Genomic DNA, 144,179 nt, shown 5'->3' on the forward strand with positions numbered 1-144,179 from the left:
GTTCTCTTGTATAACATGATCAAAATGACTGGGAGTATCATTTGTCTCAGCTATTCCTGCTTTGGTAATAAAAGGGCATCAGAGAGGCCAAACAGGATTTTAGCCATGGTTCACCTGCCTCAACATCTTATTTTCAGTAGAGAGTAACAAGGGATGCCTTGGGAAGAACATCAGAACAGAAGAATAGGTATTTGTTGGTGTAATTCTCCAGTTTCCTCTGATTTGGGCTTGTGGACTTCAAAACCAGAGGTAGTACCTTTCTATTTTAATCCAATTCTTCTTTACCCCTCTGGCATTATGGAGTCCTGGGATTTTATTGTTATTACTGCTATCTTTAATCAAATCACAGCACTACAAAGGCTTATATAGATTTTCAAAGTAGTGTTTTTCAGAGCATCTGTCATCACCATGGAAACAGGCAAGATATATTCTGTGCCACTGCTTCACCACCATCACAGTAAAGAACTTGTTCCTTACACTTAACCTGAACTTTCCCTGTTTCAGTTTGAACCCATCACCCCTTGTCCTACCACTACAGTCCCTATTGAAGAGTCCCTCTCCAGCATCCTTGTAAGCCCCCTTCAGATATTGGAAGGTTGCTCTGAGGTCTCCTCACAGCTTTGCCAGGCTGAACAGCCCCAATGTTCTGAGCCTGTCTTCATGTAGGAGTTGCTTTAGCCCCTGATCATCCTCATGGCCTCCTCTGGACTTGTTCCAACAGCTCCATGTCCTTCTTATGTTGTTGCTCCCAGAACTGCACACAGTGCTGCAAGTGAGGTCCCACAAAAGCAGAGTAGAGGAGCAGGATCACCTCCTTCAACCTGCTGGTCGTGCTCCTTTTGATGAAGTCCAGGATACGGTTGGTTTCTGGGCTGCCAGCACATACTCCTGGGTCATGTTCAGTTTCATATTGACCATCACCCCCAAGTCCTTTTCTGCAGGGCTGCTCTGAATAAACTTGCTGAGAACTGAAAACCCATCCACACAGTCAATGGGAATTCATCCTTGACTGAAGTGTGTGAGAACTGAAAACCTTTCTGAAAGACATTAATGGCCAGTTCTTCAGAGATGTGTAGGTACCAGCTGCCACAGGGATGTGAAGTGCAGAAATGAAGTTTTGGAAGTTTTTGGTTTTATCCTTGATGGGAACTGGGTCCATTTCTCATCAAAGCCATCATTCATGTTTACATGCATTAGTTTGCTACCAGAACCTCATCCTTAGCTTTTCAAGACCTAAGAGAGCTCAAAGAAGATGCGCCATTATATGTTATTACAACAAGTGATTTGGAGTCCCCTCCTGCTTAAGGGTCTTATCTAGAAAGATGCCTTGAGCTTATCTTCAGAGAGAGACCCCATTAAATAGAGGCTTATATAACTTCAGCTGAGTCGCACCTGACTGCTCACATATAAACACATGAGCTCATGCAGATGCTTGTAAATCAGTTGATATGGAAGTTGATATGGAAATGCAAAATCAGTAAAATGAAGTTACGGCAAAAAAACATTAGCATTTGAAGCATGAATCACCTTGTTGTTGGAGGCTTTTAAGTTCACTCAGATGAATCACTCTCCTATTGCACTTCAGCATGATGTTGGTACTCCACATCTCAGCCCAAGACAAGGGAGTTGGGTGCCTGGGCCAGAGCTGACAACATTGTTTGTTTGAAATTGCATTTATTAGAATGCATTCTAATGTGGTGCTAATCCAAGGCTGGTCACAGAAGGAAGTAAATGACATTCCAATATGACACTCCTAACACTGTTGTGATGATGTCTGCCACCACAAAACAGTCTTTTGAGATGCTGCGTATCTCCCATCCAAGCCTTCTGCTCCTGCAGCATATTGGAAAGGTTCCACAAATAGCAATGCTCTTTTTCCATTTTGTTTCTCAAATAAAATTATTCAATAAAAATAGATATCATATGGGAGCAAAACAAGAAAAAAGGAAAGTTTACTGCTGCCACTGCGCTGTATTATCTCCTTGGGAAGCTAATAGCATTTATTCATGCTGTGCAACCATCTTCCTTATTCAAAAGAATTATATCAGTCAGCCTTGTAAATCAATAGAAAAACAGTTATATTAAATTAGCTGAAAATTGGCTATAGGGAGAAAACCACCTTTTGTTACTGTAGGTGATATGCACCATCCCTCTCTTTTGAAAAGCAGATAGAAACCAGAGATATTAGGGTAGATAATAAAATGCAATATTAAAGCAGTACAAATAGAACAGTTATAAAAAGTGCAGTAACTTCCACAGATGTGTCACAGAGTGCTTTTGCTCAGTAGGAGTTGTTGTCTGCCCAAACAGTAACAGTTCTTCCCATGCAGCATGCTTCTCAAAGCAGGGAGCTTTGCTGGTAAGAGTCATTCTGAATAGAAAAGTTCTTTTCTGGGTATTAAAGCCCTTTGTATTCTGATTAATGACTTGGGAGTAGGATGAAGAAGACGACGCATGAATCACAAAGCTGGAAGAAATGGTATCATTAAATAACTTTAATAATAAAGCACTCCTTCATATGATTTTTTAGGCACATCCAGAGATTTCAGATACCTGAAATTCCAGTTATTCTATTTTCATAATATTCTCATAATTTCTTGAAAACCAGGCTCTTTCTGTGTGGTTCAAGCAGCATAATAAATCCTTGAGCCACCTAGAAGCATATTCAGACTCTGGTGCCTACTTTGGGGTCTGCAATCAAAAAAAAAGATTATATCAATTTCAAACATTAAGAGAGAGAAAAAGGGCATTTGCTCATCTGAATGCGGTTCTTGAAGTCTCTGGACACAGCTGAATATCTTGGTAAATCTGTGAGGTGGTTTTGGGTCAGCAGGAGCAAGTTCTAATAAATGGATTTGGGTAGCAGGAAAAAATAACCATGAGCATCGAAACCCAGTGAAAGGAAGGGAACGGCTCCATTCCATTGTGCTGGACTTTGGATGAACGTTGCAGAGAACACACCAGGACCATGTGTTGTGTGAAGGGGAAGACGCACCGAATCCAGCTGTATCCAGGTATAGCCAGGGTTAGCAGAGAAATGCAGCAGGGTGAGCAAGGTTCAATCCTGAAAAGGATCTTACACTTACTAGGTGTAGGAGATTTGCATGTTGTAAGTCTGAAAGGGGTCTTCAGATTGTATGATCTGACTTGCTATGCAGGAAAAGGGCCCATGTTTTGACTCAGAAAACCTGGAAAATTATAATGGTGATGAGCCGGGCAAAGAAACATCAGGTGGGGTCTGAGCTGTGGGACAGAATCAGACTCAAGCAGCATTCTGCATCTGTGCGTGGCCCTCCCACTTCATCTAAGGAAGAGTGTGAGGCATGGGGGGGATGCAGATGAACAATAGTGTTGGAAAGGATGAGTGCCTCTTAAATGGAAAGGGGAACTCAGTTGTCTTTGGGGACATAGATATAGGGACACTGTTCTGGAAATGTTAGGTTGTAGTAATAAGGGATTTCCTGTGTGTGAATATGAAAGTTTAAATAACTGGCCATAATAAGAAGTGGAATCCTGAACTAAAGGCTAGTTGGTCTGATATATGTCAAAAGCTTCAATATTATTTGTATTCCGTTAGTGTGTTGAACTTTCAGGGTTGGGACACCTTCGCTTCTTTATAGTCTCCCACAACCACAGTTAAAGACAAAAGTCACCATAAAAATACTGCAAGTTCCCTCCTTGGAGCTGGGTAGCCCTTGGCTGCAATCAGCATCTCCAAACAGAGCTGTTTAGACCCCAGCCCTATGCAATTTATGGTTACACTGGTCTACAGTTGTGCAAAAACGTACAGCTCAGGATGAGCATTTTCTGCAGTGAATTTTCCGAGCTGCTTGGCTTCTCACAAGCTTTACTCACTGAAAAGAAGCAAGATCTTCATAAATGTGTTGGATGGAATCTTTCTCAGCTCCCCACACCAATTCTAAGGCAAGCATCACTGTTATGTAGACTGCTTTCTTGGCAAGTGATTCAGTCTAGCTTAAAATAGTTAAGTGGGGTGAATGAGTTTGGTAATGCTTATGTTCCCAGCCTATGTTATAGAAACAGACAATTTGCTTGGTCTGGATATCTTTCAGATAGCTGAAGGCAGAGAAGTGACTGGGCATGCTTGTGATTTATGACCCTCATTAGCAGGCAGAGGGCTGGAGATTGATCACTGTTGTTCATGTGAAAAATCACACCCACCTTTTATATCACTCTTTCAAGGATAGCAGCCACCAAATAAGCATAACACACCATGTCTGTGAGTGAAACTATACAAGGCCATCATCAAGCAGAGATGATCCAGGGATTGAGAGCTATCTTACTTTGGTGCATCCAGGAGGAGTGGTAACGGTGGGATAAGAAAATCGAGGCATCACTGCATCACAACAGCTGTGACTGCCAGGGCATGATCACCTCTGGAAAAACTGGCTATTCATTTACATAAGCCAGATAAGATGTAGAAGTGACAGGAGAATGAAAAAGCAAAATCAATATAATCAGGCTTGAGTGACAGTTCCTCTTTGTCCTTACGAACAAAACTGTCTGGAAAAATACTGTACCTGACAGCATTTTCACTAGAACAGTTACCCTGAAAAAGCACAAAGCTTTTATCAAAGCTGGATTTCTTATCCACAAGAAGGATTTGTTCACCATGGATCCTGTTTTGTTTGCTCTCCATTGAATTAAATTGGGTGTTTCTGTCTTGAATTCCAATCACAGCATCCCCATTGATATTCATATCATTTCTACTTCATCTTCTCTTGAATTAATGTAACCCAGGAATCTTAGCAATGTCAGTCTCAATTTATGCAAACTGATAAATTTTATCTTGTCTGTTCTTGAATCCCACCTCCACAGTTTCCTTTATGTCTTTCTTTGATGCCTTTGTGCAAATCTCTTAGTACTTTCATAGGCATACAAACACAGCAGGTTTTACTGTTGGAAAAACAGGTTTTTCACCCTACACAGGAGAGTTGGACACTGAGATGCCCAAATGACAATCAAAAGAAACCATCAACGTGAACCACTGTAGCAAATAGCAAGGGGTTTTCTAGCAATACTACTTCTCCATACTTTTTCCTTAGATTTTTCCATGCCGGAGGCATGGCAGCCTACACTTGGATTTCTAGCTTATTTGGGCAAAGCAGAAAGAATGCCACAAGGCAAACATTAGCCATGCCTTCAAAGATGGGTACCTATACAAGAACTTGACAACTCACAAATAGCCAAAGAGTCATGGGGTCTATAGTTTAACAAGTCAGCAGCCAATACCATGCAAAGCAATTCAAAGTCGTGCTAAACTCAGCAAACCTGACTTGCGGTTTCACTCTTTTTCCTTCTTTTAAGCTATGTGGATTCATGTCCCCTACATTTCGCTCTCAGTTTCATGTATGAATGAATTCAAAATCTTTAGATGAAATTCAGCTAGAAGAAACTACCTACTTTGGGCTAGTTTCAGTCCAAACCTAAGCAAAACCACAGAATTGCTCACGGTTTCCAGACCAAACCATACATTTCCCCCTGTTTTTTGGGGTTTCATTATGAAAGTTTCATGGAGTCTGAAAAAAAGGTAAGCATGAAGTTTAAGCACTGTGAATTGCTATCATCTATGCACTTTTATCTACTGGGAATATAATGGTTGACAACACCAGCCTTGGCTATTAGGTACTTGGTTGCACTGAGACAGTTCTCTGCACTGTGTGAATCCCCAATTTAAGTGAAAATAGATTAGTTTATTGCCCTTGAGCTTTGGGCTTGGTTTTGGCCTTTATATTGGTTGTGTTAGTATAGTTTCAGCCTTGAACATATACCCAGAAGATGAAAAACAAGGATTTTCTTTGTCATGAGGGGAAATCGTGGTGCAGGCACAGCATACACAAGTATACATCTTTTATTTCTCAGGGTTTAAAGAGACTGGGAAAATACTGATACTCTAGTCTTGTTCTCATTGATTAAAGGTGGCTTATTCCCTAGAGAATAAAGTTTGGATCTTTTCTAAGTCAGGACAGGGAGCTCATCAAGCACTTGGTAGCTGAGGCTGTGCAAGGGCTGTGCACATAAAAGATAGCTTCAGCCTTGAATTCATGACAGTCAAACAGTAGATAAATTAAAATAGGAGTGAGATGAAGAATGGGTAGCACTGCAGACATATTATACTGTGGACAGTTTGTCTTGAATCTTAATGCATTTTTAGTGATATATAAGTAAATATGTGTATTTATGCTGGATACATTACCAAAGGCTGTGTCTCACCTACTGAGCCAATTCTGTCACCCAGGATACATCAGTACTCATTCTCTTGCTGAATTCCTTAGAAATTACCTTACTGAGCACTACTGAACCAAGAAATTCAAATAGACTGAAAGATTTAATTTTAAAAGACAGCTAGCTTGCATTTCAAAGACTTCAAGTCAAGATGGACCTGCCATTTCCTTCAAGGTGTCATGGTAATGTTTAACTAACTTCAGTCTCACGGATTCGCTTTTCTTTTCTATTGGACTGCCAGAGAATCAGACAGAAAGATAGAAAAGTGGAAAGCCTTGTGCTGTTTTTTTTTCTTTCACCTCATCTGTCATTAACTCATTTCCACTAGTCAGAACTCTTTCCTTAAATCCATATGGACACAGGTTCGAATTTTCTTTCCTCAGTTTGAATGAATAAAGTTAATAAATACAATAATATATAATTATAATAATATATATAATACAATAATAAAAATAAAATAATAATAAAGTTAATTAATAAAATAAACAAAATAGCTCAGATTTCTCATGTTAAAGTTATTTTCTAGAGCCCAAATCATTTCATTACTCTGCCACTGCTACGGTTTAACAGGGAAAATGTTCAACAAAGGATGTTTCTCAGAACATGCAGGATGGGAAACTGCAAAGTGCAGCCTCAAACAGTGCTCTGAATGAATAGAAACATAGAAAACAATAGAAAGTTAGAGGCACTCACTCAGATAGAATAATGTCTTATTGCTCTGTGGCCTCTGTCAAAGGTACTGAGGCAGTTTCAGGATGTGTCTCGACAGGCTGGTTTGTTTTATTTTCTTTGTGTGTTTTCTAGATGATGTTGGCCTGTGGGTAAAACTCAGACTGAAAGGAAATCAGGTCTCAGGTCTGGTCTCTGCCACAGCCATCCTGCCTGACCAGTGCCATGGCACCTGCTGTGTCCCACTTTCCCAGCAGCTCTGTGAGGGAAGCAGCGCAGTCACCCGGGTGGGAGCTGTGTGAACGCACGGCCTCACCATCTGTCAGCATCCCTTGGAAGTGGAGGGTAATTTTAGATGAGACAATGATGGCTTTGTCTGGAGTTCCTTAGGCCGAAGCTCAAGAGAAGAGGGTGGGAGGGGAGCGCTTGACTGCTCTGCAAGGGAAGCCACCAACCCTTGCTCTGCACTTGTTTGCTGCTTCTGTAAATGCTTTGGGAAGAGAAATGTTTGAAGCCAGCACTGAGCAAAAGGACCTGCTAATGCCTTTGGATCTATTGCAAAATACTTGAACCTCAGAGCTCAATATACTTCTCCCACCCCAGAGCTCAAAACCTTTTACAAGAAAGGTCTACCTGATTTCTACCATTTTACAGGCACACAACATGGGGCAGAGGATGGAGAAAGCAAAGAGACCCTGCTTCTTTCCAAAACCTTTGCCAGATGCACTGGACAAGTGAGATCCATGCAGCTGCAGTGAGTTTCTACCATGAATTTAAACACTTTGCAGAAGCATCATGGGCCAATGAAAAGCTCCACGAGCCTTTGTGTGTGTGGGTTTTTGCTGTCATGGTGGCTGAGCCTGAACAGTCCTTTAGCATGTAGCCAGGCAAGGTAAGGAATGAGGGAAGAAGTGAGGTGAAGATAATGAGAAAGAGGAGGTGGTGGTGTAGGTTGTGAGTGAACATGAAACAGCTTTTGACACAAGCAAAGGAAACTTCACATTTGGAATTTCAAAAAAAACCAACTCAACATTTCTGACGTAGCAGATAAACATCTGCCTGTTTTACTACTAGGAATCATGCTTTTTTCTGTTTATAAATAGAAAAAGCCTGTTAGTTCTTGTTATTTCCTCTGGGGCTTTCTAGGGGGGATAGATACATGTGGGTGGTAAGCAGCTCGCAAAGTAGTTTTTGTTATTATTAGTCAATATGAAGTGCAGGAGGGCAGGCGCTGGGCTGTGACGTACCAGGTATAGGTTAGCCGCAACCCAAATATAGGTCTTCCACTCATCTAGGGGGAAGGAGGGACAGCACAACCAAGCCACTATTCTGTGGCTGTGTTTATCATTGCTTTGCTATACTATCAACACTCCTATAAGTGGTTTTGTTGCCAAAAAGCAGATTAGGCAAAGACACGAAGACCTTAAAGTCTAAAAACTAGCAACAAGGCATAAAATCAGCAGTAAGCTGTTAGTTAGACAGGCTTATCAGTGCACTTATTTAAGGAAGCCTTTTAGCTTTGACAGAGCCTTGCTTGTGTCGTGGTAACAGCTAGCAATGGAAACACACAGTATTGGTTGGTCTACATATTACAAAGCTGTCTTGTGCAGCCTGAACAGGAGATGCAAAGTCTGATAGGAAGCAAAAGCTCGGAGCACTGGTTTTCTCATCTCTAAGGCTCTGCCTTCCAGCCTAAAAGTGCATGAACTGCCCTTGTGTCGTGGTTTAAACCCAGCCAGACAGGTTGTTCACTCACTTACCCCTTTCTTTCCCTCCCCCTACTCCCAGAGGGACGGAGAGGAGAATTGAAAAGAATGCAACTCCCACGGGTTGAGATAAGAACAGTTTAGTAACTAAGGTATAACACAAATCACTACTGCTACCACCAATAATAACAATGATAAAGGGAATAACAAGGGAAGAGAATACAACACCTCACCACCAGCTGACCGATAACTTGCCCCCCCCAGCCCCGACCAAGCACCGACCCATACCTCCTCCAACCCTGCAGTCTCCCAGCCCTTCCGGCTAACTCCCAGTTACATCCTGGGCATGACGTGCTGTGGTATGGAATACCTCTTTGGTCAGTTTGGGTCAGGTGTCCTGTCTCTGCTTCCTCCCAGCTTCCCCTCCTCCCTGGCAGAGCATGGGCCTCACAAAGTCCTTGGCCAAACCAAAACATCCTTGTTATCAGCTCTGTTCCCAGGCCGAAAGTCAAAACACTGCACTGCACCAGCTACCAAGAAGGAGAAACATGACTGCTACTGCTGAACCCAGGACACCTTGCTTGCCTGGAGCAGCCCAGAGATGGGCAGCAATGCTCTGAAGTGCTGGTGCATCAAGGATGGTGCTTCAGGGAGCAGGTCTGGCTTTGGGGAGATGGAAAGGGAGGACCAGCAGGAGCAGAGACTCTCAGATGGGGCTCCTGGGGGACCCACAGCATTTCTGCATCCCCAGGTGTGCTCCAGGTATAGGGGAGAGTCTCAGCAAGTGATTGCTAGTAGATAGATTGATCCTGCCCCTCTACTCTACTCTCGTGAGACCTCACCTGGAGTATTGTGTGCAGTTCTGGTGTCCTCAACGTAAAAAGGACATGGAATTGTTGGAACAAGTCCAGAGGAGGCCACAAGGATGATCAGGGGACTGGAGCACCTCCTGTATGAAGACAGGCTGAGGAAGTTGGGGCTGTTCAGCCTGGAGAAGAGAAGGCTGCGTGGAGACCTCATAGCAGCCTTCCAGTATCTGAAGGGGGCCTATAGGGATGCTGGGGAGAGACTCTTCATTAGGCACTGTAGTGATAGGACAAGGGGTAACGGGTTAAAACTTAAACAGGGGAAGTTTAGATTGGATAAGAGGACGAAGTTCTTTACTGTGAGGGTGGTGAGGCACTGGAATGGGTTGCCCAAGGAGGTTGTGAATGCTCCATCCCTGTTGGTGTTCAAGGCCAGGTTGGACAGAGCCTTGGGTGCCATGGTTTAGTGTGAGGTGTCCCTGCCCATGGCAGGGGGGTTGGAACTGGATGATCTTAAGGCCCTTTCCAACCCTAACTATTCTATGATTCCGTATGTGCCAGTATGTTCACCAAACACAAGGTAACATTAATGCTATGGGTGCCGTGGCATATTTGGTGTTTACTGTGAATATTCTTCAAGGCCAGGTTAGACAGAGCCTTGGGTGACATGGTCTAGTGTGAGTTGTCCCTGCCCATGGCAGGGGGCTGGAACTGGATGATCTTAAGGTCCTTTCCAACCCAAACCATTCTATGATTCTATGAGTCTGTGATATGTGGCCAGTGCAGGCTTAAGAGTCACCTTCAGAGCAACCTGAACTGCCATACTGCAGGTCATACTGTAACAGTCATACTGCAGGTCTGTGTCAGTTCCCACCTCGGGGCTCTAGTCTTTTGAGTCCAAAACAGCATGCAGATAGATGGAAATATCCCAGTGGATTCCCCTCCTCTCAAAACTACTGTTTCTTTAAAAGCAACACCATTTTTCAGAAAGATGGCCATTCTGATACAACTTCCCAGAAAATGAAAACAATCCTTGCACTTCAGTAACATTGAAAGCCACAAGCTCAGCAATTTGGTACTATTTTTCTATTAAAATGATATTTTGTTTTGGAACACTCTACTCGGTATGATTTTATTTATTCAATGAATTTATTCAACTTGAAACTATGGGGAAAAATAGCCTTTTGATCTCCATTTGCTACACTTTGGGGTGGAGAAAGGGACTTTCTAGGATTACTCTTGTTTCTGACTAGAAGTTAGTCTTAAATGGCACCATTACAACCCAGACACAGAAGCTAGTTCCTGACGTAATAGTTGCACGACCAGTGGTTCTCCAGTGATAGCAAACTGTCAGCAGTTTCATCCAGTAATTCAGGAAGGTTTCCCTTGCTGCCAATCTGATGAATTTCATAATGCTTTGAAAAATGATTGATTTATTTTGCTTCCCAAAGAGACACCTCTGCAATAAGGATTGGTTGGTGGTGCATAAAGACATGGGAAGAGGGGTCAGGGCCTCACAGGCAGGTAAAGTAGGTAGAATATACGAAAAGTTGGAGAAGTAAGGAGCTGTAGATAGGTGAGGGATTAGGTGGTTGAAAGACTGTGTGTCCATGGGGATGGACAGGATGCTCTTCATGAAGTCAAGTCTGCCATGCCATGGCTTAGAGCAGGGCTCCCTACTTTTGTCATGACAACATCTCACTTGGGAACACTGTCAAATGCCCTGGAAAAGCAGTACAGGGCCACGTAAAAGTCATGAATATTCACAATGCAGGCACACACATGAGCTGGTGCAATGTCAGTGACTGTATTAAAGCAACAAGAGACTGGGCTGCCTCGCTAGCAAGGGAGAAGCTTTCAGTCCTTCTTGATGAAGCACTTGAGGGTGACAGAGGGCTGGGGGAGGTTGCTGGGGAAGATAGGATAGCCATGAGGTGCCGTGATGAATGCCAAAGTAAGGGAGTGGGGGGCTGGAGTCGATGGCCTTTGTAGGTCCCTTGCAACCCAAACTATTCTATGATTCTATGAATAGACTGTGTGGATATGGTCCAGAACTGGGCAGGATATTCACACATATGACTGCAGGACTGAAGAGGAACTGAGAATAAGAGATGAATGGGGTAAAGGCAGCGCAGTGGGGACAGCAGAGCCTGTGCCAGGGTGATGCACAGGCATTGGACAGTACAACCTGTGGTGAGTCACTATGTGGGCAGAGGATGTGGTACATGGCTCGGAGGAGCGGGGAAGACCCAGCCCCAGTGCTGCTGCTCACCCCCCCTCTGGAGAGGAGTAAGCAGCAGTGTGGGGAGATGGCTGAGGGCACATCTTGGGCAGGCTTCATGAGATACGGGCACGAGGAGCAGCTACCCATCTCTGCAGGCAACTGGGGATGGAAGCAGGCAGAGGTCAGGCAGCTCCTCCAGTGAGCACTCCAACAGAGCAGCAGACTGACACAGGTGACTGTGCTTTATTTCATGGGGAAATTTGGGGTTTGGGAACTATTTTTCTTATTAAAACAAGATGTTTGGAAAACTTATTACCTTTTTTATAATGTTAAAATCTAAATGTTTACCCTGACAGCTGTGTAACAGAAGGGAAGTAAGTCATGTGGAGAGCAAAATGACAAAGCACACGATGGACCCACAAATCAAAGCGCATCCTAATCATAAGGCGACTGCAACATCTGGTAAACTTAACCTTGGGAAATAGTTTGCTGAATGCAGTCTTTGAATGGTAATAAATCTGCTGAATTAATTGAAAGGGAATAGAGGAGGAGGTACCACAAGTGCTTAAGTTACCACAGAAGCTACTCCTAGACAGTTGCACAGCCCACAGCCTGCACTTTCAACACTCCTATGGCGGAGTCGGATGCGATAGCCATCTCTCTGAGCAAAGAACCCACGTCCATGAAATGGTGTGACTCTAAAGGTGGGAGAAAATTGTTCAATGAGTCATCAGTTCATTGGAAAAGGCACTTTGGGGTTGGCTAAGCTGGTTCATGAATTTGAGATGAATTGTACTCCAAAACCACAAATGCTGAAAATTTTTGGAGTGCTGAAACCCTGCAATTAGACAAGGGTAAACAGCGGTTTAGACAACTCTGGAATAGTTGCAGTTCTGACAGCTTCTGTTCATGCCAAAACCTGAGCTAGGTGATGAAGATGTTCCTCATCCATTAACTGGATGGTTAAGGTAACAATGCGCACCATAATGAGTGTAGATATGATCTCCCTCTCTGAGTAATTCAGACCACAGATTTGAACAACCTTCTCCCGTACTCAAGAAATCATTATTATTAAATAGTATCCACAAACCAGAATCCATAAAACAAATGAAAGGGTAGGAAAATACCTGATAACCATTTCCTGAAAACTGCAAGTCAAGATTCCCTCCCTGGGTCTCACTTTTACAGGATGAGTACCCACCAGATATTCAATCACTTATGATCTGGTCTTCTTAGGAGCTCAACAGCCCTTTCCATATTAGTTGGAGAAAGAGAGAGCTGTAGTTCCATTTATATGCTGGAAACAGCAAGAATTAGGCACTAGAAAGGTGTAAAAACCCTTCTGGAGCTGGTGGATGCAGATTGTCAAGAGCTGCTGGATGAAGAAACAGGTACGTCACCACCCACTGCCTTTGGTCACTGCAGTGAGTCAGAGCACCGTACTGAGTTAGAGCAAGTCCCATCCAGCCCAACCACCTGCAAGCACAGTAATTAAGTCAAAGATGCTTTGGGAGAAAGTATAAGCAACAGGCAAGATATAGTGGGCATTACCTAAGTTATCATTTAATTCCTATCTGAGCACACTCGGGCACTGTGACAATGAAATCCATAATTTCATCACACTATGTATAAAGCAAATGTTCTTTTCATTTATCTTTTAAATGCTTTGAAGGGTTTGTTTTCCTGGGGTGCCCCTTATAGCTGTTAGATAAAGAATTAGATCCATCTCTGGCTTGCTGCCTCCAAGCATTCAGTATTTCATAGTGCTCTTTCCAACCTCTTTTCAATCAAGAGGGAGAAATGGACACTTTTCTGCCTTATTGTATGTATCTCTTCCAGGAGTTCCTAGGAGGAAGTAGCATAGGACTCCCTGCCTGTCCCAATGGGGGACCAGAGCACAGAGAGCTGGGAAGGATGCAGCCCTTCACACCCTGCGGGAGCCATCGAGCATCCCCTCTTTGCTTTAAGAGGCTTATCCAAAACAGGAAATCCCGAAGTGTTTTGAATGCAGTCTTTGAATGGCAGTAAATCTGCTGAATTAATTGAAATTTCAGCAAATTATGAAGCAAAATTAAAATGAAACAATATTTATTCATTAAAAGAGCCGAGGCATGGGTTTTGGTGTCATTTCAGCTCATGCCAGGTCAGTTTTTCTTTTGATTTGTGTCAGTGCCCCAATCCCTATAGGGGCAGGTGCAGTGAGAACACACTTGAGACTGGCTGACAGACTCCTGGTGTGGTTTTCTGTGGTTTTCTATGTTTTTCTGAGAACCGAGGGACAGTTCTTGTTTTGCACTGTTACAGAAACCCACAAGGGCTTTAAAGAGTTAACAAACAGGTAGGTGTTATGAAAGGTTAGCAAGGGGCAGTTGTAGCACTGCCATGGTCAGCTTGCCTGTGTGTAGCAGCAGTGATCATGCTACACTGAGGGGCTTGACACACTGATAAGGTGGATGGTTATGGAACTGCATGATAAATGTGGCTAGTTTCACCTGCAGCAAATTCCTCTCAGAGGTCCTCCCACCAGGCAGCGTGTGCTGTACAAGATGATGCAGAAAGAACAGGAGGAGGGAGATGCTTGTGTCATGTGTTCCCCTGGGGCCCGCTATTTTATATTTTTTGGGGGAAAAGAAAGCAAGTTTTAGAGTCCTTGTTCTTCGTTTTTCGCAGTGGAAAATATTACAGCAGCATGATAGGAAGGATCCAGGCAGCCCGCTGTCTGCGTGCTGAGCTCATTCCAGCCCCTATGCTTCAAGGAGGAGAGAGCTGAAGACAAGAGCAGATGCTTGCATGGCTGAAGCAATGAGGATGGCGGTGGAAGGTGATGATGCTATTGGCTCTGGCAGTGATTTGCTGTATGTATTGAACTGAGTGTTTCATGCCTCTGTGATGGGGTTTTGACACAGATAAAGTGGAAATCCCCAGGAGCGAGAAGATCTGTTGTGGGGCTGCTGTCTCAGTGCGTTTGAAAGGTTCCAATAGGAAGTGTTTAATAGCAGATTTCTTGATAAGAAGAAATATTTAATAGAAGAAGAAGTAAGATTAGGAAAGCATGTAAAGCACAGAATGACAGTAAGTAGCTCTTATTTTGCCCTCTCCCCAGTCCTCCCATGTCCATGGAGAACATCTATATCTGGCTATGCTTTCTTCCAATTATAGAAACAAAGGAAATTATGGAAGCAAAAGAAAGTCTTCTCCCATAAGTGTTCACCTAAGAAAGCAAGGAAGTCATAGAATCAGTGATACTTCATGGTTAATGAAACAGAACGTCTCTCTTCCCCAATCACAATGGGGTTTTACTTTCTCCTAGTGGTCTTGAAAACCTCCTCATCCTGAGGAGCAGGCTGTTTTGATGTTTATGTACTTCAATCAATAGAAAACCACTTGGTGCTCTCAAAAAGGGAAGGCACTTCTGTATAATTTCTGGTATGTTTATTTCTTTATGAGAATCAGTGAAGCACTACAATATCTCTTACACTACAACAGATGAAGCATCTCTTGAAAGGATAGTGACATGCAAAATAATCTTGTAACTCTTACGAGGACTGTGTAGCCTTCAACTTAGTAAATTAGAAATAACACCATTTATTATTGTACACACAGCTAAAACCAATGCAAGCAGTGAAACAAGTGCTGCCAGATGCGAGAACTGGTCCCAAATGATCAGATTTGGGCAACAGCTCTGGGTTTCCTGCTTTCTGATGTCCAGACTTTACAAACTTCCTAATAATTTGCTGAGCACCTTCAGCCCCACTGGAAGGCAAAGGGAAGGCCCCTGCAAGTAAGCCTGATCAAAGAAAGAAGCCTTGAAGCATCTCACACTGGCCAAGGAGAAACAAAAGCTCCTAAAGTCATGGGTGGCTTCAAGAGGGTAGGCACCCTGGCTGATATAAGAGGCCTTTCTGCCCCACTTGGACCTACCCACGCAGGTTGTAGGCTTAAGGCTTAAATGGTAAAGAAAAAAGAGAATACGGTGCCAAGGCAGCACTCCAGACCACTTGTACATGTGGTTCAAAGGGATGTGTGTTTGCAGAAACTCCATTAAAATAAGCTGTGGTAACTTGAGGGAAGGGATTTTCCTTTCTCATGAAGTTCCTCTGGCAGTTTAGCCACAAGTGGGCAAGCACAGCAATGTCTTTGGGTTCACGGTGCCAACTCACACCACTGCTGAGGTGCAAAGCTTTTATTAGAAATGGAGGGGGGGTGGATTAATGCTTTTTGAAGAGTGTTTGTTTTCTGTGCTTTATTTCTTTCCAGGAAGAGATAACTGAATCTCAGAACTGATGCACTCCAAACTCTTAATTGCTGGCACTGCTTACTAGCTGCTTGCTCAGTGGAGAATATTCTTCCTTATATAGGCCTTTCAGAAACTAGGTCAGAGTATTAACACACGTACTGGTTGCTAAAAATCCTCTTTGACAGCCTGCCTGCCCTTATTATTTTCTCTCTTTGCCCATTGCAGATGCCAATGTCTGCCAGCTTCTCTATTGATTTCTCCTGGGGTAAGCTGTGAGGACCACAAAAGGGAGCACTCCTGCCACCCTCAGCTGGTTGACCTATCCGACTGTGTGAGCCCCAACATCAGTTGTCTTCCCAGGAAGGAGAGGTTGTTTTTCACAGAAACGTGTCAGCTTGGATGTTCAGTTGATTTGTCAGTGGAAAAACATCTGCAGGCAGATGTTCTCCTATGCTAAGGGCTGGTGTGCCCTGGGTACGCTGCCTTCATTGTCCCAAGGTCCTATTCCAACAAGTGGGATGCTCACACGATGGTCCCCCCTAAAAAGCTTCGTCTTCTCAACTGGAGGTTCTAGGAAGTACTGCATGGAAAAAGATTAATGGGTTCAAACTTAAACAGGGGAAGTTCAGGTTAGATATAAGGCAGAAGCTCTTCCCTGTGAGGGTGCTGAGGCGCTGGCACAGGGTGCCCAGAGAAGCTGTGGCTGCCCCATCCCTGGCAGTGTTCAAGGCCAGGTTGGACACAGGGGCTTGGAGCAAGCTGCTCTAGTGGAAGGTGTCCCTGCCCGTGGCAGGGGTTGGAGCTGGAGGAGTTTTAAGGTCCCTTCCAACCCAAACCAGGCTGGGATTCTATGAAATAACAGCAATAGTAACTGAGTCTCCTGTGAAAAGTTAGCACTGAAACATCAAACTCCACAGACTGTTCTTGCTTTTAGACGCTGTTGTTAGCTCTGAAAGATCACACACACGATACATTTGTGCTGATGGGACATTTCTCGCCGTGCTGTTTACAGGAGATAGGTAACATCTTTCTGTGATACATATATACATTAAAAAAAAGATACACCCACACACATTCACATATACAGATCATCAATAAAAGACTTCAAAACTATCACTATACACCAAGTTATCTGAAAAAGAAGTGATTTCCTAGCAGAAATAGCACACACTGTTGTCACATATTCACTTTCACACTAGTATCGTATATTCACTTTACATACACTCTTCATCTGATTCCTAATCTGTATACACGTAGACACTTAGTTCAGGACTAAACTGCCATAAACGGGATTCTCAGTGAGGGTTTTAACATCTCTAGATGGCCAGGGCAAGGTGATCTTTCTTCCAGAACACTAAAGGCAGCTCAGGCCCCCCAAAACCTGCTGTACCTGCAGCCCTTTGGAAAACGTGACCCTCACAAGAGCTGGTTTGCAGCTGATCATGCAGCCTTTAACTGGAAAATACAGCAGCTGATGTTTCTTTGGCCAATAACATATGCAAAGCTCAGAGGTTTCTTCGACACAGCAACCTTAAACTCTCATCACGTTGTTTGCTTTGCAGTTGGAATAAAAGGCTCTTGGTGGCCGAGTGTACCCTTTCTGCTATTTCTCCTCCAGATCCATGGTCTGATGAAATATACACACAAGTTACCACTTCTCACTTGGGCACTAACTGTGCAGATAGCTGAGCATGCCAACTCTTGCCATGTTCTAACTCCAGAGAGCCCATCAGTTGCAGGTGCCTTTGGGTTTGTTGCCTTTGTGATGGAGTTGAGGGGATAGACTCATTTTTACTGCCTCCCATTTAGATGCAAAGTTGGTCTCTCATCTCAGAGGGGCCACGTGTCTCCATTTTTGCTGTTCCCTGGGTACCCACATAGGTAACGTGATCAGGTGGTGTTTGTTCAGTGTCCAACTAAGACAAAGCAAAGAGACTTCTCCAGAACCCACTGTGTGGCAAAGCCTCCCAGAGCAACGCTTTGTTGAGCTGGGAAGTTTGATGAGAACTGCCAAACTGCAGCAAGGAGAGAAGCTATAAAGGAACAGATTGTCAAAATCCTTCCCTGGGAGAGGTGAAACTTCCCTGCTAGGAGCATTAAACAAAGCTGCAAGTACGCAGTCACTGTTCCTTTGCTTTGATTACCTCCCCACCTGCTCGTGCCTGAGGCACACGAAGCAAGCTCCCATTAAGGATGAATCCCTCCCAGACATCCCTTTGGTTCTTTCTCTGGTTCTTTCTCTGTAACGCACTTTGAAGCATGAATGTAAGTGAATGAACCAATTGCTACAGGAATCAGGGCACTCCTACTCATAAACATGCTGTAACAAGAGCAACAAATGTGCTTGCATCACACCCTAACAGAGCAGTGGAAAGGGAAATCCATCAAAATGTTCTGGAGCATTGGAGCTTGCCTGCAGTGTGGGGCTGGTGGAACCTGGCTGCAACAGGCAGTTGCTGTCAGCTCACCAGGGCTGATGCTGAGGTCCTGGTACCTGCAGCCACCTGAAAACTCGGTGGTTTCTGTTCCCTTTGTAAACTGCAAGTACTGACAATTATGCTGAGCTGGTAGCACTTCAGGGGCTCTGGACCAGTGGTGCTCCCAGCCTTTAAACAACTGTAATCTGTATCTGTACCTATATATCTATATTTATCTAGTCTGTTTCTATATATCTCTATCTATATATCTATATCTATACCTATATCTATATTTATCTAATCTATATCTATATATATATCTCTCTAAACCTATGTATCTAGATCTATATCTGTATCTAGATCTATATCTGTATCTAGATCAATATCTGTATCTAGATCTATATATCTGCCTAATCTGTGCATTTGCGTGTGTGTGCATGCTGTTCATGTGTACACATATGCTCTCTTGCACTCTCTTTAATATGCAATGAATAGATCTTAGTACAAATGAATATTTGTGGGGAAATGCATATACAGACATGGATATTTTCTACGCATGCATAGGTATACCCATAAATGCATATGTATCATAGAATCCTAGAATGGTTTGTGTTAGAAGGGTCCTTAAAGCTCCTCCAGCTCCAACCCCTGCCACGGGCAGGGACACCTTCCACTAGAGCAGCTTGCTCCAAGCCCCTGTGTCCAACCTGGCCTTGAACACTGCCAGGGATGGGGCAGCCACAGCTTCTCTGGGCACCCTGTGCCAGCACCTCAGCACCCTCACAGGGAAGCATTTCTTCTGCATATCTCATCTCAATCTACCTACTTTCTATAGGAGCACAGCTGACTCACTGAAGGATGAAACTATCTGGAAGCTCCCATGCTGGCAGGGTGCAGGATGTTAACCCAGCACCAGAAGTGGTGGGGAGAGCCTTCTCCCCTGCAGAGACATAGCCCAAGGGCCTCTACAAACCCACAGCAACCCACATGAGCCTGTGCAAGGCAAACAGGAAGAAAACAAGCTAAAGGGACTGCACCCTGTAGCACCGCAGTGTGGGAGGTGCAGAAGTGACCAGGGATGTGTCACCTAAATTGACTTATTACATTCTCCAGCACATGGAATTTTACAAGGGGAATTTCTTGTCTGAATTCTTCCCTTGGTCTGATGGCAGTTGTAAGGCAGCACAGCTAAAGGGCGCTTGCACTTACAAAACCACACAGACACGAACACAGACACACCTCTGTCTGCACTGGTACGTGTGAGTGATGCTCTCCATATGCAGAGCAATCCTGTTTCATCTTGCAGCAAAGACAGGGTCACCTGCTACCACGTGGAAGCAGATCCTCATCAAAGAGCTGTTTTTCAGCTCCATAGCCAAGTGAGATGACAAAGATTTGCAACAGGGGAGATGGTTTGGAGTGAAGCAGGGCTTAGAACTGAAGTTTTGCCCAGGGGCACTGACACTTTTGTAGCAGAGACCTTAATCCATTATTTCAGTGAGAAGATTTCAAAGCAGCAACTGGAGCTGCAAGTGTTTGAAAAGCCTTTTGGAAAGCAAAGATCAGGCTGGTCAGATGCAATCACAAATGTGAAAGCCATTCCCTCCTCTAAGACACCCCAGGTATCCATGTATAACCATGGCTGGAAGAAACTCACACACAAGGCTCCAGAGGAGACTCCTTTGGTTTAGTAGGAGACTGTCAAAACACAGAGCTGCTGCCTGTATCTTTAGTCTGACGAACTGATTAAAAAGGCATCTGCAATTAATTAGGCTGATGTGCCAGCCCTGCAGTGGGGTGTGCTATTTCCAGGTAGTCTGGTTACTATAAGGTAGAGAATGCACAGAGCTTGCACTTAAAATACATAAAAATTGGCATGGGGGGGGAGCTATCTCATTTTTACTCGTTCAGTGTGTACATATACTCAGAATATGATCGATTGTGTTGTTCTGTGGGGGGGTTTACTTCAGTTTATTTCAGCTAGTTGCACTCCTTTGGTCTCTCACACTTGAAACATCTCCATGGAAGCTGCTTTAAAATTCCCCATCAAACCCCTTTTCTAGGGAAAATGGCTTCTTTTTTGGCTAAGCACCTTCTTTACAAGCAGCATCCTATTGGCATGGAAACCTAGAACATCTTGTTCATAAAAGAGTCCCAACTCTTCCTAAAGCTGAGACTTTTACAATTGATTTGATGAAAGAGTGGAAATTATCTTTGAGAACAAATCTGAGCAGTTGTGCTCTCTGGTGATATAGCCAGGATATTTTTGTGTTCCATTTGGACAAAGGACAAACAGACAAACAGTCTTTTCCACGTTATTTCTTCTCTCTCTCAGTTACAGAAATAGAAGGACAAGGCACTAAGTAAAGTAAAAGTAAAGAGGCAGGGGGAGGGTGGGGAGGAAATGGGCACTTTGGGTACTTGAAGTAGTTTCAGTTTAAGCAGTAGACAAACTTTCAGCTGTTAGGTTTAACCTTTTCTGTAGGTTAAAATGGGGGTGCAAAGGGTGCCACAAAAGTGGCAGTGAAAGGGGTTATCTGTACTGAAACCATCGTCTCTTGTATTTTTTTCCCTCCTAATCTGTCTTTCCTCTTTGCAGCGCATAATTTACAGTAAAAACACAGGAAGCTGAATGATTTCCTCTGAGGAAAGTACCTGACAAAGAGGTGAAGGAGTGAAATCATCAGGTCCTTTGACTTCATCGCCATGCGTGCATCCTCAGCTGTGTCAGGCAGAGACAGGATCATGCAATGAGACACCTTTGAAATGGCTTTGCCAGTGCTGGAGGGACACAAGGCTTGAATCTTTCCCTCTGGCAATCCAAACACAGGAAGTCCTGAAGTCCTTTAACTATGAGTTATGCTGCATGTTGTACACCGAAAAACCTCTAAACCATCAACACACTGTGATTAGTGTTCATTCTGCACACAGCACCTGGGCTTTGGAGGCTCCTCTCTATCTCCAGAGATGGAAAAGTGTGAGGTTGAGTCTTGAGAGCTGCAATGAGGAGAGCAGGAGCAGAGAGGCAGTTTGCAAGGTCTTGCTGTATGGCATAGCCATAGCTGCTGTTCCAAATCTGCTCTGCTCCTCTTCTGAAGCCAAGCTGGGGAAGCAAAGTATCAGCACTAAGGAATGTGACTTGGGCCTCCTACATTGCAAAACCCCTTTTTTAAGCTCAGGTCAAACACTTGCAGTTTCAGAGGTCCTGAAGAGGGACTTCTACCCTAAGGAAAACTTATCCTCAATGTCAGCTAAAAGGGCACGAGTGAGTAACTCATCGGATATCATCAGATATCTCAATGAGACCATGAGTTCCCCATACTTTAAAGGTGACTAAAATGGCAGTGGGTTTTTCAGTGTGCATGTGTGTCAACGTAGGAGTAGAAGGGATAAAAAACAGACAGAGATCATGTACTTGGGTAGAACATCAGCCTCATTTTTAACTATAATGCAATAACTTCCTCTGCCTTTCTTTTCCAACTCCTACTACTATTAGAAAACCTTCCTTTAATTGCAGGGGTGTTGAAATGCTTGCATGTGGTTGTATTACAGCTCCATCCTCCACTTGGGATGTCATTTCCACTGCAAAATGAAATAGGACTGATTCATTTTGCTGAAGGAACATGATTGATATGAGCCCGGATGGAGACTCATTCTCGACCAAGTGGAAATTCCTCACCAAGGTTGCCAGTCAAGTGAAAACCATACAATCATCATCCTAAACTTCTTGGGCTGGAGCCAGGAACAGTTTGTGAGCAGCTGAGGATGACCCAGAAAACCAGAGGTGTTCTTACATCATCGTACCATTCAACTGTCTTTCCCTCTCACCTAAACCAGTTTCTTCACCGCAGAGAGATCACGTTATTCTCTAGATTGGAGCTCTGATTAAGATCTGCTTTTTCACAGTGAGGCTGTCAGCCTTCCATGAACAGAAGTCATATGTGAAGCTTTTGCTGATATTTGCTTGCAGTTTCTTGGGGACAAGCCACACCTTGTTTATCAAGGTAAACAGATGTTGTACCCACACAAAGTTGCTAAGATACTCCAGGTTGAGATTTCTTTACATGGTGCTGGGGAAATACTCAGGAAAAAAAGGCATAAAACAAAGGCTATAGTCAGGAGGATTTCTAAGGAGACTTTTTTCCAAAGAAAATGCTAAGGCAATAGAGGGGAATAGGGGATAACCCCAGCTGGAGCATTACAGCTGCTGAAGGGCTCATGTCTTCTGTATTTTTAAGAAGAAAAGAGGAAGGAGAACAAAGAAGGAAGGAAGGAAGAAATAAAAAGGAAAAAGAAAGAAGGCAGCTGTGAGGTTTTTCAAGGCTGCAATTTTGGATTCAGGTATCGAAGATTGAGTCCAAATGGGTATGGGGCCAGCCACTGGATCGCTTTATGCAGGATTCCTAGTTTTAAATGCTCTTTAACCCCAGTTATGCCAACTCCTTTTAAAGCAAAGCAAGTGAAACTTGTGATTTTGAATGAAGTGACATCCTTGTGCAGGAAAGATGGGAAATAGAAAGAGTCTTCTGTCACTTCAATCACTGCAGCAGTTTGGGCTACATTTTCCACTAATACTCCGGCACGATGCCCTGGTATTGTGGTTCCATTTAGACTCTTGATTAACAATTAAACTGAGCCCACATCAAGGTCTTACTCTGGTTCAGGCAGAAGGAAGAATTTCAAGCATCTCTCGTCTCCTACATCACACTAGAGTGATCCACTTGGTCAGGGTGGCTGCACACTCAAAACTGAATTCAGAAATAAACATCATTTAGTACTCCAAATACCACAAAAAGCCAGAGGATTTAATAACCTAAAAGCCATCAACTTAAGCCTCGGTGCTCCAAAACTATCTATTCAGCTGTCTTCTGCCCAACCGGCTCATAGCACTCACCTCACTCAAACTTAAGTAAGAAATCCAAGTCTGAGATCTTGCTAGGACTGCAGTATGAATAAGGGTCTGCAGGGCTTGGCTTGTGCACTGACAAAAGGAAGGAGAAGTGGTTCTGTGGCACTGGAGAAGATGCTTTCCATGTACTTGTCTCAAAAATACCCCTTATGGATACAGTCCTAACCCCATAAATCCCACTCACTTCCCCAGATACCTTCTTCAGTGCTTTTGAGATCTTAAATCTTGCTGCTTGAACAGTTTGGAAACCCTTCCTTTCCTAAACTGCTTCATCATGTTAAGTATTAACACCAGCAGTAAGGTGGCTTCTGGGTTTTTAAGTTGAATAACCAACTAGTCAGCAATTTCATTCACCCTTGGCAGGCTTATAAACAGATTTCAAAACTGGGAGTGCTTTCAAGCTATTCTCACAAGTTATAGTCAGGAAAGGAAGGAGAGAAAAACCAGAAAGTGAATATCCCTTACAATGGCCAACGGTGGAGCTGCTTGGTAGTGAACCAAGCTTGTGTCAGCTCCCAAGGGTTGGCATGTGTTACCTCAAGGAGTTGCCAGTTTCTCTTCCACAGTAGTAATCATGAAAGATATCCATCAGGGCATCTGTCAGTGAGTAATTACAGGAAACAACATCTTCTGTGCAGTGTGCTTGCATCCTTTCTGGAGCGAGGTACCAAGCTGAGCCCTTCTCCAGCAGCCCTCTTTGGTTCTGCCAAGCTAAATGGCATCACAGCCAGATACATTCAGCCTAGTGAAGTTACTGGAATGGGGAAATGATTTCATAAATGTCAATTCTTCCTCTGAATGTCTGCAAACAGAGTCTAAGAGCTTTCAAGCTCCCAGTTATACAGATTGAGTGCCACTTCCTAATAACTTTGAAAGCATCTTGAGAGTGGAGCATATTTCTTCATTACTGGATTTTCTCTTCTTTATACTGCCAAACACCAAAGAAGGGCTATTAATTACAGAGAATGAATTTTAATATAGTGCTCCATCTCAGCCCCTTGCCAGTGCTCTGGAAGGTCAAAGGACATTTGTGTTCCTTGTGCAAAACAAACAGTATTCACTATTCACTAGTACAACTTCCATTTGGAAGGGTGGCAAAGGAGAAGGAAATTCAGAGTACATGCAATAATACTAATGAAGTAAGTTCCCCTTTGACATGTGCTATTGCTGTGACTTATTCCTGCCCTTGCAAGCCAGAAGTAAGCTTCTTCTCACAGTGTCCCTGCAAAGTTCCTGCTGTGAGACCACAGGGATATGCTTTACTACCTGCAGTCAGTTTTCCTAACAAAGACCACTGCTGCAGGGACACCAACAGCAGCTGGGAAGCTCAGAGTGCTGGATGTCAGTGCACAAGAAGACCATCGTGAAGCAGATGCTGGATATCCACAGGACTTCCCTAGTGCTGCCGAGCAGAGCAGGCACTGACCAAGGCAGACAGACTCCTTGTGCCATCTGCCGGCAGTCTGGCTTGTGATGGATGAGGAGAGCGAGCAGGGCTGCCAAGGGATGCTGGAATAGGAACTGCATGAACAGAAGACCTCCAATGTTTTACTCATGCTGAAGAGGAACTTCTCCCACTTCCCCAGCATGGCCTTCTCTGCTCTCAAACAGTAAATCCTCTGCACCATCCCTGAGCATTCACTCTGTGGTCCTAAAGTCTGCCTAGTGATGAAAGCTGCGCACTGTGTGAGATGGATGTGTTCCTGGAGATGCTTTATAAATACCTACAGAAATGAGACATTTATGAAATGTATCTGCTGAGACTGATTATTAATAAAGCAGAGCAGGTGTGGGGCTTCTGCCTCAGCAGCTTCCCTCTCTCCATACGGCAACTCCTGTTGCCCTGAGGCTCTCTCACAGTAAAGCTGGTCCCAGTGAGCACCTGAGTCAAGACCATGAACAAGGTAGCCCTGGGACATTGCCATTCCCAAGGGCTATTGCTCAGCTAAAGCTCAGAATTGCATTAATGGAAGGATGACAATTAAAAATAATAACAAGAAGAAATAATTAGGAAGCCAGGAGCTAAGGGTGAAGGGAAGTGATTCCCTCCCTCTTTCCTTTCCTCCTTCATGATTTTGATGGTTTTTAGTGATGTTTCCCAGGCACACACACCTTTTACTCCTGTGTCGAATCAACACTGTCTGACCTTACCTCATTGCTGCCACTTCACAGTAAGTCTTATTCACAGAGCTGATCACATCTGCTCTCGCTGACAGCATCTTCTTTCCCAGCCACCTCCCAGGGATTGCCAAGGAGGAGGTGGAAACATTTGTTCTGTTTGAAAAGTGCAAGCTTGAAGTAGGGCAGAGAGACTGGATTAAAACAACAGATCTTTTATTGTCTCCAACACGTATGATACAGAGGAACTACACATAGATTTCATTCATATAAAAAAAAGAGCCCTTTATTTACATGTGTTCAAAGCTGCCGATGGTACCTAACAACATCTGTATTTTCTTTGTATTCTTGTTAGTTATTCCCACCTAGATGGAGCAAGCACTGGTCAGTAATGCTTAAAAAAACATGTAAGAAGCTTTTGGGCAGGAAAAATCAGAAATATATTCTCTAAGAAACCAACTCCTTACAGGCATTTCACTGTAACAAACCCAGCAGAATACTTACAACCAATCAGTCACAAACGGGACAGATTTCAGGAGGGGCACAGCAGCCTCATCACTCTCAGCCTTCCTTTTATTTCCCCATCTAAACAAATATACCCTGGCCATGCACAAACTCAACATGTATGACAAAAAGGTAGAAATTTATTTAGAAGTAATTGTGCTTTTATTTATAAAAACAAAAAAATTTACAATCAGACACTGTCCTGCTGTGTTTCCCAAGCATGGTTCTCTTCAAAATGACCAAAACTTAGCTTATTATTATCATTATTATTATTATTACTTTGTCATTATATTAATAATATTAATCTTACGCTTAAGTTTAAAACCATACTGCTTTCCCCTTCCCACCCCCTCCTTCTCTCTAGTACTTGATATATATGTAAAACCAGGCTTTCCAATGACCAACAAATTTCAATTCTAGCTAATAATAATAATAATGATAATTAATCGTACACGTTTCTGTGTGTAAAGTATGCCTGGTTCTAAAACAAACTACCAATGTACAAAGCTGTTCTCCCTCCCCTCCCCTGGGCCACCCAAGAGACAGTCAGACTGTGGAAGAACCTTATCCCACAGGCTTTCTGAGAAGATAAGAATTAGCAACCCGACAACCCTTGAGGTCGTTGTCTTTGGTGTGGAGGACGTTACTGGTGGGCAACTGGAGCGGCTCTGCTGGAAAAGCTGGGATGCTTAAGGCTTATTGTTTGGAATGCTGCCGAAGCCTCTGTTGGGCCAAGGGGCACTGATGCTTTGGTGCAAGTACCAGCTCCTCACACCCCACCACCCAGTGATGCTAGAGGATCTCCCCACACCTCTGCCCACACCCACACTCAATATCCCTCCCCCCACCACCATGCCCATAGCCCCATTGCCACCTCCAGGGTTTTACGCTCTCTTTCTCCTTCCTTCCAGGTTCCGGAAGCTGGAAGGTCTCAGCTTCATCTCTGCAAACTGGATGGAATATTCGTGGCCCTTCCAGTGGAACCAGTTAACACCCTGCAAAGGAAAAGATGGAGTATGGGAGATTATACATCCACTTCTTCTCCTGTTGTCAGCCTTTACTGCTCTCGTTTCAGACTGCAGGCTGTTTTGTAACGGGAACAGAAGCACAACAAACTGGGGGGGCTTAGGGAAGCACAGGGCTCTGGCCACCAGCATGCACAACCTGGATAAACAAACCACGTGCTGTCTCTTGGAACTGTAACTCTTTGCCTGACTTTCATGGCAGGAAGAACATTCTGTTTCACATGTTGAAAACTACAGTTGCTCCCTCCACACTTGGGATATTCCCTTGGAAAATCATACAAAAACATCCCATTTCACCAGCTGACTTTAAATTCCTTTTTTGGGAGCAACTGCCCGTATCTTTCCCTATGGGTCTAGAAGGTAGGCTTGGTTGGTGCTCTGATGTCCTGCTAGCTGAACAGCAAGACATATCCGTAACTGCAGTTCCCCTTCTTCTAATGCATTACGGAAGACTTTAAACGCCAAACTCACCTGACTGTGGCTGTTGTCACCATATCTGCCCATCAGATTGACTCGGTGACAATTCTTGTACCAGAATGCCCCCTTGTATGACAAAGCACAGTTGGTGATGGCAGAATCATTGTCTTTGTCAAAAGTGGAGAAGGACCTCCCATTATGGTACGTCATGGAGTCACCTGAATGGGGAAGACAAAAGAAAGCAAGGTCAATGTTTTGCCTACTTTAGATAATATGGGAGTGACAATTCTGCAGCAAATTTTCCTCAACTTATTAGGAGTATTTTTATGCAGCTCAGTTTCTGCAGTTCTTGCTGAGAGGTGGATTTTGGCTCTGTACAGAAGGCAGTGCAGACCAAAGAGACCTCCAAAAGGACTGAATCTGCAAGACCAAAGAAGTCTCCTCACTTAGCTGGTCCATGCAGTAAAGCTGCCCATCTTCTTCAGCTGGAAACACAGCCAGAGAGCTCTCTGCCTGCCACTGACTTCCCACTCCCAGGGTCTGGGTGCTCATTTACAGGTGGGTGCCCATTTACAGGTGGGTGCCATAGGAGTGGCTTTCAGTGTATGCCTGAAGCAGAACTCTCATTCATGTCTTAGTATCTGTGTTGCTCTATCCACAAATCTTAGACCTGAATGCTCAGGAAAAGGAAGTAGTAAGCCTGAATCTTACTAGATGTAGCAGCTACTACTGCTCTGCATCAATGTGTTTGCCTCAAATAGACGTTAATTCTACTACTGCTGCATATACTTTGTCTGTATCCCTATAGGCTGTGCATAAAGTCTGTGTGATGGTCACAGGGCAGAGTCCATACACACATATCTCTGTGGTGTTTTATGCCCCTAGCAGCATGAAATTATCTCCTACTAAGACATCCTGTGAAGCTGAATTTATCTCTTAATCCTTTGAAGCCCTGATAAGGGCTGCAGGGTTTGCCCCAGCATGATGACGAAAGGCATACAATTTGATTACAAATCATGTTATAGCAGGACATTGCTGCACATTCCACTGACAAGACAGGAGGCTGTGCCAAGCTATTATTAGCTGTATAAATGACAGTCAAGTGTTGAACAAATGAGATAGATGGCTGTTTAATATACTAGTTTATACTCCGCCATAAGCATGCCATAAAATGTGGCACCTAAATGACTGGAGGATTTAGAATGGAAACATAAAATATACTGGTATGTTCCTATTTTCAAGCACCTAACATACATAAAGTACCCTCTGTGATGTTCATCTGCAATATTCAGTTATCTCGAGGCAAGTGGGAGGAAATTGCAAATCAGAAGGCAAAAATACACCCCTCACCTGCTGTGCCGCTGTAGCCATCCACTCTTAGGCGGTATCTGGTCTTGGAATCTCCAACGCTGAACCTGTCGTAGACAGCATAAGCTGTCTCACCTTTGTCCTGCAGATCCACACGCAGCTCATACTGGCCCTGAGAAGTGATTTTGTGGAGGTTCTCCAGACCTGTGAGCATAAAAGAACAATTGATTTGTCTCCCTGTGTTTACTTCTGCACCATCGTGCTGTCCCATTAAAGAGTTACAGTGGTCTGTTACACCCGAGCATAAACACTAATGAGGGAAAAGCTATTTTTGCCGTAGGGTAATGTCAGCACGAAACCAAATAGGTAAGAACAGGCTGACTGATCGCAGTAGCCAGTAGCCCTTTGGGAAAAGCAAAGCTGCACTGTGTGATCATTACTGTCATTCACTTACAACCTAATGCAATGTAGTACAAGCTTTGAAAAATTGATTTTTACTGCTATTTTCCCCACTTCGCTGCTTTGAGTTGTATGCTTTTGCTGCTGGGGTGTACTAGGAGAGCAGGAAGAAGAAGGTTTGCAGTTGCTTCTCAGCTTAGCTTCTGACTTCTTAGAGAGAGCACCAGTGAGCACTGATTTGGTATGTACGGTGAGCCAAGAACCGTGACATCTATGAGCTGTGACTAGAGGGACTGGCATGGACCTGGCAATTTCAATCTCTCTCAGAGCATGCTCTCCCTAACCTCCTTTGCCCAGACTTTTGACAGCTAAACAGAGGGTTCAAAGGGGCTTCTGGTCTTTTGGGCTGTGTTCATGTTTTCTTTTAAAAAAGACAAATTCTTGCCACTTACCTATCCAGAATTCATCCTTAGGATCTCCAAAGCCAGCCACGTAAGTCTTCCAGTTTCTGTAGAAATCTTCCTTCCCATTTTGACGCCTCAGGAACACCTACAACCACCACGTGCAAGAAGTGTTATGGACACACTGCCTTTGGCAGAAAGGGACTAGTAATGTGGCTTTTAGAAATGCACAGCTTGGCATTGCAGCTCCCCTGCCTTTACCAGCCAAAGCAACAGTCTCACTGCAACTACTGAATGGTACCAAGACTGCTTTCCTTTTTGAAAGCCTCTAGTTTCTCTGTTGGGTTCCCAGGCTTCATGATACGGCCTTTCTGCCTTTTTAACAGCCCATTGCAACTCTGTATTTCTCAGCCAAGACTTTCTACATGCCCTAGTCCTCTAGCCATGTATTTCTCCAGCTCCAACTTCCCTTCTGTTCCTCAGGTCCCTCTGGCATGTTCAGATTGGAGGATGTCAGTGCAGAGTCAGTACAGACATTATTATTTCCATTCATTTGTTGTCTGGGTGGGTTGTGTTCCTTGTATAATGGCCTGGGAAGCCTGGCTGGCCATCACACCACATGGATGCTGAAGCAATATTTCTCTGGCCTGTGCTTTAACCTCCTCCATTGCTTCCCTCATTCAAATAGAGTTAGTCTATTCTCCTGTCACCTAATTAGCTCTTTAGAAGGCATGTATCTGATCTAAGCTGGTCATTTCAGCACCCCTTATAGCCAGGGGAGAGAGATCTGTGCTTTGTATAGTACTGAAACCACTGATGTGACCCATCCTGTGGAGACACCTCTCTTTCCTCCAGCTACAGGAACATCCGGCAACCTTGTTCTAGGCACTCACGTGTGCTACCCAAGATTGAATTCCCCAAATTTATAGACAAGTCAGCCCTACTCTGACAGTAGAGCACTATGAGGGATCCCATAGATGAGCAGGTGCTCTTAGCACAGGCAGATGCATGTAAAGGTGGTGTGGGCCCTCTCCCTGTTACTCACAATCCATCCACCGCCGTCCTCGCCCATGTCACAGAAGACCTGCAGAGGCTGAGCCTTGTCCCCATTCAGGTAAATCGTGTAGAGCCCAGAGGTGGTTTCTCCATTCAGGAGAGCCTGGGAGCAGTCTTTAGGGTAAGGATAGAGAAGACCAGCTGCACGCACACAGAAAGAGAGAAAGCAGTCCTTAGGAAATCGGCAGTTACAAGAAACTTGTTGAATACAGATGACTCATGAAAATCTGTTGTAGGTCAATGGCACAGCCAGGTATAGAGCCCAGGAATGGGCTTGTAATTCACCTCCTACATAGAAAAGATTCACAGTCAACAGCAGATGATGCAAATTTTTCTTTTGAATATGCTTTTGCACATCTGCCTCCACTTCTGGAAGTGCTGTGAATGCAGGTAACTACTGCTATGATGGGAGTGCATCCTCCAGCTAAGTATCTAAATGGCATGAGCAACTTCTGGATAAAACCAAATCTACCAACATCTCATGATATGACAGAAATGGGAAGGGAAAACACAAACACAGGACTACAACCTAAAAGAAACTGGGAATATTTTGCTAGCAAGTATAATATTAAATGTTATAAATAGAGGCTTTTAAAAATGAAAGCAAACAATAACAGTTGAAAGTACAGGGAAATATTGTTAATCATTTCTTTCTGACAACATCACAGTAGGATCATTGCAGTCAGAACAATTTCAACCCCAAAAAAAAGCTTTTCTTTTCTTTCCAAGTTCTCTTAGGCCATTAACTATTTCAGCCAATGGTCTAATGAAGTGATGTTCTAGGTGTATCCACAGTAGAGTGTTTGACTCTGGCTGTCCACAGAGTGGCTGTTGCTCCCTTTGCAGCGTGATGCACATCCCTGCCTGTGCCTCAGTGTGGATAGGCCAAGGAACCGTGGACATTTCGTGACCAACCCAGATGTCTTAGCCTTAGGAGATGGTGGCTATGAAGAATACAGTTGAACAATGGACATGTGAGCCATTCCAGCTGTGTGGTCTTAGCCAAACTCAACTTAGTTAAGTTGTAAAGCCTGAACTCAAGTTACCCAGGCTGCAAGGCCTAACCTTAGGTTACTAAAGAACAGCTACGTGCAGTAGAACAGGGAACTTGGCGTTTGCTCAAGGTTAACAAGATGTAGAAGTGGGATGGGATGTCAGATGTGTGCAATGAGTAACGAACAAATTTTCAGCTAGCCTGTTATCTGCTTCATTGTTTCGAAAATGTGTGAACAGCACTTTTGGGCCAATCAGAATCTATATTGGTTACATCAGCTAATCCTAGAAACTATAAAAGTTGTGATGTGTATGAATAAATTTGGCAATCACTTGACCACATTGATCGTCTCTGAGTTGTCCGTGACTCCCGCGTCAGCACCTCAGCTACAGAGAATTTCATCAGCTTTGGGATTTGGAGAAAAGCATCACTTTGCAGGGAGCTATTTCAGTGTTTCCTCTCACTAAATAGCACACAAATGTATGTTTAGAATTAAGGCCAGGCTTAAATATCTACCTGACTGAGGCTGCCTTCGTGTTCATATGGGTGAAGCCACCCCATTCAGTCCTGCTTATAGTCAATCTGTTAAAAATCGCTTAAATAAACCCAGATTTAATTCTTCTCTCATGTCTGGATGTGGATTGTCACCTATTGGTGGAGTTCATCCTGTTCCACCAAAGGAGTGATTGTGAGCAGCCTCGGAGCTGTGTGATCTTTATTAGCACTTCTGCGCGTCCTTGGGCTGAAGTTGATACAAGCAGCAGAAAGGAGAATGGAAACGGCTGAAGGTCCTTCCTGAAAGGCTGCAAACTGTGAAGAGTGTGACTAATGACAGGCAAGGTTTCACAGTTAATACTGAACAACCTCTCTTTGAATGTCAGCTGTAAAGTGACCTTCAGAGAACCCAATCTATTCTTACATTCAGCTCACTGCAGAACTGTCCTGCCAGAGCTGAAACAGACATGCCACGTGGCTTTGTGAACACTGATCTTGGAAGAAGGAGAAAAAAAACTGCCCTAAAATTCATCTCCTTGGACTGAACTGATTCGTGTGTGTGTCTGTGTGTGTGGCTTGCTTCATTTCAGCTCAAAACACTGATTTTTTTTAACAGCTTGCTATGCATCAATACAGAGGCAAATCAGAGCATCAGTTTGGATTTTAGAGTAATGTTCCTTTTGATGTTTTACACAGGATGTTTCCTCAGAGAAAGGGCAATAGAGGCAATGTGGATGGATGCAAAGAAAAGAATTTCATCCTGCCAGTCTGGGGAAAGCAGATGACAGCTTGGGGAGGGGGACGGGGACTTTGGCACTGACACTACAAGCAAATGAAGTGCATACTGACAATTGGATTGAAAATCTTCTATGAGGTCTATGTCTGCCTATTGCAGAGCTCAGCTCATGGATTATTTCCACTGTGCACGTGCTTTAATGTCCTTACTTGTGGTGAAAATCGTCTGGATTGTTTTGCTCTTCAGGGATCCATTCAGCGCCTGGAGTCTCACTGTGTACTGGGTAGATGGGCTCAGCTCTGTCAGGCTGTAGGAAGTAGTCTCAGGGTTTAGGATGACTTCCTATGGGGAGAAGAAACAATGCAGGAAAACCTCAGAGAGAAAACCAGAATGACTGGTAACTGCTACATATTTTAGTCTGTCACATTATTTTTGTGGTAATTATTTAGGGCCATTTTAACCATCTAAATTATTTAATACAAAAGCTCTATTTCGCTAAGATTTGTATCAAGCTACACTTTCTTCAGTAGTTGACTTGAAATAAATGTTTATGACCATCATGACCATCAGAATGTGTAAGCTGTGTGATTTAAAAGCAAGTTAGCATAAATGTGTGCATGCTGTGAACTATACATTATATAGATGTCTATGAAACTCATAAAAAATAGAGAAGAATCACTCTTTACAACAAAGAAATATTATACTCCAGTCTTTGAAAGGCTGTTTTTCTGTAGCTTTAAAAGACTTTAAGTCTGCTTAAGGAATTTTCCTTCTTGAAAATCAGAACCTTTCTTGATGTACCAGGCTGGGCATCCGGAATTGTCTGTCAATTTTGCTGGGGTTCACTTCATTTCTATTTAAGCATCTACTGTAATCTAGTTATGGATGAACATAATACAATTATTGGAGAGCACAAGGCACTTTCAAAGGTGATTCATCCTGCCTTAGAGATCTCACTTTCACAGGGATGGATTCTCCTGAGATTAGAAAGAGGAATCACATTCTTTGGGGGGTATGAGTTTATTCCATGATACTGGTTTGGAACGAGGCAAAATGGTTGCTTGTGCTTTTATCTGTATTGTGGAGAGATAACTGTCAAAACTCAGGCTGCAATTGAGCTTCTGTTTCAGGATAAAATACAGGAAAGTACTTAAGCAGGATTTAAATGCATTTGTGTTCAAGCTAGCACTGAAACAGGTACTTAGCATTTTAGCATGTTTAACTTAAGGCACATGACCATGTTCTATTGCTGTTTTGAGGCACAGTTCTTCTGCTTTGGTTACAAATGCTATACCTTGACTCTGCCATCAATGGACTCGTAGATCAGGAGATAACCAGTGACAGGAGCACGTGGAGGCCTCCAAGTTATCACAGCTGTTTCTGACTGGACCTCAGCAGTACTTAAATCTCTTGGAGCATCCAGTCCTGAAGGAGACAACAGATCACTCACAATCATGTCTATGTGGAGTTTAGTACACAGGCTATATTATGGGCAGTATATTAAAACAGGCCAGGAAAGCAAACTTTTTCCCCACAGAAATTTGAAGTTGAAAAATGCTTCGACCTAAATTTTGTGACAAAAAAAAAAATTCCCCATTGAAGGTTTTAAAATAAAGATATTCATTTTATCCAAGTTAAAATATTGGCTTGTCCCAGGCACTTCAGTTTGCAAGCAGCTGCATTGAAATGTCTTTTGAAACAATATTGTGCCTTTTATTATTTCCTACAAGACAGATCAATATTTACATATTCCCAGGAAAAAACTCTGGTTCTGATATGCCTCTTTTGAATAGGAAAACTTTTCAGACTTGATCTGGCTATAGCTTCTCTTCTCCACTGGAATTATAACACTGAATTTGTGTGGCTTAGTTCTTGGCTCTCTAGTTAACCCCCTGGGACCAGTCAAGAAAATGAGAAATCTCCATGATTTCATTGATGCTCATGGGAAGCCACAGTATGAAACCAACTGGATATCTTCAGCATTGGTACCCCAACATATGGACCCCAAAGAAGTCCTGCTTTGAGACTCTGTAGAACTAACAACAGAAAACCTCCATCTGGATCACACCAGCCTTCCACCAGAGAAAAGCTGGTGAAAATGCTATGAAAATCCAGGTTTCTAACAAAAAAGTCACAATGTGCTGGTTGACTTTCAAGTATCCGAGAAATGAAAGCCCAGAGGGACTAAAAGAGATGGCAGGTCTCCCCGCACTGAGGTGGGACACAGCACCTGTAGTAAACTGGGTGGAGAGGGTCTCACTCTTCTGTGTGTCCTTCAGCGCATGGACACTCAGCGTATACTCAGTTGCAGGTTGAAGGCCCTTCAGGTCGTACTCCACCGTGTTTCCTGATACCATCTGAGTAACTTCTGGCTCTAAGAAGAGACCACAAAAGAGAAGAGGTCTCAGCATTGTTCACTCATGTCAGGATGGACTCAGCCCCCTGCTCCACTCTGATGGTTTTTGTGCTAGCTGCAAGCAAGGTGAAAACTGTAAAAGCCCAGAGCGCTTCTCTCTGGTCATATCTATACTGAACATGAATTAACACCGGAGTCCTTTATCTAAAAGTATTAGCACTCTCTAGTGTTCGTATGAATAATAACACCAGCTTTTCTTTCCAAGATTCACTTATCTCTGTTCGTGCCTCAATTGGGGATGTTTAACTAAGAGCATCATTATTAAACTGCTTCCAGCAAGGAAGCATCTCCTTCAAGTAACACCCCCTGCCATCTTCCTGGTGTCACACTGCTGCACCCATTTCTGAGACGGTCTCAAGACTGTAATGCTGTCAGCTCCCTGACTCATCACTTCTTACCATCCTCAGAAGCATAGGACACAACGTAATTATCCACAGCAGCAATTGCTGGCTGCCAGGTTGCCAGGGCCTCAGAGTCTGTGATGTTCACCACTATTAGGCCTGATGGGCTGTCCAAAGCTGCAAGAAAGAGAGTAACAGATTCAGGAAATTTGACAAACACTCTGCGGCTCTGTGCAATGCTCTGTTGAAAATATACGGTACAAAATGTGCAGACAGTGCTGCTTGATGCAGCTTTTATAACCCCCTTCAGAATAGTGGAGCTCCACAGAAAAGACTTCAGTGCCTATAAAGAGACATCAAATGCCTCCACTGGAAAGGGAGGTCAATGTGTGAAAAGATTCAGCACTGGGAACAGACATCACTATGTTCTCAGATCAGTCTTGATATCACCAATCTTAATGGCTCTGTCAGAGGTGACATATTTCTCCCAGCACCCTCCAATCTGACTGCTTTTTGAAGCAAAGTCAGGAGACAGAGCTGGGAAAAACAACTAATGTGATCACTGATAGGCGCTGTGACCTTCCACCAGCTTGCCCTTCATGTTTAAAAATAAACCAATCAAACAGCTAGCAACCATCCAAAATCCCCACACATCCTGCCTTGCTTCCTCATGGGACTCTATTTTGCACACAGGTTTATGCCTTCCCTCAATTGGTATAGATATCTGCCTCCAGAACAGCTGTAATGGGCTACAAATTTCATTATATCAAGGGATATAATAGGGGGTGATCGGTTTAAATAGAGGAAGTTCAGGGTAGATATAAGGAAGAAGTTCTTTACTGTGAGGGTGATGAGGCACTGGAATAGATTGCCCAAAAGAAGTGATAAATGCTCCATCCCTGGCAGTGTTGAAGGCCAGTGTGAATGGAGTCTTGGGTGACATTAACTAGTGTGAGATGTCCCTGCCCATAGCAGGGAGTTGAAACTTAAGGATCTTAAGGTTCTTTCCAACCTAAACCATTCTATGATTCTATATTATCCAATACTCAGCATCTTCTTCCTTGCCTTAGTTCTCTGAATATCTATTATCCCCCACAAAAAAAGAATGAATGAATGAGACAGTGGGAGGTGGTCAGCAGGAGTGTGGTGGACCCTCATTTCCTGCAGGGATATTTAAGGCTGTATTGAAGAAAAACTATGAGAAAGACTGCTTTTATGCTTAGAACAGTCTGGAACCTGGGAGATGTGGAGTTTGAGTACACAACAAAATCGGTCTGAACTGCTCAGCTGAGCTGGCCCTTCACTACCTCATCTGTAAAATGGTGTTAATTAAACTGTTTCTTTCTTTCTGATGTATTAGGACTGTAAATACGCGAATGGTCTCTGTCTCACTGCAAGTTGGTTCAGCCGTTAGCGAATGAGAGCCTGACGAAACTTAGAGGTTCTGGACTCAAAGAAAGACTGGCCACAAATCTTCCTACAGTTTGTGCGGACAGCAAAAATGGGATCTCAGTGGGTCTACAGCTCCAGTTTCTGAGTCTTTCCTACAGCACAGACAATGCATTTGAAAACCTCCCGTTTCCTCTTTATATATTACCTGTTTTCAGAATGCCAGAGATGGGTTCACTCTCTTCAAAGCCTTTCACAGAGATGATACTAACATTGTAGTCTACACCTGGGACTAACTTCACCAACTTGGTCCTTGTCTTGCTTCCATCGACCGTAACAACATTTGGAGTACCTAGGAGGAAGCCAGATGCCAAGGGATTAGTGACACAATACTTCAGTAAATGCTAGAAGGATGTGTTCCAAGTTGAAGACTTTATGACCAACATGGATGCACTTGTGCAGGAGGAGGTGAATTTTCTCCATTTGGCTACAACCACCAATATCAAAGGGCAGCCTCACGAAAAAATATTGCTGCCGTAACACCTACCTCTAAGCCATTGGTTTGATTCATTCCTAGTATATGCCAACAGTAAGGAAAAATCATCATTTCTGCTCAGAAAAATCTCATTTTACAAATGAGATGTAAGGTGAAAACACAGCGCTTTGTACATGGAAGTTCCTACACCTGTGAGGACACAAGCTGCAGTTTAGATCTGCTTTGTTTCTGGCAAGGGCTGGAGGTTTCTTCTTCACCCACCTCATTTCAAACCAAGATATAGTATATGTTATTTTAAGAGGTGCTGCGTATGTGGGTGAGAACACAATATGTGTTTGTTTCATATTCTCAATTTATTCCAGGAAGGCACTTAGACAGGTGCCTAACATTATGCTTGTGGATGGCTCCTTTTCCTTTGTGGTGGTATCACTGTATATTTAGTTACGTGTGTGCTTACATACTGCATTGTCTAAAGGCCTATGTGTTTTCTTGTCTGAGTCAACAGCAAGTCTTTTATGGTCCTGATGTCTGCAGTGTTTGCTCCTTAGCTATTTCCTTTCAGAGATGTCCCTAAGTTATGCTAAAAATCTGTGTAAGTATAGGAAGTTTTTTAAGCTGAACACTAAAACAGTGATATAATGGCTGGAATGAAACAACATTGGGGAGTACTAAGAAAAATCACTGCCTTGGAAAACTATTATAATCATAGACCACGATTATTATTTCCAAGGGCCATCTTTTCAGATATGTTTAGCTCATAAGTGAGAGCAAAATAATGAGACAATTTGGAAATAAAGCCTTACTTAGGAGGCTCAGCAGCAGTAGAGAGTTTTGTGAACAGGGCCCTATTAGGGGTACAATCACCCAACATCTATCTCCGAGCAGACTTAAAAGGCTTGCCCATGGGACGTGGGACTATGTTCAGACAGAGGTTGACTATTGGGACCGTGCATGCACACCCATGGTCCTGGTCAGCAGGTTGAAGAAAAAGGGGATTTAAGATCGTCTGGAGCTGCTCTGAGAGATGGATATCAACAGAAGAAACCCGTTCTGCTCTCCCTTTATCATTTCCCTCTCTGTCCCTCCTCCAAGTTCTCACCTCCTGTGACAGGGACATAGGAGATGCGGTAGCTCTCCACGCGGGTGCGAGGGGGTGTCCAGCTGACTGTAGCAGAGTTTTCCGTGATGTCAGAGAAAGAAATTCCCTTGGGAGATCCAACAACTGTCAATGGAGAAGAGAGAACAAACACACCACATAGAAAGAAAAGTTAAATCATTTGCTTATCTGTCCTTAGTGCTGGAACACTGATTTGTCTTAGCCTTCTATCCCAAGAGCTGATGCTACCAACATTCAATCCTGAACAACAATAATGCAGGGAGTACCAAACAGCTAATGGTTTTAGCACACATTGACAGCAACTATCCATGTGGTCTAAGTTCTCCTTTTTCAGTAACATTACAGTAGTGCGTAGCTTAAAAATACCCCAGACATATGCCAACATAACATGTACCTAGAAGTAACAGAGATTTCAGTGTGATAGAAGAGTGTGTGGAAGAACACTTACAGGAATACACTTCTATTACTCAGGAGTCATTGTACTTATATTTTTTCCACCCCAGTTTCCTTGAATGATTTTTAGACATTCCGTTGGGTCTCAGAACCCTGTCTGTGACGCACAGCAATGGCAGCCCTTAGCAGCAGAGAGATCTCTGCTTGAGCATAAGGTTTCTACTATATGATGCCTAGAAAAGACCAGGACTCAGGTGCAGGTGTTCATCAAGGGTCCATTCTCTCCAGTACTGACTGGCTGTAGCTTCTGCTGGCTTCAAACTAGAAGTGATAAGATTGTCTTCTTGGAATCTCTATCTGAGACCGTGATTTTCTTAGGTGCATTCAAGCACATCCATCCAGAGGACATCCAAGTACAACCATCATGAGGAAGGCACTTTGTGGATCCACTGCAGCTCTTTGTCATACAACACAGCCTCTCCTTTTATAAACCTGAGCACTACATTGCCCCTCCAAATTAGATCAGCCAGCTGGGTAAACAAAGCCCAAGTTTTGCCAAAATGACCCAACCTTAATATGCAAACCAACGCTTAAGGTGAAACATTCCAGTTTAAAGCATAATTCAGCTACTATAAAACAAGCATGGAAAGGACTTCTGGAAGGACATGCTAAAGAGCCCTGCCACTTCAAAGTTCACCTTGGGCATCTCACTTCCAATCCACTCTTTTGACTGTAACCAAAACAACCCTGACTAGTTATGAAAAAAACTCAACAGCCCACACACAGTAGGCCATTAAGCACAGTGGGGACATCGAGCCACATTAAGAGCAGTGAAGACAGGTTGAGGGCAGGGGCAGGGGATAAGAGGAGAAAAAAAGTGACTGGGCTTGAAATAGCTTGGAAAGAATGTGCCTGTGGGCAAGAAGTCAAAAGGTTGTTTGTTCCATGTGTCCCCAAAGCTGTAGCAGCAAGGCACTAAATCAAGTGAAAGGCAAGGAAGAAAAAACAATGAAGCTCTCAAGAGAAATGTAAATTATTCATCTGGAGCTCATGAGACAAGTTGAGTTTGAAGGGTTTGCTCTTATGGAAAAGCCAAAAAAAAGGAAAGAATTAAAGATAACTAAGAAAGTAGGGTGGGGTTGGTAAAAGTACACAGCACATGAAATTGCTACTGATTTAGGTACAGTCTGAAGGAAACAGAGGAGCATAAAGAGAAACTGGGAAGGAGAGAGAAGTAAATATCGCATGGATTTTGCTTCACATCATAAGTGCACTTTGTGACTAGTGAAAAGTGCTAGTGTTGACTCTGGAAACCAAAGAGATGAGCCAGGACTCAATTTTCATAGACATGAAGAATTCCATCCTTTCCCAGCAAATAAAGCACCCAACCCATCCCACTTGGATTCTGCTGTGCACACTTCTTTGTGCTTAACACTTGTTTTCTGCAGCAGGTAAACTGTATAACAGTAGTAAGAAAAGCCTTGACTATTTGAGTTCCACATCCCCAGGTGCCACAACTGCAGGTACTTTCCAGGAAGCAAGCCTAGCAAAGGAAGTACAGCGGACAATGACAACAAGCATCAGTCCTGGAATGAGTCCCCGAGATGCATGAGTGGTACCTTTGAGCACAGGGAAATTAAAAAGCAGCAAATGAAACCATCTTCTGGAGGTACCTGAAAGCCAAAATTAAGCAGGCATAAAGATGTCCAGCATGTCTTGTCACTCACAAAACCCCAGTTCATCTGTTGGGCAGATACAGGTAATGGGCATTACCCTCCAGCATCATTCCCCATGAGCTGTATGAGAGACAGAGAACTTCCTTGTGAGGTTGCTGAAGCCCCCATGAAATCTGAGTAGCTGCTATTCTTTGGGGATTTTTTTCCAGGAGCTTGTTCTCCCATTCCTAACAGGCTATAGGAGTGTGTTCTTCTCCTAGGCAACAGGAAGCATCAGGTGACTTTTATCATGTATAAAGAGCATGTGAAGTATTTGGTGATCCTCTCAGCTGGAAAATACTTCATGGTGTGGCAGAACATCATTAGGAGAAAGGAAAGCAGCAGAATAAGACCAACATTTCCTACCAAGGACACGAAGTGGCACATAGCCAGGTTGGTGTCCCCAGTGGGGGCTGAACTGCATCTTAACAAACATTATACAGATGAATTTCCAAAAGACACTGACTGTCCCTCTGAAAGCAGCAGTGGACAAACTCCCTTGAGCCAGCTTGATTGGACACTGCAGATCTGCATGGTGCTGCCTTGCACTACAGTGTTTTTATAACTGATGATTTCGACCACAGCAGAAGAGATGAGGGTAAAATAACAGATAAATGCGGAGTAGGGTACCGTCATCAGCCCAAAGAAGTTAACCTTTTAACAATGCCATTACCAGGACCTGGGGGGAAACTGCTCTTCACTTGTATGTGTATTCACATATAAGTAAACAATGGAGGAAGAACTACTTGTGATGGTGTGGGAAGATTGCTTGGACCTGATCCCTGAAGACAACATCTGTGTGTACAAGGGCACATCCCCAGGTGGGGAAAAAGGGAGAAGCTGGAGTGGTAAGTACAGAGAAGGATTTTCAATCTACATTCTTCTGCCTTCATTTCCAGGTAGTGTCTGGTTTAGGTTTGCTGCTCCATTTGCTAGCTTTGTTCCAACTGTTGTTTTACTATCTCCTCTACTAAACCTAAAGACTTTCTAACTAATATATTCCTTGTAACTTGTGCACAGGCCAGAATAAAGCAAGGCTGAATATAAGCCTGGGTGAGCTACACCTTTCAGGAGCAGAAATATTTCTTTGCCACCAGACTGGACATGCTATAAATACACATATGTTTGTGTAATAATCCACTCCTAAGAACAGAAATTAGTTAGATGTCTCAGTGGCCCAGCTTCCCAACTGGTGTAACCTGCAGTTCGAATTACTTAGCTGGATTTTTGTGGCGCCAGCTCTATTAACAATTATCCACAGGCTATTTGTATCTGACAAACACCTTCTGGGCTATTGGTTTCAGTAGGTGACATGTGCTAAATCTCCCTGAAAGAAGTGAAGAATGTTGTCATGAGGAAAATGGGAACTCTTAGTGGTTTACCATAAATATTCTGGAAGTCAGTGAAAATGGGGACATGTTGCTAACAAGTGCAGCTGACTTTAAACATCCCTCTCCATTACAAGACAACCCACATGAGCCTGGAGAATAGGGGCTTGTGATGGATGCATGTTCTGCTTCATGTAAATGTCCGGGTTAGGGTAAACATGCCCTTGTTGTTTATTCAAGGGATGTGATGGCAATCAGTAGAGATGGTCAGAAATGCACTTTTCCATGCTAACAACTGGCACCACAGACATTAGAGTGAATCATGAGTCCATAGTGTTTCAGGAAAAGCTGTTCAGCGCTGAGTTACTGTTGTCTGGAGTACACTGCTGCAACTGGGCAAATGTCTCTTTTATGCATTTCTCTTGGCTTCCTCACACACTGAACTCACCTGGTCCCTTCTCATTCCCCGCATGAAACTAGGTTGACTTGAAATTACTGTGTTTTTACAGCAGATGAGCATTTTTAAGAGAGTGAACGTGGGTCATTGCTTCATTTGCTTTGGATTTAAAGGTTTCCAAATGAAACCATGTTTTGGTGGGCAAAAAAAAAAGAAGAAAAGCTTCATTCAAAAGTACTAAAATGAAATGCTTCAAAGTATGAAACTTTTCTTTGTATAATTAAGCTAAAGAATTCAACCTAAGCCTCGAGAACTTTTTACTTGCCTAATATCCGCATATATTCATAGAAAAATAGAGGAAGAAGAAAATACTCTCATTACAAAAGCAAAAATGTCCTTCTCCGTGACACTGAGAATATGAAGCTCTGTTCTGGTGGAGGTTTTTCAGGAGTACAAATAGGCTTAGGCTAACTTCAAACAGAAGCCATTTACAATTATGTTTACAATGTTTCTTCATTCCCACTGGGGTTTCTGACAGATGAGAAGGAGAATACATAGCAACTTCTGCTGAGGGAGTTCAAAGCTTTGATTCTGCAAGAAACTCAAGTTGATTTTGGATTATCAAGCACATGTTGCTGCTGTTAAGATCTAAGTTAATGGTGCTTAGTCCTTTGCTGATCAAGCCATAAATAAACGTCTCAATAGCTCTGGTATATTCGTTTTGTCATGCCTCTTTTCTAAGGAGGTAAAGCGTCGTGCAGTGCTGATATGTAACCAGTGTCAGGAATCACAGAAAAAGGCTGATACAGAGACAATATTTCTGTCCCTCAGAGCCTGTGCTTTAATTGCTATAATCTGCTACCTAATTCCAGATCGTAAAAGTCATTAAATCAAACCGTATTAAAAAGTAATTAAATCAAACCACATTAAATAGACAGTGATGAAGCTAAGGAATCGGAGATGACTGATTACAGGTAACTACACCACACGGAACCGGTAACTTGGATAAGGGACATGCAGGAGACAATTTGTAACAGCTCAAGCAGGCATGAAAAGGAGATGCTGAAAGAAACAGGCATGAGCATGTTATATTTTTCCTACTGCAAAGACAATACCTGTGGTTGCTACTGCATTTATGGGTTGGGAACGTCGTCCACTGCTAAATCCATAGAGCTCAATCTCATATTCAGTACCCTCTTTCAGCCCTGTTATATCCTGGGTGCGCTCATGGCCTGGTACTATTAGTTCCAGTGGATCAGATTTCCTTTTGGTATCCCTGATTTTGAGAACAAAACTGGTGAAAACCCCATCGTCTGCAGTCCAGGACAGACGGAAGCCATCTGGAGTAGCATCTGAAACCAGAAGGTTGTCGACCTCGGGTTCTGCTTCTAAAAAAGGAGAAGATAACAGTAGGGAAAAGAAATGACTTTTTAATCAGTTCATGAGAGACCTCTTTAAGGTCTGGCTGTAGCACACTGCAAGAATCCAACCACAGTTCAAAGAAAGGGAAACAATCTGCCAGCTATTGAAAAAAAAACCAAGTAAAAAGACTGTTAGAGTTACACACATACTGAAGAAGATACATGTGAGTGTGTGCAGGCTCATTCAAACTTCCACTCTAATAGCAAACCCACTGCATGGACATACACCATTTGCCTCTGACATGCAAAGTTACACATGCTAATAGTAAGTTTCAGGTGCGTTTCTCCCTTGCTACCTCTGTGAAACCTTCATGTATAATAAACCCAAGCTCTTGTTATAGAAGGCATGCCTGAATGTTGTCAGATCTCTCTCTGTTAGGAGGACAATACAGAAGCAACTTCAAAGAGTCTTTTACTTCATGCAAACCCCTTGTTTCATGCACTTCTGGCATCTGTGATGTTTCATAGCAGATGGACCCTTTACGTCAATATTAAACAAATGCCGAAGCAGCAAGGAGAATCATAAAACTCATATCCCTTAAACCACACGCTTAAATCCAAATGCAAGACTGTCTTTAATGAAAGAACCCATTCAAGAGGATCCCAGGAGCTGTAAGTTATTCATTACCTGCAAAATATCTATAGCGCGGTATGGTCAAGCATCATTACCTAGAGAAATGCTACTGGAGTCGTTACTGTCTTACAGCATCTCCAAAGCACTTTTTTCTTCTACAGAAGAACCTCCAATGAGGTAAACCCCAGCTTTACTACTGCATAGACAGTGTCATGCAGATGAAACTGGATGGTTATGGGGCTAGAGAATAGGTCTGCTATGATTGTTCAAGAAAGCTCAAATGCTACTGGAAAACAGCAGCTGTGATGAAGGTGAACACATGAGCTTCTGGAGAGAGATGCCAGCCAACCTTAAAGGTGGCACTGATCACACATTGATGGTCTTTGGGTGGAACCCACGCAGAGAGTGGTAGAAAGGAGGCCGTGGGCAAGAAATCCATGACTCTTTCTGAAGGTCCTGATGGTTGTAAGTTGGAGAATGCTGACGTGCCCAACAGCTATTAACAAGACGAGCTCCCACATGCAGCCCTTTATCTTTAAAGACTTCAGTTAGAAGAACCTGCATGACCACAGCAGCAACTTTCACCCCTCAACCCACTTCATGCGCCTCTACAGGATCCCTTGTAAAGGGAAAAGGGAAACATTGAGTTAAAAGGAATGGAATTTCATTGGTGAACCTATCAATCACAAGGAGTTATGTGTAGCCATGATGCAGAAAAGGATGCAAAAGCCAAGGTTTGCTTTGCAAATGGATTGCATGAGACATCTTCCGTGTGAGAAGAAAAGCAAGAAAAAAAGGGTGGAAGAGAACAATTTGTTCGCATTAAAATACCTGTAACAGCCACAGTGCTTAAGGGCTTTGTTTGGTGCCCCTTGGCAAAACCATAAAGCACAACCTCATAGCCAATGCCAGTTATAAGGCCTTTAAGCTTCAGTTGCCGCTGGGCTCCTGTAAGGAGGAACTCCTGTGGGTCCAGCAGCTTGCCAGAATCCACCACGACTACTAGAAAGTTGTCAAAGGCATTCTCCGATGCCATCCACGACACTGTGAACCCATAAGGGTTAATATCAGAGACAGTGAGGTTTTCCACTTGGGGCATGGCCTCTGAAAGAAGGGAAGGTGCAAAAACACACACAAAAAAGAAGCGAAAAACATTGCAAATTATAAAGTGTCACAGATTTCACCAAACATAAATCACATTTTCCCCCAAAGTATGGATTTAATAGAAGTGCATAGCCAGGACCACAAGACCAGGGTTTTCAATGGAGCCTCCAGAAGTTAGATGCTAAATTTTCATCAAGGGTGACTAGGCACCATTAATTCACAAGCTCTATTGAAATTGCTTCCAAGCTCACTGTATTAGCCCATTTTTCCTGTTACACATGCACTGCAAGACAGTTATAACCAAAACTAGCTTAGAAATGCTATGCATAAAGCTGTCATTTCCTTCCACTTGTCTCTACCATTGGTGTTTTAGGGACAAAGCCTCAACTTTGGCATTTGTGGTTCCTGTATTTTGCTTCTTTATCTCTCTACTTCACATGAATATCTCCAGCTTTTCATTTCAGTGGTGGAGGGGTCAGAGTTGCCAGAAGCAGGACATTAATCAGTCAGGGTCATAGCCAGTGCAAGCACTAAATGTTTTGGGGTTTGCTGGGGATGGGACAGAAGCCAGTTTGCACTGGCTAAGGGCAGGGGCTAACGATGGCAGAACAGAGCTAACGTGTCCAAAGAGCTTCACAGGCAGCTGCTAGTGTGGTCTGTTGACAACTTCAAGAAATTCCAGTGAGCTGTGTTCTTGTGTTTCCCATCAGCATGACGTTTGTCAAAGCTGGGGATCAGCTCCTCAAAACTTTCCCATAAAGTTAAATAAAGAGACCAAATTCTCACAAGATGCATTTTGCTCACTCAAAATCTGACAAGTCAGATAGATAGGAAGATCAACTGGTTCTGCTAAGCTCTGGTCATGATCCTGAATCCAAGGCATTACTAGTATTTCTCTACATTATTAATCAAACCTTGATGCATTGGCGCAGGAGCTAAACTCATCCCATCTTCCAATCATTCACGTCTCACTCACTTAAGAAAATACCAGTTGGTTAAACACTGAACTTTCTCTGGGAAAGGGTTTTGGGTTTGGTTTTGACATTTCATAACAGCTGAAATCGATGCTCTGTTAGAACTTGGTATGAAAATTCCCTCCTGAAGCTTTATAATTTGGAAGTCCTTATGTTTTGATGTTTACACATTTGGGTGCCAGAGATTCAGCTCAAATTTACTCAATTTGGAGTCATTTGTGCAGCTTACTTACTTCTAATCAAGCAGTCCCAAAGATTCACATTTTGGTTAGGTCTTTGGGAGGGTGGGTAAACAAACAGTGAGCTGAAATTACTTTCCTGGGATAGGTGTTGAGTGACACCAACACACTAAGCCCTGCAGATTTATGTGAACTGCTGGCACATCCTTCTGCTGTTTACCTAGCTGTGGGAAGCTTTCTCTCCAAATACCAGTGTCCATGGTTTATTTTCAGCAAGGAAGCATTTGGGCTCTGGTAGAGCAAAAGAGCAGGGGGTTGAAAGTAGTTGCTCACTTCTGGCTATGAGACTGACTGCCAGGAGGGAGCAGATTGGAGCTGGTGTAAAACAACCATTTGCCTTAAGGAAAATGACCATGGATATTGCCTTTCACAGGAAGCCATGAAAAGCTGCTGTAACTGGTGTTTCCACTGCATGTTAGTGAAGAGAGGTGAATAAGGCCTCAGTTTCTCCATTAATCCTATTTAGGGCGTCCCATCCATATGTCTGTGGCAAGCCTTAGTAGCACATACTGGCCACATAATATATATAGGAGATGAATTCTGTGGCATTTATTTGGTCATCTAGGAGGCATGTAATGTACAGACGATCCCACTCAAACCTGACCAAAATATTCAGACATAAAGGGTGTATTGAGGTGACAAGGATGCTGGGGAGAGACTCTTCATCAGGGACTGTAGTGATAGGACTGGGGGTGATGGGTTCAAACTGAAACAGGGGAAGTTCAGGTTGGAGATAAGGAAGAAGTTCTTTACTGTGAGGTTGGTGAGGCCCTGGCGCAGGCTGCTCAAGGAAGCTGTGAATGCTCCATCCCTGGCAGTGTTCAAGGCCAGGTTGAACAGAGCCTTGGGCAACACAGCCTAGCGTGAGGCATCCCTGCCTGTGGCAGGGGGTTGGAACTGGATGACCTGAAGGTCCTTTCCAACTCAAAGCATTCTGTGATTCTATAACATCACAGGGCAGGAGCTGTTCTAAAATCCAGTCCCCTCTGGATCCTTTAGATGCAAATGCTGCATTATTAGGTAAACTGCCCCCTCAAACTTCAGGCGTTCAAGATTATTAGACATGGGAATAGGTTATTAGAAATGTCAGGGGGTTGGAACTAGATGATCTTAAGGTCCTTTCCAGCCCAAACCATTCCATGATTCTATGGTTCTATGACTCCAGAAGGCTCTTAAACCTCTTTAAACTTGTATTCCTACTGGATATCTCTTTTAAGGTCAACATGACTGGTCTGACCCATCCTTGCATAAGTTTGCAAACAAAACCATTGTTGCTGGACAAGATATTCAGTGCTGTAGAGAGCCTTTCTTTTTATCCATGCTGGAATATCTATTTTTATGAGCCAATGAATAGACTCCAAACCTTTAAGCAGGTACCTGTCATAACAAAAGCAGTGAGGGGCTCTGTGTGAACACCTGCACTGGTGGTCCCCTTAATGTTAATGTCATAGCCAGTGTAATCTAGCAGGCCTGAGATGTGAGCGCTGCGAGCACCTCCTGACACCGTGAGCTCCTGGGGTTCATGTGCTGCATAGGAATCTCTAATGTGTATAACAAACTTGGCAAAAGGCCCATCTCTCGTGGTCCATGAGAGGTTGAAGCTGTCGGGGGTAACGTTTGTGAGGGTGAGTGTGCCCAGCTGTGGCTCAGCCTCTGAAGGAGAAAGGAACATAGGTGAAGACACAGCGTTACTCCGCGGGGCTGGGGGATAGCACTGGGGATCTATAGAAGCTTAAAGCTAAGGCTGAATGTATCAGCTCTGTTTTGCAGTGGTTGAAGAATAAAAAAAAAAAGGAACATTGCAAGAGCTGTTTTGTAAGGTTTTGGAAAGAAGCCACTGAAATTAGTGCTGACTTTGATTTTTTCATTGCATTTTCTTAAATAAACTCCATTTTCCTAATGAAATGTGGGCCTGATTTACAGAAGCACCAGCAGTATATGGTCCTATGGTAAAATGGTAAAACCATAGGAATTGCAGGAACTCCACATTGGGAATTTGATGGGAATACAAACCCACAACAATTCCAAAGTAGATAAAGCAGGATTCAGGCAGGAATTGGGTGAGTCCAAACCAGACATCTTGAAATCCCAGTTCAGCTTCTGTTTAGCATTTCTGTTGCCTGGAGCTGTAGATGCATTTTCTATTTGGACCCTGAAGTTTATGAGGAGTTTTAATCCTAACTTATTATCTCAGCACTAATCTCAGGCCAAAACCTCCCTGGACTCCACAGATAAGGTGTTCCTCATCCTCTGATTAGGCACAATCAGAGAATATCTAACAGACTGACCAAAAATAACTCCACCACACTGCTGTTGCTCTCCTTCCTGACTGTTCAGTGGTCAGAGTACTTCCTTAAGAAGCAAAGACTCTCTTTGTCTGCTATAGGAGGTTCAGAATCACATATTCCCCCTGCCAGGAGACAAACTTGGCCTTCAGGCTATAGTAGGGGGAGAGCTCCTTGCCCATCCTGTTTTAAAGCTATTCCATTCAGCATAAAATCATTAAAGATTCATTAAAGCCCAGAGAGAGCACAAACACAACCCAGCAGTCAGGGGTCAGAGAATCCCATGTCTGCTCTCTGGGCCGATTTTCTCTTTTTCCTGTTGCCAATCGAGTATGAACCAAGAACACCTTGGGAAATGCAGTGAGATACAGGGAAATAATGATGCAAGTGATTCATGCTGGGAGAAAAGTAAGAAAGCTGTATCCCACTGACAGAGAGAACAGTGACAGAATGAAATCCTTTTCTTAACTAAAACAGGAACTGCTGCGAGATGTTCCAACTTTTACTCCCATCCCTTATTGCAAGACTTTCAAATAGTCCACCTTCTTCTCTGGGATTGACTAGGAACAGGTGAATCCAAGTGGCCCCAGTTAAGGACACATGCTGTCATCATGCTATCAACCAGTGACCATCAATGCCTTCATGGCTGACAGTGAGGATGTCACCATGTAAGCATGGTACTTCTGAAGACAGGGGAGGAGATGAGAAAATATCCCCAAAGCAAACAGGCTTGGGTGTAAAACCCAGTGAAACCAAGCATGGAGCCATCAGCCCTGCATGCAGGTCAGAGAGGGTAAACCAGTCCTTTCCAATCTCATCTTGAAATGGCCACATTCCTTCACATGCTGCTTACATCCCGTCAGGCACGTTTACATCAAGACACCCAGACTCCAGAGAACACTACATGCAAAAGGCAAGTCCTAGTGATCTGCCATCCTGGAATCACCGCCACCACAGGAAAAGCTCTGACATCCAGCGAAACAGGTCATAGAGACTCAAAGGCAGCAATGCAAGTGACAGTGGTGGACTGACCATCAAAAGGGTGAAGCTGCTTCTTGAGCTCTGCTCTCTGCTGGGAACACATGAAAATACCAGGCAGAGAGGAACATCAGAACATCAGACCACTCCATGCAGTTCTGGTTGGTCATTTAGCATGCTGCATGAAACTCCAACAAGAGACGCAAATGTCATGGAAGACATTTGGGTTTAAGAATGAAGAACAAAAATGGCATGCAGGTGCCTCTCCAGGCCGATAAAGACACGAAGGCTTCCCATCCACAACGAAGAATGTGAGGATGGGATGAGCAAGAACTTTTTTCAGATCAAGTGCAAAGATACCCTGTGAAAAACATTGACTTTCTGGAGCAAGTCAATTATATATACACAAAACTTGCAGGTAAGTGTATATATAAAGAAACCAATCATGGTTTACTACTGGCTCCCTTAATGCTGGGGGCACTTCTTCAGCCTTTTCCATTGTCTCAGATCTTTTTCCAAGCACCCTCAAGCCCAGCATTTTCAGCTTCCCCTCATAGTGATCTCCTTATAATTTACCAAAGGCAGGATGATGAGTTGGAGCCATGTTTTCGAGCAGTTCGGTGGACAGCAAAAGAAAGAAGAGCAAAAAGCAAACCTGGAAGGTGAAATACCTGTGGTTGCCAGTGCTGTCAAGGTCTGACCACCTTGCCCATCAATTACACCATGGAGTTGGACAGTGTAATTAGTGGCAGCTTTGAGGTTGGTGACTACATAGCGCCGGGAGGCCCCTGGCACTGTGTGCACCAGGGAGTCCAAAGGGAAGTCAGAGTTTCTGACTTCTAGAATAAAATGGTCAAAGGCATTGTCCTGCGCTTCCCACGTCAGTGACATGCTGTCTGAGGTAGCATTTGATACACTGAGTTTGCTAAGGAGAAGTTCCTCTACTATGGAAAGAAAAACAAATGGAAATGTATTGCAATCATTAAAACCCAAAGCAACAAAATAAAGTAATATAGAAGTCTGAATACACATGAGCCATGGGTCACAAAGATCATCTAGCTTTGTGTTTCTCAACGTTGCTCATACCATTACCCCGGCAGCCCTGCCCATGTAAACCCATCGCTGATGCTGAAAACTGGAACTCTGTATTATCTGATCACTGAAATTTGCTATTCTGCTAAATGTCACGGGCCACATTCATCCATTGTTATGATAAATTGACATGATCTTAGGAAAAACTGTCATAGGAGCAGGCAAAACTTAAATGATCACAACATGAACTATCATCTGCCTACTATGAGAATGCACCTTCTGTTTCTGTAGTCTACTCCTCTCCTTCCACTTTCATACTCTTACTACCTAGAGCACATTGAACATTTGACTTCCCCGTCTTTTCTATAAAAACTGCCAACTGTAAAACCTGAAGATGTGCAATGTGCCAAGAGCTAAATGCCTTCCTGTTTCTTTCACCAACATCAAGACAAATGAGCTCTTTCAATCTCTCACCCAATGCAACCTGAATTCTGAGGCTGAATTCAGACAATGCATCTACCTTATAGGATTCTGCCGCCACAGACTGAAATGTGCCTGAAGTCTATTTAAAGAATCAGGATAAAAGCTGTATCTAGAAATCAGCTTATCTGAGAGGAATAGTGTCTCCTGTATGCGGGTGACAGACGCAAACACATGATACAAGGCTAACACAATGCATCATCTCCCACTTGGCTCTTGGGAAATGTATTTTGCTGTGGCAGAGGTTGCCCTAACCTGAACGTTTGAACAAGAGCAAACCTATTGTGTTGATGAAATTGCATCATAATGTGATAGACTGACTTCGCTGGATGGGGTAGTGGATTAACATTCACAGTTCAAAATGTCTCCGGCAGGTCTTCCTTAGAAGGTTTCAAACAGTGAGGTAGAGGATTTGATAATGGGTAGACTGATGGGGTAGCTGAGGGCAGGGAAAGGGGCACAACCTGTAAGGAAGAGTTAGAAGAAAGGAGAGTTAGCATTGAGGTAGTTTTGTATACCTGTTGTAGCTGCAGCACTTATTGCCTGTGTGCGGAAATCATGAGAGATCCCATAGAGGTAGACAATAAAATCAGTGCTGGGGGAAAGCCCTGAGATATGAGCAGTCCTTGAGTTGCCTGAGATGTTGAGCTCCATGGGCTCCAGCAACCTGTTAGAATCAATAATTTCAATAGTAAAGACGTCGAAGTCCCCATGGGCGGTTGTCCAGGAAAGGTTGAAGCTTTCAGGAGTAATGTCGGAAACTGTTAGCTCACCAACTTCTGGGTGCGCTCCTGAGAAGGGAAACAACACAGGTCAGAAAGGAACAGCCCTGGACCTCCTCCTGCTCAGAAACACTGTACTCTCTGCTCATGCTGGCAGCACTCCCAGCTGCTGCTGGAGAATAGGGTTTGGGTAAAAGCTTGCTACAAGCAGACAGTTACTAAGGGGAAGAAATCAAAAAGCATCTCAACATGTTAAATAAGGAAATAGCTATGGCTATTTCCCTTTTCCTCCAGGAGCAGTCATGTGTCTTCGAGGTCTGAGCATGAAAGCAGATGCAGAACTTTTGTGAATGCCCCCAGGGCATTTGGAAAAGTCAGCTTCCAGTTTTAGAAGCTAAACCTAGAGCTCTTTCTTTATCCAAAGGGAAAGGTTGTGTTTTGTTTGCTTTCTTATTTTCCCTCTTAGCTTAAGCCTATGAAAGCTGGCATGAAGTTTTGGAGCTGGGGCCAAAATGCAGAACAGTGATTGCTGCCTTGGGGTTCCTTCCTTTCTGCAGACATCCCTCGGATGTTACAGGAAGACTCCAAAATTTCTGACAATTAGAAGTCCCCAGAAGGGACAGTTTTGAAAAGCCGGGTGCTGAGCATGACCCAGAAAGGGAAGGGAAAACATCAGCAGGGCATCTTCTGCTGCTTTTATGAAGTTAATAAGAGCAGAGCACATTGCATAGCTAGGCAGGACACCCATGATGTCTGTTTTCTTGTTTGTCCCTGTACAGCCTCCTTTGTCTAGCCACATTTGTCAGTTTTCAATGGGCAGTCTGCTACCAGCTCACACTCAGGACTCTCGAAGCACAGGACTTCTGCAGCAGGACACAGCCCAGGGGAAGTGCCTTGTGCCAGACATGTTTCTACCTAAGCCAGGCTGCTTAAAGCATTATTGAAACAAGCAAGCTCTACTGTTTTAACTCTGTTTAGTTCTTATTGTGTACTTTTATCCCCTTCTGTGCTGGGGGAAATCAATTATGAGCCAGCTCAGGCTATCTCAGAATCACAGGAGGCTGCACAGGTCTCTAAGGAAGCCCAAAGGCATCAGATATTGTCCAACAAAAATTATTTGAAGGAAGAGCCACTGAGCCATACAGGATAGACAGAGGTACGTATTTACCCCTCACAAAGCTCAAGATAAGCTCTCATTTCAAACTGACATCTTTCACAGTATCAGCCAGAAAACAATTTTTGTGGCTTACGATTAGTTCCATGCAACCTTAGGTGGGGCAACCATAACGTGGGACTTACCTTCCTTCCTTCAGGTCAGTTTTATGCCAAGGCACTTCTGCTGAAGTTGGTCTTCTTGCATGGTATCTTTTTCAGACCAACCAGGTTGTTTAACAACCTTATACAGCTTATTATGTGCCGCTACTCTCAGTAGGACTTAATTTGTGTTCTTTTCTATATAAGAACATACAGAAGGTGTCTGGCCTTGCATTGAGTTAGATGCACAAACTATGCACCAAAGTTTGTCTTTACATGGAAACTAGTGCATCATTTCACAGGTAGCTTCCAAAGGGTAAAAACTAGACCTGATCTTCGGTTTTAATTCTCTAGGCTATAATGAATGGATTTTTGTGATTTTAAAAAGGCAACCTGGGCTTTTGCAAGCATGTACAACAGTGAGTTGGGGTTTGCTGTTAGTGTCAACCAGCAAAAAGCAAGTAAGGGGAACAAAACAAGGCATTCAGAGGTGTGTGGGGGGGAAGCAGTCCTAAAAGTGAAAGGCTCCATGGGGGCACTGAGACTCTTATTGGAAAGTCTGACCAAGAGACATTTCCATGCCAGAGATGTTCAGCCAAGCTTTAATGAGTTCAGTGCTCCCCATGAAAAGCGAGCAAGCTTTGCCAAGCAGTTGCAATAGCTCTGGCTCCCATTCCTGTCTGCAAAGAAAGGGAGCCACCAGGCTGGGTGAGTGACTTGAAAAGATACCTGTCATGGTTTCAACAGAAAGGGGTTTGGTCCTGTAGCCTCGAATCACACCGTGAAGCGTGATGTTATAAGGTGTGTTAGCCTTGAGGCCCGTGACATTCATAAAGCGCAGTCCGCCTGGGACTGTGATATTCTGGGTTTCTTCGGGATTCTCAGACTCCTGCACCTGAATGATAAAGTTCTCATATGCCCCGTCATCTGCTGTCCAGGTGAGCTGGAAACCATCCCAGCCAGTCTCTGATACTGACAATTTTCCAAGCTCAGGTTCCTCCTCTGAATAAGGACAGAGAGTCAATCAGTTACTCACATTACAGACTGCTGGTGATGACATTATTTAATGCTGTTCCACGTTAAAGAATGTCACTTATAATCAGTGACACAAAGATGCACCCGCACACACACATTTACATTCTCAGCTGCCTCAGATAACTTGTAAAATCTCTTCAGAGGCATGGCACAACAGAACTGTAAGAAAAGAACTGTAATAATAAATAATAACCACATTAATGCTGAAGGACTGCTTACAGAAAGCAGCTTTTAGACCATCTTACAGCTGCAAGTGGCTTGCCAACATTAATTACAACTCACTATGAGATCAGTAAGTATTACTGTAACTACTGTACTGCACTAGTAACAACACAGTGTTTGTCATTATGAAGTGAATACTGCACCCAGTTGTAAGGGTAGGAAGACACCAAGTTTAGCAGTTGGAATTCAGGTGTTTATGATTTTAGTTGTGTCCGCATGAAGGACGTTATCTACTCTTCCAAACTATTTCCAATCCAAAAATATAAAGAAGGGGAAAATTCTTCCAAGTCTGCATATCTTTTGTTTAATGGATTTGTCTTCCTTTTATTACAGTATTCTGTCCACAAAACCTTCCTGGGGCAGGGTGCTTTGGATTTTCAGTGTTACTGATATTAACCTAAAACTGAAATCTGCATTCATAGAAATGACCATTCTCATAAGCCACCACAAGGGTGGCAGAGGAAGCTGGCAACCATCAGAACTAACTCTGATGTTGTTAAAGCTGAAAGTTGAGGTCATTTTCTCAGCAAGAATAGAAAGTCCTCTGTTTGAAAATACAACTGATTCCTTCAAATTAGTGGTCATACAGGAAAACGACAGAGTAACACCTGGATTTTTCAGCATGGAAAAACTTCCTATACGATCTAGCATTGGCCTTTGTTTTTACTGATATTTTAGCACTTATTTATTTGCACTTTTGACACATCAGCATTATAACAAGAACAAAATCCATCTGAATCATCCCAATCTGAATGCCTAACAATTTATAAGATGATGCATGAAGGGAAATGGATCTGGTTTGTCAGTTGTAAACTGCAGCGTTAAGCTTCATGCCTATTCTAAGGCAGAAGATAAAGTGGCCCTGGAATAAGTGAAATTTAGACTCAGCAACATCACTACCCCCCTGTAAAAAAAGAGTGCTTATTGTATGACTGCTACGTAGCCTTATATATGTAGCTGGGGTTGTATTTTCAGAGGTGTAGCACTCACAGATCACAATCAGTTATCTGCAGTGAGTTTTGCTAATGTATAGTAAATTGCTATTGTAAATAGCTACTCAGGAACACTAAAGTTTTTATGAGCTTTTCCCATCCTGTTGGAAAGAATAATTTTTTTATGAAATAACAGTGATATTCTACCAAAAAAATAAAAGCATGAATTCAGAGCTGGTTTGCTTTATCAGGAACAGAAATTAGACTCATTGGGGTAAAAGATGAATCCTGTTGAAATAGCACCCTTGAGCTGAAAAAGAGAAAGCAGGACAGAAAAGAATTGTGTCAGAAATAATGATCTTTTGGTGGCAACAGAAACAAATCAAGCAAACACATTGCCTTCAAATGAAAAGTAAAAGCTTGATAATAATAAGTAATGCAGTAATCATCACAGCATAAAAGCAATTCAGATTACTCTGACGAGTGCTCAGCTTCATTCATCTCCAAGATGCAGAGTCCCGTTCCTTTCTCATGCATGTCTGCAATGGAAGTGCACACAACCCCATCATGCTTTTTAGGGAACAAGAGATTCTCATACAAGATCATGCACCAACTTGGACTGTTGGAAAACTCCAAATGCCTCATACATAAAGCATCCAATATAGATGATGAAACAATGACTGTTTCATGGTAAATAATATCAAGGGATGATGTTTCTTGCTTAAACAAGAAAAAAAGAGAGAACCAACCATTGAGAAATTAGGTGCTCTAGCCTTGCAGTATGTGTGAAATAATCTGTGCGTTTCTATGTACATATTTTATCTCATGCTGTGAATTTGGGTTTGATGATGGGCAGGTAAAGTCATTAAGCTCCAGCTAGGTTCTCCAAATATGACCTTACTCACTGGCACTTTGATTATTATCGAAGTGAGCCTTGCTGCTATAGGCCTGTTTCCTCACAAGATTTATGTAACAGGGATAAAACGTAAAAGGAATACTCCCAATGTGTTACAGTCTTTTTTCTTCTCTGACATCACCACTTCCATGCCAATGCTGCAATCCACAACATCCTTGCAATCTTTCTTGTGCTTGAACCACAATGCAGATAACCTGCAGCCCCTTGCTATTTTCATATGCCTTGAAAATAGCAGATGCATCAACATCTCTTTACATGCAATTTGAAAGAGAGAATTGATGCTACATTGCCTTAAAAGCATAAAAGGCATTTTCCATGCTGCACCACTCAAGGTTCTCATTCCACAGCAATAAGACATTTATCCCATGCAAAAGGAAGAAAGAAAAGAACAACTAAGGAAGGATGCATCACTCACAAAGCCCAGCATTTCTGCAGCGGGACAGCAGTACAAAATGAAGTTCTGCATTTCAAAGCAGAAAAGAAACATATGGCTAACAAATCCATAGAAAATACCTGTAGTAGCTAGGGCTTCCAGGGACCAAGAGAGCTGACTCTGAGTGCTTCCATGGAGGATAATCTGGTTTTGTGTGCTTGTGCTGAGATTGGTAAATTCTGTTTCACAATGGTTTTTCAGCAAAAAGATTTCCTGTGTTCTATTTAAACTGGGCAGGTCTTTCAGAGTGATAAAGAACTGATCCAGACCTCATCCTGTGCTGCCCAAGACAGGGCGAGACTACTGAAAGCCTTGTGTGTTATGTTAAGGTCATGAAGAGCACCAGCGGCTTCTGAGATGGGAAAGCCAGTGGGCACCAGAAGCAGAGCATGAGAATCAGTGCTGGGGTTTGTTAAATAGCTTATCTCTTTAGGTGCAGGACTGGTGGGATTAAATGGTGCTTCACTGATTGATCCTCCAGGTGTTGTGACTAGAAGTGCTAAACACAGGTAAATTACAAGTTAGAACTTCCTGATAATAAACTCCCAAATACACTAAAAGCCAGCTAATATCCACTACAAACAGTTTGTGTGCTTTGCATTAAAGAGCTCTAAGAACACAGATGGGTTTGTCTTTTTTGGAGACTGAATCCAAGCCACAAGGAAAGGTAGCAGCACCAAGCACAGTGTGATCCTCATGCGACAACACTAACTAGGAGATCCAGAGCAACAACCATTTAACAGTGAGCTGAAAGGGTCCCAGCAGAGAAACAGGCACACCCTCACTTGATGTAAATCAGTACACTCTGGTTACCTCCAAAGAACTTTGCTAATTCACACTGGTGAGGATTTGAACCCTAAATCTCTCGAACATGCCTTTTATCTTTACTACAGCACATAAGTTACTACTTCTGATATAAAACATAAGTGGAATGCATGCCAAATACTGCAAACAGATCCAAGCCCAGACTGAGAAATCGGCCACAGCAGAAGCATGCTAAATCTTATCCTACCCAAGCAAAAACAGGCTTGGAGGAGTGATTCATATGGATATATATAGGATTTTCATAAAACGGAGGGGGACACACATCCTTACCTAAAAACTAGGACAGAAAGAGCTTGAGCAATCTTTCTTTAAGGAGATAAAAAAGAATGGAAGGGAAAAAGACTTGGCCTTCAACATACTGAATGATCTGTGAACGCATCCTGGAGCACAGTCAATTCTGAGAATCTGAGTAGTGTGGAGGTGACAGAGAATGTGCTCCTGATCACAGCTGCAAGGCAAGAGGCAGGTGATTTCTCTGACATGCGGAATTATCTCCTCATTAGTGGCAAACCACATCATCTCACACCTCAGTGACTTCCTTGCTTACCTGCTCCACTTGCATTCAATTAAGAGAGAGCAAGTCATCTTCCATCATCAATCAAATCAGCACAAATACATACTCAGGATTCAATATCTGCCTCCAAATTCACACATGTATCAGAAAAAAAAGAAGTTTTCAGAGGAGAAAAATCAATTAAAATTGTATGTCAATGTAAATGCAGAAATGTTACCTTGAAAACACACTCTCAGGTCAAATGCAGATGTAAAAACGTTGTTTTCTGCTCACCTCCAGGAAGGTGAGCAGAAGCAGGTGAGGCAAACAGTGATTTATGTTTACATATGTCAATGATATTCTTGACTTAGGTGAGGGCCTGCTTTAAATTACCTCAGCACATAGTCTGAAACAGGCCCTATCTATGCTGTAACTTGAAAAACCATCGCCCCAGCTTACCTGCAATATAACCACTAGCATAATTCCTTCTTCCTCAGTAAAACAGCTGTCAGAACTGACTGCACCAGGGTTACTGTGCTTATGTAGTGAAGTAGGAAGACATGCAGTGAGGAACCATTAGCCACCTGGGACTCTCAGCTGCTTGTGCACAATTAGATGTCAACCAGCTCTTTTCTATTCTGGGAACAGGCTAAAAACCATCAAGCATCAAGCAATTGGTACTTGTTCAACCTTGAGGCTGTCTACTTGACATGCACAGTGGTAGCTGGGCTTTACTGTGGAGTGTTTCTGCAGAAGACATGCATAGGTAGAGTGAACAGACCAGTGGGGAGGCCAGGGCAGCAGTACTTGGTACAGGTACAGCTTCATGCTCTGGATGGTCCCACTAGGAAACTGGCATGCACCCTGATTTGGAAACAAAAGGAAAACATCAAAGAACACAAGAGAAATAGAAAAGAAAAATAAAAGGCTGACATTACACTCCTGATATACTGAGGATCTATCAGAAAACTCTGTGTAATGAGAGTCAAAACTGGCTCCCCATTTTCCCTCATTTTACTAGACCATCCTCCTGACATTCTCCCAGATCCACTTGCAGTATAACCACACAAGAACTTGGTTACTCTAATGTGAATGGAAAATACAGCAGCTGTTCAACTGTATTATACAAAAACTGAGGTACCAACTACCTAAATGACACTTTAATTCTGAAGTTCGCTGTCACAAGTGGATTAATTTTATTCTGCCAACTTTGCCAACTACATGGCAGGTTGCCATGCACAGCCTGTCTCATGGAGCATATCAAATTATATGTAACTACATTACCTCTGATTATTTTTCAGACCTAATTCTGAATATTACCTTGGGTTTAATGACTCCACAAATGAATTTGTGGATGAGAGTGGTCTACCCTCTACACGCATGTATTAACACTCATATAAGCCACATAAAGTTCATGTGTAATAGAGGAATATGTGGCTTTTTGTCCAAACAACAGATAGGAAAATGAAAATTACAGGAATACATAGGAAATTCTCTGATACCACAGGCAGTATCAGTGTTCATTGTTTAGCACATGGAATACTATAACAGATAACAGAAAATCTGGAAAACCATTGAACTGTAGGATAAGACCAATGAAGTTCAAACACTTGACTTGGCAACCAGGGGAATATATGGAGAGAAGAGAAAGAGAGCTCTAGGAGCCCTAGGTGGGTGGATGACAACCAGATAGAGTGATTCGTGGTGGCAAGATGAATGAAAGTTGATGCCAAAGAGCTGAAAGCGATGTAGAGGGGAAACTGAATGGACAACAAACATATGCTCTTTCTCAGACTGCAATACTTCTTAGTTTAATTCTCTTTGTAAAATCTCCAAGCCGAACATGGCCTAAATACATCTATACTGCTGTTGATAGCCTTTTGAGGGATTCCACCGCAATGCTTCACTGGCAATTTTACTAAAAAGAATGCTAATGTCCTGCCAGGACATTTCCCCAGTTCCTTGGGATTCAGTATTCATAATACAGTATTCTGTATTATTTCTTGCTCTTTGGATTTTATATTATTTGCCAAGAGGAGCTGTGAACCGGTTTCATTGCAGAGTCTCTCATAAGCTCAAGCACACTGTAAGATATGATGGTTTATCAAGGTTTTTTGGTTCTTTTCAGATCTCTCTGGCTAAATAGCTTCCCCCTCTGCCAAGCAGCTGATTAAACTGGGCTTAGAGTGCCTCTGCCCCTCTGAACTTCATAAAGAAAGCATTGCAGTAAGTAATAAGCCAGAAACGCTACAGCAGCTCCTACTAAAGTCAGGTTCCAGGTATTTTCAGCAGAGGAATCAGCTGAATAAATGGACAATCTTTACTGGCAAACTTAGTTTGCCAGTCACCAGCACGGCAGTTTCCCATTGAACTGCCTCACCTAATCATTCTTCCTAATGTTTGAGTTTGCATAAAAATGCGTGGAGCAATATAAGATAAGTAGAAGCCAGGAGAGGAAGAGGGAACTGAAGCACAGCGCAGACAACAGTCTTTGGTAAACGCATAAATTATCTTAAAAACATTCAACAGAATGGAAAAGATACTTCTCTGAGCCATGCTCCTATTGCAACTCACTTCCAGATGCAAGACAGTACCACAACCACGATTCATCAGCAGTTGCTGCACAATCTGGGTCCTTCAGCAGAGGAATTCGAGGTTGGCGCTTGGTTTCTCTAATGTCCACTCATTTATTTCCACAGGCCTCTCATGGCTGATGTGTTACCACCCATCCTCCTCCAGGACTATTGTGCTATGCAGGCAGGGTTCCAAACCAGAGCAAGAACAAAGCTGGACTCTGGCTGCTCAGCTTCCTCAGAGCAGGATTACATGCTCACCCTACAAATTAGTTATTAATCTGATGAAACATCCTCAAGACATGCTGCCAGAAAGGTCCCTCCAACCAGTAAAATGGCTCATGTTCTTTGATTTCAGAAATAGTTCTAAACCAAAACCTTAGTGCGATGCTGGGTGGGACCTCTAACAAACAGGTAGTACCCTAGTTTGTGACACCTTTGTTAATAACAGAAAGGAGGTATCTGTTGTAGCCACAGCTTCCAGAGAAGAGCGCTGTTCTCCAACCAGTCCATACACCTTGATTTTATAGGAAGTTTTAGCTTGGAGGCCATCAATCACAGCACTTAGGGACTCTCTGGGCAGGGAGGTTTCTGCAGGGGGCTCAGCTGCCAATGGCACATCCTTGTATTCCACCACAGAACTACTGTGACTCCTGTATTTGCATACCAGGAGACACTAAAGCTGTGGTCAGTCATCCTTGAGACCACAAGGTCCCTCAGAGCATCCTCTTGCATCCCTGAGGCCTCTGGAGCATGAAAGCTCCCAGAGCCAGGAAGCTCCTCTGGGTAAGGAGTCATTGACTGCATTTGGGTTTGCCTATATAAAGCCATGAAGAAACAGACAAGCAAATGGCAGTGTGAAATATTCAGTCTTCCCTTTTCAGTACAATAAAATGACCCTTAGCAAACTGTTCACTTTATAATCCTTATCATCCCTTGAATACAGAATTGTTGACATCAGTTGCAAAAACCTTTGTCACTTGAGCTGCATTTCATCTATAAGAAGAGACAGAAACATCAGAAAGCTGTCATCCTATACTATGGAAGGTTTTGGGACATGTTCCTTGTTCATGAGCTCTGAACATTTCAGCTCTGTGTGGAGAGCTGATATACAAAAAAAGATAGCAAGAAGAATGCAAGAAGGGAGAGAAGGTACTGACAGAAGATCTTCAGCCCTGGGGCTGAAAAAAGCTTTACCCTCAGCAATAGAAAATCCACTCTACAAATAAATAATACCATGTGAGAGGCTCCTGAACAGCAGCTGGCAGGGATGCCTGACTCTGATCAAGAGGTTGGGAAGAAAGTAAGATGAAAAACTGCAATGTGGAGAAGCAAAGGAAACTTTGAGAAGAAAAGCTCTCACCCATTCTGCAGTCCCTGGCCCCCTTGTTCAGCAGGGGTGGCACATGCCCCTCCAAACAGCAGGACTGTCTCCCCCACCCTCTGAGAAGAGCTAGTCCAGTTCTAGCTGTGCTACTGGCATTTTCCACTTCAATCATTCCTCTCTCTCCCTTGTTGCTCCAAGTATTTACCCCAGCAGTGCAATGGACGTGAGAGCCCCCATAGCTCTGCAAGAGAGGGCAAACCAAGTTTGTTTGGCTTAGCCTGAAGACTTCAGGACCTCCCAGGTACTGGGAACACAGATTAAGAATATGGTATTGAGGGTGGATAAAAAAGTAAACTGAAGGAAAGACCTCATCTCTTACACCCCACAGGCTTATAGAGCGTTTCTGCCTCCCCATGCCCATGTGTTTGGATTTGTCCATTCCTACACAGGAGGAAGGTCATAGAGACAGGCTCTGTTAACTACTGCTGATGCTTCTAAGGAGCCCACTACAAAGAATTCTACTGGCTGCTCTGAGTAAAGGTGTAAAACAGATACCCTGGCCCGATGAATGGATTTATAAGAGCTCCAAATCAGGAAAAAGAAGCTACCTTGTGAGACTTGGGAAGCTGGTGCTGAAAAGGCCAGACTGAAATTCCACAATGTGTTGTTTCTGCCGTTTCAGCATCTATACATACTCCTTTTGAGACCAGTCTTCAGACAGATAGGGAAACATCTGGTAACTTGGGAAGAATCAAAGTCAGCTCACTCTTGCCACATAAACCTTCAGCTTCCTTTTGTATGTGCGTACCTCAAGGCTTCCTGTTATTTCCCAACACTGGACACAGGCCTTGCATCAAACTAGTAATTCAGTACTGATGGTTTTCTGTAGTTTGCATCATAGCATAAACATCTCTGCAGTACTGGATAAGTGAAATCTGTAAAGCACTCAGAGGTTGTGCTTGGATGGACACCACCACTGAATATGAAACCAGTTTTGATTTGTTAAGCTGTTATTAATTTGTAAAATCCATAACTTCTGTCACATGTTTACCTCATAGATGGTCTTTGGGGAGAAAAAGAGAAACACTTTGATCAGTGCAAAGGACAGTAATTGTCAGCTGATTCTGATTTCACTGTCTCTGCTCACTTACAGCACTTCAGGCTTTGCCTCACAGAATTTAGCCTGAATGCCTGTAAAAATTCAAGACTTATTTATGCTCTGTACCAAGATACAATTCTGTGTGCAACAAACTTTGGGTTAAAACGGCTCACAAAGAATAAAACCTTGTTTGGCAAGTAATCCACCGATATTGGTTATTCAGAGTGGTTTGTACAAATGGAGATGACAGAAATGCCCCCTTTCTCTGTAGACAAACGTAACAGTCGTGGTCTCCATGGAAGTGGTGACTGCGACCAGATTTGGAGGCCCTTCTAGCTTTTGGATTACAAAACTGAAAAAAAAAGGCAGCATCAGAGCCCTGTTGACCCTGCTGAAGCATGATGAGTGGAGGCATGCTGTGAAGAGAATTCATTAGGCAGAAACAAGTAATGTTAAATACATTCTGGTTGCTCTTCCTTTTTGGTTTTGGCTGTAGAAAACAAAACAAGTTACAAGACATAATACACAAAGAACAGCCTCATTTAAAACAAAGGATGAGATCTGCATTTCATGCAGGACAAAGAGCTGTGCTCTTTGCAAGTCTTCTCAAAGGTTAAGCAAGAAATCATTGAGAATATGGAGCTAGACATGGTAGGCAGGGAAATGCACAGCTATCCCTCAGTTAAGCCTATCATGTCAGACAGAGCTAAGTCTGCTCTGTAGGCAGTTGATGTTTCTAAGCAGTTGTCCAGGCATGGCTTACAAAATGAGGTGAAGACTTGGGCTAGTCATTGCCCAATGACCCGGTGCACGGCACTCATCAAAAGCTGTCACTCACCAGTAGAACCCTTGACAGTTGTGGGTTTGCTTTTGTGTCTGCCTTTCTCCGCCACCAGACTGATGGTGTATTCTGTCCCTGCATCCAACCCTCGCAGGATAAAAGAGGTGCTGTCCACGGGGATCTCCACTTCACTCTTCTTTCCAGAGGGGTTAACAGAAATGAGGCGATAGTGATCAAACTTGGCCACTGGTCTTCTCCAGCGAAGGGATAAGGTGGTTTCAGTGGGGTCACTGACTTCCAAGTCCTTGGGGTTATCAAGATCTACAGGTTAAAAAAGCAGAGTTGACAGATTAGCATCTATACTGGCTGTCTAGCAACAGCTCAGAGGCTTATCCACTTGATTTGCTGCTTCCTCCAGAGCAAAAGGGGATCAAGTTACTCACCAGTGCCAGCATTAATAGTAGCAGGAGCGCTTTCCCTGTCCTGTCTCACTGCTGTCACACCAATGCCATATTCAGTTCCAGGCCTCAACCCTAAGTGAAGAGAAATAGGAGTATGAGTTTCTGTCCACAGAATATGCTTACAGGCATTTGTTTAAACAAAGAAGCCTGAATGTATGCAAGTTAAGATATATGCTTTCCTGTGCATGCAGAGAATTGAGGTTCCAGTTGACCCTCCAGCTGACCTGATGCTAATAAATCTTTTTCCATGTACATGCTTAAATATAAAGATTTAATGTGATGACTGAGATCACATTTTGGACACTGTGCAAATGCATAATCAGACATAGCTTCTATTTTCAAGAGCTTGCAGTACAGGTACTTTTGCCAAAGAAAAGCACATAGACATCCATGTGATATTTGCCTATACTCATAATGCAAAACCTCTGCTTGTACCTCTTCTGTATAGTGACCAAAAGGGTACTTTTGCGCTACATTACTGTGCCCTCGGTGATGGCAGTGGCATGACATCGATGACCAGCTCACCATTCTCCTACCTGTGAGTGTAGCTCTGGTTGTTGCTTGGTTGCCCTTTGGCACTGTGATCTCAGCATGGTCCCCACCAGAGATGGGAGCAAACTTAATGCGGTAGTTATCAATATTTGCATGGCTGTTCTTCCACTCCAAAGTAATGCTACTGTCTGTCTGCGACACTCTCTTCAGGTTTTTTGGAGCATCCAAGTCTGTAATCAATAAACTGATAAATAAATACATAGGAATGTTTTGACAGAAGTCTCTTATAACAGTACTTTTTAGAGGGTGGAGTGATCCACCAAGCTGAAGTTAAGTGCCCTCTCACATGATAAATCTATGTTCTTAACTACATCAAGCAATTTCTTTTACCGCGAAGTGGAGAGTTCACTGGCTGTGGAGAAAAGATCAGTGGAAGAAATTAAACTTTTATCTCCTAAGACAAAAATAACAATTTCAACTTTAGCAATTATTTTCTTTACAGAATAGGCTTGTGGAAAAACACATTTGGATGAAAATACTACTCTTCCTCTATAAATACATCAGCTTTCAAAAGGATCAAGGCTGCTGATCATGTCTAGATTTCTGTTCAGTAATTATCTTGCATTCATAGCTGAAAGGAGCTCTAAGGCTTAAAAGAAAAGGTGAATATTATACAGAATTTCAGTGGGCTTTTGCTGTTCACACCTATAGTAGGCTCAAATCCTGCTCTGGATGAACAATTACATTTCAGGATGAAAAGGGAAGTTATTTCCTATGTACCATTTACTCAGCTCCCTTAATGCATCAGACCTTGATGACATGCTAAAGGACTCACACTTTCATAAAGCATTCTCAGGATCACTAAAGAGCAAAGTAAATTTATAAAAAACATGACAGAAAACATTTGAAGAACTGCAGTATGAAAACAAAGCAGTTTTCCGCTAGTCTGTTATGCTTTAGACAAACAGAAATAAGGTCTTACATGGAATAGAAACCATAGAAGATAAGTAACCTAGAGGATATTTGTTTCCTGAAGTGGAGATTCAGCATATGATGAGCAAAAGCTTTTAAGAGACTTAATAGCATAATTCTCATTTTCAAAATACATTTAGATACTTGAGTATATTTCGTTGAGCCAGTAGGGTATGTAAGGCACAGAAAAACATTCTCTACTTTCATGTACCTCTATAATAGTACTGCTGATTCTGTGTTGATGAAGTAACTCATCAACTCAAGCAACACAACACAAACAGCACAGGAAGATTGATGGTGATTGCATTACCTTCCCAGAGGTTGGAATTGGCATCCAAGCCTCTTACCTGTGACAAAGACTTCTTTCACGGGATCGCTTTCCATGTCCCCTCGACGAGAGATGAGCGTCACTTCGTACTCTGTGTGTGGCCTCAGGTTTCCAATAGAATATTGGTTTTCATCTTCAGAGAGGTCAATGGTAGTCCTGTCCCCTGGAATATCTTTGGGGCCATAAGTGAGCTCTATGCCTTCAATTTCAGCCAAAGGTTTGGACCATGTGATAAGAGCTGTGGTGTCTGTGACATCTTTTGCCTCGATCTGGCTAGGGGCATCAAGCTCTGTTACAAAAAGAGAGAAAAGTGGTTTTTAAAGAAATCTTGCCATAAAAATCATACACATTCTTGTGCTTTCAATTTATGATTCAAAATTAAAATGAGTGGCTTCTACCAACTGAAGCTTATCTTCATCTACTTTCTCACTTTGCTTTCCATAGCTGCAGAAGAAAATGCAAAATGGAGTCAATTCATCAGAAGCAGATTCATCAAAATTCATTAACATCAGAAGCTGCCAAGCAAAGACAAGCAGGAACCCTAAGAGGTTCTCCCCCTGCACAATACAAATTCTCCTTTAACCAATTTCTTCATGCAAATAATACTAGGATGAAAGAAATTCTATTTGCTGTTGATGTACAATGGGAAATAGAATAAAAATGCTCCTTGCTATCTTCTAGCTAAAAAATAATTCATTTTCTCTTCAAACAGGTAATTTGGAAAGGAATTAATTTCTTTTCATGTATCCTTCATTAGCAGCTCCACTACTACTTCTTTTCCCCCTATTGATTTACAGTATAGAGAACTTGGCATTCTCTTTGTTTAAAAACTCCCTACACCAAACAGCAGCTGTTTTATTGGTGACCCTACACCAAGTACAGGTTGTGCTTACTTGTGGTTATCACTTTGGATAGTCCTGGTCCCCTGGTATTGTTTTTCACTATATGAAGGGACACATTATACTGTTGTCCTGGTGCCAAACCTGGCTGCATATAAGATGTCTCTGGCCTTTTCAAGCTGCTGGTTATATCTCCATTATCATCCTTTTTCTGTAACACATGGAACACTCAGTTAGTATTAACATAAAAAATCCAGGCTCTTCCACTTGCATATGGCCTCTTACCATATGCTCCCTTACCATATTACGGAAGACCAGCTCCCAGCCGTCAAAGGAGAAGTTTAGAGGATCCCACTCCACCTGGACGGATGTTTCTCTAACAGACTTGAATTTGAGACCCTCTGGAGCAGGCAGATCTGTGACAGAACAGAAGGATATCATTACCTGGTGACAAGGTCTCTTAAAGAGGACCCTGGGAGGGGGACATCTTTCCACCACTATAAATATCTGCCTCCTATTTATCTGCATCTGAGATGTTTAAACCCTCTTCACAGCCAGTTGTTCTGTCTTTGGAGAGACACTCCTCTGACCTGGTTTAGATGTCAGAGTAAAATGAATTTTGCCCTAAAAAATCTCTTTTTCTGCCCTCCTGAAGGAAGCCTAGTATGGACATTAAAAGACAGGTGACATGAATCCTGTCCCAGGTCTCTAGGAATGAGCATAGTGACAGAAGTCAAAGAGCACCTTTTGAGGCTGGGGTGTTTAGCTATGACTGTGATGTGCACAATACAAAAAGGAAGATGAACAACAAATGAATGGACAGGCAGATAGAAAGTAAGTTGTGGTAAACCACACAGAAGATACAAAACAAATAAAATCTCAATTTCAGCCAAAACAGTTTGAATCAAGTGATTTCACATTCCTCTTACACACTGTTACATTTTCCTGTTTTTAAAGGAAGCATTACCAGATTTTTAAATGGACCTAATTATGAAGGAGCCAAAGGTCTTAATTTACAAAGACCCCCTGATATTCACTGGGAGGAGCCGCAGAGAGTGGAAGAGTGAGAGAGCTGTAACTTTGAATGCAGTCATTGGTACTGGAAAATAATAGAAAATGAAAGTGCAGAAAGCTGGCTTTGTCCAGAGCAGAAGATGAATTGAAAATGGAAAATACAAAAGAAATAATACCCCCCCCCCCCCCCAAAGGGATGCAAATAAATACATACTACATTATAGACAAAAGAAAGAATACAGGGAGTGTAAAACTCACATGTTGCTACCCTGGCACTGACTGGAATGCTCTTCTTGTTTTTAAGGATTGCAAAGACACGGATAAAGTATTCCACACCCGGCTCCAGTTCGTGAATAGTGGCAGCTGTCTGGTTTCCTGGCACAGTGAACTGCATGTCTAAGCCACCACTGCCAGTAGGGACATAGGTGATGAGGTACTCATTGACAACATTCTCATGCTTCCATTCCAGATTGACGGTTTTATCTGTTACGTCTGTCACAGTCAGCTCAGTTGGAGGAGACACTAAGGAGGGGAAAACCCAAAACAAACGTATAAGAAGTTTTCAAGGCTCAGAAAATAATGACTTACCCAGTTCCCCATTTTCCCAGGAGCAGTTTGTAAGAACCATCTAACAAACAGGGAATGAGGAAGCCATGTCTCACAAATTAGCTGCTTGAAGAAAGGAATGTTCGGCTGATGAAGACTACAGACATTTCCAAAAGGGCAATTTCTACGTTCACACTTGCACACAGCCTATGGCTGACTGTGTTCCAGCTCCTCCTCTCATAGCTACTGCACAAGACTATAGCTGGGTCCCTAGGGATTCAGACATTCAATTCAACTGCCAGCAGCACATGGTTTTATAGCTGTAAGTCCTGGGGTTTGCATGGATTTTCCAAAGTAAAATTAAACATTATTATTTTTGTAAATACTTTCAATAGAATGCTCCACGTTTGCAAGTGCAAGAGCACAAAATGTGGCTTAGGAGTCTTCCAGAAGGAGGAGATGAAAAATGAGGATTTCTTTTCAAGGGTATTCATTGTCTTTTATAATGTTCCCAACCCCAAAGTACTCTTTGATTACTCTACAAAGATCTTAGTTCTAAAATTTCTCCCCTGGGCTCTACTAAAGAAAACGATCTCATTTATAGCATAATGCCTGTCATTATCTAGCTGCCAAAATTTTCTATCAATTTCCATAAAGTCAGTGGTATTGGGAAACTAAGCATGTGGCTTCATAGCTAGGTTTCCACTCCAGCTGATTCCATGATTTTACTCTAAGCTTTTATCAGGTCTAACATTCACACACACACACATATATATATATAAAATCAAGATTTACTTTAGTTATAAAGATCTATCTGGCCAAAATGAGAGGTAGCCAAGGCCCCTGTGATAATCCTGAAAGCCTGAACTGCAATATTTGCACCATCTGGCAGTTCCATTATGATAGTTGTCTCACTCGGATGGGACAACATTATTTCCCATGTGTGCCCAGTCTCCACTAACTACACCCTCTGCCTCCACCAGGGCTCCAGCTCAGAGATCTGACTTCAGAACAAGGCCACTGAGCCCCTGGAGTGGGTCTGTTAGTGTTGTCAGGGCTGTGTGTTTCATTTTCAGCTGCCTACAGTAGTGATGGCATTATAAATCCAAACCCCTTTCTTATCCATCCAGCATGAGACTGGGAACCAGAACCTGGCTACAAGAAATGTTTGATATCCAGGCTCCTTTTTCACTGGCATCCATTGTCTGTATTATCTCTTTCCTGCAAAGCCTTATTCTTTAGTCAAAATTAGGCCCATATCCTTTTGACTAATCCTGCTGAATTCCTAGTAAGATGACCCTGGAGACATCTTCCTTTTCTCCACATCTAGAACAATTTCTTTCAGATGCATTTTGGTTTTTAAGCATCGAGAGGTGCTATGAGGAACTGAAAGGTCATGGTGACAAATCCCAATCAGTGCTGGCTCCAGTGGCATTGTGAGGGAGCAAACTGCATCACGGTTATCAGCCTGCTGGCTTGCTGACCACTAAAAATCACCAGTAAGCTCTAGACTATATAGCCCTGAAAGGTTAGGGAGGTCAAAATCTTGCTACTGTTGTTTTTACTTCTCCAATTCAGCTGTCTGGGTGATGATAAATAAGAGTGGCAACAGTGCTGGGCTACATGTAAAAGGTTCACAGAGCTTCCAAAGCTGCTGGAAGGGCACAGGGAATTACCGTGGGGAAGCAGTTCAAAAGAGACATTGCAACCTACCATCGGAGCAGTCATCCCCCATGTAACCATCTTCACAGACACACCGTCCGTCGACGCAGCGGCCCACATTGTTGCAGTCCTTGGGGCAGGACTGTTCTCGGCAGTCCTCCCCCCTGAAGCCCTCGTGGCACACGCAGCGCCCATTGATGCAGCGCCCGCGCTGATGGCAGTCATTGGGGCAGGACAGCTCGCCGCAGTCCTCCCCTGTGAAGCCATTGTCACACTCACAGCGCCCCTCCACGCAGCGTCCACGGTTGTGGCAGTCCTCCGGGCACCGCAGCTCCCCGCAGTCCTCCCCTGTGTACCCTTCATCACACACACACTGCCCATTGACACAGAGACCTCGTTTGTGGCAGTCGTTGGGGCACCTCAGCTGGCCACAGTCCTCCCCAATGAACCCTTCATGGCACACACACTGCCCGTTGATGCAGCGCCCACGGTTGTTGCAGTCATTGGGACACCGCAGCTCGCCGCAGTCTTCCCCAATGAACCCTTCGTTGCACACGCACTGCCCGTTGACGCAGCGCCCGCGGTTGTGACAGTCGCTGGGACACCGCAGCTCACCGCAGTCCTCACCCAGGTACCCCTCATGGCACACACAGCGCCCGTTGACGCAGCGCCCGCGGTTGTGGCAGTCGTTGGGACACCTCTTCTCGCTGCAGTCATCCCCCACGAAGCCCTCATAGCAGACACACAGCCCGTTCTCGCAGCGCCCGTTGCCGTTGCAGTTGTTGGGGCAGGTCAGCTCGCCGCAGTCCTCCCCGGTGAAGCCCTCCTCGCAGAAGCAGGTCCCATTGACACAGCGCCCGCGGTCGAAGCAGTCGTTGGGGCAGATGAGCTCACTGCAGTCCTCACCGGTGTAACCCTCATCGCAGACGCATTCGTTATCCACACAGCGCCCGCGGTTGTGGCAGTTGTTGGGGCAGAGGGGCTCACTGCAGTCATCGCCTGCGAAGCCCTCGTGGCACACGCATCGCCCGTTCACGCACCTCCCATGCACACTGCACCCCTGGGAGCAGAGCTCTTCGCTGCAGTCTGTGCCTGTGTACCCCTCAAAGCACACACAAACGCCATCGATGCACTTGCCTTGGTCGTTACAGTCGGCTGGGCAGGAGACCTGGCTGCAGTCCTCACCCGTGAAGCCTTCGTTGCAGATGCATCTGCCCTGGACGCAGAGGCCCTGGTTGAAGCAGTTGTGTGGACAGGCTGGTTCAGAGCAGTTGGGACCTTTCCAGCCAGGCTCACAAACGCAGCCGCAGATCTCAATGCTGTAGTTGCCGTGTCCACTGCAATAGGGTGTTGTGTCCAGGCGACCTGTACCAATGATCCAGAAAATCAATTACTCCCCTTCTCTCTGGGATGCACTACGCCAGTGTGGCACAGACCACCTAAAAGTGGCCTAATGCTCCTAGCTCTGTACAGGATATAATTTCCAGTATCACCAAAGCTTCTAAATGACAATAAATCCTTCTTTTTCCAGTGAGATTCACTTTACATGGGGTGCTTTAATTCACACTGATGCCAGGGAAGTGCCCCTGCCAACTGCTTGGTTAAATGAGGATGCTGGATTCCTCTGCCCTTCTCCAAATCCCTCTTCCACTGGCTGAGCAGCTTTCCTGACTGCTTCATTAGGGCTTGCACCATGAATCATTATTCCCCAACTCACTCCCAAACATAACAAGCCAGGCAGCAATTGTATCATCAGCTGTGAGACCAGCTCTGTGCTCGGAGGGACAAATTAATACTGAGAAGACCCACTTTTCTCTCTTGTATGACCAAGCCCTTACCTTTTTTTCCCCCTTCCCTGACTACTTGTGCTTGTCTATTGCCTTATGTCCAGCTGTATTTTTATCAGTCTCTCTTAAAGAAAACTTGGAAACGAGAACAGTTACCTTGGCAGCTTACTCAAGGGGACAAAATGTGGAGCCAAGAGCTTGAACTGCATGAGTTTTAATCTCAACTCCAACACATTGTCACCATGCCCAAGTACTGTACATGCTCAATGCCACAGCTACAAAGCAGCCCAGGCAGACTTCTGACCCACAGATTCATAAACCAGCAAAACTGTGAATGAATGGATCTTGCAAGCTGGCCAAATACATTCCTAATTTTGATTACGTTTCAAATTCAACAGGTTGACTTTTGCTCATTCTTGAAACAGATTTGGGTATCTACTCTAAACAAGACCCACAGCCAGCACAAGAATTTCCCCAAGAGCAGCTCCCCCCAGTCTGCCTTACCTTCTACTGCCTGGGAATTGGGACAGCATCCAGCCCCGCTGGCACACTGCTCTCGTAAGGAGGATACCAGCCCCTCCAGCTCCTCGAGTCTGCTCAGCAGATCCTTAATGTCTGGGGCAGCTGCACAGCCGCAGGCTCGGCGGGGAATGTTAATCCGGTGTGTGAAGACAATCTGGTTCTCCTCATTCACCGTGTGCTCCTCGTAATTCTTGACGGGCTCAATTTCCGCCTTCAGGTCTGCATCACCACTCGCTCCATCCAGGTCCACAGAGCAAAGGGAGCCAACAGGCAACTTAATGTTGTAGACATGGTTAAAAACCACAGGCTGATTATCCTCTGGCAAGGTCACATTTAGCCCAGTCTCCCGTTTCTGCCGGATAATTCTCTTGATGAGCCCACCACTGACATGCTGATAGAGCAAAGCCAAAATCGCACAGGCTAAAACCTGGGTGGGGAGTCCCATTGCGGTGTTTAGGTCCTTTTCAAAGCTGATGGAGTGTTATATACGTTTGGCCTTTGTATTCAGGAGCAGCAATTGGAGAGCCAGTTCAAACCAAGTTGGATATCCTTTCCTTTCCTGGCAGACTTATTCCCTAGAAGAAGAAGGAGCAGTATAAGGGATGAACCACAGTTACACCCTGCACTGAAAGGCCTATGACACTGAATGTGTGTTGGTGTCCTGACTGGGGTGCTACTCGATGTACCATCTCACCTCACCTGAGCTGCTGAGCTTGCTCTCATATATAACAACAGACATTACCCTGTTTTCCAGGATCTCAGTGTGCTTGTGAACTAAACGCCACAAGACATGAATCTGAAAGGAAGCTACTGTTATTTCCAATTTAGAGCAAGTATAGTGTAAAATGGAAGGTTTAACTTCCTCAAGCAGAAGGCTAGGGCATGGAAGCTTGCTGAGTCTCATCTCGACTGAAAATAACTATTTTCAGACTGAGGTAGGTAAAATAAATGTGTTCTGTCATAATTCAGGTATATTACATTAAAAGTCTGTATTTCCTTCACTCCTTAGTTCACTGCTTGAAGGTTATTGAAAGCTGGATCGCAAAAGAAGTTCAAGACATTGTCAAAAGTTATATCAACCCTAAAAGCTCACTGCAGCCCTTTTCCATATGCTTTAAATTACTCCAGTTTCGTGGGAATCTGAGCTCCAGGGCTTGTAGCCCAGTAGCAAGTTTCACTATACTGATGATTTGTCTACAGCATGTTGATAAATGGAGTTCTCTGGAGAACACTGCTGTTTGAAGGGTCTACAGTCAGTGCTTGTATCATAGCTACCAGTATTTTAGCATAGAAGTAGTGAGACACAACAGGAGACTCCAGCACAGGAGATAGACTATAAGAACCAGCAGTGTGTACACATACATAAAAAAGGGAGAGGAGGAGGACAAGAAATCTTTTGATTATCTAAGTCCTTCAAGAGAGGAAGCTTTACAACAATACAGGTGTAAAAACACCTTTTAGCAACCTTTTCACTAGGCAGTATTTCCCACTGTCTGATATTTCATCAGCTATTAGCTATAGTTATTTATATTAGCTATTTATTTGTTAGTTATTAGCTATTAGCTATAGTTTGCTTAAGGTTACAAGCACCTGGCTGCACTGTAGTAGCTCTTCCTGAAACTCATTCTTTCCACTCAACTACAATACTTCCTCTTCCTCCTCAGTCTGTATCTGTTCCTTTCAAATACGAACCAGGGGAGCTGAAGGACAGCTATTGACTTGTGTTCAGGGTCAACCCTTCAGCAGGTAGAGAACCAGAAATAGCAAATGGACTGACTAAACAAGCACACCTTATAAATGTCACCTTAGCATTTGTTTCCCCTTACACTCCCAGAACAGCTTAGTTAAGCTGTTAGCTCACTGACTGTGCTTTCACTAGTTGTAAGTTAGTGATATGCCAGTAACATAGAAAACTTTTGTTCTCCAAACAACACTCTTTTGATGATAATTAATTTTTCAGATGAGAAACCAGCTTCTTCCACCCTTCTGCTTCCCCCAAAGCACAGAGGTAATATTTTCCCATGCTACCCCAGCTGCCTTCGTGGAAGGATGACAATAATACATCAGACACTTTACTGAAGTTAATGCTTTTTTAGACAATGCTGAGCTCATAAAAAGTGGACTTCACCCCTTTTTATTGGGGAATAAATCAGAAGTAAACAAGCAGCAGTGGAGGTTTTTTCTTGCCATGGAAAAACATTCAGCTTTTAGCCATTTCTAACACCATATTTGATCAAATAGTCTGCAAGAACCCCGTCTTCACCAGAAGAAATCACAAGGTCACTGATGAAGAATAACAGAGACAGACACAGTCCAGATCTTATCTGTGACTCAGGCTAACCCCTAGATTGGGTTGCAAGTTCATGAAATACATTCAGGACAGTATCTGAATTGGGATTTTACTCTAGAGAACTCCCACATGAGGTTTGCCCACTGCTGTCCATGCAATGAGATCCCATGTGCTATCCACTTCTTGCTCTGAGACGAGGTCACATAGCTAAAATCAGTGCCTAATCCTCAAGTAGTTATTTAGGGTACAGGCTGCTTGACAGATGCACCACCAAGGGAAAATGGAACAAACTGGAAGCAGGTCTGCATCTAATTCTCACTGAATTTTAGTGGAAGTCGAGCATCGATTTCCTTATGGCTTTTTTAAATATCCCAACCTACAAGAACTTGGACCTTGACCAAACCAAGAAAATTGATTGTAGTTTTTCTGCTGACTGGTGGGAGTTTACACATCATTTCATGACAGTACAAACTGTCGTTTTGTTAGTATGCCAGGAAAACGAAAAGCCTGCTTCTGACAAGAGCTGCTGTCACTGTTGCCTTCGCTATTGGTGAAAGGAATATGAACACCATTACTTCTACTGGAAACTCATTGTGTTAGAGTCAGCCAAACCTCTCAGCCTACAGATGATACTAGAAGACTTAATGTACCGTGGCTGAAATTTATGAAGAAGCATTCCCCAGTATTTGATCTGACCTCTGTGTTTTGACCTAGTGTGATACCTGAGCTAAATCAGATCAGATTCTCATCTGATCTGCCAAGGACCCGTCTGATTAGCTGAGCTCCATTCCTAGATCTGAGATCTACAACATGAGACACCTTCATTCAATTATTTTATACATTAGCCATATTTTTGGCTGGAAGAGCAAAGGTGACATCCTTCTCTCCAACTCCATTCCTCAAAAGTATCTAAACAACAGTTCAGACCACAAGGGACCACCCAGGAGAGGCTGTTAGAGAGAAAAATGGAAGCCACAGCAACTGTTCCCTCATCTACTTTCCTTCAGAATGGTTCATGGAGGTTGTATTTTAAACATGCTAATCGGAGACATCCTCTCAATATCTGCTTTGCAGAATCAGCTCTGGGACTCTTCACAAGCACCTAAAAGTCTTGCAGCAGGAGTTTGCAAAAGATGACCCTTATCATGAGTTTGACCTTGCTGTAATGCATACAAAAGGAGAGGGGTGATGTTTGTACCATACCTCTCAGGTACATTGGGAACCTTGTGTGACTCAGAATGTGTCCAGTTTTGACAAGCAGTTTGTATAATACAGAATATTACTCATCTTAATGGACTGTGCCTCCCTGCTGTCCTGACTGCAACATGACTGCTCCAAAAATCTTGCAGTGATTGGGTGGTTGATCTGCAAAATATTCTTCTTGTCATGCAAAACAATAAAGTCTAGAGCTCATGTTCTCCCAGTCTGATCGCTGGCATCTTCCCACAACCATCACCCTCCCTGGGCAAGAGTTATCTTTACTTCTCTCTTGCTCCTATATGATCCCTGTTACTATATAAATGATAACAGAAGGTGCTATGGTCTCTCACATGTCTTTAATTTCCTTGACCAGCAGTGATTGAATTTTGCAGTCCTCTCACTTACTGACTTGCATGCCGGCACCAGACAAAAAACAGATCCAAGAGTATATCACCTGGAGTCACCTGAGGTCTGCTGTGCATTATCTTTGTTTCCAAGAACACTTAGGTAGCCTTACCCATCTGAGTAGAACCTGAGTACAGCTTGTGCAAGTACAGGCTGAGTAATGAAACCTTGGACCACTAACACTGGATGCACCAGCTATCATCCTAAGAACACTTTTGTTTGTTTAATTGTGGAAGATCTTCCTTACAGCACCTTAACTTCATGAGTAATGTATCTGAAACAACTGGTCTAGGTGCCCAGGATAGAGATGTCAGTCCCTCTCTCTGACACATGTGCTTTCTGTATCACTGTGACAGGGGAAGAGGGCATCTGGCAATGATTCAGCCACCGTGGCAGCAGTGATGTTGAAAGTTTGGGATCTTTGCAAGGAGAGTTCAGTTCAAGTCAGAAGAGTCTGAAGATAATCCATATTTTTTCATCCTAGCCACAGCCTGAACTGTTGTATCCTCACTACTCCTGCACCTTGACTGGCTCACAGCGCGTAACTATTCACTTTAGAGTCTTCTGGCCTACTACAAGAATGAGAGACTATCACTTGAGAAGCTAATTCTAATTCTATGCAGCACCAGCTGATGCAGAATCAGGAAAACAAACATTTTCCTTCTTTTGTAGAAACACTTCTCCAAAGAGAAAAAAAAGAGACTGTTTCTAGAAAAACCCTGTTAAATCCCTGATCACTAGCTACTTATGCTCTTGGTGCTATATGATGGAAATAAGCTAGCCTGTCAATAGCACAAAGGAAAGGAATCATTTTCACTTCTGTTGCAGCCCTTTCATCCAAGGACCTGAATGCTCATCACGGTCTGGCTGTCAAAAGCTGAAAAAGTATTACAGTTATTTTTTTTTTGTTTAGACATCACCTCCCACCCCAAGACATCAGAACTTTTTCAGGACATTTCCATTAAATTAGAAATGTGTTTCTTAATAGGAAATTTTCAATCCATCTTGAAAACCCCCAGGAATCCTGACTCCTGGGGAATACTGAGCAAAGGTAATATAGGAATATTCCCCCCCCCTCCCCCAAGACACATTTGTTGTAAAGCAGCAGGTGTGAGAAACTAAATTAATACTTGCACAGTTCAATTTCCTAGTGAATCGCTCGAGTCTCTGTTGCAAATTCAGGAGTGGCAGAGCTGTGAGATGATTTGTGGGTATGTGGAGTGATAAATATGCAGATAAGAACCCTGCGATTTTAATCAAAGCAGATTGCAGCAATGGAGCAATGGAGGTGCTAAAAAGTATCTCAGCTGTCCTTAAAGCAGGCAGAAGGCTGATGGGAGCTGCTCAGACACCCCATACATGTCATGACTTGGAAATTAGACTTTAAAAAGGCAGAGAAAGAAAAACAGGAAATAAAAAAAGGAAACAATTCCTCTCTAAACAGGTACTTCCAATGTTACAGGAGGGGATCAACTACTGTCAGCATCTATTGGATTCAAGCACCTCTAGTTCAAATCTGCATTAAAGCAGCAGGTACTGCCAGAGAGAGGGCTGAGAGCCACAGCCCTCTACAGGAACCACAGAAAGGTGCATTTTAGGGTTGGTGAATTGCTAATCCCAGGAGTTTTGTGTGATCTATTAAGTGAAGAAACTTCACGGTTCAAGAATTCACTCCAAGGCATGACCTGGTCATCTGCTCCCTCAAGACCATGGTACCCAGCAACACACTTGTGTGGGCACTGGCATCATGGTGCTCTTCTCTTTATCTATTGCTATACAGACAAAAGATGTCAGGAATGTGCTCTGTCCTGGAGCAGACATGGAGAACATGTGCATTTTCCACAGGGAATACAAGCGGTGCTTTTACAGAGGATTACTAAAATGAAACTGTCTGTCAGAGTGCATTTTTACAAGGCTTTTCAAAAGATGCAGCCTTTTAAAGGAGAAGTGCTAATGTAGCTTTGCCAAGAGCATGCGACTCTCGAGGCTCCAGGCATCTTCTCAAACACAAACGGATTAAGACTGAAGTAAATTGAAATGCTCTCAATGAGAGTGAGGGAGTGTGAAAGTTTTGACATGGCAAGCAAAAACACAAACAGTTCTGACCTCTTCATCTTTTGCTGCTGTTTCCATACAATTGTAACTGCAGAAAATCATTTTCTTTCCATTCCCAATTCCAACAGGGAAAAGGAAACAGCAGGGATGCTCAGTGTAGGTCAAACTAGATTAAATCACAGTGGAGAGCAAAAATTCATAACACTCCTAAACCATCAGCACTGAATCTTTCCAGCAGAAATAATCAAAGCCAACTTGTTGCTATTTTTTGGTTTCTTCTTCTCTGTTTACATTGTATTCATCCTAAGGAGAAGAATTTTAAGGCAGCCAAATCTAGAGTAATTCCAAAAACTCCATTGTGTTCCCCAAGGTTCATAGAGAACATGTGCACAGTGTGATTCTTTCAACACCACTTAGACATCACAGATGCAAACAGGACCTTGGGATGTGAAGCTCCAAAGGGAAATACTCATAATTCAGAATTTTTCTTCATAGTCTTTAATGGACCTCATGAAGAGAAGAAAAGAGGGTTGTAACTGTCAAAGAAGAAAGAAAGAACCCGATTCCCTCTTTCTAACAGCTAAAATGCAGTGTGATAAGCTGTACTACATCCAGCTTCCAAGTTACACTGTGAAGTCTTACCTCTAATCTATATTCAAACAACTTTGTTTCTAACTCTATGGTCAGTTGACGAAGAAAAAGCATCCCGCATGTACTCTGCAGTTTTCTATGTAAGAAATCCCACATCTGGAAAACCCATAAAGAGCAACGAATCCGGACTCAGTGACACCCCCACTTAATAAACATCAAAATGCACAGGCACTTATTTGAAGGCCTTTGCCACCCCGCCCTGCTCCAGATTTGCCGACTGAACTTCTTGCTGAAAGCTAAAAGGAAAGAAAAGCGTTGACCAAAAAAGATCTTGCTGTCTGTGGATACCCAACAGCAGCGAAAAAGAGGGAGAAAGTACCCTCTGGAATAAATGCATGGAGAAAGAGGCAGGGAGGAACCAACTGGGAATGAAGTTCTAAGCAATGTTTGCTTAACTAGAGTAGTGTGATGTCTAAAGATACAAGTTGGTACAGGTAATAAAATCCCTTCTTGTTACAGAAGTGATTTGGTGATGTCCACAGCCCCAGAGCAAGGGCCCCATGACACCCACGTGTGGTGTAGGTGTGGCAGAAAGCCTTTTCTCCAAAAGGATTTTGGCATTATAATGGACAAATGCCATTCCTCCACTTTAAATATGGAAAACTGAGACACAGAGAGCTGGCATGGAGACACCCAAGCTCCTAGAAGCCTCTGCATTTGGACCTAAGTTTTCTACCCACTGCAAGACTGATTAAGCTGATCATCTCTGTTGAGTCCCATCACAGTGTTTGAACGCAGAGGTGTTCAAACACAAACACCTCTCAGAGGCGTTTTAGCACCTTACAGCACCAGACCCTGATACCATACTGTCCTTTTCATGAGTCTGCCTTCAACACTTAAACTCTTCTTATTTAAGGGCAAACTGCCACTGTATGCTTGATGTGGATAAGCGCTCACAACTCAGAGCTCTGTATACACCCTGAAGCCACCTGTGTTTCATCTAGTGCTGGCCCTGCATGTTTGAGATCAGCCCCCTTCACGGGAGGGAGAGCACTTACAACTAAGGGCACCCAAATGCAGAGACAGGCACTGATTTGCACAGTTAATTTCTGAGCTCTCATAAATCAGGTTTTTCATGTGCAGAATGTATCCATCACACATTCTGAGGGCCTTGCCCACACTGCTGGAATTACCAATAAACACAAAACAACTTTCGGATTACCATAGATTACCATACTACAGCATCCTGGTGATCACTAGAATTGCAATGACATTTATACCTCAGATTGATTCAAAGAACAGCAATTGAAACAAACACATAGATACTTTTTACCCCATCTAGCCCCTGAGTTCCTGCATTAAACATCCCTCAGCTAAGGGTGAACTCTTCACTCCAGCTAATTTATCACTTTTGGCTTCAGCTCTTAGATGATGTTTTTGTTTCAAGGAAGATGTCTGGTTACTGGTTCACAAGATTCTACTGCACATCATCTTTAAATAAAACCTTCTGGTTTCATATTACCCTCTGCCCATTCTACCTTGGCTGAAAAACTGAATATAGCAAAGCTTTACCAAGGCTGTTTGGAAAGAATTTTAATTAATTGCTTTGTGTACAATTTAGAATTTAGCAAAGGCTCATATTTCAAAGCCATCAGCATGACAGTGCCACAAAAGGAGAAGGAAAAATAACCCACTGAAGCCAACATCCATAAAAATGTGAAAGGGCTATGGTAAATTCTGAATGATAAGCATAAAAAGGAGCCCCATGAGAGACAAAACCTTCTGTAGTACAGTGACTATTTTGAGTTAAATTAGCATAATTATTCCATTATAAACGACTTTGTCTCTAAAGTTTTGTACTCTTACCCATGGCAAATCTCTCTAGGTCTATCCTTGTTCAGGATCTCAGAGCGAGAACAGACCTCTCCCAATGAAACAGTAAGTTTGGGTGTTTCATGAATCTCATGAATTAAGGGAAAAATTAAGTCAGCTAGGAGAAAACGGCTGCTGAACACATGCAATAGTCAACCAGAAGTGCCAAACGGATTATGTTTGAGGTGGCTGCAATGACAGGATATTGAACTCAACAACCAAGAGGTGCCTTTCAGTTTCACAGTCCTAAAGACATTTTTGATTTATGTTTCTTAGTAGTTACCTGGCTGCAAGGAGAAAAGTAAAGAAATTCTGCCTGAACACACTGCTGCTGCTATTGTGAGTCCATCAAGAGCAAAGGAGAATGACCTCAGAGAAGAGCCAGGTGTGTGGAAATGACACTGTGCTGGGACCTGGGAGAGCTGGGATCATTCCTAATCTCTGGCATGACTTTAGCCAAGACAATTACCACCCTGATTTCTAACAGGGAGATTTGCACCCTAAACAAAATGCAAGTAACTGAACTTAATTACTTCATTCTTTTCATGTTTCCAACTGATCCTCAAGAGAGATTCTTTAGTTTCCCCCTATAAAGACCTTCCCTGCCATCAATTTTTCTGCCTAACTTCGTGCTAGAGCTTGTCTCTTAATGCTTCTATATACTACCTACATTAGAGGAAGCCCTAATTGTGTTAAATAATAGTGGCCAAGTGGCTACAGTTCTTAACAAGGTTTAATCACAGCCATCTTCTAAATGGGCCACAGATAGACAGGAGACAAGATTGATGGTGGAAAGGACAAGTGAGATGACTTTGGAAATTATACAATCATCTGACTAGAGCAGAGCTGCTCTGAAACAACTACCATACTGTTTAGGGCTGCTAGGTATAAGATACTTTTGTTAAGACCTTGCCTACACAATTATTTATAGAATAAACTCAATGCTTCCTTTGGAGCTGTTCCAGAGCCCAGCCACCATCAGAGGAAATTAAAAACCAAGCCCCTCCATGTGTCTTCCTGCAGCAAACTTCGCAAGCTTGTACATTCAGGTCGTCACGCTATAAGCAGCCTTCTGTCCCTTGAAGAAATGTAAAGGCACAGTATGTATTGTTACATGATACACTCAAAATGCTTGAACCCTCAAAAGCAATACAAATATCAACTGGAAAACCTCAAAAAAAAAATAGGGTTTGCAACATCAGTTTTCCCACCAACAGGTATCACAAGTGTCACGCAGAATTCACATGTACAGGATCAGACCTGAAGGAAATGGCATCTGCTGGATCCTAGAACATCTCAGCTTCCCTTGGCCTGTGTCAGAGTTTAAAGGCTGTTTAAACCCAGTTGTTTATAGGAAAAGTGTCCAATGCGGCACTACGTTAAGTTACATAGAGCCAACCAGGCTCAGGAAGAGACCCCTACCAAACACAGGAATCAAAAGCTCTTAACAACCCATATTTGGTACCACCAGAATTAATAAAATGAGTTCAAAATGAATTAAGATAATTGCTGAGAGCATTGATGTGCAATGCAGAATTAATCAGGCGATGCTCATAACTGGGTGTTTAATCTCTCATGTAATATACTGTTAAATGTGCATAATTAGAAGCAAATGATACATCTCAGCCTGAGTTGCAGATGTGTTGCCCTCCAGCATGCTTGTGGGCTCCCGCCTATGGATAATGTGGCTGATACCAAATATGCCTCCAGCTTGCGACTTGGCAGGATCTTGCCTTTGTAGTTTATTTTACTTCAAAGAGCTTCATCAGCCTTTCCTGTCTTTTCTGCCTTTTCTTGGACACCCTACAGTTTTTGTTGCTATACCTCACCCAACAAAAGCATGCCAGGGTGGGAAGCTGCTCTGCTCTCCACGCCTTCCTCTTCATTCAAGCTGTTATTACACCCAGACTGAGATTTCAAAGCACCTGGCTTAGAAATCCACACACTCCCTGAAAAGTGCCTACAAAAAGGATATCTTAAGGATGTTGATGCTGCCCATTATTAGGTGCTAGAGACCCTGACAGCACAGAGGCAATATATTAGTGTCACTTCATACGTATTAGAGGGCTGCATGCCACCTTCTGGCAAAGGGTTACTTTGGGGAGTGCTGTGTGTGAGCCCACAAGCATTCCCAGAGGCAGCTCCTGGCTGCCAAGGCTCTCAGCACCCAACAAAACCAACAGACAATAGGAGCTGTGAGTGAAAACCAGACTTGCTCCACGACTGCAAACCTGTGCCAGAGCTCGCTGGTTCCAGGAGGGCAATGGCCCAAAGGCACCGTCCAGCCAGCAGCTTTTGAGTGCACAGCAGGCTATTTGTGACCAGGAAAATCTGCCTCTTGTGCTGTATTTCCATACACGTTTAATCCCAGTGACTGAAGAAGACATTGGCAAAGCATATGCCCTGCGAATGGAGGTGAATGAAGCACTTCACTGCAAATGGAGCTTAACATTTATTTTGGGTGTGCGGTGGAGTCTGAATTCATGTGATAGAGTAATCCTGGGTGAGGTCATGTGTTCCTCTGAAGGGGCTTTTTGTACCCCGGGTTAGTTAGCAACGCTTTTTCTGTTATCAAGCATCTGATTAAACTCACAAAAGAAGGGGTTTTAAGAAACAGTCTGAGGCAGACTTAAGAAGTGAATAAATAAATTGGTGGGTTTGGGGTTGGGTTTTTTCTTTTCATTTTCTCCAACAGGAAAAGGAGATTGGAATAAGATGGGAAAGGGGCACAAGAATGGGGTTCATTGTTCTCGCATTGCGGGACAAAGTTTCTTGATCTATTTCTAAATTTTCTAGAGAGCCCAGCACCATGGCAGATACTGGTTAGACACATCCACGGGGCAAATTGCACCTTGAGGTATCACAGTGCATTGTCCCAGTGGCACAAGCCATCTAGAAGGCATCCTCTGCCTCTCACCACACAGCACCTACCCTCTGCAGGAGTGAAATCCACTACCAAAAACACTGGGCTTTTGTGCCATTACAGGGGAGGTAAACTGTGCCCCCTGTTTTTATTTGACTTAGCCCTAGGCTGAGAATATTTATCACCCTGCAGGTCAAGCAACTTCAGTAGTGCTTTGCAGTACCCCTTATGATGTGGCAGGAACACCAGCAGGGAAAGAGTGAGTTATAACTACATCATTACTAATTTCCCCTGCAGGACACACACCCAAGGTCAGCTTATACTGGGAAGTCTAAGAACAGCAAAGCCTGAGTTAGTTTGGACTGATTTGTCTGTAAGCACTCAGAGATGTTTATAAACAATAAGATATGTGTTGTTAAATACCCGTACTCATCAGAATTACATTGTTCCACATTAGTTACTTGGTGGTGTCAGTGATGTCCTATATTAGAAAAAACAATTAACTCAGTTCCTCTCATTCTGCATTGTTTCGTTCAGTGTTTCTCTGTCCTCTCCACTGGATGTCCAAGCAACCAGACAGACATATAAAGGCTGACTCTATAAAAAGAACACAAAAGAACTGTGACTGAGTGATAATAACTTAACAGGTAACAACCAGTTGAAAGTTTTTTTCCTAACACATTTTGCCATTGAAAGGTGCCATTCTTTGCTCAAGTCTGAAAACTCAGCAAGAAGAAAACTAAAATATGGTCAGCAGCATTTCAGGAGTTCTTTTGCTCAAGAAACAAATCCAGCCTGCCCTGAAAGACCTTCTGAGAAAAACCTCTTTGAAGCCAGAGATTTCTCTGCTAGGGCTTGCTGTGAGCAAAATGGCCTTTCTGAAAATACACCCCACACAACCATTTCTTCAACCTCCTTTTTGATAAAACACAGACCAGGCTGGACTTCCATTTATGAAAGTGAAACAACAGTACTTATGCTCTCCTTCATCCCAGGACAGGAGGAGGAAGAGAATGACTCATGATCATTTACACCTTTAAGAGTGTAGAGATGTATCCATGGGGAAGACATGCCAATGCATTTTAAACAAAAGTTTCAGGCAGCAAAATACTTCAAAACAGCAGCCCAAGAGGCAAAGAGGGTTTTACTGAGGTCTGACTCCGTGCCCAATTACCTTCCTGTTTCTTACCAGTTTCTTTGCGGACACTGATTCTTCTGTTTGCAAGGCAAGTTCTGCCTATAATACAAAAATATAATACTGCTTTATAGTACAAAAATATAGTACTGCTTTATAATATAAAAATCGTAACTACAGATAAGTAACACTCCCCCTACACCCCGCAAGCATCTTTGGCTAGAAATCATCTTGGCAAGGAAACAAACAGCTTGAAAGACTGGGAAAAGAGAGAGAAAAGCTGAAGAGGGACCTGGAGGGGGAGCAGAGACGACAGATACTGAGTACTGCTGATTGTAGTGCTCTTCTGGTGCATTAGCCAACTCCACATTCTCTTTGCCTACAAAGCATGTTAGACCAGCTGGTGAATTTGACCTGGGGCACTCCAGTGATTCACAGCAGCTAAAAATGTGTCTCTGTATTACTTTTTCAAAAATACAGTTTTGGGGTGAGGCAGAATAAGGATAAGAGCATGTAAGAAGGATGCTGCTGAATGAGTTCAAGGGAATGATGCAAGCAGTAGTAGGCTAGCTGAAGTAATGTCTCACATGGGTTATGCTGCTGCTTCTTAAGAGGTGCAAAGCCTGGGAAATTAAAATCCTGCATAAAATGCACAGGGTTTCTTACATATTAGGTTTATTCCCTTTCTTCTGTGAATGTTGAGTTGAAAAAGCCAAATAAATGTTCGAGTGAGGTTTTTAATATATATATGAGGTGACATTTACAAGAGTGCCTTGTATGTTGGTTTGATTTGGATCCTCCTACTCACACAGTATAAGAGAAGGAGCAATATCCTCCAGATTTGTCCTGCAAGGACACGTGGAAGATGATGGCAGGCAAAGGAACAATGCGGCTCACTTCTGCTCTACCAGAGCCTTGTGTTGTGGCACTGTGAGGATGGATCTTTCTAGACAGTAGACTCCTTTCTAAAGACTGGGAACATAAACTGCCAGATGGAGTTAGTAGGGAGTCAGTCTGCTGCTGACTGATGGGAAAATCAAAATGAAGTTTGATATATAGGATAGACAAAGAATATGTTTACCTGTTCAATGGAATGGGTGAGGCGTAGCCCATAAGATACCTTATAGGAAGTGAGAAATGAAGAGGTCTCCCTATGAATGGATTCCCCAGGCCCAGAACAACCACATCTCAGCAGTAATTGAGACAAAAGCTTCCCAACCAAGAGTCTGTCACCTCTGAGTCTTCTGAACCATAATGACAGAAATGAAACTAAATAGAGCTGTGTTGTTAGGGCTGGAGTTGTGGAGTTCCCACAGAAACTCTCAACAGGGACTCCAGAAAGTGCTTACAACTTCAGGATTAATCGTGTGGTCTTGTGGTTAGAAATGAAGCCTGAAAGTCAGACATCCTGCACTGAAATGATTTTATAAATCGTTTGGTGTGTCTCAGTTTATCCACTGGTAAAACCTCACAGGGAGAATGTACATCTCAGGGAATTCAGTATTCCAAGGAGCTCACAGGGAAAGTATTGTCAAACCCTCATTTCCATAACTAAAAGTCTTCCTGAAGAGTGCTAGAAAAATGCTAGAAAATACATAAGTATAAAGCAAAAAACTGAATCGGTATCTCCTGCAATGTAAGGGAGCAAGAATCACCAACAGGGAAATGCCTTTTGCACTGCAGAAGAAAGTCTGACCAGAGATGTGCAGCAAATATGCAGATAGCTACAGGACTGCCTGAAATGCTAGGGTAACACTAGAAAATTGAAGACTTATTCTGAAGCCAAAGCACAGCCAAGCCAATCACCAGAATATGGGGACGAATCCATGGAAATAAATGATAAGGTTAACAAAACCCACACAGAAACTCAGCAGAAAACTGGAGAAAAATGTGCAACTGAAACAGAATTCCTAGGTGCAGCTAATGGTCCTCTATCTACAGAATGCCCTTTCATCTCTAACAGTCTCCAGACATTTTATGAACTCAGACGGATCATTCATACAATCTTCCTCCACGATGAGCTGTATGCATCGTTGTGTAGCAACGTCTTCTGCTGTTATACAATTGAAATGATTCATGCTTTCAGACAGGATGTAAAGAAGAATACTACGTCCAGCTCAAACCACAGATAGAGTTTCATAGGAGCCACAAGAAACAAGCTAGTTATTTTATGGGGCACGTTTTTCAAATGTGTTGCATATAAACTAGAAAAGAGAAACAGAATTAGAAGAGGTAACTATGGAAGATCTAGCACCAGCCCTATCTGCTCCAGCTCCCAGTGACTGAGATGAGGTACAAGTGAACAGGGGATTCAATCTGTCCTTGGAGCTTGTTTTTTCTTAAGAGCTGTGACACTTGAGCACCGGTTTCTGGAAATGGGAACTCAGAAAAAAGGAATGAAACAAGCAGGTCAGCGGGGTGCTTTTGAGCTGCATTCAGACTAATGGCAGGGTGCACAGCAACTAGCCAAGTAGAGCAATTTGCTACAAACTTGAGAGAAAAAAAGAGGACTACGCATCTCCTAAGTGCTTTTTTTCCTCCTGTCTGCAAAGCAACCTCTGTTCTTACTGTAGTTTTCAGAGCTGTAAGAAAAAAGCCACTAGCAGATACAGCCTAGACTGGATTAGAAACAGCAGGACACAAGTGGTGTGAGCAGCAACAAAGACAATGGGTTCAGAAAAACCATCATGTTCTAAATCCAGAAGCAGGACTATAGAAATGGATCGTCTCAAAAGGACTCCATGGAAAGCAGAAGGGTTCCCACTTTCCTTTTGCACAGTTTCCCACCAAACCCCCTGTTCACATGTACAGCTCAGAAGTGAGTTTTACCCATTAGTCTCTGAAGACACATGCAGAACTTTGGACTGTTAAATGCAGAATTGAATCAGGTCCATAGCAGAGCTACCACAGACGCTGAAACCTAGATCAGTGCCTTCTCCAATATAAAAATCCCCTTTCACAGCAAAAGCTACTTTTGCACATAATCTCTCATCAGAAATCATTCTTGCCTCCTATGTACATACTGTCCCTTTTAATGAAGCCTTTCCTAATAGCAAAAGCATTCGCCTGGTCTCTTGGCTTTTTCCTCCTCATAGCAAAGACTGGAAAACTTCTACAGAGCTTCTATAGCTGGAAAGGAGCTACAGTTTTCTAAACTTGTCTTTGGAAAGTTTCTTTGCCAAGTTACACTTTGTCAGGAGCTCATTATTTTCTGGGTAGACACTGGAGACTTCACTTTGAATTAGTCTGAGGGATTTGCTGATGCAGTTTCAAACTATGAGGTTTGGGTGCTTTTTTGCATGAATCACAGCAGCTTACGTTCAAACCACAAAGCAAGCTCTGCTTTATTTCCAGACCCTTCACCACAGTGCTTCTTCCAAAACCATCTATAGGTTTTCCAAAGCCTATTTCATAAAGTCCTAGATGGGTTTGTGCTGAGATGGGAAGAGCAGAAATTCAGGAGCCCTGAGCTTACTTCCTACTCCTTTCATATTGAACAAGAGTTTCTGAGAACAAAGCAGCAGCCAGTTCTGGAAATAGGAGCTTAGTCTCACTTGTCTCTAAAATTCACAGCTGATTCACAAACACCAGCTATTCTACAGATAATGAGATGTAAGGAAAGAGTCACCAACACTCTTAATAAATACAATATGGGTAGGTGAATAGGTGCCAAATCAATAAGTTTAACAAAAATATTGGTGAATACTATGCAATAGAAAATAAGACCTTTGCAATTAAAGAACCACGAAACACTGACGTATTAAACAAATACATAGTGCACAAGTGAATAAGCTAAACACACTGAGGCCACATTGCTTTGTACTGCATCTCTCATGAAGCTGTTTTTCACATTTCCTCCTGAAGGTCAGGAGGAAGAGGTGAGCCAAAACCCTGCTCCATACATCCAGCATCACATTTTTCCATATTTAAAGTGATTTTAGTTAAATGAAAGTCACATACAGAGAAAAGTGATGTGGGATTCTTCTGTTTTAATGACTTTGCTGCAACTAAGAGCACAAATAATTTACATGTATATTCATCTGGAATAACAGTGTTTAAGTAGCATGAATTGCTACAGATTATGTTGGTCAGCAGGATGCTTTCAGAACTCACTGTGACTATTTACATACGGTCTGCAATTTTAATTTCAGTTAACTATGTACCTATTCAAGCACTAAAAATGACATCTCTAAAACCATCTCAGAACTCAGGCATAAAAGCCTGCGCTGTTCTTGACAACCAGAAATGTTATTACTTGCCTCCTGTCATTAGCAGCCTTGGTCATCATCTGAAAAGAAGCTGGGGAAGCACAGGGGTAACCCTTCACCAGGCAATTCTCTGTTTTTAAAACAACTATTAGTTTACTTGGGTGGCTTTTCCTCCCCTCCAGAGCTCCTCTGTCCTTGGTACTAGCATTGGGAATGTGCTGGAATGTGCACATTCTTCCAACTCCCCACACCGCAGAAGGAGTTCCTTGAAACCCGACTTCCAGTAATAGCCCCCCGGCTAGATATGTACTTGGCCTGGTTCTGTCAGATGTGGTAGCATCAGTGTGCATCTTTGGCAACCTAGGGTAGGGTAGCAAACTCATGCTATAACAATATACCTAATGAAGAGTGAAGATGGAGTGAAATCAACCACGGCTTGGCAAGACAAAGGAAAAGATAAATTAGATTCACAAAATATGAAACAAACTGAGTGCAAGGCATGTGGAAAAAGAGAGAAGAGTGCTCCTAAAAAGTGTTTCTCAGTGCTCTGATGTAAAGCAGAAGCACTTATGTAATGGAATGGAAAATACAGGCATATACACAGCCCTGAGCAAGTGATTAGTTGTGATGGTGACTGAACTCGGACAAAAATCTGCACTGCTGCTTCAAATGTCAACAAATTGGGCACTGTTACACTAATGGGAGACTTGAGAGACCTCCACCAACAGCGTTCTGACCTCCTTCTCTTAACCCACAGTGACTTGAGACCTGTCTGAGTTAAAGTCTTAGCTGGCAGCAATTTGAGCTGTGGAATACAAGAAGGGATGTGGAGCTCAATTATCCAGCAACAGATCTCCAGTGAAATCAATGCAATTGTGTCACATGAGAATTTGGCTGGCAGCCTTTGCAGTCTGTATGGGAGAATCCATCCCCTAAGAAATGCAAGCTGGAGTGAAGCGGACAGGGAATAATGCAGACAATGAAGTGCTGCTCCATGCATGAGAAGTGCTTGGTGGGTTCTAATTTCCTCTCTGCCAGTCTGGTTTTATCCTCATGTTACTCCATGAGCAATACTCCTGACCTATATGAGCACAAACCAAATTGGAGCTGGACAAGGCATCCTCTACAAAAAAGGATTTCTCTGCTATATAATTAAGCCAACATCAAGCAGCTGTACTATATGCATGTTCAACACTTTGTATCAAAGTGAAATAATTGCTCATGTTAGCAGAAAAAGCTCTTTGCCCATGTGAAACCACTGGTTAGACTACATAGACTCAATTTTTATTTACACTAAGGCCCCCTTTAACGAATGTCGTAGGGCAAATTCATAGGATTATAGGGTTTATAGGGCATATTTCTGTTGATAGAAATTGCACTTTTCTTACATCAAATGTGAAGTTTCTGTATACACACAGAAACAAACATCATTTAAGGATTCCTGCACATGTTCTGAGCAACAGAAACAGTACAAGATAGAGTCAGGCCACAGCCTGGAAAGCACTGTATTAATTCAGGATAGATTCCCTGTTATTGCAGAGGAGATTTACACCCATTTGAATAGTGCCAGAGGGACGATTAGTAATGTGAAAATGTAATCCCCTACAAATCTAGAGGGATCCAAACCAAAGCAAATGAACTCTGTCCAAAGTCACCTTTCTCAGTGCTGACATGGCATGGGGCTTCTGCTGGCACAGATGGGGCAGTGGCTCTGAGCACCTTGAGATGCAAGAGCCTACAGACCAGTGCTGGAGAAAGCATGAAAAAGGGGACACATGGCTGGCTGGTAGTAAACTGTATGTCCTTACTTCTACCAGCAATCCTGACAAATCCCAGTGTAGTACTGCTAAGGCAGATACACAGTGTATGAAATAACCACCTGAGAATGACAAAGTACAAATCATGTTAATGCATTCGAGAATAGTGCTCTCTTTAGGTCCTGTACTCTTTCCATCAAACATGGAACTGCAGCACTGGTAGTGCTGGATCCCTGTGACTGACTTGCTAACCCATAAAGTGTATAAGTCTACATCATAATTAACACTTGTCAGTGGAAATATAAATCCCCTGGCTTGTAGATGGCATATCCTCCTATAAACATTGCACTTGGCCACCAAACTGGAAAAATAGATAGGACATTTATAAGGAGTGCTCACCATGGGAAATGCCAGCATTTTTCCCTGGAAGCTATTTATATTGCCAAAATAATTCAGGAAGAAAAATTATCTGAGACCTTTCCTTTGATATGCATCCTGTTCTCTTTTGACTTGTAGGGTACAACGCGCAGCATTCATTCTGAGCCAGATGTGAATTACTGTAGTGCAAGCAATGCAGAAGGGAAGTGCAAGCCACAAGTAAAGGAAAAATATGCATTACACTGTGTCTCACTAAGAGGAATGGATAGCCTACGCATCATAAGTTACCTTTATATCTTTCTTGGCATAGACCTTTGTCACACAGCACAGGGAAACTATTTAGGAGGATTCAGCATATCCAAAAGAAGCTGGCTTTCCAAAAGGACCAGTAAAAACAAAGAACCAGTGCAAAGTGGACACTGAGCTCCTTTTGAAAGCCTAACAAAGTGACTTCTGACTAAATGAGATCATGCCAGGCCAAGAATGAGGATAACCACTAAGGACTTGTACTGAACTGTACAACACATACTGAAAGTGAAACCTTCCTGTCTGACTAAAGGCTTTTCATCAAACCAAAGAGGCAGAAAACCACAGTCACAAGAGCATTTGAGCTTGCAATTGGCACTTACCTGCTTGCTCAGCGTCCTGTCTTTGAGGCAAGCCCGAAACTGATGGACAAAATCTGTTTCCAGTTCTTTTGATTTCTTGGGAATGAAAAGTGAAAACTCCTTTCCTGGAAATAAATATCTTTTCTTTTTTTTTCTTTTTTTTTAATCTCTTTCTAGCAGGAGTTCCTTAATGATGGAAATAACTGTTTAGCCTGTTCTGATGGGCCAGCAGGGAAACGATCTCAATTTAACTTTTATGTATGCTCTGAAGAAGATATTTATGTCCCTTTTTAGCTTTGTGCTGACTGAATGGTATGAAAGAGCATAAAATTAAAGAAGAATCAAGACAGTTTACATTAAATTATGGTTAATATCCTAATCCCATAAGAAAATTAGCTTTTGTAATTTTAGATTTCTGAGCTTATTATGTTCTAGTGCATCTGAGGATAAGGCACAGGCAAATGCTCAAGTAGGCAGTTGAAGCAAAATCATTACAGTGGAATTTCCCCAGGCACCAATTTCAGCCAACATCTATACACATATAGTCAATGCCACAGCCTGGCATGGGGATGAGGCAGACTACTACAACAACCCTTTGTTGTGCCTATGATTCAAGCAATTGTTTTTAAAATCTGTATTAAAGATTTCTGTTCCACCATCCTGCACTTTCAACTCAATTACTAAAAAGAATATGTTTTCTAGGCATGAAACAATATCATTTTTGTGGAGAGTTTGGAAACCAAGCACTTCTGTGAACTGAAGAAAGCTTCCTTTCTCTTCCCTGTGCGGTTCTGCTTACGGGGAAAGAGCTTTCTGTGTGAGTAATCTTTCTAAGTAGGAAGCAGAGCTCCCCTATTGCTAGGGAAGAATGGACCTCCAGTAGGCTAATGTGTGATGGATGACTGAATGCAAACTTGGCAACGTTGTTCTCCGCTACCCAAAGAATACAAAATGCCAGAGGCTATTCGCATACAGGCACTCTCTAGTTGGAGGTTTTGAAAACTTGGCACCATCCCACCTTAGTTTAATTGAAACTACAGTGGCAAGACAATTAAGGATGTGAATTTGGAGACATTTCTTGCAACAAGAGCTACTCAGGATGAATTTATCTTTGATGTCTGACTCATGCATAAGCCAAACAAAAACAGAAATGGAAAGTTATTCTCATTGACCCTTGAGTAGCAAAGCCTGACCTTTGTTTGCGAAGGGCAATTTATGGGATATCATGTATATTAACTAGTATTTCTTAAAGTTTGTATCCAGATATACTCACTGAAGCTATAGGGTTGGTTTTTTTTCTGTTGACGATGTTTTGTCAGTAACAGGATGTGCAGTATATAGGAGACAGACAAATGATGCCTATAGAAATCCAGTAAAATATTACATTAAGGCCATGCCTAGTTATAAAGGCATGTATCTCATTCCGGTCAATGTTAAAAGGAGACACTAAGTTATTCAAACTTTTCCCTTTTGGCAGAAAAAGAAGAAGACTCCGTATTATATTCCTCCTTTCAATGCCCAAACACTTTCTGCTGGATCAAGAAGCATCTCTTGTCAGGCAGTTCTCCCTCCAGGCTGACTCCTCCTCCCCACCCTGCCCATTCCACACAGTAAGTTACATCATACAGAGAAAGATTTCACTACCTGGAAGAATGCCCAGGTTTTAACTTTTCCCACATGTGGAAGGCATTTAACTTCAGCTCAGCTTGGACAAAGGGTCAAACGCATGAGTGGACAGTAAGTGCCGAGTTAGGGAAAGTTTCACACTTGTATAAACCCCCCAGCTCAGTGAAAATGGAGATGACTCAAGATTGTCTCTCGGGGTTGTTCATTGTCCTTATCTCCAGTAGTCCTGCTCCTCAGAGTTGCCTTCCTCCTCCTTTTTTCTTTTTACTACACAAAGAACTGTTTTGAACAGCTAATAATAGCAACTGTAAGTTGTTTGTGGCAGAGAGCATTGCTTATTATGTCTATTCACCGTTTCTAATACAATGAAGGCCTAAAATACTGCTGCAATAGTAACAGCATCATCGGCTTCTAATAAACTCCTACAGAAATCCAATAGAAGCCATGGCCAGCAAGTCCACTTTGATATCAAACAGTTTAATGCATTAAATTACATCTTATGTAAATTCATCATAAGTTCCTTAATAACATCCCTCATTTCTCAGCTCTTGACTTCAGGTTATAATGTTTCCTGTCCAGAACTTACTAGCCCTACAACTGCTTGCACCAGTTTTGCATATCTCTGAGCCTGGGTGATGACAATATCTACTAAACTTAATTCACTGTGACTGCTACCTTCCATAGTTTCCTTCTTCAATAACAAGGATCCCTCCACAACATTACATCAGCAACTTCCTTAGAACTACTAAGGGTAGCTATTACCTTCTACAGTAGTTTCAGGCTTCTATAGCGGGGGTTGATAACAGAGAGCAGTCTTTGAGAAGGGTGTGCTAAGTTCACGCCAGAAATTAAGCCTGAGAAAGTGCACATTGGTAAAGCAGAGCACAGTTTTAAAGCTCAATATCTCAAACTGCCACAATTCAAAACAAATACCTTGTTATTACTGGAAAGCTGAGATTTCTTACATTCCAGTGATGTAAATCATCCACTCCTAAGGCTAGAGCTTTATGAGAAACTGGACCCTAAAACTGTCAATGGCCCTTCAGCTTAGCAGACTGTGATGGCATATGTCCAAGGATGAATATATCAAGTCATAAGCTTCAAACTAGGGTAATTTTTAACCACTCTCATTTCTCATGTTTCAGTAAATAGGGTAGGACAGATGCGTGTGTCACTGCTGATAAAGCAGACACCACCCTCTGCATTTACACTTACTTCCAAATGCTAAATTCAGGCTAGATTCCAAATTCAAGGTAGAAGGTATGTGGGTTCAATAATGGAAGTGGCCAACTGAATAAACGCTGTTTCTTCCTTATAGATTTGCTAATATGGGACATAATTTAAAGCAGACAAGCATTATACACCCCAGTACACTTCACTGCCAGTTAGCACCACCCAAACCTCTGAACACAGCCTACAAAGCTGGATGAACAGATGTACTGCTGTGTTGTACCAGGAAAGGGGCAGAGAACTGCACAAGCAAGTCCAGTATTTCAAACAGTATCACCAGAAAGGATGAAAGGGTTAAAACCCAGGCTCCAAAGCAGCATCACTTCTCAAGTGTTTCAAATGCACACTCCTCAGTTCTACTTCTATCTTAAAAAGGATAGAAAAGTCCTAAGAAGCAGACTCAGCCATTAGTCTCATTTTCTTATCAAAAAGGGAAACAATAGTCAAGAGCAGATTTTGACAGTCCCTTTAGAGTGGAACATGTCAGAACATCTTCATAGTTGAGTAGGTTTGGGATTTTTTTAGATATTTTATAATAAGTAGTAATATGAAAAATAAGCCACCTGACCTGAACTTCAAACACCTTCAGAAATGCTGTTCTAGCAACATAATAATTAAGTTTAAGTGAACACTGAGGAGAAATAATCCAGTCTTAAAGAGCTGGGATTAAATATATATGTATAATTTGCATTAACAAAAGTCTCCAGCTAACACAGTTACTCATAATTTTTGTGGACTTTTAATCTGAGTTTAGGGATATTCCTAGTAAATTCTAAGCATCATTAAACATCATTATTTCAAAAGGCGGTTTGGATCTGGCTGGTTCTCTTTTCACATGCCTATCACTACCAATGTACCTCGATGAGGTTTCTTTAGCAGAAAATCAGTTTCCCCTCCAAATGAGACATGACATTCTCATCTGCAGGCTGTATGCTTTTCAGCAGATCCTTTGGCTCTTTTACAGCTTTGGAAACACTGATAAAGTAATTGTAGGCATAGGATTAAGGACTGGAACTTGCAAAGAATTTTCCCTGGGCTGAAAGGAGCCAGAGGTTAAAATTAATGAGCAAAAAAGTATGGGAAACGAGTAGCAATTTGCTGAGGATAGTGACTGTGAGAGGGTCCGTGAGGGTGGGGGTAACCAGCTCCCCATACAGCATCCCCTGTACAGCAGCCCCCTTACTCTGCCCCTTTCCAGCTGCCAGTGGTCCTGCTCAGCCTAGATGTGCATCCTTTCCTGAGTAAAGGTGCAGAGGTGTAAGGGAATACCCTGAGAACTCTTCCAAGTACCTTCAAAATTCACTGCCAGAAAGGGTGAACTGCAGAGAGATGGATTCGATTTTGGCTGAACAATTTCATTTGCTCAAGCATTTGCTCCCAAGCTCCCAACAGCAGTAAAAGAAAAGAAACTAAAAGGCATCATAACACTTTTCTGTCAGTCTTCCTGGGATTCAAAGGGCTGTCACAAGCCCCCACTGTCCCTGAACCATTAAGAAAACTCATTTTCAGACTAGAGCACCTTTAAGATTTCACAGCTTTGAAAGGCAAATGAACAACCCCAGCATAATAAAGAACACCAACACATATAATGATAATCAGGAAGAGTGTAAAATGAATTCCCATTACTTAATATGATTTTAAAAGAAAAAATAAACTGGGAGACAAACCCAAAGACAGCATCACGACAATAAGGCTTTACCCAGTCCATAGTTACATGTACCTCACTGGTTTCTATGTGTTACATGAAGGAAAATCTGATAAATATCTTCATCATGCTTCTTAATTTTATGAGGTCTCCGCTGTGCAGGAGGATATGTCCCATCATTTCAATCTGAACACGAGCTTCTCTTGCATAGGGTGACACATACTTTTCCAAAGTTTAGAATAACTGCCCAGACCTCTGTCTTCTAGGAGCCAGAGAGCAAATCAGGCAGGAACAACTCTGCAGAGGTGATGTAACATCAAGTTTTAAGTGGGCTTAACTCCTAAACGAAGCTGAGGGCGATACCTTCTCCCCATCCGCTTCTTTATTTTAAGCCAATTTGAGCCTAACCGGTAAGTGCAGACACAGTCATGCAGAAAATCTCTGTGCACGAGGCAGCAAGTAGATAAGGCACATCGTAAAGGGTCTCCGTTTTTCCAAGAGGATGGAGAATTTCACCCACCCGGCTCCCAGAGCCCTCCCGTTTAAGCAGCGGTAATTAGATAGCAGCTGAATCTTCCTTTGTCTTCTGCTCCCCACTACAGACTGGTGTTAACTATACTTTAAAAGAAACTGGAGCCCAGTGGGGGGCAGGGAGGGAGGTGACAAAGGCTCCAGCGCAATTAAGTGTGCAGACAGCAAACTGCAAAGGGAAGGGGCCTGACTTCTCGGGTCAGACACAACAGCAGAGGAAGAGTTTACCTGGGAGGTGTAAGAACTGCAAGTGAATTTAGTCTGGCACACGAGGTAAGGATGAGGGAAACGTTTACATCACTTCAGTAGCCAAGAGGAAGCCCCAAATCTGATTTTCTACCTTTCCTGCCAATTAGGTTTCTGCCTCTATTTCTGTAGGTGTCCAGCATCCGACTAACTCATCCTTCATTCATTCATTGGATCAGATTGATATCACTGAGACATTTCTTGTTGCACCAGGCAATAAAACCAGCTGTGCCCCAATTCAAAACTAGCCCCTAGTAAGACCCCTGCCCATCCAGACAGTGTCTACAAGTGTCATGACAGAGGACTATGGCATCTCAAACTTGCGTGGGAGAAGAGGGTTTAATTCAGGAGGGACTTACCTTACAGACTGACAGAGCTCAGATCCCGCTGTGAGCAGTCTCCATGAAATAAATAGGATGTTAAAGTCAGCTGCTGGCTTCTGACTTCGCGGCCGTCCTGTCAAAAACTCGGCGAAGTTACGTGCAGGTGAGTGTGTGAGAGGCAGAAACGTTTGACAGCGAAGGAAACTGGTCAGATCAGCCAGATTCTGAGGGTTTATATAGCTGAGCTGCAAATCCCGGTCCCTGGCTCATTCCACTGTAATAGGACGCCTGAAGGCATTTTTTTTTTCCCCCTAGTTTTGCTTTAAAGGAACAGCCCCTCTCTTTGGCTTAGCTTCTGAAAGACACACAGGCACACTCACATACACACACACTGTCATCCCCAGGCACACACACACTAAGAATTTGCATGCAATTTATGGCTAAAGAAGGAAACCCCTGAACCATTCAAGAAGAAAGTCAGCTCAGGGCAAATGACTCAGAAAGCAGAATATTTTCCTTACAGCATCAGCAAGTAAATTATCAGGAGTTTTAATCCCCTCATCCCCTTTATTTTAACATTGTGAAAGAGTAGCAAACTCCAATAAAAATCAGAGGAAACCCGCAGGATTTCAACTCCTACAAAACATAATGGGGCTGAAATGCAGTTGGTGCTAATTGACCTCATTCCACTGGATCAGCTGAAGGATACAGATGAACACAAGATAAGGAGCTGGCAAATCCCCATATTTTCAAGCCTGTGATCTCCTTCACCTCCTTTTGTAGTCCTGCTCTCTCAAAAGCCATAGGCAGATGAGTGGAGAAATCAAGAGGAAAGTCTAATGAGAGGAGCCCTAGCCTGATTCTTTGTAAAGAGCAGAGGATATAAAAGCCCAAGCAAACGGCACAGGAGGGATTCCTTTTCTTCTCAGATCTGATAAAAAGAGATTACGTGGGTGCGTGTGTGCCAAGATAATCCAACCACTTTTGTGAGCCTTGTGGTCTCTCCTTCATCCCATTCTCCCTGCTTCCCAGGCCACAGATATCTGTGACACCCAGAGTGCTCATCTGGGACCTTTTCAGGGTGTTTGTTATCTCTGACTACCCTTGAACCTCAGGCTTGTGGCAAAAAGTAAAGACCACGGTTAAAGGATAGTCATTAACACTCATTTCCCTCCTATCTGGTACTAAAAGCCTACCTCTCTCTTGCCTGCACCTCAGCCCACTATTGCTTTGGGTTTAATTTGGGTGGGTTTGTTTTTGCTGGGGGTGTTGGTGGCACAGGGCGAGAGAGGAAAATTAATGTTTAACATTCAGGTCTGCCTTCTAGGATAAGGCATAAAATCACTCTTCTGCTTGAAGATAAAGAAAGCAAGAGTTACCCAAACACTTCTAAAGACAGTGAACATAAAACTCTTCTCACCGCTTCCAAGGGGCAGTGGGACAGCCCAGTAGGAAAGAAAAGGGATCTCTCTCAGGAGCAAGGATGCTCATAAAGATAAAAACTGATTCCTCAGGCCTTGCTGCTGATGTTTCTTTCTGAATGTCTCTGCACCCAGCTGGCCTTTCCCAGGCTCCAGGACTCGCACATCACTTTTTGCTGCTTCACAGGCACAGCACTGCCAGGAACACACTTGGGCAAGGATGGGAGAATTCCTGACCCTGAAATTCTGAATCACCATTTGAGAATCATTATTCTTGAGACCTTAAAGAGTAGAGTTGCTCTGTTCACTGAGCTACTTCAGCTTTCCTTGCTGTGGCTTTCATACATAACGTGTATTCTTTCATGTCTAGCGCTATCACTGAGCTGCCTTCCACAGCACGTGACACAGATTTTAGTTATTTTCAAATAGCTGCTGCTGACAGAAGATACAAACACCAAACAAAAACTCTTTGAAGTTTTTACAAATTATTTTTCCAAACAGATCCCCTCATCCAACTGATTACAGAAGGGTTCAAAAAGCACTGGGAGCAGGAGTTTCACTAAGACCAGTGATGTCGCTGCATCAGCCATTGATGAACACCCATTTCTAATCTCTGAGTTTATTTTTTACATGCTGTGTTTTGTAACAGGCATGTCCCAGGACAAGAAATGAGCCTCTCTTGGAGAGAGGCTCAGAAATGTTAACTAATCCCTGGTAAAGGCATCGGATCCTCTTTGATCCAACAGTTTTTAAAATAAACCTTGTTCTGTACATAGAATGGTCTGGGTTGGCAGGGACCTTAAAGCTCCTCCAGCTCCAACCCCTGCCACGGGCAGGGACACCTTCCACTAGAGCAGCTTGCTCCAAGCCCCTGTGTCCAACCTGGCCTTGAACACTGCCAGGGATGGGGCAGCCACAGCTTCTCTGGGCACCCTGTGCCAGCGCCTCAGCACCCTCACAAGGAAGAGCTTCTGCCTAAGAGCTCAGCTCAATCTCCCTTTTTTCAGCTTAAATTCATTCCCCTTTATCCCATCATTACCTGCACCTCCACCAGCCTCAAAGGCAATGAGGTTACTGTATACAGCCACTTGCAAGCCTCCCATTTTTATGTGTAATTCTCAGAAAACTCTCTAGATGGTTCTGGTACCAGCCTGGGTGAGCTCTGCCCCAATTATGTAGTCCTGGTAAACTCAATTAAAACATGAACTCAAAGCCATAAATTTAATGTGACATATAACACAAGTTTTGCAACAAAATCTGCCTCAGAAAAAGCTCTTCCCCATGCACTGAATCGTTCACTGTCTCTTACTTCAGCAGCCCTTCCGCATACATTTGCAAAACACTTTCTTTCATTATCCATGCCTACAAGTCTAAAACAAGATTGTGTGTGAATTGTGGAAAGCCACCTGCAGAATGTGGTTTTGGAGCTTTTCTGTCAACGTTTATTCAATCAAAATTTAAACTAATTTTTTTCTCCAATAATTCTCCACCCACTTACCTGACTTTCCAACATTATTCCATACGAAGGGAGCTTCAGGTAAGAGTTCAGGCCTGTTCTTGTTTTATCTTTTTGGGCTCACCCATCTTTAATTACACTCTGTTGCAACTGAACGAAACACTGAGTCAGAAGCAAATGATAACATGAAAGAACAAGGAAAATGTATTTTAATCAGAAAGATAGCTTTAGGTTGGGATCTCTAAGAAGCTGGATTCTGTACCCTGTGGTATCATCTTTCATTAGCTAAATGTAGGTGGCAATTCATTTTTTTATATGAAAGGAACAGGAGAAATTAAATGAGCACCAAGCTTCATGCTCTTGAATTTATTGCTGTGGTTTTATGCACTTTTAAGATAATATTGGAGATAAAATTCAAACACGTATGGAAGATCATAACAGATGGACAAATCTAGGAGCATCTTGCTATTTATGAAAGTATGAAAGAGACCAACTTTGGAAAATAGTAGTGAATAGCAAAAGTTATGCATATTATTATCTTGGGACAAAATTGTACAACACAGGCAATCAGACTTAGTTCCCATTTCATACCTGTGTTGGTTCACCCAGTCCTAGGAATAACCTGCTTCGTACCAGCATATTTGAGAGGGTGGAAGCTGCCCTGAATGTGAAGACATGAATCACAGGAGGAATTCACACCACTGGTAGTGTAGCCTCAGAAGTCCTTGGTACACACATAATGCAGCTGATTTCAATAACATGCAGCTGGGAATGCAGTGAGCCACTGGAATACAACATATGAGACATAAATGGCCAGCCAGATGATACTGCCTTAGGGCAGAGAAACGGATACTTGATTTGGACAGTTTTAGGAGCCAGAAATATTCAGTGCCTGTGGCTGGAAGGAAAAGAATTTCTCATAGGAAACTAATATTGAGTAGGACAATGCTCAAAAGCAGCATAAAGTGGAGACAAGCAAGACAGCCAGCTTGAGAAACAGCACCGATTTAGATCCAGTGAAATGCATCCTGTTGAGGACAGCTTCTATTACTTAATGTTGAGAGGAAGACGAAAAATCAAGATTTAAACAGCAACTATAATATCACAGAGTTGATCCTTAAAGAGAGATGACTTTAAAAATCCTTTCCATGCTCCATTCTTACAACTGATGCTTTTGTCTCAAGTAATTTCCAGAGACATTTGATCCTTCTTCACTACATCATTTGATCCTTTCTCTACTGTCCTGGGTTCAGCTGTAGCAGTCATTTTTCTCCTTCTTAGTAGCTGGTGCAGTGCTGTGGTTTTGACTTTAGCCTGAGAACAACACCGATAACACACCAATGTTTTTAGTTCTTGCTAAGTAATGCTTACTCAGGTCAAGGACTTTTCAGTCTCATGCTCTGCCAGTGAGGAGGGGCACGGGAAGCTGGGAGGAAGCAGAGACAGGACACCTGACCCAACCTATCCAAAGAGGTATTCCATACTGCAGCATGTCATGCGCAGGATAGAAACGGGGGGGAGTTATCCTGAACACCCAGATCACTGCTCGGGTCGGGCTGGGTATCGGTCGGCGGGTGGTGAGCAGTTATATTCTCTTCCCTTGTTATTTCCCTTATTATTATTATTATTGGTGGCAGCAGTAGTGGTTTGTGTTATACCTTAGTTACTGGACTGCTCTTATCCCAGCCTGTGGGAGTTACATTCTCTCCATTCTCCTCTCCATCCCTCCGGGAGCGGGAAGAGGAAGAAGGAAGTGAACGAGTGACTGCGTGGTTCTGAGTTACCTGCTGGGCTTAAACCATGACACTTCCACCTGCTGTCTTTTGAGACTGTATTCAACAGATATCACTGGCACAGAATCGAGTACAAGTACTTTTGTCTTTATTTCTGCATTGCCTTGATTCCTTTACATCTGTAGCCAGAAACAGGTCAGTTAAGTTTAGTTCACATTGAGTATTCTGGCAACCTTGCTAAACCTTTGGCTCTTGGGCTAAGATTTTATCTGCTGCTTTTCAGTTGATTTCCCATTAATTTTCAGCAAATCACTGTCCCAGTGCATTCACTGCTTCTTACTTGACAAGCATTTGCAAACACACTTTGATTTCTAAGAGAGCATTTATTTAGAACCACTCAATGCTAATATACAAGAGGACACTTCAGCTTCCCCAGAAAATATCTAAATATCTAAACTATTGCTTTAAATATCTGCTATTTGCAGCAATTCATGTTGCCTCTACGCTAATACCCTCCATTTCCTGATGTGATAACTCTCAAATAGAATAAGGGCTTTCAAGCACCTTAGACTTACGGCTACTTGTCCAGTGCTTCTATTCAGATCTAATTTATGCAGTCATACATTGACTATCCTTTCCCAAACGTTATGAGCAGTGGTATGACCATGCTCAACCATGCCGAAGACATGCTTTGAGGCTGGATTGATCCTGATAATTGCAACCCATGTAAAAAGGCAGGAAGAGTGCTCACAGTTTTGGTATCAGAGAACGCAGAAGCTCGTTCTTAACTCAGGGGAAGTCTGACCTAAATAGACCAATGTTTGTACCAGAAGGCACAAGTCTGCAATTGCTGCACAGATCAGCACCACTGAGAATTTCAGTGGAATCAACTGCACATGTAGAGATAGTAAGGTTGAAGCCCCATAATGTCCATTAAAAATGTTCATTAAGTACCACACCAACCACTAAATTACAAAAACATACTTGTCAATTTTGGAATTTTTAAGAGATGATCTCCAAAAAGGAAATTTCCTCTATTATTTGAACTTATTATTATTATCAGACCGTTTCCCCAGGGTTGCATTCATTCTCTAGATAAATAGGAAGCAGCTGTTTGAGAGCAAACCCACTGACTTTGCGTACAGCCTGTACACAGGAAGACACTTGAGACAGATAACATTTAGCCCTTCTTTAACTGTTCTTTTAAGAGCTAAGTGTACCCTGGCAGCATTTGTATGACCTGTACAGGCCACAGGCTTAATCACAAACAAGAGGTAATGGAGCAGATGTTGGTGTTTAATAAGGTTATTTCAAAGTCTCTTATCACATTGATGAAAAGAAGTGATGTGCCTGTTAAGGGATACCTGAGAGTGGAGCCAGATGAACTGGGTGCTAATACAAGGTCTGCCTTGCTCTGAAGAGATGACCTTGATCATGTCCCTTCCTGATGTATGAAATAAATGTCCTTTACAAGATAGACTTCAACACACTGATAATACACACTAGACAAGAATTTGTTGGTGATACCACACATAAAGATAACCTAGATTCAAAATTCACTCCAGAAAAATCAAAACTTCACTGAAAAAAAATAGTAAATAGACAATAATAACTACGTAGGACATGAGTATATTCCATTCAAACTGCTGATGTGAATGTCTGTGACACAGAGTGACTTGCAATTTTCATAAACACCTTCATCTTTTGTTATACTTACAGTAGACTTTATTATTATGAGACAAAACATAGCTTTCACTATGTAGAAAGAGTGACAAGGAAAACTATACCAAATCGCTGAGGACTGAGAAAGTCAAGGCCCCTATGTGGAATAGCATAAACCATTTATCAGCATGTTACCATTAATCATAAGTTATTAATCCATAGATGACACAAGGAAAGTAACTGCTGTAAAGGTTTTATTCTGTACTACACCAATTTGTATCCTCTAAGTGCTTCCATGCATGAAAATACTTAAGCACATGCTTCTATCCATCCCTAAATACTTCCATGCACTTTACTGTAATCATGTTTTTAAGATTATTAATGTCAAAATTACAGCTAATCATGTTAAACAGATCCTTAAATGTCTTGCAGGAGCAGTTTCCCTACTGCAGCTTAAGTAATGAATACAGCAAAGCAAAAGTCCTTAGTACTCATCCATTCTATAGGAAACATGTTCAAATATAACAATAGCTGTTGTCAGTATATCCCTACATTGTTGAGGGTTCCTAATGCTAATAAAGATTGAAGGGTGGTGGGTACTTACACAGCACAGAGGTGAGCACACCTAAGTAACCTTTTGTTGGAAAACATGATACAATTCCACCCAACTGTCATCACAAAGGGGGAAGGCAACCTACATTACCCACAAGACTGCTCTACCTCACTCCCTTAGAGAGAAATGGGGGCATCTAATGAATGTGGTAGCTGAAAAAGGTAGCAATCTGCAGAATGATAACAATGTTCCCTTGGTCTCTAGCTTGGTCTATCAAGTATGGTTTGTTTAATGAGAATGTGACTTAATTTTGGGTAGGAATTTGATGGCACTTGCTACCCATATGTCATGATTTACACCACATTAACACCTCACATGCACCTCCTGCACACCCCCCAAAGAAGCTGTGGACAGTTCATAATCTTCAGTGCCTTCCTGGACTAAGCAATGACCCTAAGTAGTAACAAGGGCCTGGAAGATGGGCTTCCCCAGGTGAGATGTTGCTCCCAGAGAACATGCTCAGTCATTAAAAGAGGTGCCAAATGAGCACCAGAAATGGACCATTCACCTCACATAAGCATGAGGCTACCCCTGTGCAGGAATGTACAACTGTCACATCAACATCTCTGCTGTTATTAAACGTAAAAGTTGCTTTCTTAGGAAAAAGGAGACTGAAGGTGTAACCAGCAGATCTTGTGGAAGCTAACTACTTCCTTAAATGACTGTTCAGTGTGAGCCATGCCATGCTACAACTAAAAGCCAGAGAAATGGTTGCATGAGTTCAAGCAATCTTTAGTCCCAACTGCACCTTTCATTCAAAAATGTCAAAGCACTTACACAGAAAAAGAATAAGACGGAACCTTGCAACTAATATAATCTTTCCCCAGGGCACAATAAGCTATACCAAACCCAATTCAGTTTATAAAACAAGCTTGGCAAAGAGTATAGCACTTGTTTTGAAAGGGAACTACACCAAAATTAAACATGGCAGTAGCAGAATGAGAAAGCAAACACAAGGGTCAAGCCTTTCTAATACCCAGCCAGAAGCCTACATGACAAATAGGGTATTTTTTAGCTATCGATACACAGTACACAACACCCTGGTTCTGCTGTAATACGTCTCTATTCTGAGGAAAACAGTGGAAAGTTCATTTCTAAGGAGAGAAAACAATCAAAGAAAGAAGATTACAGCTCAGTTTAGTCACTCATGCTTCGGGCAATGCAGTCATTCTAAAAGCTGTACCCAGACTGTTTAGTTGTTTAACAGGTAACCCATAGCAAATGTACACATGCAAACACACACATACACCCCCACAAAACAAAAGAGAAACTTTGCAAGGATTTGGATCCGTGGACTTGAAGGTGGTGGGTTTGATAATCACTGTGCAGTGATTAGTATTTGCTAATTGGAGAGACAAGACTCACTGGCTATCCAGGTAACCATGTGTGACCTTAAATCAGAAAGCTGGTCACAACAGTTGTCTTCATGCTAAAGTAAAACTCTGTCACAGGAAGACACTGTAGGAAAATGCAGCAGAAGGACCTTCAATGATGTACCCTCTGGACATGAAATAAAAGCTGCTGTTCAGACACATTTATAAGCATCCTATCATGCATATCATCACTGGCATTCCTCTGAGTGAAGGTAAGCAAGTGTATAGACAGATTAGTATGTATGATAAGCACTGCAATCAATGTTCTATCAAGACCATCCATAAAAGACCCACTTGAGGATAAGCAGATGGACTGTGTCCATCTTGCACAGTTTGTCTGGCTTTTATGAAGACAGTCCTATTCCACTGATGTAAAAGAGAGAGGGGGATAAACCATTTCTATCCAAAGCACCCCCATAAGAGAGAAAGAGACCTGTGGGCCTGTCCAAGTACTAGAAATCTCAAGCTGTGTTTGAGGAGACAGAAGTATCCCAAACCAACTAAAAGCTACCTGTTTGTGTTGGTTCTACACACTTTTGTCTCTATAGTCTCCAAAGCATATCCTAAAATCATTTTAAACTAATAAATCATGGTCACAGCTTAGCAAACAGGGATGTTTAACTTCTCCAGCCAGCTTTTGGGGAAGAGCAGCAGATAAAGTCATTAAAGAAAGTCAGGAATGTGGCTGATGGAGAACCCATCATTTGCTTTGTGATTCCCAATCATTTGCTTGTGATTCTGCAATCAGCTGAAGAGGTGAAAGGTTCACTGGAACAGTACAGACAGAAGCCAGACAGACCAGCCAAGTGTTTGAGTGTGAGAGTTGGAATAATCTGTTCATTTTCAAGTAGAACGAACTTTGGATGTTGAACCTCAGGTTCAAGAGCAGTATCCCAGGAGCAGAGGGGAAGGGAGCTGGTAGGCACAATAAATGCACATACTTGAAATAGAATTCTGGCTTTCTTAAGTACTCATAAAGTGGTTTTGACAGCTACATTTATGTAATTATTCCCTCTGTTCTTGATAACAGAAAAGGAAATACAGTCAAGGAAAAACAGACTTGTGAGAATTTCCTCTTCGATCCCCAGGTCCAGTCTTGCTGATTTTTAATGAAAAGTGCTAGTCAGTATATTCCTTTCCTCTGGTTTTAGTCAGAATTGCTCCCTGATCAGCTGGGATATCATATCTAAGTTGTAAAGACTGCCAGGGACCATCTGCATGGTTAACCCTACTTCACACACAGGAGTCCTCAGAGTTGCCCAGCCTGATGTAGCTGTTCATCTCCAGTTAGCACCCAAGCACAAAAGATAGAAGCATTGACCTACCAGCCCAGTTCCTGGCACTGCCCATTGTAAAATGGCTATGGGCATAGCGCGGCAATGGGAGAAGTGAGAGGTGATGCTGGCTCTTCACAGAGCTCATCATTCAGGTTAGATATAGGGAAGAAGTTCTTTACTGTGAGAGCAGTGAGGCACTGGAACGGGTTGCCCAAAGAAGTGGTAAATGTTCCATCCCTGGCAGTGTTCAAGGCCAGGTTGGACGGGGCTTGGAGCAAGCTGCTCTAGTGTGAGGTGTTCCTGCCTGGGGCAGGGGTTTGGCACTAGGCGATCTTATGGTCCTTTCCAACTCTAACTATTCTATGATTCTATGATCCCATTTAGATGGCAGGGAGGGGTACACAGGTCTTCCTGCTTTCTCTTTGTGTATTGCTCAACACGCTGCATTGTGTCACTAGTGAGTTCACATCGTAAAAGCAGACCAAAGGAGCAGGGGGAGGCCTTTTTTCCTTGCCTTTTTCCCAGCATTTCCGGTAGGAGCCTATACACCTCTCCTCATATCCTGCATTTGGCTGCTTCTGGGACCAAAGGGAAACCTCAAAGCAGATGGGATTTAGCTTACTGACATTCTCTAGAGCTAGCTCAGATTTTATTAAACACAGCTGGAATCCCAGGCTTCTTCAAATGGGTTAGCTCACTTCTTACGTTGCTTCTATGTCTTTAGAAATCCAGCTTTGCAATCAGTTGGAGCCAAAAGACAGAGTGAATTTGTCAGCAGCATCCAAGTCATAAATTTAACAACAAAAAAATGCAACTCTGTAACTGAACTCACACCAATCCTTTCTTATTTACCAATTCTTCACATCCTCAATAGGTCAGCATAGTGCACCCTAGCCTGAGACTGAGTCCATCAGGTAACACAACGGAAGCAAAATACATGCTCAGGTTAGACAGAAGAATGCATAATTGACTACGCCTTACACCAATCGCCTTTCCTGCATTCTTTAAAGCACAGGAGCACCCTGTTATTTCCTCGGGAGTTCAGGGGTCTCTTAACGTCAACATCAGAAGAGTAAACTCAGTTTAAACCTCCTCTCTTGCTTGTAACCACCTGTCCTAGCTCAGATTTAAGATTATCTCCCTTTCAGAGCTAGCAAACAAGACAAACCTTCCACAGCAGAATAATACAAACCATTCCACATAATAAGGTTGTTTGCCAGCTATTTGTATGACAACACAACAACAGAAATTAAGTAAACTGGTTTTGTTCTGAATAAAATTCTTGTATCACCATATTTTTGGAGTATTGTATGACAGTATTGTGCAAATACTCCTTCAAAACTTAATTTACAAAATTGAAGAGAACTGAATTCACAAAAACCAGACATTTCAGGGGTTTTGCACCATCAGTATCAATAATTTAGTACCTGTTTTCAAAACAACCAAGACACAAAAGCCTCTTGTGCTGTAGATCTCTAATGCGTCATCTCCAGAACAGCCTTGATTTAGTTAGAGTGTAGTTAGGTTTCTCTCAACTAAAGCAATTTTTAGGGCAAGCATTTGCATTATGAGAGGGTTTTTCCTACTGTTGTTGTTTTAAACTGCATTTATTCTGGCAAAGGCAGTGCCTCCCACAAGGCTGAATTCTGAAACTGATGCCTGGAGAACAGTGAGAGGACTCGGAACCTCTATACATATCAAATTCCAAATATTTTATTCCTCCTTTAAAAGCTTTTTACAGCCACCATTATGCAATGAGGATCAGCAGTACTCATGTAACAGCCAGTGCTTTAGTGTCCCAAAACACTCATGTCCAAGACTTCTCATTACAGTTAGGAAGTGATTCCATTTTGTAAAGCCAACAAAAGATACTCCGTGTCATGAATTCCAGTCAATTATAGCCAAATGCAGCCCATGTCCTCCTACTGTAGTTTTCCACAACTTCAACATGGTAACTGCTACACAATAAAGTTTATATCTCACTACCAGTTGCTAAATAACAATAAAGTATATACATATATAAAAGCCATTGTGGTGGGGAACTCAGAATTCAGCACATCAAGCATCTTAGGTTTCAACTTGGCGTTTGGCCACAGTGCAGAAGCACTCAGGGACTTTACACATATTTCTCTGATAGTGTTATGACTCTTCTTTTTCTTTCCTTTTGTTTCCTTCTGTCTCTATTACCAGTGTCTGCTCCCAATTTGCTGCGTAATGAAGTGACACAGGGCTTAGGAATATCGCCTGGAACAAACCACCGACCCCATCGCCTACAGTGACGGGGAGCCTCGTGGCTGTGACTTCATGGCACCAGGGACTCACCAGCACAGAGCTACTGCAGCAGCCCTGGCAAGAATCACAAAGCAACCAGACTCTATACGTCCGCCCAGTACTGAGGGGGAAGTGAGTGAGGACACATTTTCCATTCTATAGCCAGAGGCCCATCTTACGGGAAATTTCAGTCAGTAAAAGCAAAATGTTACTGGAATGTTGCCTTCCCGAGCTTGCATTGATATTTTTATTATTATTAAAGTTGGAGAAACAAGTGTGAAAAATTCATCTCTTTCCCAACTGGGCTTGTTCAGAGTCTGCAGATTGTGTGGACTCTGTGAGATGCAAAAGGGTTTCTGTTTGGCAGTGGTACCTGCAGACAAATACCGGTTTTTAATCCACTGCGGGTGTTCCCCCATCTGCCCACCCTAAGGCAAGCCAGAAGGAAAACATTTGGCAATAACAGTGATATTGTCTGCTGAAACAAGCTGTCAAGTAACTTCCTTTGCATTTAGAGTATCCCGTAGGGTAGCTGAATTACCTTAGTTCTCTGTAAGGAGCCACAAACAAACTGCCTGCTCTTTGGATGCTCAGCCCTTACAGGGATACTACTGGAGAATGACACCAACCGTGTTAAAACACTGACTCCTCTTCCTTTAGGTGAGGCTGCAAAGAAAAGGACTCCATGGAGCCAGGAATCTTCTTTCCCCTTTGTGCCACCTCCCTATCCATGCTCCCAGACCTCAGGCGCTCAAGACAGGGCTGCAAGGGGGCTGTTAACCCTTGCTGCATGGACTCTCCTACTAACATAGAGCACCATGCTAACAACATGAGTGCAACATGACTGAATTCAATATGCAGTTTAGGTGGCCTAGCAGGCATTTTTAACCAGTCAAGAGTGTGAGTAAGTATAAGCAACCCTATGTTCTATTTAGAGGAGGTGTCACAGTCCTATAATACTGAAAAACATTAAGGTAAGAAGCCCTTGAGCAGGCAGCCAGTCAGTGACAGTAAGAGAACTAGGGAGAACTGGGGAGAAAGGCCCTGTTTATTCTATGGGTATGGGGCCCTCTGTTATGAGCTAGATATGTTTAAAGACATGTTACAGTTCAGGAAGGACACTACAATATTTGACTCCATTTTCAGCAGCTGGCTCAGACAGCAGAGACATGGACTGGGGGGATCTCAGATGCAGAAGAAAAAGAAGTAGTACGGACAGAATACCAAGCGAAGCCTCAGTAAATCCATTTGCTTCTCCAGGCTAATGGACACTTGAGGAAGTTACTCAGGTATAACACTGGAAGCGACTCTTGACACCTGTACCTGTTCCAACACTGTGGTACAAATGAATAAATTAACCTCAGTAAAAGAGAAAAAAAAGTATTTTACATTTTTTACATCCCATCATAGACAAAATCGAACATCCCAGGAACAAGGGCAGGGAACACACGAAGTGTTCTGAGCTTTCCAATTTCACTCATGTCCTTTCCAGAAACTGGCCGCAAAGGATTCAGTGGGTATAAAAACTATACTGAGGGGACCAACAGACTGTGGATGCCTTTTGTGTTTCTCTTGTGAAAGCAGTCCAGGGAATTAATACTTCTTGCATTGTGTATGAAAACCAAAGCAAAACAAACCACCAGAAACTCTCGTTGACCAAGATGATTAAATCTGCAGGGTTTGCTCGCAGAGGCCTGGGAGTCCCTGAACAGTATTTTCTAGGGTCAGATTCAGCCTCCCTGCACTGTGGCCACCTCACAGCCTGGTACACAGCAGGTATTGCCCTTCTTCATGGACTGGTGGTGGTTCAGGCTTACATACATGTATGTGTGTACTTGATTAGGGTGCACAGAGACCTCTGCTCTCCCCTTTCCCTCGTTGCTTCTAGTCCTTATGTTTCATTAAAGTGCCATGGACTTTGCCAAGGTGAGAATATATGTGATGCACTTACTATGAAGTGGATTTTCTCTCCAGGTTCTGGACTACGTGCTCATCAGTCTTTTCTCAGGGAAGCATTGAAAATGAGCTATCTGTTCCATAATTAACCATTTCAGAGACTGCTGTCTAGACCTGGTCTGAAAATTCCCATTTTCCTACAGAGTCTAATGGCATTGCTCATGTATCACGTCTTTCATTTCATTTTAATTTTTTAACCATGAAATTAAATCTCTTTCCTCATTAAAGAAGAATCTGATAAAAGGCATATCTATTTCAGAGTGAGTTGATATATTTACCACAATGGCACAGGACTGCCTGCCCTCCAGGCTAATATGGATTTAATGTGGGAGCCTACAAAAACTTCAATGTTTTAGCCAGGCAGGAAAAGGTTGAGAGGAAGGAGAGCACTCAAGAGCAAATTCTGCTCTTCAAGGGGTATAAATCCAAAATAGCTTTTTCGGGTTTTGACTGGTGTAAATGACCGTGTCTCCTAGCTGGCAGGTCAGAAGTGTGATGTTCTAGACTGGGGGAGAGGAAAAGGTTAATGTTTCACCACGCTGTAAAAAGCCAATGGTCTCAATAGATTGTATTCCACCTGGAGAAAGAAAGCTGCTAAGAGTTGTTGAATGTGACATCAGAAACACAGTGGTGCAGCCTCCTATAAAATATCAGGAAACACAAGGTGAGACGTGATGACAATGGAGTATGTTTTACCTCAAGAATGTGAATAACGCGATCATTGAAAACACGCCTCAGGGACCCTCCTAACTCGGGGTGTGCAAATCTCAGATTCCTTCACAGGTTAATAGGTCTACTTGGAGAAAACAGCGACGATCTGGACTCTTCTACAAAGCTTTCTCCAAATGCCCCCGTGTCAATTTGCTTTGGAAACCAGGCTGAGCAGAGCCGGAGACCCAGCTCTCCCCAGAGAACTATGGGCATAATTTGAATGGTTTCCTTTGCTCGCTAAATTCAAGCTGCACAGGAAGCTTTGAGGACTTAGTAAAAATGGCTATAATGTATTTAGTTTTACAACTGATGGAAGTTCCTGATCACAGGCCCTTTGTGAAGACAATTACAACAACCAGGCAAACCTAACCATTTCTCCAGACAAGGTGGTTAGAGGATATGAAATGACACCACCTATGCCATGCAAGTCTGAGACAGTGAACACCACCACATTAGAAGGCACTTGGCTCTTACTATGACTTTCCAGTCCTAGATAATCATGAAGGATCATACTGTGATTTAACTGCCTGTCCCTCTCACCAGATCATTACAGGAAAAGTTTACTTTGGAGCAAAGGATTACATCCAGAATGGCAGTATTAAAGAGGGAAGAAAGCCTTAGAAATCAGCTCAGTGTTTCTCTTATCCTCAGGACCACAGCACACTCAGCAGCCCCTGGATCCTTAAGCCCAAGATAATCTTGCTCAGCATGTGCAACCAACACCAGACTGCTGCCAAAATCAGTTGGAGAAACATCCTACCTCATTCATTTTACACTCTTGCAGTCAAAATCCTTTCATTCCTCATTCCTGCAGTGGAAATGACAGGTAGAGGAGGAGACCCTCTGCACATCTGTTGCACCAGCCAGGCACTGTGAAGCCACGTCTCAACCTGAATTTGCGATCCAGGGATAGGCTCAGAAACAGCTTGTAGAGTTGTTTTCCTCCTGCTTTATAAACTACCCGTGTATCACGTACAGCTCTTGCACACAGCCATAGCCTCTTGAGTATCTCTTTTGAAACACATGCAACATGGTTTTGCTACCTAGACAAACTGCAGTTTGACAACTGTGAAAGCAGCTTGTGCCAACAAGATCCAGACCAGATGGCAAAGGGAGCAATGAATGTGAAGGCATAGAAAAGAAAGTTTCCATCGCAACACAGATGTGACTGAAGGTGTGTTTCAGAATCCCAGGGGAGTTTTGAAGCCATCTTTGAGAGCCACAGAGGTTCTGCTACCAGAGCTAGGAGTTTATATGCACATATCTGAGCCAAGGTTAAACTAGTATTATACCACTGGCCTGCAGTACAGACATACCCAAAGGTCCTATATAAATGTCTGGCTCTTCCAAATAGAAAGAGGAAATAAAAGATAAAGATACTTGCCAAATATCCCAAATTCCTAGAAAATTAAGTATTTTCTGAAGTCACTTTTGGCCTGTGCTTCCCCTTTTGCCAGGGCTTTGGGCTGCACCTGAGCCAGATACAAGTGCTCTGTGCGGGTCCCTTCACAGAGCAGGCAGAACTGCTCTGTGCCAATTACACAGCCTTGTCTGAGCTCCCTCAGCAAGACAACGAGGGATTTCCATTCCCATAATCAGTCCTTGTTGGTCGTAGTGACTTCCCTGGAGTTACTGAGCACGTTCAAACAGACTTTAAACACCAAGAAAGGAACACGACAGCTGAACTGGGGACTGCTAATAAGTGTGTATTTATAAAAGCTGTACAAAACTCATCCCTTTGTATCAGCGCAGAATGTAAATAACAAAGTAGCATAACTTCGCTGAGAATCTTTGCAAGTTTTTCCACAGCAAAGACTGGGAAACTCTATTTGACAGTTACTGAGTTCTTTTGAGATCTGTAACATGAACTTCTTCACAGAGGCTTCTAAGTTAGCCCTGCCCTAGAATAACAATGATCTTTGGCTTTGCAGCTGTATGATCTCTGCTGAAAAGGCTACTGTTCATCCACTCTAATGTATTCTTGGGATGCAACTGCACAGCAAAATGTGGGTGCAACTTGTTATATTGCTTTCATCTTATCAATGCAGGCAGAGGTGGCGGTGGGGGATTTGGCTGCAACTGAAGTTAGCTTTGAGAGTCTGCTGGAGACTGTAGGAACATAAAGCGGTATCTCTCTGGTACTAAAGTCTATCATGTATTTTAATAGTCCTCACTACTCATGCCACCCAGTTTGAAGGTTACTTGGAAGTTATGCCCACATGTAGTAGTTAGCTCTTTGTTTTGCTGGCATATGTAAGGACAGTGAATTCTCAACAAGTTCAGTGTGGGCTCCTTTCAAAGCAGCTGGAAGAGCCCAAAAGTTATGGCATAAATGACATCCATAAGCTCTCTAACTACAGAGTCTTCACGGACTTTTAACACACTATAACAGAAACAGTAGGATCATTTAAGAGGCTAATGGTCACCCTTTAATGACTCTAATTCACTGAGGTTTCAAAGGTACTTTATAAACACGGCTTTGGCTCTCAATTACACTATGCAGTCAACATTTATCACAAACCAGTTTCCCACAGTCTTGAACCATCCTCAATTCAGTGTTCCCTTCCAATAATGAAGGGGGATGTAAGAACCTTTTAATTGTTCCTAGACCTTGTGAGCTCCAAAGTAGGAAAAATCCTGGAAGAGTATTGCTCAATGTCATTGACTTCAGCAACAGCAAGAAAAATGATGTCATCAAAGGCATCAAGTCTATTTCTTGGAGATATTTGGAGGCGAAGGCTATGTGGGGGACTGATTTCATTCCAGAGGAATCTCAGCTATAAACAGATTAGCAAATTATTGTGACAGACAGTAAGCCTTTCGTGAGAATGTTTACCACTGAGTTCCACAGGCCAGGACCTGGGCAAGCCCATCATCTTGAAACATAACCAACGAGTAGAGACTTCCAGGAACCACATGCTGCTAAAGAAGGTGCCAGCAAGGCAGGCTGGAAGCTTGAAGATGGCTGTGGAAAAGGTGGTGGGCACAGGGAGGTGGGGATGACATTCTTTCTGGACTCTTGCTGCAAGAATCAAGTTTGGAAGCCAGAGGACAGCAAGCCAAAGAGCAGAACACATCTGGTTTTGCAGAGGTACTAGCCAGAAGAGTCTGATAAAAGAATCTGTGCCTACACATCAGGTCCCTAAGTTCAGAACTGTGCAAGTGAAGATACTTGGTTTGAGCTTTATCTACTTCAGGTTATTGTGGCAGTTTCTTTTCCTTCAGTAAGATAATCAAGATAATCAAGATAATATTAGAGTAGCAGAGGGAAGGATGGAAATACGTAGTCTCATAAAGGAGAAATCATTCCATGATACACACCTTATTCTTCTCAATGCAGCAAAACACAATAAAATCCTTTCTGGAACAAAGTAGAGATACGATTGAAAGTTGAACCTGACAAACAATGAACCGTACATCAGTACTATTCTTTGCCTTTCCAGATTTCTTTATCTGAAACCCACATTGCATTTTGTACAGTGAGAGACAGAAAACAAAATAAACACTAGATAACACAGAGAAGGTTACATATAGTGTCTGTGACAGAGCTAGAAGCAGCTAGAACTCCTTGCACCCAGGAGGATGTCTCATCCAAATCAAATCCCTTGTCACTTTGCTAGTCTGCAATGGAATTCATGGCTCCTGGGCAAGGCAGAAGTAGAAGGAATCTTTCTTTGGAATGGACATATCTGGGAAAAAACTGTTTCAGCTTTTCAAAATGGAAAAACCCAACAACCTTCCCCAGCCTTTAAGTTAAAGGATACTTTTTCCTTATGACTCATGATAACTGTCAGACCATGAACTTGCAGACACTTACACATTCAGCTGACTACAACCCACATCACAAACTCCATTTCATTAGCGACATACTGGCTCACTGGGACCCCAAGCACAAGGCAGAATGAAGCATATGGGTTATTAGAGCCAGCAGGGAACAAACTCATCACTGAAACCAAACCTCTGTCCTCAAAAAACCAAAACACTTCCTTTGATGTTTCAGTATTAATATCAACACAGGAGTAATTCTCATCTTGAAATGGACATCTACACCTCTGCAGAGCTATTCACCTACCTGTCTAGAGCTTCAGAAAGACAGCTAAGATCTGGCAAAGAACAGATCCTTACATAAATTTCACTGGCCCCAGTTCTGCCCTTGTGAGCCTCAGTCATGTTTGCTCTTTTCATTCTTATTAATGCGGAGTAACCATGCATTCCCTACCAATGATGGTTATGTTCATAAATATTTACAACAACTGACTAAATGAAATCATACTTTGTTCCATCCACCCATCCACACTTAAGTCAGAGAGCCCAAACTATTACCCTGCCAAATACAGAGAACTTCATGAAATATAAAGCAACACAGTTCAGCTTGGCTTAGATAGAGTTCAGCCAATTTCCATCAGCTGAAGATCTCATTTTGTATATAGTCTGTGCTCAGAACCTTGTAACACTGCGTATTTCCTTGGTATACTGTGAGATATCCAGACTACCTGTTTTGTCTGCTCCAGTTGCGGTGGTGTCCTCGTTTCTCATGGTTTACTTGAGAAGTCCTTCCTGAACTTCAGTCTTCTCACACATAGCCCTGCACACCATCCTCACACTGCTCCCCAGCAGCCCTTAGCCTCACTGTGCTTTTTGTCTTGTTTAGGATTGATCCAACCCTCTGATCTCACGCCAAAGGATGGGAGAAGGCTCTTTGGGCCGGTCATGCCCAGTGCATGTCAAATTCAACCCCAGTTATGGAGTGTAATGAGTTTCAGCTGCCTGTCAGCTCTTTATTCGCTACGTTCGCATGAACTGAGTAGATTGGGGCTTTCTCCAAATGCACAGTTCAAGTACAGAGCACCACAAGTACTGGATTTAGCTTTCTGGCCCTGGGCTTTGTTTTTTTTCACAGTTGATTAACAGACTGAAGCAAACGTTGGGATGGGAAGAGGAAGGCTCTAAATCCACTCTCATTTCATCTTCCTCACAGCAAAAAAAAATCAGGCCTTAAAGGCAAACACTGATTCAACTGCATAGCAGCAGACCAGTTTGCTTTCTTACCATACCTATTCAGAGGCCATAAGGCTCTACTCTTCTCAGCTTGGTCCTGTATTTCTAATTACTAGTAAAACCGGATTGTCTTCTTTTGAACACAACTATTTGACATAAGTAGACCCATGTCATTCCAACAGCTCTGCAGTGTGTTCACTAGAAATACTAGTTGCTTCTTTGCATTCCTGCACACTGGATACTGAAATTGCCTTTTAATGAAGGTTTGGGCTTCCTGCATTTCACCCCATTGATTCTGAATGTAAATAAAGTTACAACTTGCTGGATGCCAGTTTAAAGTGTGCCCCAATGTTCTGTTCGAGGGGGAAAGAAATCAAGAAAAGTCCAGAGGTCTTGGAAAGCTCAAGAGAAATCCACTGCTGGAATTCACTGATTCAAATATGCCTGTTTACTGCTTGTTTGAAAGAGGGAAGTTTCACTCCTTTTCATGTGGATACATTCCTTGCCTTATCTTGTCTTATTCTTCGTTATTCCCTGTAGTGATAACACATCTTCAAAGGATTTAGATGGAAAGTCTTCCAGAAGAAAGCATGATACTTTTTCCATATACAGATTTTAAACGTTTCAGTTTCACTTTTGGTTCTTGCTTCTCCTTGTTATAGGATATTAAATATGATCATAATGATGAAGGGACACAGACTTGTAATAAATGGCCTGATTACCCCCAAGACATAGACAAATCACTGAATTTTCTTTGCCTGCATTTCCTCAGCAGTGATACCTACAAGTCCTTGATTTCTTCCAACCTTCCAGGTCCTTTGCACATGACAGATTAAAGCAGGGTAATAGTAAGACAAATACTGAGTAAAACCAATACAATTGAGGACAAAATAAGACCAAGGCTGTTCAGTACATTAGCTCTATCCCGATTATTATGTATAAAGGCTCTAATCAGAATTAAGTGCAGCGTCAAAAAACATCAACTACAGAAAACCAAATTTTCCACAAACCTGGGGTTTAGTGACATTCACATACACTATCAAAGGCAGGATACAAGTGACTGCACATGCGATTCCAGTATATCCCTATTATTGGTATGTTGGGAAAGCTCCTCAGGGTCCAGCTACTGTTAAAAGTATTTCTGAAGCATGCAGAGAGAGATTGTAAAGGAAAGGAGGAGGAGGAGGAGGGAGCAAACGAACTGGCCTATCACAGCTTCTCCATCACTTTCTTGTCCCTATTTGGAGGGAACGGGAGCTTTCCAAATATCTGCATCCAGGGGAGGCTGTAGGTCTGAAATCTTCTATGTCAGGGATCTGCGCTCTCACCCACCGCCCTGCCAGGCACAGGCTCTGCCTGGAGGAACCGAGTTGTCGTAGGACCTGCTGAGCTGATTATTTGCAGTGCAGTGTTTTTAAAGTGCCGTGAGGAAACCCAGGGGATATTAAGCAGAGCCGTTCCTTCCCTGTCAAAACGTGTAAACATGAACAAATATGGGGTCTGTCTGGAGAACATCAAAGTCAAGTAACACTTAGCCCGGTGCAACACCCCATAGCTGTGGGGGGACTAAAGTGTGAAAGAGTTCTTGTTTTACATAGCTGGTGTGTGACGTCATGCAGGCCAGCGTTAGAGCATGTGTTGGCTGTGTTTCCACACCAGGAACCTGAGTCTTCCTCCTTGTAGCTGCCTGGAGCCAGATTGTTTCAACCTTTTGTTTGCTTTAAAGTGTCTTTCTGTCCTGCTTGTCTTGAAGCATCACACACCCTGCATGCCAGATGCTGCTGATCGAGCACTGCTCACTGGATGCATATTCTGGCCTCATGGAAAATGAGGGAATCATTTCTTTCATGTCACAGTTTGGTACTGTACACAGCACAGAGACAAATGAAGTGGACACACAATTCTCCCAAGCTGTGTGGTTATCCACACAGAAACATCTGCTCTCAGGCACAGACACTCCAGCTTCCAAACACAGACTTAGTCTTTTCATGTCTCAGAGCCTGACTGTGAATGCAGAGACAGACATGAAACTCCGAGGCAGATCTTAATCTTTCCTTAGGTGAATTAGATTGAGAAATCATGTGTTTATGGGTTGTTTATATGTGGGAGATCTACAAGAAAAACCTCTGCTTGGATTTATACTTTATAAGGGTATGACATCCTATAGTCTAAGTATGCTGCAAATGTATTTGCATTCAGGGCCAGAGCTCTGCTCTGATACAGCACAGTTGATTTTGGTGAAGTCATGCTGAGTAACAAGCTGGCCTTCTCTCATTAGTTCATCATTTTGATTTGCCCTTGCTATTTTAAAAGCCCTGCCTGGGGTTTCCCATAGCAGATATGACCTCCGGGCTGCCTTTTCTCTGTGATGACACAATAATCTGTCTGCAAAGCCTTGAGAAAATTTATAAGAACATTATACGCCATTCTTGATCAGATCTTGATTCTGAGTCAAAACAGTTGGCTCTGGGATTCAGCTGCAAAAGTCAGCTACAACGGAAGATATACAGTTGTCCTATTATAACAGAAAACCTGAATCCACGCACCACATCTTTCCTCCAGATGGGGAACTCCTTGTCTACAAAGCTCTCTTTAAAGGGCTGAGTAGCAGTTACTTTATAAGAGGAAGGAGAAACTGCTTTGCTTTAATCCTCTTTAAAAACAAGTTGCTTGGGTTTTTCCCCACAGCGATGGTGGCTGCCGCATCTAGCAGGTATAGATGGAAATCAGCAATATTAATTCCCTGCAGAAGTCCAGACCCCTCTGACAGAAGGCTCAAGCTCTCTGCAGATCCCAGAGGTCCTCAATGGGCAGGATGGACAGAGGAATCACTTTAGCAAATTCTTCTTCAAAGCCCTGTTAGAAGAAGCGGGTCTCCTCCCACCTCATCCCAGCAATGGGATAAAGCGTGTGTTTCCTTTATCACTTACTCCTCTGCAAATGAAGGACGTCTTCATCAGCACAGAGATGAAGGCTGCTCTTGCACCTTTTGTGTATCTTTCACTGGAGAAGTTACACCGCCAGAATAAACTCACTGAGAGACAACTCATGATCTGTAACTGTGCATGTACAAAGCCACTTGTTTACCTAACTGCAGCACTTTCTTCCGCATCCATTTTCAATGGTCCCCTCCATAGGATGCGTATTGTCACATAGTTGGTGTCACAGAGTCACCATTGACAAGTGAATGGGATCCACATGTGAAAACAACTTTCTTAAATGAAAGAGCTGTTGGGGAAAAGCTGATGTATTCAGTAGGGTTCTCACTCTAGGAGAATGCATCTGAACACAGTGCAATTGAGGAATGGGGCAAAAATACCTTTCATCTCTTGAACAGTACCTGAACCTTCAGATGAACCTATAATCAAACACGGCTGCTCAGCTGGGTCTATACCAGTATAGTTCACTGCAAGGAAGATCTCTTGTATCATCACAGTGACATACGTGTGCTGTGGAAAGAAGTGGTTTCTCAGTTGCATCTCTGTTTTCACTAACACAGGGGGAAAAGGGATGTTTGGAAGTAAGCTACCACCCATCTTGAGCAAAGGAAGAGATAGAGCCACTGTCCTTGAGAAAGAAAAAGTTCACAAAAACTGCAGTGAACTACTTCTTTGCTTTTACTCTCCTATAGAAAAGCCTGTGCTTTACTAACAGTTTATATACAAGGTCTCATGCAAGCAAATTACCTGTCTCCTCCACCTGCAACCCATGCTGGCAGGACACAAGCCAGCAAATCTGCAGCTATGACAGCTCAGCACTAAACCCAAGCTGACACATCCTTCTTGGCACCACCTGGGGTTTCAGTGCTGTTTTAACACTGTTCTTTAACCACAGGTGGTGCACATCTGCCAGCTTAGAGCTGCTGCTGTACAAGTACGTGACTGTCTGCTCCTGTCTGCATAGCCATTATGAGGCTTACCTTGTCCAATTGGGAAGCAGATGAGCTGAAATTGAATGAAGGCACTCAGGAGAATGTCTGACTGAACTTTAATGGCAATAGTTATCCCCTGATACACAAGTCTTGAGCTAGTTTGTTTTCTGCTCTGCTCCAGCAACAAGGCAGTGACAAATTCCCTTTTCCCTGTGCTGGCTCTGCAGCTGTAGGCAAGGGCCCACTGCAAAACTGCTTTCAGTAAATCCTTCTGAAGGCATCAAGCCCAAACTACACTAAACTTTGCTTACTTTTTCTTTTTGCTCTACACAGCAAATTCCACCCCCCCTACAGATCCATGACCTAATTCAGTCTCAAAGGATCCAGCAGGAGCACACAGAGGAAAACCAATGAACACTGTGGAATTATGGCACTGTATCTTTCACGCAGCACTTAAGCCATTTCATCCTGGATATGTTTTTGTTGCATCCGACAGCTCTCTGCATGTGATTTGTGGCACGAGGCAATGACATAGGGCATGATTGTTGCAAATGTTGTAACAACAACTTAACAAATTCCTGTTAAGAGGGATCAAGGCAACATGACATTTGCAGAGAGAAGGATTAAGTTGCTTTTGTGTGATGCTCCAGAAGGCTTAGGAGCTCTTGACAATTGTTTGGAAGGGAGTGACTTTTCTTTCCTCCCTAGGAACAGATTCTTAAGGAATGAAGCGTGTTATCTACTTGTACAAAAACCAGGCAGGCAGACATGCTGCTGACACTATGGAATTCACGAGGAAGAAGGAGGCAGTAATGGCAAGCAGATGCAAACATTTTATGAATCAGGAGGCTGATCCAGACCAGGCAAATGGGTACATTTGGCTGGAAAGGCAGTGGGAACATCTCCCAAAAAACACTCGATTTGACTTCATGTCTGTTGATGGAACTCATGAAATCTTTCATGGTTTAAAAATACCTGTGGTAAAGGTATTAAATAGAGGACATTCAGGTTAGATATGAGGAAGAAGTTCTTTACTGCGAAGGTGCTGAGTGTTCAAAGCCAGACTGAACAGTCTTGGGCGACATGTTCTAGTGTAAGGCATCCCTGCCCATGGCAGGGGGTTGGAACTGGATGATCTTAAGGTCCTTTCCCACCCAAAGCATTCTATGATTCTATGAATGTCTGGGCCTTCAGATTTCATGGAGAGGACTATGCTGGATATTGGGACACAACGCTCATTCTCTGAACCCTCCTTCTATTAAAAAACTATCAAATTAGACATTTTCAGCTTAGTGAGTAGCACACAGAATAATAGAATGGTTTGGGTTGGAAGGGACCTTAAGATCATCCATTTCCAACCCCTCTGTCATGGGCAGGGACACCTCAACACTAGACCATGTCACTCAAGGCTCTGTCCAACCTGGTCTTGAACACTGCCAGGGATGGAGCATTCACAGCTTCCTTGGACAACCTGTTATTGCTTTCTCCAAAGATATGAGACATGGGAAAACTAAGGTCTAGATACTTTGAAATGGGATGTTGACAGAAGTTTGGCATCTCAAACAGCTTCAAAAGCTTTTCTTTGTTGTTCTTGACACTTTTCCCAGTGAAGCTCCCTTGATATCTAAAGCGCTGTTTCTTCATTTCACAGAACAGCTGATATAACTCACGTACTGGGAAGGGCTCTCCACAACCATGGACCGCTTTGCCACTGAAGGGGAACAATCTGTCTAAAGCCAGTTCACAGAAAATAAGCAGTGGCCAGGTTGACACAGCAAGGGCGTGCATAGTTTATGCATTTTATAAATTAAATTATAATTGAAGTAAATTCATACATTCAAAATAAAAAAGCTGGACAATTTTATCAACCAAAATAGAATCACTTCTACTTAAAGAGGCAGCAGGTCATGAGATCACTGGCACACATAATCCCTCTGTATTCCATGCAAAATGCACCAGTGTAAGCTGTTGAAAGAAAATGCACATCAGAGTAAGCATAATGGAGGATAATCTTCCATCCTGGGTCTTTTTTTTGCTGATCTGGCTGATAAATAGTAACACTGCTGAGGTTGTAACTACCAACTGCAATGATGTCCCACAGCCTCAGCCTCGGAAGTCATGTCTTGGTGTCACTTCCCCAGCATGTTAGTGGAAGATTGTAGAGGAAAATTCTTACCTTTCAAGTAACAGGCTTTATACTAACAACCTCTAAAGAAAAAACACTAAGAAATAACACTAAGCTGATAGAAAATAGGTGTGTCAAATTGGGCCAGTATGTCCTGAATTTTCCACATCCTTCCACCTTTTTCCATCTGACTCTCCACTTTAAACCTGAAAGTTCTTCCAAGAGATCAGTGTAAATCAGGCATACTTTCATAGACTAGATTGTTTTGGAAGGGACCTTAAAGCTCCTCCAGCTCCAACCCCTGCCACAGGCAGGGACACCTTCCACTAGAGCAGCTTGCTCCAAGCCCCTGTGTCCAACCTGGCCTTGAACACTGCCAGGGATGGGGCAGCCACAGCTTCTCTGGGCACCCTGTACCAATGCCTCACCATCCCCATAGTGAAGAACTTAACTATACTTTATGTAAAGATTAATACAGTCCTGCAATAATAAGAATAAAACCAATACAGCAGTAAAGGCTTTAACTATCAGGACAATCAATTCCCTAGGAGGTTTGAAGCAAGCAAATGAAAGGTGTCAGAGCTTTCAGAGCCAAAACACACCGATCGATTGTAAGGCAGAGAGCAGCACTGTGATACTTAATGAACCCAGCTACAAACTTCAGCCAGATTATCTCACCTGATAAATTTAATGATTTCTGAACTCACAAATCCTGGTTTATGTACAATTTCTCTACTAAGATGGTTGTATAGATCACTGAAACAACACAAAGGTTTCTATAGAAATTACGTGGCGTAGCACTGAAATAACTATGCAGCCTTACGGAGTTCATTTCCATTCTTAAAGTTCAGCTCGTATTTAATAGAGCACTGTAAGTACCATGAAACAGTTTGAACCCCCTGGAAAAGACCTTTCTGGTGAGCTGTTTTTCTCCCTGCAAAGCAAGGAACCTTGTGAGAAAGCACGTCCAAGAGGGCTGTGCCAGACCACCTACCGACCTGTTTAACACATGCCAGGAGCTGCAGGATGCCAAGTGGGCCAGTGGGTTTTTCTCCCCGGATGAACTGCTGTGTCCCGGCAAGGGCAACAAGTTCAGCCACAAGACAAAGAACCATTTCATTTCTCCTGCTTTCCTGTTCCACTTTTGTGTCTGCCTGGGAGCCTCTGTTGTTAAAAGCAAATGATTAGTTGTGCACTGGGGAGCTGTCAGTCTTATTTTCTTTAACCAGTGGATATTTCTCAACTCAGTTGCTAAGCATTACAAGATATTTAGCTTTTTTTCTTGAAATTTTATGTTCCTAAATGCATAGTTTGGGCTGGGTTTGGTTGTTTTTTGGTTTTTCGTGGGGCTTGGTTTGGGGTTTTTTCAAGCTCCTTTAGCAGAACTTGTACTTGACAAAGCACTTGAAAAGCCAGCGAGCCCTTGTAATGTGTTAATAAGAAACCTACAGCCAAATCCAGATCCCTCACCACAGTATAACCCAAAATAATTCTTTTCACTTCTGTAGACGAGTAGCAAAACCCGGTACCATAGCGCAATTAGAGTAACAGTGGTGCTGCTGCAGTGTGTGTGCTGGGCAGCTTACACCAGCAAGGGGCTCTTTTAGCACTGAAGGTACCATCAAAAGGTGGGCTGCTGCACAGGGCCTCTCCCTGTGGTACAGGTGGGCACAAGCTGCATCCCTTCCAATCCAAACCATTCTATGGCTCTACACAAACTGCTTAATACCAAACGTCTGTGTGCTGCTAAAAGCAAATCAACACTTAGGTCAGCCACATTTACCTTTTTGTCCCCTATGGTCTGGCATAAGGGAGCTTCAAGCAGACTCAAGGTCCGAGTACGTGTGTTTACTACCCACTCCTTTGAATCTGGCTTACTTCGTTAGCTACAAGCTCTTCAGGATAGAAGCAGATGCTTCTTGTACACATGAGCTGTGTCAGGAAGTGCCACTGGAATTCATCATCACTGTGGGTAACAGCTTGTCACTTTAGCCCTAAGCCATGAGTGGTAAAGTACAACCAAAACCACAGCAGTGAAGTTTTCTGCCTACAGAAATCAATGAGAATCTTGTCCTTGACTTCACTGGAGCCAGGCTTTATCCAATGTACTTGTACTTTAGGTTTCCCATGGTGAATAAATAGAAACAAATAACTGTCCTGGCACCAGTGTTATGAGTCAGACAATCAAGTATGTGCAGTATGCTTTTCTTCAGGAGAATCAGGCTTTTAGGGTACTGGTGTCTAGGTGTACAACCATGTGAAACTGTTAAGCTAGGCAACATGACTTCTTTAGCAGGAGCAACAACCTCCTGCATGTTTACTTTTGTAGACAGGAAGCCAATAGGGCTATCAATCTCAATGCTATTTTGCAGATACCAAGTTGCTCTGGGAAGCATACAGGGCTGTTTGGAATGCCGGGGAAAGAGGGCTATGAAAAGAATATTGCCAAAGCTGGGACAGCCCTTCTCAAAGGCCATGATGTAAACACAACTCTCGATGAAATGAGGTTTTGCTATTTTATTACCCAAAGCAGCATTTTGTCCCAGGTGAGCATTCCTCCCCGTATCCCAGCTGAAAGACTCTGTGCTTTGGAGGTACTTACACCAGCACGCTGAAAAGAGTAAAAGGTATTTTCACAAGTTTTGTTACTAATTGTCAGCATTTGTATCCATGTGTTTGTCACTTAAGAAGTACCATTCACATCCATTAACCCCGAGTTGTTTGATGCTATGGTGTAATTTTCTATTAGGACCTTCTGACTGGATAAAGAAATAATTCAAAGGTTAAGTGAGACTGGTATTAAAAAAATAGCTCTTAAAATCTTTTATGGTGCTCCTTTTGTTGTTTGCTCTGTCCTTTATCTGTTAAAATGTTGAGAAATTGCGGCTTTCCCACAGGTATAAACATCTATATTTTTCTTTTTTAAAGCACAGCGTGCTTTCTGTCTGTATATACCTGCGCATATGTACCAACCATCCCACCTTTGGGTATCCAAAGTCACTGGTTATTTTGGAAAGAAACCTGGAGTGAAAAATCATAATCAACATGCAGAGCCAGCACATACCCAGGATCTTAAAACCCCAACCGTTCTTCTGCTAATTGCCTTTTATAGCTCGTATCTTCTCACGTTCAAGATAACACCCATCTGCTTTGCAAGATGAAAGAGATCCCATAAAAATGGTTATATCAACATCCAACAGTTCTAATAGCAGGTTTTTTTCCTCCTGTCTCTGCTTTTGGGGTTTGTTTGGGTTTAATAAATGACACACTGAAGGTCTAGCTCCTTACAAAATGACAGGTCTGCGGCACACAGTCCATTTTGTTGTGTCTCTGAAGATCACCAGTCGTGGAGCCCCAAGGGTCATTACAGCACTGCACGCATGTGTGCATCACACTCAGCTCAGCTCACACACACCAAGAGGAGGGTCTGGTCCCAGCTTACACCAGGTGCCACCAGGAAATCCCCTGCTCTCCATATGAAGCAACACGATGTGCTGCTCTAAGAGCCCTTAAGGGATATGATCCCTGAGCTTTTCCTTCTTTGGGTCATTCCCCTCTCCTCCTCCTTTCTCCCCTTCTCTGCAGGGAAGTTAGGTCTGTGGTGCACAGACTTTCCATGTCTGCAGTTCCTCATATTCTCTTGTTGCAGTTTCTTAGGAGCATTCCTGAACTCTGAACTCGTTGATTCTTCCAGATTGGAGCAGGGCAGCCAATCCAAGTGTTCCCCCCTTGATGTGGACAGAGAGAGTTCAGCTGGTTTGCATGTGGAGCCTGAACTCCAGAGAATGGCTGAAGCTAGAAGCAGCTGCTGATGCTTTCACAACAGGATGCTAACTGCACATCTTCATGTAAAGACATCATCACTTAAAACTCTCTGCTAACAATACCAACAGCTGCTTTTCTGGCTTGGTTGATGCAGATACGACAGAGTGAGATATACGGATGCCTGTGCCCTTTTCCTTCCTTCAGACTCCTTTTAATATCCATTTAATTATGTTTACTGTTTTTCTCTTTAATCCAAATGACGATTTCAAGCAGCTCAGTCAGTGACATGCCTCACTTTTCAAACATAAAGATACATAAACACACAATTAGGAAGACGCTCCCTGACCAGCTTGAGGGCTAAACATCCACTGAACAATGTGGCTGCCAGGACATCCCAGGGACAAGCCATAAGCTGCAGCTCAGGATTCATTTTAGATATGTTGACATAGTATCCAGCAGAAAGAAGGAGTTTGTTCTACCTATATTAAACAAGCGAAGTTCAGATTGGATATAAGGAAGAAGTTCTTTAGCATGAGGGTGGTGAGGCGCTGGCACAGGGTGTCCAAGGAAGCTGTGAATGCTCCATCCCCGGCAGTTTTCAAGGCTAGGTTAGACAGAGCCTTGGGCAACATGGTCAAGTATTGAGGTGTCCCTGCCCATGGCAGGGGGTTTGGAACTGGATCTCTTAGGTCCTTTCCAATCCTAACTATTCTATGCTGTTCAGGTGCAGGCAGCCACAAGCCCCTTTGAACCTAGTGCAGCAGAGCTTTTGCAGATACATACTTTTGCCCTAACCAAAGAGCTTTACAGAGATGCGGCAAGTATTAGATCAGGCACAAATCATAGTCTGCTTCTTTTGGTTACAATACATAGTCATGTGTCTTTTGGTCAGTTTGGTGCTACAATAAACAAGCTCATGTTTCCCCCAAAAAAGACCATGTAGGCATAATCTTAAATACTCTCCAAAACTGCAACCCAGCTCCTAATTTTCCTTAGGTTCTCTCAATAATTTCCAGGTTACTATTGTTTGTTTTGAAATCACTATGGTGATTACCCAGTCAGGTATCTGATTCAGATGATTTATTCTAAAATGATTAGCCTAAGGTAACATGATATTCCCATCTAGAATCAGTAAGTGTAAATTGTGCTTACCCAACTTCCAGCTGCACTGTACCTTCTCACAGACCTCTCAGGGAGGTGCAGCAGCTGTCAAAGCCATGGGCAGAGGTGGCTGCTCTGATGGAGATGCTGATGCAGAGGCATTGGTGCTTCCTGAAAAGATACTGGTTAAATGTTAGGAGACTACAGAAACTTCCCCTCCTCAAAACAGCAGGAGAAAACAAGATAGAAAACCTGTGAGGCGAGATAAAGACAGGGAGATTGCTTCCCAACTACAGACATAGGCAAAACAGCCTTTTGAAAAAAGTTATTTAAGATACTGTCAATTAAAATAGGTTTAGAAAGCAAGAAATAAATTAAAACACCTTATCCCCCCCATCATCCCTTCTTTACAGGCTCAGTTTCACTCCTTAGCCCTGCCTCTGTCCCAGCCATGCAGGGAGACAGGGAACAGAGGGTGATGGTCAGTCCATAATGACTCCCTCTGGCATTATTCCTTCCCTATGCTTTTCACTTGTTTCAGTGTGGTGGGGCCAAAGTTTCTATCAGGCTGCATCCCCCTGCTCCAGCACAGGGTCCTCTCCTTAGGCTGCAGGGAAATACCAGCTCCTCCTTCAATGAGCTGGGTGTTCACAGGGCTGCTTCCTCGCACTTTTCCCCTCATCCTCACTGCGGTGCGGTGATTTGCCTCTTTTGAAAGCACTTTTCACAGAGGCACGGTCAGTGCACTCTTATGCCTGGCTGCGCCCTGAGGGAGGTGCCTGGAGCTGGCCTGGGGCAGCCTCCCCACCACCACAACCAGGAGACTTCGTGCAAAAAAATTTTCCCCTTTCCTTTTAAACAGATGAGTCTCTGCCTCTGAAGCACAACCCTTCTGTATGAATGGGAATCATAGAATCCCAGGCTGGTTTGTGTTGGAAGGGACCTTAAAGCTCCTCCAGCTCCAACCCCTGCCACAGGCAGGGACAACTTCCACTAGAGCAGCTTGCTCCAAGCCCCTGTGTCCAACCTGGCCTTGAACACTGCCAGGGATGGGGCAGCCACAGCTTCTCTGGGCACCCTGTGCCAGCGCCTCAGCACCCTCACAGGGAAGAGCTTCTGCCTTAGATTTAACGTAAATCTCCCCTGTATAAGTTTGAACCCTCGTTCAGTTGGTAGGACAACATCCACACTGCAGATCAGACACCCTAGCAGCACATCCAAAGTCTGATCTAGATTTCAGCTGAATCTGGCTTTGGCTAAAGTCAGTAGCCAGTGGCCTCTATTCCACTGAAACACCAACTCCTTGCTCTGATACAATGGAAATCGGAACGTTTCAATTCCTGCAAGAAACCTTACAACATCACATCCGGAATGGTGATGAATAACACAGCATTCATCTTCCACACGGAGCAAGCCGTGGTGTTGCCAGCTCTCACCCCAGCAGCCGGTGAGTCAGCAGACGGGACTCTCTTAGCTCCCGTTCCAGCAGCACAGGCTAACACAAGTTAGACTACTATTTAAGGTCATTCCTAGCTGCTGCGTGGCCCTCGGCCAAATCATACTCGCAGGGCTTTAACCAGCTCCTCCTCTAAAATGATGTCCTCAAACGTGGTATGCAGCCACTTCCTCTGCATGTCCCTGATGCTCCAGCCTGGGATGGCTTCCTCCTCCCCTGCCACCTCTGCATGGCACTCCTGGGGCAATACAGGACATCTTTCCCCCAGAAACACAGCTGGAGATTCACTTTCTGGACCATGAAGCCAAGGAAATCACTCACAAATGCAGCTGGGGCTCCAGTCAGATCGTAAATGGGGAGCTTTGGGCCTTGATACGAGGTTTCATTTAGCATTTAAACAATTGTTTTTGTGTGACTGTACATCCAGTAACAAGTTTGTGACACCTGGTTTTCAGAATAGTGCAATCTCTTGTGCCTCCATAAATCACACAGGCTCTCTGAGTAATCCTGCCTGGGCGAACATACAAGCTCTGACCCAGGGATACTGCCCAGATGCAGAGGATGGAGGTTTTCCCTGAAGGTTAGATAGGAATACCTCACTTCATTGTAATGAAGCAGAACTGAAGACATAGGGAGACCTTTTTCACCCGTCTTTTACAAGGGCAGAGGTAGATGGAATTTTAACATCAACCTTGGTTACATGTTTGTTGCTTGTAATTGTTATCAGTCCAGTGACATTCCAATTGTTAACAAAAATATTACAGTGAAGAAAACCAACCCCAAACCACAACAACAACAACTTGAAATACTTAAACACGACTATAGGAACAGTGGAAAACTTGAGCTAAGGCATTAGGAGCATAGCATTCAGCTTTTCTTAACCTTCATTTATTACTCTTCTCCTATATATAGAGGCTCAACTCCAGAAATGAAGGGGTTAGAGATTAAGGTACTACCTAAGGATGGGTATTCAACATTTTCTCCCCCACCAGAAATCCTGTGTGATTTTAGGTGATGCACAGTCTTTCCGTGCCACTCTTCCTCACCCAGAAAACCCCAGCATCAATCCTACCTTACACCAGTGTCGCAAAGCAAAATACTTTCAAGGTTAGATGTTCGTTTAGGATCAAACCCAGTGGGACTTATACCTCGATTTCAGAGCAAGGAAAGCAGGCAAACTTCTGAGCAAGCTGAAAAATATCACTTTAAATCCCACTTCTGTCTCATTTATTATTTTTCAATTCCATTTATGTCAACACTTCATTTGCCCCTAATCTATTCATGTCTCTAGCTGCAGCTGATGTGAGAACCTTCACAGTTACAGCAAGAATCTCAAAGAACTAGGTAAATAAGGACAGGTTCTTGATCCTATGCCCAACCATTTGGGATCACTGAGAAATTCAAACACTTCATTAATTATTACAGTAACAAAGGAGGTCCCAATGTTTGGCAAGAAGAAGCCAGTATGTTGAACAGCAGATGATATTCAAAATTACTTGGAGAGAGGTGGAGTCTGAAGAAAATCCAGTGTTTGAATCTGGACTGAAAAGAGATGCTTATCTCCAGAGTGGTCTCCTAGAGAGCACCAATGTAGGTGAATCCCATCTCACACAAACCTCAGACAACAACAGGTAGTGCCAGCCTCTCCCAGTCAAAGTCAACAACCCAAGTCATTTGGGGTGAATGAGGCTTAAGACGAAGACCCAGCTTTGTTGGATTTGGAGCAAGGATGGCAGCCCTGGAATCAAAGCTCCCACAGCAGTCACTAATTACCAGCTGGCAGTCTCTCAGCTTCTCCTCATGGACTTGCTCTGCTTTGTGTCACTAGCTAAATATTTCTTGGAGCAAGGACAGGAAGCAGTTCCCGTATTTGTATCATGTTCCATGTCAAGTGAAGCATTTGGAATGGGAGGTCAACAGACGAGCTGCTAGAGAGGACTATCCAAATCTTTAAGCCAGACAGAAGAATTTACAGAGAGCTATTGGGTAGAACAGGGAACACTTTCACCTGAAGTTTTTCCCCAGCAGGTAAAGCACTCTAAGTCCAGCTGCTGAATCAGATAGAGAAGCTGTGAAGCAGATACTTAGCTGTGAAAGAGCTGCCAGCTTTGTTGGTGTTGTCACAGATCAACACAAATTTAGTCACTATTGATTTTAGGAGAAGAAAGAGTCAGAGATTTGGGGTACATCAGGGCAAGCAGGAAGCTGAGTAAGAGCATTGAGAATAACTGCAGGACCTATGCAGTAGATTTACACGCCGAGAGGGACAGCAGGGTCACCAGGGTCCTATGGCCATCCTTTCTCTCCTGCCTGCAAATATGAGATCAAGATCTCTTGGATATGCAAAGTCAGCTTTCTCAAGATTACAATTCAAGTATTATGAAAGGAGAGGAGTAATCTACCCTATTTCTAACTGCAGCAAGAGTGCAAGAAATATCCATCTAGTAGATATTCTTAATTCTTATTCTATGTGAGAATCTAAGTGTGAAAACTGTCTTTGATACCATCCAAGACAGAGCAGGAGAAAAGGAACAGAAAATTTCTCCTACAAGGAAGCCTCCTCTTATGTTGCTTCTCATAAATAGAAAATGATAGTGAACTTTCTCTGAGGTTTTAGTCCGGGCAGCTCCTCAAAACCAACACTGCAGCAATAAAAACTGGCGTGTATCAATACGCTAACTGGAGTTTTACAAGTTTTATTTCTTAATAAGATGTTGATTCATTTGTAAATTGAGAACACTGCTTGTTGGGCAATCTCCTTTTACATGTCATTCAAATATCAAGTGCACAAAACCAAACAGTGGCTTGCTTACCAAGAAGAGGAGATCCTTTTTCATTTAGAAGAAAGTTGTTTTGCCTAAGGCCTGGGGTTTCTTTTTCCCCAACATATGACAAGTGTGCCAAGAACATACAAATAGAATACACACCGTATGTACTTCAGAAAAAATAGCCAAGATTTGATTTAAAATCAGGACAACGCTAAAGAGGTGATTCTGACTGAACTGGTTATGTTACTCAAGCTAGTTCTATGATCAGCAGCCACAAATCCCACTGTCCTGCTTTTGGCTGGGATAGATAATTTTCTGGTAGCTGGTACCATGCTGTGTTTTGGATTTAGGATGAGAATAACGTTGATATCCCAGGGATGTTTCAATTACTGCTGAACAGAGTTTACACAGAGTCAAGGACTTCTCTGCTCCCCACACCACCCCACCAATGACTAGACTCGGGGTGTACAAGGAAATGGAGCGGGGGACACAGCCATGACAGCTGAACCCAACTGATCCAAGGAATATTCCAGACCATCTGGCATTGTGCTGAACAATAAAACTGGAGAGACTTGGCCTGGGGACTGACTGGGCATCAGCTTGTGGGAAGTGAGCATTGCATTGTGCCTCACTGGTTTTGTTCATTCTTTCATCATTATCATCATTTTCACTTCCTTTTCTGTCCTATGAAGCTGTCTTAATCCACAAGTTTTACTTTTTGTCTTATTCTCTCTTACATCCCATTCAGGGAGAGCAAGTAAATGCTGTGTGGGCTTAGCTGCTGGCCAGGGTAAACCACTTCAAAAAGAAGAAAAGCTGCACAGCCTTATGTTTGCTTCCACAGTTAGAGAAAAAACTGAATAACAACTTGATCAGGCACTTTGTTAATGTCAGCCACCAATCCTTGTATCATTGAGCAAACAGCATTATGTTTTAAGTAGCAATAGTGACTTACATAGAATCTACAAGGGTTTTCTCCATCAATACTGCCTCTGACACCTGAGCTGCATGGCTAAGCTGCAGCAGATCTGCTCAAAGATGCAAGATGAACCATCAGAGTTCATAATGGGAGGTATACAGGTCGCTGCCTTCAGCAGTGAGATGCACTATACCAAGTAACTTATAATGGGAAGCACAAGAGTCTGCAGATTGTATAACAGGGCTCAGCAAAGCATCATGAGGGACAGTGAAAACCAGTTGAGTTTCTTGTAAACCAAAAGGCTGACAATGAAAAATCAGTATATTCTGGAGGAAATGTTAGCTCTGACAAACAGAACAAGTCTCAAAACAAGCCATCTGGAAACCTCAGTGACACTAGAGGCAGCTTCCAGTTGGGAAAATGGATAGCACAGCTCTTTGCAGCACTTCCTAGCACCTCATGCTGTGACATCAGTGTAATCAGGCAGAACAAACTACTGCAGGGAATGGAGCAAAAACATGGATGAAATCATGCATTTTGGGAAACAGAAAGACAAAGTGATCTTTCTCACTCATAAGTTGAGCTGAGCCCAACGGGTACAGCAGCGTGCACACTAAGCCAGGTTTCTGTGCTCACAAAAATGGAGTGAGTAAAAAGTGGAAAAAATTACTTCCAGTGAAGTTTGACTTCAAAAGGGCTGGTTATCACAGTCACTTTTGTGAAGACTAAGCAAAGGTTGCCCCTACCATGACTTGCAGTGCAGCTCTCAGAGCCTGAGATCTGCCTGGTGTTGGGTCATGCCTATACAATGGCTCCATTCAAACGCGGAGAAGCAGAACTCATCTTTCTTCTTGTTCATTGCTGATACTGTTCAAGAGCTCAAACCATTTACATGGCCTATAAATAATGCACTTGTTTGGATATGAGGGGGACAAACTTAAAACTTCTCAAAAAAGATTACATTGGGTTTCTAATCCACATACTTTTATAAGGGGAAACAATACTTCATCTTTGCACATACTGGCTCCTGGGGCTGCTAATCCTTCTCCAAATGCTGCTTTTACACAAGAATGGAAGTGCAGGGATGCTCTGGCATGCCTGTGCACCACACCCTCTTTTCCCAAATGGAATGTTCTTGGTTATTAAAGCAAAAGATAGTCTTGTCTTAATCATTCACCTCCATTTCCACTCTTAGTCAATTAGGAACATGCAACTTTCCAGCAAGGGATGCACACTCCATCTCAATTTAAATTGGATCCATATGTTCAGAAAGAGCATCTTGCACCCCAAACCATATTTCAGACCTGATTTAGTTATCCATTTTTTACTTCTGGAAGTATCTTTCTCTCTCTCTAAGTTTTCTTCTCCTTGCAGTCTGTTGTTCCCTTGTTCGCTTGTTACAGATTGTGTTATAGCAGCAAAATTCTAAGCAGAAAACCTCCATTTATTTTGACTTCCTTTCTGTAAGATATTTAAGAATTTTTCCTATTTCATAATAATGGTGATAAACCCAACAATACTGTTGCAACATTCAAAAATTATGCTGCCAAACATCTCAAAACTTACAAATACTTAGAATAAGTCAGCCCAAAGTTATTCTCCAAAATGTTCTGTTCATTTCTAGCACAGGGCACAGCTTTGGGCCATTGTTCCATGAGGCAAACAGAAATTATTTGCAGTGGCAATGTACGTCAATGCAAATTTCTCAGAGCCGTACTCAGTTCTAAAGTCAGGCCAACATGAAGATGCTTCATACATTACAGCATTGGGGCTAAAAGAAGTCAGTGCCACATCTGCACAAGACAGCAGGCTGCTTACAGCAGTGAGGACGTAAATCTCACTGACACTTAAACTTCTCTGGGAATGCAAGTGAGACATTGGAAGCAGAATAACTTATGTCTGCACCAACTTCCAAACCCAGGATATGAGGCAGTCCTGGTACAGATTGAAAAGAAGCACAAGAGCTTGTGTTCCAGTAACAAAATCAGAGATCAGAGTAACATGGTAAGAACTACCCCTGCAGTCAATGCAGTGAGTGTCAGACTTAGCAAGACATTGATTCAGGCAACGGGGCACTACTCTTCATACTCACATCATCTCACCTGCTCATGTGTGCTTTGCAGCATGTTCAGGAACTTGCTGACTGGAAAAAGAAATTTTAAATGCATTTTATTGAAAAGATAAAACTTCAGAGGGACTCCTCTCATGCCACATAAGGATGAAATAAAAACATTTTCATTCTATTCAGGTAACAAAATATAAACCCCAAGAAATAGCTAAGAAATTTGTGTCTATTGCACTCCAAGGATTGTGCTGAAGTAGGTTTGAGTTACTGCTCGAAGTGCTACATCTCAGGGGAGCATCTTAATTACCAAGACATTAAGCCTTTCTTATCAGAACTGCATGGACTCTAGATAAGAAGCTGAACACAGGTTTGATGACTTGGTCACCCTCCTAAATGGGACAGAGTTACCACTATTCACCTTTGTAAAAAGAGGATAACTTGAGTCTGACTTCATCCACGCAGCCACTGGCTAATGGGACATTTTCCTTCCTCAGACTTTCCCCATCAATTCCAGTCAAGGGGAGAGAACTCTTCCAGATAGGTTTAATCAACAATGCTCCACTTCCAAGAGCAGCTTTGGAAATCTACCAAGCTTATTAAGATGTCCCACTCATCCATTAGTCTTTTTCTGTTAGTAAAATGACTCTTTGCACGAAGTGGAGCATGCAGCTCATTAGAGAAGTCCTGACAGCGTTTGTAGCTTGGCTCTGAGAAACCAAGCACTGGCACTTCATACAAACACCATCAGCAGCGGGTGACTGGGTAAGTTTGAAGGTGTTGCTGCCAATAGGAAGAAACTGTCAAACAAAACAAACCACTTGGAAAACCCCGTTTCAGGAGGCCAAAGAACTGTGGCCATTTTCACAACTGACAGTAAGAGAAGCCCCATTTTGCTTATGATTTCCCTTTGCTGGTTTGGGCTTTTGGTTTGTTTGGAGGTACTTTGGTGGCTCATTCCCAGTCTTCAGTGTGTGCCTGCAGGAAGGGCAGCATTCCCACCAGCAATGCAGATCAGAATATCCGGTCAACATCACCACTTGGAGAAACCTGGTCTCAGAAGGCCAAAAAGTAATTGTTGCAAGCTTCACATCTGAAGGCTGTTAAGCTGCTTTTATTATGATTTCAGGTTTGTTTTAATTTAGTGTCTTTAAAAGAACCAAGCCTCATTTGTCGTGTAATAAATATATAAAAAACATAAATAAAAATAAACACCATAAACATAAAAATATAGATAATATAAAATAAAATATAAAATATATATTAAAAGTATTTTTGAAACTGTTAATTACCAAAATAAAAATAATTAAAAAAAGACCTCAAAAAAGCAAAAGCCGTTTGTACAGCATCTTCCCCTTGGCAGTCAGTGTTCCTAATTGCCATTTTTTCATTGCTCCTCATTTTAATTCACTATGGGGAAGGAAATAAGAGTCTGATCTTGCTCTCAGATCAAAGTTGATCTGAATTTCTAAGCCAACTACAAGCTCCGACACAGGGTGCAGTCAGATTTGTTTCATTTTCTTATTTTCCATTAAAAAAAGGAAACTTGAAGCCACAATATTTTCCCTCCCTGGATTTAGTGTCTCCCAGGAAAGTCTGCTACCCAAATATTTCCATTTGTAAACCAGTAAGTTCAGACTAGAGCTGTTTGCGCTACAGTAGAAGAAATGTACACATCAATGCACAATCATCTGCTGCAAAACAAACTGCTAAAAATATAAGTAGACCCATATTCACCCTTTGGGCTTCATGCCATAAACAACAAGAAAAGGGGAGCTCAAAACCATGCTCTCGGTCATTAATTCCTCTGTCAGCAAACCCTTGTAGGCACAGACATTATTAGAGAAGATTCACGTTTTAGGCTTTGATCCTTATTACGACTAGAGCCTTTAAGCCCTACCTAGGTGCTTTTAACAGATCACTTACCTAGAAGATGTGCTGCTTTAGCATACTAAGTTGAAAAATACCCTGGCAGATGGTAGAGCGTTATCTCTTCTCAAGTCTCACTCATTACTAATGCTGCTGGTTTGCTGCTACTTCTGTTGAGGACATTGTGCAGTGACAACCCAAGGCACAGTTTTGCTTGGCCAGCTCTGCACCATGCTCACAGAGCTTCCCCTGGGAAAACCATAACCTCACTGCCTTGCTGAAGGCTTTACTGACCTCTCTCAAAAGGCCACAGCAGCTGCTTTATGAGAGTTGTGAGGAAGAGAGGGGAACTCAATCACCACTAAGTATTTCTCTTGTGATTTCTAAGCTATTTCCTCATTACAGCTAATCAAGAGCTCCAAGGAAGAGGCACTGAGGCAGGCAATGTTGCAGGTGTCAGGAGAGCCATCTGTAGCTCTGGGTTAGGGTGGTGATGAACCAGAGGAGCAGACAGGAGCTCACATAGTCTTCAGCACTGTCTCTTTTGTAGTTGACCACTTACAATCAGAAAGCAGCAACCAACCCAGGCGTGCAAGGGCAGCTTGAGGAACGCAGCTCTTAACTTCCAGCCCACTTGCCCTCAGAGCAGACAGGCAAGAAACTACAGCTTTCCTACCAACCTCCAACATCTAGGTGTTGCTAAAGCAGAGATTTCTTTCCTAGGAAACTTAGGGGGTAATAAACCTCAGTTAACCCTTTGGTTGGTTGGTTTTCAGTTTGCTCCACAGCTCTATTCGGTGAGAAAGCTACAGCCAGGCAGCAGCTCCCCATTGGCCTTGCCTTGCCTTGCCCTGCCTGCTGTGCTTGGGCTGAAACAGAGTAAGAGCAGCTAAATCCAGTCAGAAACCAGAGTTTCACTGTCACCACGTTCCCAGAGCAGTGTCCTGAAACTCAGGAATCGGTGTGCTTCTCTTCAGCATTGCTGCACCATGCTGGCTTTGTGCTACAGTTAGATTCCCTGCAGATGCGTTCAGGCTTCCCTGCCCTTTGTCACATCTGGGCATTAAGCAATTTTCCTCCCTAAAGGAAAAATTAGTCAGGAGTTTCTGGAAGTGCTCAGCATTGTTGTACCCGGAATTCATTTGTACACAATGCACGATTCTGACCGTGAAGTTCCTTTTCCAAGGAGCAGTCTGAGGTGTTTGCTTTAACAACAGTAATCCCTGCAAAAGCTATCAGCTATCCTCAGCGATCTGCTCCCTCCTGAGACGTTTTTCTGTTAAAGACATTACTGTCTCACAGGAAATCATTACCTTCCATGCATGCACTACCTACCTCAGGCTTTTTGGTCACAGCGCTACCAAAAGGGAAACTCAAAATCATGCCTAAGCTGGGACGATCATTAGCTATTTGTATAGGCAAAGCACCTTATTCACATGCTGACCACCCAGAGACACTCGCTTTGTCGTCGGCTGGAAAACACACTGGAACTACCTTGTTTCTTTTAAAAACAACATTGAATAAAGGGCGTCTTCATTTCAGGCAACTTCTGAGGAAATTAGAGCATTTTGTGATCCCTTCCTTTGGATTCCCTTCTAACATCTCCATTTCATACAGAAAGCTGCCTTGGGTTTGTGCTGTAAGCAATGAAAATCCCCCTTCCCAGCAGCAATAGAAACAGCGGTGTAAAAAGATCAACCAAAGGAAGCCACAAAGAAAGCCTGCAGGCACGTATGGAACCCTGTGCAGCAGCACAGCAGCTTGTTCCACATGTGTTCCCTGTGCAGCCAGTCTCTGCCAGCGCTGGTTGTTCTGCTTCCCATGTTACCTATATCACTTTTTGGCAAGGGAGTGGTAGAGAACGTTTTCAGAGCAAGATGCAGCTCCATGTCCATAACAGTATCACAGGCTGTAACCAACTCAATTTTGTCTCCTATATAGAGCAAGGCAGACTCTAAAAACCCGACTAAACTTCAGAGATGAATCCAAAGCCTATGAGCATTCATTCATCCAGACGTGTAACCATTACTTACTTTGTCTTATGTACATGTTGGTATGTGCCAACTATACCATTTTAGTAAGAAATAAGACGGCACACCAGTCTGATTTTTTGCCTTTGCCCAGGATTTTCTGGATATACCACAGAAATGGGAAATGCCAGTGTATTTCGAGTTATAATATATGTGTAACAAACCCCGTTTAAAAATCTTGCCTTATAGTTGAACTAGATCACATCTGCATGGACTGAGGCGGTTTCCAACTCGAAGTATGAGCTGTAGCTACTGTTGTAACAGGGCACAGAGCACAAGTTACCATGCTCTGCCTCTCTGCTGATGTGGATCTGAGCTGGCTCAGGGTCTTTCTTGGAGCACAGGAAGTTCAAATTGAGTCTGTCTGCACTGTCACTGAACACGTGCCCTTGACTCCGCGCTGCTGTTTAGCCTGTAACAAGCTATAATTGCTTCGTAAAGGAGTTACAAAAGGAGTTACAAAGAAGTATTCTCAGGTGTAAGGAAGGCAAGGCAGAGGAAGAGGAGGAGGAGGAAGGAACAAAGAAAGGGAAGAAACAGAAGAAACACAAGCTTTATTGAAAAGTAAACTATACAAAGAGAGTGAGGTCTGGGTCTGATGCAAGACCCCATAGGAGCTTGCATACACTGAAAACATAACTGGAGAACAGTTTCTGACAGGCCTGATTCTAGATTATGGCATCTTTAATGGACAGAGCAGCATCTTGAGGGGACATCTGACAAAGGCTCAGGTAAGCAAGCAGACACAAAGGATTTCTGGTGAGTCTTTTAGGGAAGAGGAAACATTCTGGACCATAGAAGGAAAAGGAATGATTCAAAAGTGAGATGTGAGCTGTTGCAAACAGACACTAGTAAGACAGTCTGAAGGGCAGAATCATCATTGCTCTCTGAAAGACAGAAGTAAATGATTCAAGAGGTGAAGCACAGAGGTGGTATAAAGGCCAACAGCAAACCTCTGCTCTTAATTCTCTTGTTAGGGAACTTACATGCGAAAAAGGCTCAAGGGGAAAAGCAGTGGCATGTTGAGGTGCTGAATTACCCTTTTAGTATTTCCATTCATGCTTACTTTCCTTTCTTCTGGCTGTTGGTAGGCCTGGGCTTCAGGAGAGGTGGCTCTCTTCTCCCTACTGCATTGTAACTGCTATCAACATCTGTAATTGCACTACGCATGCAGCAAGCGAACATTAACTTTTATGGATACATCACTTTGATGCCAACACCAGTAACTAACTTGTGATTTAAAGCACTTCATTCCATTCACTGTAATCGGTGAATCAGCCTGCAAGGTTCTGACAGCTCTTGAAGTTATCACAGTCCAAAAGGCCCTGAGATTAGATGCAGAAAGAGAGGATAAACCAGAGTCTTTAAAAGTCTGTGCTAGAAAAGCAACGCTACCAACAGCAGCCCCTCCTTCATTAAGTACTAAACCAAACACAGTTTCTGCCACCTTGCTGTCCCTGCAAGTCTGTCTCACTAATAAAATCCTTTCCCAAGGCAACTTTGGGCTCAGCTGAAATACATTCACTTATTTTTTCCTAGCTATACAGAGAAACATCATCTCACTTCTCAGCTTGAAAAGCACAACTCACCTTTTCAATCTCCTCCATCAAGAAAAATCGATCTCCTCTAAATAGAAAAACAGTAAAGCTCATGTATCCCTATCCCTACCAATTCTAGGACACAGAAGGTGACTTGGAAATGACAAAGTTTCTTATACAAATCACAGGTCAACAACATCAGTTATTGTATTGCAACATCGATTAGCCGAACCATCTGTTCCCATGCAGAACACATTTAACGTCCTTTGTATCCATCACTGTGAAACAAAGATCTTTGACTCTTGTTATTGAACACAGTGTCTCATAGTCTAATGGTCAAACTTTTATAACCTCCTGGTTTTAGTACTCCTCCCCTCTCACGCTCATGTCATTTGTGCCTTCTTCCCACATCCTTTCTTTGCACCTAAGGCCAGTCATCTAATTCCTGTCAGTTTTGCAGCTGTAAGTCAGAATTTAAGTTAGATCCTCTTTGGAATGGGGAGATACATATCCAGTGATGACTATGAGACACTGTGCTCAATAACAAGAGTCAAAAGGCAGTCCTTTGGGTGAGACAGAGATAATGTGTCTTATTTTGTGGAAACAGAGGCACCCAGAGGTTAAACATCCTGCCCAGGGCTTCAGGGAGTCACTGAAGGCAGAGGTTGGCCTGGGAGCCTTGTTCCTTTGCCCTAATCAATTCAGCACTTTTCCTCTTCAGGATTTATTTCCTCTTTCATCCCTGATGACTCAGCTACTGTCTAGGAAGGACATTCAATACTACAGAGGGCCTAATTCCTCCTTGACACATGCTGTAGGGTATAACATGACCCAATGTTACGGAGATAATCAGGCCCTTGTCTCAGTGTGCTAATTGAGACAAATGGTGTAATGAGTCATGTTTAGGTGTCTGCTTCAATGTTCCCTCTTTGTTTTCTGCTCCCCAGATTAATGCCTTCATTCCTTGGAGGTGACTGCTGATGCTCCTCCTCTCGAGGCACCACTGCTAGGATACTGTGTGTGCTTGTGCTATCTCATTTGCAAAATATTCTGCTTATTCAGATTTGCTATTTTCAGTCTTTAGAGAATTCTTTTTCCATGCCAACTGTTTCTGAGGTTAAAAGCAAATGAGAAGAACAGAATCAAAACAACAACCCCCTTTCCGGCCCCCTCTTTAACATTTGAACCTAAACTGTGAACCCATCACTTATAAGCTTTGCCATTTGGGATTATGTTGAAATGATTTTATCAGCTGAACATTAGTCAGCTGTTAATCAGGAGCGTTTCTGTCTTCCGGTATGGGAGCCCTTACTCACAAGGACATGGATGGAGGAACATAGGGTAAACAGAGGGTACCCAATTTTTACAGCAGGGCCTGGTATGTGGTATTTGCCATGTTCATGTTTTCACCTTTGCAGGGGAGAAATTTCCCCACAACCAGCTGCTTGAAGAAACACCATCTAAATCGTTCCCCCAGAGAGCAAACCCACAGCTTCCCAAGCTAAAAACAGCCAGTTAAAATGCAAGCTAACCGCCTAAGACAATATTGTGACGCTTCCTCACTAACAGACAGCCAAAACTTGGGACCATCTACTTTCCTCTTTTCATCCCAGCAGGTTGCATCCAAAGCACAGCAAAAGAGTTTCCTTTCACGTCCCTAGTACCTCAGGCACCTGCCCCAGTCTGGTTTCTCCCCAGTTGGTAAGGAGCACAAAGCAGTCAGAATCACTGCGACTCTCACCCTATATACAGGCCCAGTGGTCATCCTCTTTGCTTGCGTCCACTGAAAACCCATCTCAAAGGTCTTTGCAAGCACCCATGTGCTTCTGCCCCTATTTGAGGGCAACTAGACATGACCCTACTTCAGGCTATCAATCATATGGGCCCTCTTACAGGTCCCTCAAAGCCACAGACTTGTTGCATTGCTACACAGCTTCTAGACAAAGGCGAATTCAGACATAGATGGCTCAAGCAGGCACTTAAATACACACATAAAACCATAGAGCCAGACTCTGCACTTCTTCAGACAGATCTATTTCTCTGTTGCAAAGTCTCATCAAAGCACAGAAAGGAAATAGCCTTTATATAGACACTTGCAATTTTTCTTTTTAAGGGCTATATAGTCCCATATATCATTTGAGAGCATTCAGGAGATGTGGCCGAGTTGAACAGCTGCATGTTTTCCCTTAGCTTGCAATCAGTGCTTAGAGATGAACAACTAGTAATCTCAAATCAGAATATTGTTTAGTGTTAACAGCAGAAGGCAAACTTATTGAAGCTAGAGGTTTTTTGATATAGTGAAAGGCATTAAAAGAATGCCTCCTACTCAGTGGACATTAAAAACTTCCCCAAGACATCCACTGTGAATTGAGTCAAAGTATGCACAAAAAAGGCCAAAACATCCCAGTGAGCTGCACTGTAACCATCCACGGTCATACCCAGCATCAGTGAATTACTGCATCTCAGGCACAGCCACAGGGGACTTCAGCAAAAGTTGGTCAAGGATTTAACAAGAGAGCATAAATCTGTGTCTAGACAAAACTCAAAGTGAATACAGTGGCATTTACTGCTAAAGGCAGTAGTAAAAATGGTGGAAAATTGCTTCTTTTGACAGCTTCTAAAGAAATTACCATGCTAGCCTTTCATAGAATCGTAGAATGAGCTAGGCTAGAAAAGACCTGTAAGATCAGCAAGTTGAACCATTACCCCAGGACTGCCAAGATCACGTATCTCATCAGAAAAACCCATGTCTACCAACCCATCTGCAACCAGAGTCTCCATGGGGGCCCCCCCAATGCAATAGGATGACAGCCACACACAAGACAGGAAACATGCTCATATAGGACATGATCCATATGGAGGCTGACATAGCTTTATAAGAAGCAAAGCTCTGTGCTTTGCACTCCCATCTGAGACAGGTTAGAGGCAGACCGCACCAGGAGGAGAGCAGAGCACCCATGCATTTGGATGTAAACAGCAGTTAATGATGAGGCAGCACACAGGATGTATGGAGGTGTTAAAGCCAGGTGGAGTGACAAATCTTGGCCCCAAAACAGAGCCTTAATTCGTTAGTAAAGTCCCCTTATGTGGGGTAGAACATATCCCATTTAGATAAAGATAGAAGCTGCCACTTAGACATCTCTTAGCTGGCCCCAGGCATGTAGTTTCATTTATACCCTTCCTAACAGATTAAATTCCAAGCTTGTTTGGTTTTTGTTTCCAGCCTGGAAGTACAATACATAAACACATCTGAAACAAGTTCTGATGAAGAAGTTTGTTTCTGGAAAGTGGTTAAACTGCCACCAAAATATTTGGCTGCCAGTGTAAAGAAAGGAGGTTCCCCTCTCTGCTGGGCTAGTTAAAACTGAAAGACAGTTTTATGGGTTCTAAGCGTTTAAATAAGAACATGTCAGAAAGTTCAGTCTGAAACAACAAGAAAACACTTCTTTTTCCCTTTCCATTGCATGTTCTGTGATTTCCATCTGACCCTTGAAGGCTGCTGCTCTCTCAGGTACATAAATACCCAAAGGAAGCTTTAGATTTCCAGACATTACAAACTTATTTTAATTGCAAGAAAATTATTCAGCCGATGCCTTTATATAGCCGATGGAGACTAAACCAGGCCATTAGCTTCATAAACAACCCAACCCTGTTTCAGTT

The 144,179-nt window shown here is 43.0% G+C and overlaps 1 protein-coding gene and 1 long non-coding RNA gene across 6 annotated transcripts; one reads left to right on the forward strand and one right to left on the reverse strand.

Moving 5' to 3' along the window:
* Positions 1-25,531: 25,531 nt before the first annotated feature.
* TNC (tenascin C) lies at positions 25,532-97,705 on the reverse strand. Of its 5 annotated transcripts, XM_057405881.1 has the most exons (27): positions 97,581-97,705; positions 72,564-73,156; positions 70,324-71,637; positions 68,323-68,586; positions 67,351-67,466; positions 67,105-67,261; positions 66,231-66,500; positions 64,956-65,141; positions 64,402-64,491; positions 64,016-64,279; positions 54,052-54,324; positions 51,865-52,137; positions 50,506-50,775; positions 47,949-48,224; positions 45,086-45,358; positions 43,375-43,647; positions 38,409-38,531; positions 37,022-37,165; positions 35,482-35,601; positions 34,898-35,041; positions 33,962-34,092; positions 32,877-33,009; positions 30,432-30,583; positions 29,438-29,534; positions 28,629-28,790; positions 27,333-27,496; positions 25,532-26,831 (listed from the first exon to the last, which is right to left on the reverse strand). In XM_057405881.1, exons 2-27 carry the CDS (start codon positions 73,024-73,026, stop codon positions 26,721-26,723), a joined length of 6,243 nt encoding a protein of 2,080 aa, XP_057261864.1. In that variant the 5' UTR covers positions 73,027-73,156; positions 97,581-97,705; the 3' UTR covers positions 25,532-26,720. The 5 variants fall into 5 exon arrangements, with proteins under 5 accessions (XP_057261864.1, XP_057261860.1, XP_057261861.1 ...); XM_057405877.1 differs by lacking the exons at positions 45,086-45,358; positions 47,949-48,224; positions 50,506-50,775; XM_057405878.1 differs by lacking the exons at positions 45,086-45,358; positions 47,949-48,224; positions 50,506-50,775; positions 54,052-54,324.
* On the forward strand, positions 63,535-66,827 carry LOC130597389 (uncharacterized). Its single transcript, XR_008971759.1, has 3 exons — positions 63,535-63,623; positions 65,419-65,573; positions 66,656-66,827. It is a non-coding gene; the product is annotated as an uncharacterized LOC130597389 (long non-coding RNA).
* Positions 97,706-144,179: the final 46,474 nt, after the last annotated feature.

Source organism: Pezoporus wallicus, unplaced genomic scaffold, assembly GCF_028554395.1.
Source record: "Pezoporus wallicus isolate ANWC-B61680 ecotype Strahan unplaced genomic scaffold, APGP_CSIRO_Pwel_v1 contig_4684, whole genome shotgun sequence".
In the NCBI taxonomy this organism is placed as follows: Eukaryota; Metazoa; Chordata; class Aves; order Psittaciformes; family Psittacidae; genus Pezoporus; species Pezoporus wallicus.

Coding starts and splice junctions, on each gene's coding strand:
- TNC (XM_057405881.1), bottom strand. CDS start 73,026: ATGGGACTCCCCACCCAGGTTTTAGCCTGTGCGATTTTGGCTTTGCTC. Junction 35,042..35,481: donor GTCCTATGCTTCTGAGGATG/GTAAGAAGTGAT, acceptor GTCTCTTCTTAG/AGCCAGAAGTTACTCAGATG. Junction 26,832..27,332: donor GTGACAACAGCCACAGTCAG/GTGAGTTTGGCG, acceptor TTTCCTTTGCAG/GGTGTTAACTGGTTCCACTG.